Genomic DNA, 121,896 nt, shown 5'->3' on the forward strand with positions numbered 1-121,896 from the left:
GGGAACCGGTGCCACAGCCACACAAGCTACTCACATCGGGTCCTCCATGACTCTCTGGGGGTGCTCCCCCTCCACGTGACCCTGTCTCCTCCGTTTTGCTGTCCCTCCTTTTCTCTCCCTTCACGCTCCACACTTTCTCTCTGAAACTTCCTCTACTGATCCAGCCTCAACCCCTAGACTGGGCTTGGAGGGCACCTTGGCCTCTCGGAACCCATTCCTCTGTATCCTCTTGGCCCACCCTCCAAATCCCTCCCTGTGTCACCCACAGCATTTCCAGACCTTTCATCGCATAACATGCTCTGGCCCTGGCAGAGGCCTGGTACCCAGTAGATGCTTAATGAAGGCTTTCGGGATGTTGAAGTTCATTTTCGGCCGTTGGTTTTTTCCTATCACAGTGGGCTGCTCCTGGGGCCTGATTCTTAGGTGTTCAGGATGCTGCTTGGCGCTGAGAGCAGTCCCTTCCCATGCCCCAGGGGGAATGTGTTCTAAAGGGGGACAGGGCGGCCTATGTGAGGGTATCATGGGCCAGGTTCTGCTCTGGTAGGTGGGGGCCACTTTGCCAGTGTGGGATCCTGGAAACTTTAACTCTTAGAGTTTTTGAATCTCGGAATCCAGAATCCTAGTTAAGAGCACGGATTCCGGAGCCAGACACCCTGAATTCAAATAGCAGCTTTGCCATTTATTAGCTGTGTGATCTTGAGCAAGTTACTAACTTCTCTGTGCCAACGGCTCCTCCTCTGTAAAACGGTAGTGACGATTTACAAGATTGTGGAAAGGATTAAATGCGTTAATATTTGTCAAGGGCTTAAATGAGGGCCTGGCGCAGATAAACGCTTTGTGTTTGAGAAATAAATCAGTGTGGATTTCGAGGGTATTGGAATCTTTATCTCTGTGTGTTTAGGATCTTTAGTTCTGGAAGGGACTCCATCTCATGTCCGGGAGCAGGAATTCCGCCCCAGTTTCCTTCAGCCCCAGCTTACTTATCCCCATTAATAGATTCTCCTTACCCTTCTAGCCACTTCAATTGCTAGAAAGTTCTCTAGGGGACAGGAGTGAGCCTGGGATGCTCTGGGAGTAGGGAGTGGGGGGCCTGGTTGGGCTTTGGTCCCTGGGGGAGTGGAGAGGGAGCCTGGGCCGGCTGTCAGCTCAGGCAGGTGTACCGAGGGGACTCCGGGCCAGGGTCCATCTCACTTACCTCCTGGTAGGCCCCCGTTCCCAGGGCATGGCAGGGCCTAATGACTGTGTGCGGCTGCTGCAGCCTTCTGCAAATACCAGGCACAATATAAATAGCAATAATGAATAAATGAAGCTCCCGCAGCCAGTGAGGGCCTCTGGGAGGGACTGCCGCAGCCTTGCCTCTTGCTGAGACCTGGAGTTGCAACCCCATCCCCCAGTAGGTTCAAGGGTCGCCCCGTATCCCCACTTCTTCTATGACCCTCTGTGGCCTCCCTGTGCACAGAGCCCACCCCTGTGCTAAGGGCAGAAGAAAGGAAGAAAGGGTAATGAAAGCATAAAGTATTGAGGGTGGACATAAACAGTACCTCTGGCCAGTGTGGATGCTTGAGGGTGGCTGGGGAGGGGGTAATTAGTCCTGCTGGGATGGGGGATGCACTAGAACCGTGGAGGGAGGCAAATTTCTGCTTACGTATGAAAAAGAACTTTGAATGATCAGAGATGCTCAGAGAGCAAAACAGCAGCCCAGAGGAGTGGTGAGGTCAGCGTCACCCCAGGGATGCAAGCAGGGGCCGGGCGGCCGCTTTGGAGCTGAAAAGACCCAGTCCTGAGAATTCGCTATCTGGTGGCTTCTCAAGGTCCTGTCCAGTCTTTTGAACTTCATGAAAATGTTGCCAGAGGACACCGGAGAGAAAGTGAGCTGTGTCTGGTGGCTTCTCCCTGACTTCCTGTCTGATTGCTGTCACTCTCCTGGGCCTGGGGCTTTCCAGCTGAGCCCGCAGCCGGTCAGGGCATGGAGGGCCTGCCCCAGCCACCTTATTTCTGCCTCCATGCCTTGGCTTATGTCCTGTCCTCCTCCTCGAGGCCATTTCTCCACCCATCACCTCTCCTCTTATCTCAATCCCACAGGAGCATTTAAAGCGAGGTGCGGGCCTCTTGCCTTTGGTGAGGCCGTTCGTTGAAAACTCCTGATCTGAAGCCCACTCCCTTCTGAAATAAACCCACTCCACAAATGGACACCTGGTGGCCGGCTTACTTCATATCTCGAGATACCTCCTAGCCTAGGTGTGCTTACATGACCTTTCATTGTGGTCTGGTGACAAAGGTTTGTCTTGTCTCCCTGGACAGATTTTTTTTGGTATTTAATGTTTGTTTATTTTTGAGAGAGAGAGAGACAGAACATGAGCAGGGGAGGGGCAGAGAGAGAGAGAGAGAGAGAGAGACACAGAATCTGAAGCAGCTCCACGCTCTGAGTTGTCAGCACAGAGCCAGACGCGGGACTTGAACTCTTGAACCACGGGATCGTGACCTGAGCCGAAGGCGGATGCTTAAGCGACTGAGCCACCCAGGTGCCCCTCCCTGGACAGATTTAAGGGTAGGAAGGGTTGAATATTTGTTGAGCACCTACTATTTGCCAGGCACGCTGGTGCTAAGCCCTTTCTAGACTGTTCTCATTCTGCAAGGTGTGAACTTTTATTTCCATTTCACAGATGAGGAATCTGAGGCTCAGAGACTTTAAAGGACTTGCCCAAGGTCCTCAGGCTGGAAGCCACAGAAGCAGGATCAAACATGAGTGCTCCTTCCTCCACAGCTCTGCCCATCTGCAGAGCAGATGGCCCCAGGACAGGCCTCGGTATCCGCAACCATCCCCAGCCTCAGCCCAGTGCAGGAACCATCTCCCCTCCCTGAGCCCCCATTTTCCAAGGAGAGGAGGTAGGGGTGGAGAGGGCTGAGTTGAGAGCCTCTCGTCACTCAGGCTCCTGTGGCCCAGGCTGCCCAGGGGAAGTGGAGAGGCTAGGGGCATTTGTAGCTGGAGAATGAAGCGTCTGTTCTACTTCGGAGCCCTCTCAGAAGCCTTCCTGGAGGCGGTGGCCTTTCAGTCAAGCCCTGAAGGTTGGCAGGAAGCGCGGATGTGGATGAGAAGCGGGAAGCTGGCCGGGCAGAGGAGCCACCTTTGGAGTTGAATCGTCGCCTGCTCCACCATTTAAGAACCGGTGGCTTCAGATGGGCAGCGCCTCTCTTGGGCGGTGGGGGCGCCCCTCTCCCCCAATCTCCCAGTATCTCGGTGAGAATCCCAAGTGTTACGTGGCCAAGCAGGCACCTGGGACACGAGGGTGGTCAGTAATGGGGTCCTTCCCTTTTTACGCATGACGCAGCCCCCATGATAGGACCATCCCCCCAGGCACGACCCCGAATTTTAAGGGGGTGGCCGCCAGGCTCGGGGCGTCCTGCCCCTCCGGGGAGGGGTGGGAGCTCACCGAGCCGCCGCCGGGAGTCTGTCTGTCGCCTCCACGCCTCCCCCCTCCAGCGTCCCGCGCCTGCAGCTTTCCCCGAAGACATTTGGTGTCAGTATAAGGACGGCTTTGCCTCGCACGCGGCGCGGCTCGGTCTCGCCGCCGCCGCACGTCCCCGCACCGCCGGGCGCTCGGGCTCCTCCGCAGCCCCCGCCGCGCGCAGACCCCGCGCCTCCAGCCCGGGGCCGGAGGCGCGAGCCGAGCCGAGGCGGGCGAGGGACGAGCCCGGACCCCGCGCCGCCGCCGCCGCCGCCGCCGCCGCCGCGATCCTCCCCGGGCACTTGCCCGCCGCTCGGTCCCCGCGGCGCCCCCGCCCCCGGCCCCGGCCCCGGAGCGCCGCGCTCTCGCCCGCCCCGCCGCCCGCCGCGCGCTCCAACTCCGGCGCGGTCCGCCGCTCGTCCGCGCTGCCGGCTCCTCGCCGCCCCTCCCGCCGCGCGCCGTCTCCTCCCGCCATGGCCCGGGCCCCGGGGCCCGCCGCCCACCGCCCGCCGCCCCTCGCGCCCCAGGGGCTCAGCTGATCCTGAATTGGCGGGGTGGGGGGGGAGCGGCTGGCGGGGCCGGGGGTCCCCCTCGAATTCCGGCTTCGGGGGGGCACGCGGCGTCCCCGCGCCTCTAACCTGGACGACCCCCCGCTGCCCTGCCAAGTCCATGCCAAGGTAGGTGGGGGTGGGGGGAAGGGAGGGAGGGCTCCGCTCCGAGGCCAGTTTCTTGGCGCGTCGGGTGCTTTCTTTACTGAGGCGTTTGTTTGTTTCTGGGGACCGGTCCCCCCCCCTCCCCCCCGGACACACGCGTGCCCATCAGGTCGGCCCCCATCCCGTGCTTTCGGGCAGGTGCCTTGGGAGGAAGGACGGGAAACTTTGACCGGTTCCTTCTCCAAGGCCACGAAAGTTCTCTCGGTGCCAATGCTGAAGCCGGCTGAGCCAGCGCTGCAGAAATTTATTCAACAAGTCAGGCTGCCGGCCGCGGGGTTGGGGGTGGGGGGGTGGCGGCGGTCTGTGTCTGTCTGTCCCGCTGCCCCTCGGTCGCTGCGGCTCTGCAACCAGCTGGACCAGAGCTGGTGTCAGTGTCCAGAGGGCTGAGCTGGGAGTATTGGCAGAGGGAGAGTAGCAGGAGGGGGATTGAATGGGGGAATCCCAGACAGGCGTTAACTTTCCTGGAGGCCAAGGTGGTAGTGGGCCCCCTCCCAGGGCAGGACCCCCCCAGGGGGGTACTCAAGGCTTCATTGCATGAAGCCAGGCCAGGGGTTGGAGCGGGGACTCTTGGGGGTAAAAGGAATCCTCAGCAGGTTGGGGCTGGTTATATAATGAGTGTTTATGATGATTGGGTTTTAATTGTCTGCTGGCTGGTGTGTGTGGAGGATGTGGGGGCCAAGAGGCCTTGGCAGGGGGTGGGAAGGCCTCCTGGGGGGGGCACGATGCCTGGGGGAGGGGGCTTTCGGATGGGCCCAGGCTGAGGCATCAGTCAGCTGCTCTGCTTGTGTCTTTCTCTTCCTTCAGGGTCCTGGGGGTTCTGAGCTGTGGGTTAGGTTGGCATGTGGGGAGACCCCTGGGCTAGATTCTGGCCCTGGGAGTCTGGGTTCTGGGTCTAGGTGTGTGTGTATGTGTGTGTGTGTGTGTGTGTGTGTGTGTGAGAGAGAGAGAGAGAGAGAGAGAGAGAGAGAGAGAGAGAGATTGAGAGAGAGCGAGAAAGCTTGCTTGCGTCTCTTGCCTCTATGGTGTGATGGGGTCTGACACGCCATGTGAGGAATGTCCTAAGGCTGGAGTGCTCAGGGTGGCCTGAGCAGGGACCCAGTCTATCCTTCCGTCTCCCACCGCCCTGAGGATTTGCCCGGCAGATACGGCCACCACCTGGGAGCTAGGATGCCGTGCAGACAGGGATGTGGTGTCCATGGGCTTGGCCCGTGGGAAAGGGTCTGGCTGAGGAGATCAGGCCTGCTTCCCAAGACTGCAGTCCTCGTGCCCTGCTCACGCTGTCAGGTCACCTCTTGGATCAGTATTTCCCCTCAGCACCAAGGACTGGCTTTGGAAACTCTTGTCCACCCTTCAGGATAAACTTTTGGTTCAGACTCCAGGACCTGGGCTGGGCTGGGGACAGGGTGGGGAGTCTAGCTACCTCCCTTGCTGCCTCTACCGTCAAGGCTGAGCCAGAGAGAGGGGATGCCAGTGGGTGACAGGGTAGGGCGACACTGAGTGGGGACCAATTCTGAGGCTGCAGTGGTGGGGTGGGGAGGAAAGGGAGGAGGGAGGAGCACGTCCTGGGGGGGTGGGGCTGAGCTGGACTGACACCAAATTCATGAAGCCCCGTGTGCCCTGGAGGTGCTGCCCTCCCTCCCCAGCTGCTCAGAGCAACCCAGCCCTGCCCCTGGGCACCAGGAGGGTCAGCTCTGGGGAGGGGCTGCAGGCCTCGCAGAAGTACCACCCCCCCAATCCCTTTCCTGTCCACCTCATTCGGGGTGCTTCTGAGAGGGTGTCTTCCAGGCCCACCAGGGGGCATCACGCAGCAGTTCCTGAGTCCCTGTGCCCTGACTCCCCTTGACCTTGGGTGCGGAGGTTGGGGCAGAGGTTGCTGTGAGAACGGCTCTTCTCTCACTGTCACCGGGCGCCAGATGGCCTCCCCCGGACAGCCCACAGCCAAGCCGTCTTAGGGACCGCTGTGATCGTAGCTCCTCCGTGTCCTGGACCCAGCGCCACACCCTCAGCGCTGGGCGTCGCTACCTGTGACTCTCCCAGTCCCCTTCGTCATGCCCCCTGCGCTGCCGTTTCTGCCACCCTCACCTCGCACCCCAAGTGGGACTCCGCTGGGCCTCAGCCCTCCCAGGAAAGTCTGTTTCTGGATACCACTCGGCTCTCCCCCACCCTGGAAGGGCTCCCGCCCCCAGGCAGCTTCTGAGTGCTTTCCAAGGTAACAAACAGGCTCTTGTGAGGCTCCCCTCCGCTGCCTTGTTCTCTGAGTGCCCAGCCCCCAGCTCAGGGTGCTCAAACGCCACGTCTGGAAAGATGGGATGCCAGGCTGGGTGTGGGGGTCCAGGGAGACCCCACCGGGCTGCACGGTCCTCCTTCCCTCTTCTCCATCTCTTGTCCTCCTTCCTGTTTCCTTTCTTGTCCTCCCTCCCCCACTGCTCCTTTCAGACCCCTTCCCTCCCTCCACTTCTTCTCTGCAGAATGTTTTCTTCCACACACATGTTCCCAAGATCTGCTCTTGCCTTGTGCCCTCAACCCTTGCGCCCACAGTCCAGGGAGGTGTGGGTGTGTGGTCGGTGTTCATGCTCCGTGATCCGCGGTCTATGGATCTCGGTAACTGCGCGTGTGTGTGGGTCTGTGGGGCTGTAGGTCCGTGGGTCCGAGGATCTGTAAACCTGTGGGTGTGTGTGTCTCTGAATCTGTGGATATGTGGATTTTTGGACTCGTGGGTCTGTAGGTCCGTGGGCCTGTGGATCCTGATATCCAGGAAGAAGTGGGCTGAGTCTCTCTTCCTCACGGCTGCCAGTGTAAGGCAGGAAGAAAACAAATCGGATTTCCTTTTCTCTCTTGTATTTATTAAGCACCTACTATGTGCCAAACCCTGTTCTGGTTACTGGGGGACCTAGCAGTGAACCAAAGGGAGCAGACAAAACCTGCCCTCTTGGAGCTTCTGTGCCCCCGAGAGGGGGCCTGGGGCCTCCCCTGTGCCAGGTGCTGTGTGGGCATATGGCTACAGGGCCTGGTTTTCTCTTGTGCCCTTGGAGGGGAGAACGAGGCTGTGTTTGGTATGTAGGCGGTGCAGATTGTGGAGGGCTTGAAAGCACAAGGTGTTTGGATGTCCTTGAACATGTGTGGGGGGCTTCAGAGGCTCGTTGGGCAGGAGAGGATAAGAGGGAAGTAGTTTCTCCAGGATGGAGGCCATGGTCTTTTGGGGCTGGAATTTGGCACAGACCTGAACCTGCCTCACGGACCTTCTCCCTTCATCGCAGATGCCCTGCCTCTGCCAGCTCCCCCTTTTCCTGCACTCTGGCCATGATGGTCTCACTGATGATGCATTTGTTAAAGTTTATTTATTTTGAGAGAGAGAGAGAGAGAGAGAGAGAACGCAGTGGAGGGGCAGAGAGAGAGGGAGAAAGAGAATCCCAAGCAGGCTCCACGCTGTCAGCGCAGAGCCCGACGTGGGGCTCGAACTCACGAACCGTGAGATCACGACAAGATCAAGAGTTGGACGCTTAATCGACCGAGCCACCCAGGCGTCTCCACTGATGGTGATGCATTTTAAGAAGAATGTCAGGCTTTTCTCTCTCCTTGCCACTGACTGCTGACCCTGATGAGCAGTGAGGGCCATAGGCAGCTCTCTGTCAGTCCAGGGACTTAGGCCTCCTCCCTGGATCACTCGGCTCTTGTCCTCGGGTGGGGGGGGGGGCGCGAAGGGGGAGAGACACGAGCAAGTTCACAGTCATGGGGTTGGCCCAGAGGGGCAAGGCACTTAGCATCACGGGGGAATCAGCTTCTTGTACAAGTGGGACAGTACCTATCACCTTAAAGGGTTTTTGTGAGGCTTAGGAGTGTCTCTGCTGTGCCTCGCGTGGGGCACACGCTGTCCTCCTTCCCCATTTGCTGTCCCTTTAGTGAGGTAGAGAAGGAATCACGTTTTGCATTTTATACAAGAGGAAATGAGGCTTGGGGAGACTGTGTGTTGTAACAAGAGTAGAGCTGGGACCCGAGCCTGGGTCCTGAGACTCCTGATCCAGTGCTCTTCCTACTAGAACAGCCTCCCTGTCTCCAGGGACCACATTCACCCTCGTTTTTTGAGCTGAAGTAAGACCCAAGGCCCTAATTACTGCAGAAGGAGTAAAAAATGATCAGCAGAGTCGCCTGCTGGGAAATGTTCAAACACACGGATGGAGATTCAAATACAGCTTCACTTGCTGGCACTTGCCATAAGGCTGATAGCTGACAAACAAGTGACAGTGTCTAGTGACAGACGTGTGGACAGGTAGTGGGGGGGGGGGCGCGTTGGCGGGCTGCCATGTCCTGTCCACTGCCTGGCCTGCCTGGACGACCTTTTACTGGTAACATGGATTTGGGCCTTCCAGATCCAAATCCTAGCTCTTTCACTCAGTAGCTCTTGACCCTGGGGGCATCCCTTAAACTCTGTGCCTCAGTTTCCTTACCTAGCTAGTGGAGAGAACAAAAACACTTACCTCGCTGGATCGTAACCGGGTGCCTGGCATACAGTAAGTGCTCAACAAACAACGTTGGCTATGACTCTTGTTAGCTGGCCACGGGAGGGCGGTCTGATTCAGTTCATTGAACGCCGCAGAGCTAAGAGGCCCAGCTGTTGATTTTGGTGACAGGACCAACATGATTGCGGCGTGTACAGGCTCAGCTGGCCAGACCAGAGCAAGTTCCGTGTCAGGTCGTGCACTTGGGGGCCATCCTGGAGCCATTCGTCTTTAGGCTAGAGGAGACTTGCCTTGGCCGCGGTTCCCCTGAAGAAGATCTGAGGAGACCAGTGGACCACATGCACCAGAGATGCCCCCGTCTGACTGGGTTGCCAGTCAGGCTCTGGGGCTCCCAGGCTGCATCGAGAGAGGGCCCCACTGCAGGATCAGGCAGGTGCCCTCTCTGCTCTACTCTGGGTTTTCTGGTCCGGCCCTTGCAGGGGAAAGTGGGCAAACATAAGTCTGACGGGGGATGGGTCCCAAGGAGCAGATGATCTGGAAATTGTCGCCCAGGGAGTGGTTGAGGGAGCTGGTGACAAGAGGCCTGGGGCAGATGAGGCTCCGGGGTGGGCGGGCTGTCGTCTCTCATCTGCAGGGCTGTGGTGCGGAAGAAGGAGCAGACAGAGGTTCCAGGGGCTCTGGGATGTTGGCTGGAAGATTCTGGGAGGCAGCCTCGCAGGGACTTTTCTACAGGCCTCCAGATGGAGGCTCTGCATTGGCGCGCGTGTGTGCTCGTGTGTGAGTGTGTGTCTGTGTGAATCGGTGAGTGTGTGAAGTCCACGTTTGAGTTGGCGTGAGTAAACGCTAAGCGTGTGTGAGTAAATGCTGCGCGTGAGTGTGAGAGTACATGCCCGGTTGTGCACGGCTGTGTGTGTGTGTGAGTGTTGCGCGTGTGGTCTTTGGGCTGCTGAGCATGTGGTGACCGACTAGGCCCCTTTGGGGTTCCCGCTCTTTTCAGGGACTCCCCGTGTGGGGGTCTGGGGCCCATACGAGTCTAAATCCAGGCACTGTGTTCCTGGGGCTCGTAAGTTCCGCGGTTCTGGAATTGCACAGCCGACGGCTCGAACAAGCACGGGAGACTTGCAGGGCCCCTGTGGGCCGGCCCAGTGTCCGGTGGTGTGGCCGGGGGCTCCTGTGTGCCGCCCCAGTGCATCCTCCGTCCTTCTCGCAGTCCTGCCATGGGACTGTTGTCACCCTCATTTTACAGCCGGGTCACCGAGGGCCACTGCCGGGCTGAGCGGTGCCACGGTGGATTGGTGTCCGAGCGGGGACTCCAGCCCGGGTCCTGGCTTCCAGCCCGTGCTCTGAAACATCTTGCTGGAGAATCTGAGGTTATTGTAGTTAATACCTTGGGCCTCGAAGGTTCTGGGTGATTCTAAGATACTCTGAGGCTGAGATTCCTAGATTCTAGTATTCCCAGAATGAATTTGCTGCTTATTCTTTTAGCTGCGACATCAGCTGATGTGTGTGGTTGTCGATAAAGGGGTAAACAAGTGGTCTGCCTGTGTGTGCCTGTGAATACACAAACACACGCATGCATATGTATACACACACACACACACGCGCACACACACACACACACAGCCTGGGGTGACCAGGCTAGGCCTCAAGGCTTTTTCCACCACGGCTCTGAGCTTTGTAGATACAAGGCCTCTCCCCAGCACGTTCCAAGGGCTCTGGAGGGCCAGTTGGAAGATGCTGGGAGGCAGGCTTCCCCACGGACTTGGGAAGACTTGGAGGGTCTGTCTACACTGGGGGTCTTGGTTGCAGCAGCAGGTATATCGGCACTGTCTGGTGACTCAGTTGGGAGCGAGGACCTGGTCCCAGGCTGCTTTTCCCTGTCCCAGGGTGGTGTCTGTTACGGTTCGGTGCTTGGGCTGTGGAGCGGCAGACCTGAGCTGGGACCTCGACTCTGCCTTGTACCAGCCGAGTGACCAGGGGCGCTGCTTGACTTCTCTGGGCCCCGGTTTCTTTCTCCATAAAGAAGAAATAAGGATGGTCTCTGCCGTACATCAAGGGGCGTCGTAGAAATCGACATAAACGATGCACAGAAAGCCCCTTGCTCGTTGCCTGGCGCAGAAGCAGTCTCAGAGCCTCCGTGATGCTGTGGCGGTGATGGTGGGATGGTGGCAATGGCATAGAGAGGACTGGGGCGGCAGCCCCTGGGGATGGCACAGCTGGCCTCATGCATGCTTGGACACCCACCTTCACGGGGCTTAGAGAGCCTTCCCGTCCACATCACGTGAGGCCTGCTGAGGCAGGCGGGAGGAGGGCTGATCTTTACAGAAAGGCCGAGGCCCCGAGAGGCTGGTGGAGTCGGGAGTGGGGGTGGGTGTGTGCGTTCCAGACACAGTGGGCTTCTTCTCTTGCCACTGTACTTGCCCACAGAGGCCAGTCCAGTTACCATACCGCTGCCTGGCGGGCCTACCCTGGGAGTACTTTGAGGGAGGAGTCTCAGGATATGGAGGCAGCCCGAGCTCTGGGGCCAGAGGGACTCGAGTTTGAATCCACCTGGGTTGTCACCGGAAGCCAGTTCTGTCATGTCTGTGAGGCTCAGTCCGCGGACAGGTTGGAGCTCGGAGGCGGGGTGGGGGCGGAGGGGGACAGCTGCCAAACCCTCAAGAGCTTCTAGCAATAGGCGAATAGGCAGCCGGGGACAGGAGCAGACCTTCAGGCACAGGGCAGAAGGAACTGGGACTATACGGAGCAGGTCACAGGGTGGCACCCTGAATGGGCACTGGAGAGCAGGTCAGAGGGTGGAGGCTGGGTGGGCCCTGGAGAGCAGGTCAGAGGGTGGAGGCTGGGTGGGCATTGGGAGTGAGTTGGGGGTGACAGGTCGGAGGGCAGAGGCTGGGTGGGCCCTGGAGAGCAGGTCAGAGGGTGGAGGCTGGGTGGGCATTGGGAGTGGGTTGGGGGTGACAGGTCAGAGTGTAGAGGCTGGGTGGGCCCTGGAGAGCAGGTCAGAGGGTAGAGGCTGGGTGGGCATTGGGAGTGGGTTGGGGGTGACAGGTCAGAGGGTAGAGGCTGGGTGGGCACTGGAGAGCAGGTCAGAGGGTAGAGGCTGGGTGGGCATTAGGAGTGGGTTGGGGGTGACAGGTCAGAGGGCAGAGGCTGGGTGGGCCCTGGAGAGCAGGTCAGAGGGTAGAGGCTGGGTGGGCATTGGGAGTGGGTTGGGGGTGATGGCCATGAGAGTAGCGGTCTCTGGGAGTCCCACGGTGAGGTGGGAGAGGTGTGAGGAAAAAGGACTGTGACAGTGTGACAGTCTTAAGCAGGACCAAGTGAGGCAAAAAGCAAGTCAGGACAAAGTGGACAGAGCTGAGAGCGAGGAGGTGGGAGGGGGGAGTCACGTGTGGTTCCTGAGGCCACGGCGGCTCTTTGCACCTATGTGGTTGTGGGAGGGGTTTGGGCGGTGCTGGGTAGGGTGGCATCGGGGCCGGAGCACGGCCAGGCTTTTCTGCCTCTAAAATATGTCTCAAATCCACCCCTCTCTTCCCACCTCCACCAGCATCCCAGGCCAGGCCAGTCCATCCTTCCTGCCTCTTCTTGGCCCTCCCTGCCCCACCCCTGCTCTTCCACTCTCCCTTTGGCCCTCAGAGGGATGGCTTAAAAACACAGACCTGAGCACACTACTCCCTGTGTACAACCCTCCGTGGCTTCCTGTTGCACTTAGAATAGAACGCGAGCTCCTTGCCTGGGCTCACAGTGGGTCCCTGCCAAACACTCAATTTCATCCCCCCCCCCCCCCCTCGGCTGGGCCACACTGGCCTCATTTCTCTTCCCTAAACACACTGAGCTCATTCCAGCCTCCCAGCCTCTGCACATGCTGTTCCTTCTACCTGGACTGCTCGTCCCACAGATCACGCCCGCGCGGCCGGTACCTTCCAGTTCCTGTTTTTAATCTTCGATGTCTCTTCCCTTAGGCAAAGCGCTTTCCCCACTCCCACCTTCCCCCCCCCCCCCCCCGTGTGTTTACTTCCCCCGCACATTCTATTCATTTATTCAACGAGTATTTACTGAGCACCTAGTATGTTCCAGGCACTGTTCTAGGCACTGGGAGGGGGGGAGGATACAGCAGTGAACGAGACAGACCATGGTGCCGGGTCCTCTTACAGCCTTCTTTCAGGTTGGGCAGACAGGCACTAAATCATAAAGATATAAATTCATAAATGATACGGTATGTTTGGTGGCGATAAGGGCTCTGGAGCCCAGAGGGAGAGAAATTAATTGACTCGTGTGTCTCCTTTGCTGGAGTGTCTGCGGAATGGAGGCTGGTGCCAGATCTGGCTTACTCACTGGCAGGGCTGCAGAGCCTGTGCGGTGCCTGCACGTAGTAGGCGCTCGGGAAACATTTATTGGACAGATCCATGCATCCTCAGGGCCTGGGGGACAGGGGTTGGGAGTTGGAGGAGAGGGTGTTCCAGGGACAGGGAACCGTGTGAGCAGAGGTCTGGAGGAGGCAGCTGGTGCTCTAGGACCTGAGGAGGGAGGTCCGATGTGGCAGAAGCAAGGGGCCAGCAGGGGGTGGTGGGCGCAGAGGCTGGCACTGTGGTGGGCAGACCTGGAGCCACCCCTTGGGGGGATGTTTTTCAGCCCAGTGGTTGACACGTGGCAGGCCAGGTTGCCTGAAAGCTTATGTAAGGCCCATGGCTGTTTTTCTGGAACTAAGAGCAGAGCCTGGAGCTTGGGAGAAGACTCTGCCTCCCTGACCAGCCGGGCAAAGGGGCAGGAGGTGCCAACTCCCGCCCGTTGCCCCTGGGAGCCAGAGAAATGTCCAAACGCATCAGCCGTGAGCAGCTCAGCGGCCGCGGTCAGTAGTCCGGCGAGCACCACGAGCTCAGTTAGGCTCCAGCTCCCACTGCCCAGCCCGGCACCGTCAGGGTCCTGGGGCCCGGGAGACCCCAGTGCACGAGGATTCAGGGACTGGTGGCCTCTCAGAGCAGGTGGTGAGGGGGCAAGCCTGTTCTTCCTCCTTCGCCATTGGCCAAGCAAGGCCACGGTCAGTCATCGCTAAATCTGGAGCACGGGTGCTGGGACTCTGGCGTCTAAGCGTGCCCTGCTTCTACACTTGGGTCAGCGTGTAGCCTTGTGTGCCCTTCCTTCTCTGGGTCGCAGTTCCTCCGTCTGCACGGTAGTGCCCCTGGGTTGTTGTCGACGTCAGACGAGACCACGACGTGGGAGTGCCCTTGAGCCGAAGTCGGGAGCAGCTATGTAATTTGCGGAACTCATTGCAGAACGAAAAGGCGGGGGCTCCTGGCCAACCATTATTAAGAATTTCAACTTGGTGACAGCAGAGCATTAAACCAAGAGCCCTTCTGAGCGTGGAGCCTTGGGTGGCCACACTGGTCACACTCCCGGGAAGCCAGCCCTGCTTCCCTCTGCTGTTACCAGGCTGTGTGCCTGTCCTGTCCCTTCTCTGGGCCTCAGTTTCTCCAGCTGTAAAGCCAAGAGGTTGGTGTGGCAGGTCTCTGAGTTCTCACCTTTGGGAGGTGGTGGGTGGGGTCCCTGGGCTCTGTTGTACGTCTCAGCCTCAGCGGAGGTGTCGTTGCCTCAGGGAAGCCTGCCCTGATTCCCTCCCCGCTTGCCCAACTCCCTTGGAGTCTGGCCCTGTAACACTCCAACCTGTCCTTAGTCAACACGTGTCATCCTGGCACTAATGTCTGACTCTACACCAACGTCCCTTTTTTCCTTGCAAATTTTGTTTTTGACGATGCCATAAATCTATAACTCTAGTCGCATAAAAAGCCCCACAAAAACCCCAACAGTATCACAATTACATTCTAGGAAGGTTTTATTCTTCTTACTTTCCATCGCCCCAAACTGGGGCTGAGCAAAGTTGACCAGACTTGTCTCAGGACCACTCACTGGGAGTGGATTCTGACTTGGGTGCATCCGGGCCCTCAGCTTTTTCCTAATCCTCGTGGCAGAGTGAGGACAAGGGGCCTACGGACCTGAGGCTGCTCTGTCTGGGCTGCGTCCCCCGTGAGGGAAGGCGGGGTGGGGAGTGGGTGCCAGGCACCCCCTGCCACGTGCCACGTCTCTTCCTCCCCCAGGGCTCCTGGTTCGGCGCCAACATGGCCGAGAGCTCCTCGCCGCCCTCCTCGTCTGCCGCTGCCGCAGCCCCAGCAGCTGAGCTGGGAGTCACGGAGCAGCCGGGGCCCCAGAGCCCCCCTCCCTCCCCTCCAGGCCTGGAGGAGCCCCTGGATGGAGCTGATCCTGAAGTCCCTCACCCGGACCTGGCACCTGTCGCCTTCTTCTGCCTACGACAGACCACCAGCCCCCGGAACTGGTGCATCAAGATGGTGTGTAACCCATATCCTTTGTGTGACGGGGCCGAGCTGTTCCCTGATGGAGCCCTGCCTGCCACACCTTCCTCTGGATAGGAGGCCGTGGTGGTGGTGAGCGAGCTCAGATGGCGGGTCTGGGGGCATGTCGGGGCACGGAGGGCGGACCGATGAGGACCTGGCGTCCTGCTGATGTGAACGTTCTGGAAGTCGTTGATGACCTGGGGGTTGGTTCAGTGCCCGGCTGGCTCAGAGAGTCGTCCGGTGTGAGCCCCGGGTCTACGCTGGGACTGGGGAGGCCGTGTTAAGCGAGACCCTGGCCCATGGCTCAGCTCCCGGTGACTGAGCCATTTGGTTGACGGAGGCCACATGATGCGAGTCCGAAGGGGACCCTGTGGGCGTGGACCCCGAGGTGGCAGAAGGCAGCCTCACAAATCTTCTTGCCTCCACTTGCTGCCCCTGGTCTGCCCGTGTGGCCCCTGTTATGACCCTTCGCTATTTCCCACTGCCCTGGAGGAGTAGAGCAAAGTCCTCCCCCAGCCCACCAGGTGCCACCTTACTGCTCCCCCTGGGTTCTTCTAGGCCTCAGGGCCTTCCCACGTGCTCTTCCTTGTGAAACGCTTTTCCCTTCCCTCTCCACCTGGCACAATCCTTCACTGCATCCTTCCGACCGTGGCTTAAGTGTCACCTGCTCAGGGCAGTGTGCCCTGATTCCCCCTTGGCCTCTCCGTTTGTTGTCACTCTCTGGTTGTGGCATTCCGGACCTACCATCTGCCTCCTCCAGGGAACCGTCAGGTGAGCGGCACACGGACCGAGCGTGTCTTGTTTGCCGCTGGACCCCAGCACCCAGCACCCGGCACGGTGCCTGGCGCGCCACGGGCTCTCTCTCCTTCAGTGTTCGCCGGGCGCGTTTTGGCGGTGTCTGAGCTGGGTCTCCAGTAATGAGCGGTGTTGGGTGGACAGGGTGGTGGGGAGGAGGCTACCTCAGGAACAAAGGCCAGGAGAAGAGAGGGACGAGGGAGTGAGGGACAGTGGGGAGAGAGGAGGCGGAGGGGGGAGAGGGAGGCTTGCAGGGGGCTGAGTGAGGAGCTGGCCTGTGTTCTCAGGGCAGCGGGACCAGGGCGAGTTTACAGCAGGGTGTGATAGGGAGAGATCAGTGTGTTAGAAGGATGGCTCGGTGCCGTGTGGAAATGGGTCGTGGGGTGAGCCCAGGAGGAGGAGGAGGAGGCTTTGGGACCCACACATGGTGGCCTCTGGTTTTTGGGGCCCACCAAGCAGCACAGAGTCTCTGGCAGGGCTTGAGGCCACCCAGGGTAGGGCCTGAGCCCAGCTCTGGACACCTGGCATACCCGGGATGCAGGCTGGGGTGACGAGGGGGCCCCCAGAAAGGCTGGGGGAGGCAGCCATGCTGAACCCAGGACTGCTGGCCTCCCTGCTGTGTCAGGGGCTGGGTGATGACCTTGGAAACCCGAGGCTCTCTGCTGGCGTGGGTGGAGTGTGGATCCGGGTGCCCCTAGCTGGGCGGAGGGCCAAAAGCCTTCACGGTCCTTCTGTGGGACAGCTCAGGAGGTCTCAGCCACAGTTAGAGGGTCTATTCAATAACTCTGTTCACCCAGTGCTCTCTGACATCAGCCCTGGGATCGTGGAGGACAGAGAAACATAGCTAGCTGGTCTGCCCTGAGGAGCTCCCGGGGGCAGGGGACACAGGCACCATCCATGGGAACAGTTTTAGTACAGTATGTTGGGGAAACCTTAGGAGCCTGCAGCATGTAAGCTGGGGGGTGGCCAGGCCAGGAAAAGGGGGACCACAGGAGCTTTGGGCCTTTGAGGGAGAGAAAGGCTCACTGGAAGACTGGGGAGACAGTGGAATCGTGTCACAGGGACCTTGCCTGGGTGGGACAGAGGTTGATTCTGGCTCTGCCATTGACTGCTGTGTGACCTCGGGAAAGTTGCTGTACCTTTCTGAGCCTCATAGGGTCCAGACCGTTAAGACTGGGCTGGGCTGGGCTGGAGGCATGGCTCAGATTAACTTGGCCTGGGAGTGTGACCTAAAAACAAGGGTCTGGATGACATGGCCTTCTCTAGCTCTGGGAGCCGCCATGGTTGCCCACACCCTTGACCTCAGGCACTCTGGGCCCTGATCACTGAGCAGCCCACAGAGACCCTTCCAGGTTGCCACATTTCTGGCCTGTCGGGCAGACAGAGCCCCTGGGGTCCTCTGGCCTTTGTCCTCACCAACGCCCTGGGCTCCACACCGTGAGCCTGTGGGAGGCTGGGGTTGGGAGCGCCAGTGAGGCCAGCCTCGGGAGGGGAGGGGAGGGAAGGAGACCTGCCCCTGGGCAGAGCTGGGCTTGGTCCTCTGTCTCAGGGAGAGCCCTGGGTCCCAGTGTGTGGAAGCCGCGTGGGGGAGGAGGGCTGTCAGATTCAGCCCCCTCCTTGGGGAGGGACTCCGCGACACTGGGAGCTGCTCAGAGCACATTGGGCTCCCCGGGCCCCGTGACAGAGCTCCTGAGGCTGGGTCGAAAGATGAAGGGTCTCTGCCTGAACCGGCTGCCTCGCTTCCGAGTTCCCTCCTAGACCAAAGATCTGATGACTCTGCACTGGAGCAGCTTCAGAAGTGTCAGGTTCTGGGACTCTCCAACTGGAAGCTTCTGTGATTAAGTCTAAGCGTTCAGAGTTTAGATTTAAGGCTCAGGGCCATTAACATTCTAAGCCTCTGCCATTCAAAGCCTGTAAAGTTCCGTGTTTCAAAGAGGGCATGAGTCTGAGATTTGGTGCCTGTGGCTGCCCGTCATATGTGGTTGGAAGTCTGAGGACCCGAGATTCTAGGCTTTGTGAACACGATGGTTCGGTGCTAAGATTTCATAGCCTGAGTCGGATCGGTGGGAGAGAGGCTGAGGCGGGTTTTTGCAAGTGCAGGCCCACATGACCTTGGTGTCCGCAGGGGCGCTGGAGCAGAGACTTGACGGGGGCGGGGGTGCTCAGGCTGGGCTTTAGGGTCCTGGTGTGTGTGTGGGGGTGTCTTTGATCAGGTGATGCAGGCTCTTGGATTCTTCCCTGGCCAGAAACCTCCCTTCCTCCCCTCCTCCTTGGGAGAGACCTCAGGGAGGGGGCAGTGCTTAACCAGGGGGCTCCTCAGTGGGGGCACTGTTGGCATCTTGGGTGTGACAGCATTTTGTGGTCCAGGCTATCTGGCAAATTACAGGACATTTGGTGTTTTTGTCCTTAAATATTAGTAGGTAGTGGCCCCCAATCATTGTGACATCCATAAATGATCGTCCACACTTCCAGACTCTGCACGGCTCTGCTTCCCATCAAGAATCCAAAGGAATGATGGACGTGTAGGCCTCAGGGTCAGGCCGGCGGGAGCGGCTATCAGGCCCGGCGGGCCAGGGTCGGGGCAGGGCAGGCTGGCGGGGTCTGCCCAGAAAGACTGTCCCCAGCGCTGACGTCCATGGTGCACGAGGGGCCCTGGCTCAGAGCCAGCTGCCCTGTGGAACCCGGTGCTCCCTGACTCAGCCCCTCACCTAGCCCAGAGCTCGGCCCTGAGTCACCACCTGACTCACTGGAGAGTCAGAAGGCTGCCGGGACCCTCCCTGAGCTGGCGAGCCGGGGTGGGAAAGGGCCGCTCACCCAAATGTCAGCACCACCGTCTGCCTGGCCTGGGCCTCGAGCGTGCACCGTCAGCCAGGGTTTCAGCCGGGAGGTCTCTGGGTCTGAAATGTCAGGGGATTGATTGCGCGGCTTGACTCATGGGTAGCTGGCATGTGGCATGTGGAAAATGCTGGGGCCCTGAGTCAGACAGACCCAGGGGCTCCTGCCACCTCTGATTTGCTGTGTGACCATGGGCCAGTTTTTCCCACCTCTCTGAGCCCCGTTTTCCCACCGTCAAATGGGGGTAGTACCCTCCCCCCCTTCACAGCAGTGCACGATGACCTATGTGCAAATGGAGTTCTGCAGACTAGAAAAACTACCACACGTGTAGGGGCGCCCGGGTGGCTCAGTCGGTTAAGCGTCCGACTTCGGCTCAGGTCATGATCTCACGGTTTGTGAGTTCGAGCCCCGCGTCGGGCTCTGTGCTGACAGCTCAGAGCCTGGAGCCTGCTTCGGATTCTGCGTCTCCCTCTCTCTCTGCTCCTCCTGCACTCATGCTCTGTCTGTCTCTCTCTCCCTCTCTCTCCTTCAAAAATAAATAAAACCATTAAAAAAGAGAAAAAGATAAACTGCCGCACATGTGGTGATCACTCTTTCTATCCGAGCTCAGAGGCGAACAAGGCCCTCACGTATAACCGGGCAAGCGCTCCGCTTGCCTCCGCAAGATGTTAGGCATCGAGCCCTTAGGTGGAACATACGCCTCCAGAGGACATTGTTTCCAGGGAAAATCAGACTCGATCTCTGTCATTTAGGTAAGTTTGTGCCAGTCACGCTGCCGGTAGTCACGGCCTCGTCCATGCGAGCGCTGCTGGTCAGCATAGCCCCCTCTTGCCGGGCGCCTCTGGGAGCGGGACCCATCAGCTGGAAACCCACCGATTTTCTACCCTGGATGAGACTGTGAGAGCCCTTCTTCAGCCAGGATGTAGTAGAGCTGGGACGAAAACCTCCATTTCTCTGAATCCCCAGCCTCAGCATTTATTCAGGACGCAGCGGCCACCTGCAGAGTCTGGAGAAGTGCCCGGTCCTCCTCCCAGGGCAGGCAGGTTTGCTTCACAGTGGGGAGGGTCTCCCTGGGTTTCAGCATCTACATTCGGAGGCCCCCTCTGGGGCCTGCCTGGGGCCATCCCCCGGAGGGCTGTGCAGCCCCCTTCCCTTTGGACACACTCCGGGGCCGCTGCCTCCCCCGCCCCAGCGCTAAGCCAGCGCCTCTGCTGCGGTGCAAAGCAGCCATGCATGGTGGGAAGCCAGTCGGCTGTGAAGGCCGCCTCTCTGCTGGGCAGGGGGTAGGGCGCCAGCCCGGGCTGGGAGGACAGAGATGCCAGCTGCCGGTGACCTTGGATATGTCACCCCCCACCCCCACCCCGTGCTGGCCCTCGGTCTCCCTGTCTGCAGGATGGGAGGGTTGGACGATGAGGTTGGGAAGGGACTGGTGGGGAACCCCCTTCCGGCCCTGCTCAGGGAGCATCTCAGTGGTGTCTGTATGGACCACGAGGAGCCGTGTTCCTTGTGAGCGGGTTCCCTCGCTCTGTGCTTGTGGCTGGGGTCCTGGCTCTCATCTGTGCCCCCGGCCCCCTTCTGTCTGCTTCTGGTCTCCCGCCTGGCTCCGGCCTTCTGCTTGCTCTTGCTTGGAGGTCCACCTGGTCGAGACCCCAGCTGTGCAGACCCTCTGACTTTGCCAGTCACTGGGCAGGAAGGGGGCAGGGCCCACGATCTCATCACAGCTCAAGCCTCGTGCTGTTCACTGTGGGTGTTCGGCACGTTTCTTGGAGGTGCACGGGCTCTCGTTCATCTCTCACCCGTTCGTGAGACCATTCGACAAGCCTCTACCGAGAGCGTGCCATGCACCAGGCGTGCACAGAGGACAGCTATGACCGTTTTGGGCAGGGGAAGGTGCCTCTGGCTCCCTGGGAGAGACGTCAGTCGGGAGCCCGTCCAGAGCGGGCACCTGTGGGGTGGCGATGAGGAATGACGGTGGCCCAGGGTGCTGGCGGGGAGAGACCGGCCTTGGGGTTGGTGTTGGGAGAGGGCTCAGGTGACCCCAGGGACCGTGGCTATTGTGAGTGTGAGGGAAGAGCAGCTCTTGGCTTCCTGGCCAAGAGGCCTTTGCCTTTTCTGAGCCTTTGTTCGCTCATCTGTGACCTGAGGCTGCGGCAGCCCCCGGCTGGGAATGTCAGGGGGTCCGGTGGGAATTCAGGGCAAGCACTGGCTGGGCTCCTACAGCATTAAGTGCTGAGCAGCAGCTGTGAGCACACTGGGGCCAGTGGGGTAGCTGTGAGGAGCCATCTGGGGTGGCTCAGGACAAGGGTTCAGGCGGTGGCACCTGGGCCCCAAGTCTTTGACGACCTGAGAATCCTATGGGCTGGGCTGCCAGGGAGAGAGGCTGTCAGTGATGGGACGTGCTGGCTCCTGCGGGTGGGAGGGCCTGAAGGCTGGACAGTGGGAGGAAGAGAAAGCCTGGGGAGCCCCAAATGTGGTGGAGGAGAAGAGGGGGTGTCACCTGCAGGAAGACTTCCCCCCCATCGCCCTGCTATGCCTGGTCATTTGGGCCATACCCTGTCTCTGAGCATGCTACCTCTCCGTCCTGCTGCACCAGATAGGGCCTCTGGCCACTGGATAAAGGCCTGGAGGAAACCTCTGAAGGTTTTAAACTGTCAGGAAGTCCTCCCGTAATCTAACCTCCATCTCTTCTGTCCTGACCCCTTTCCCTATGGCTGGGCTGTTGGGAACATCTGGGGTTGAGTTTTTCCATCTCCTTCTGTCTAAACAGATGGCTGCTGGGATCTCACCCCTCCTGCCCCACTGACAAGGTGGCAGGCCCTCCCTCCCCTCCCCTGCACGGCGAAGAGAGCACCGGCCGGGAGTTGTGCAACCATGGGCGATCAGCTCTGCCCTGGACCTCGTCTCTCCCCACTACCTCAGCTTCTCTTCAGGGGCTCCTGGGGCTCCCTTGTGTGGAAGGGGTTTGTCATCCATAGAGAGCTGCGTGCCCAGGGAGGGCTGTTGTCTCCCTCCCTCCCTGCCTCCTTTTATTTGTTTACTCATTCCTTCCTCACTCAAGAACCTTCCATGGCTCCCGATCACCCCCAGAACAGTCTCACTTAGCCTGGATTTGAGTCCTTGCACGGTCCACCTGGGCTGTCCTCCAGCTACCTTTCTGCTGCTTCCCTTCGTGCTTTCTGTTCTGGAGCCCCACACAAGTGCTGATGTTCCCTGACACTCCCTGCCTCCCTGCCTTTGCTTATGCTGGGTCTGCCCCCTGAGATGCCCTCTCCATGCCTCTGTGGCCACAAATCCCACCAGTCCCCCAGGCCCAGCTTCCTGGGCACCACCTGCGGGAAGTGTTCCTGGATCCCCAGCTTCTTTCTCTCTTGACCCTCCAGCTCTTTTTTTTTCTTTTAATGTTTATTTTTGAGAGAGAGACCCAGCATGAGTGGGGGAGGGGCAGAGAGAGAGGGAGACCCAGAATCCGAAGCAGGCTCCAGACTCTGAGCTGTCTGCACAGAGCCCGATGCGGGGCTCGAACTCAGGAACTATGAGATCATGACCTGAGCCGAAGCTGGATGCTTAACCGACTGAGCCGCCCAGGTGCCCTGACCCTCCAGCTCTTTATCAGTCCTTCTTTGTGCTACAACTTTCCTCTCCGCCTCAGGGGGATGGTTTGTGGCTTGCTTTGTCTCCTCCATCTTGCCCAGCGTGGGCCTGGCACTGATGGGCTTGTGCCTCACCTTCTAGTTCATACGGTACTGTCCTGCCCCACCACCATGGCCGCTCAGGTCCTCTCAGCACCTCCTGTGAGGCGGCAGGGCCAGGAGTTTGCTAGCCCCATTCTACAGCTGGGGAGACTGAGGCCCAAGAAAAAAGGGAGGCTGACTTGCCCAAGGGCACACGTTGAGTAATCAGAAAGCCAGGGCAGACTGGAGCCCAGCACTCTAGACTCTGAGGCCAATGCTGCACCTGCCTGGCCGGCTTATGGCTGGGGAAGGGGTTCTTTATGGGAGGGTATCCCCTCCTCCTGCAGCCCCGGGCTAATGGGAATGCCCGGGCGGGTGGCCCCTGTTGCTGGAAGGAGCAACACATATCTGGGAAATGGCCCGTTGCTCTCCATCTGGTATAGAGAGGGTTGACTTTTCTCAGATGCAAAAGTCAGCATCCAGCTGTGCCCTAGGGATGCTTCTGGTGGCCAGACTGGATGCGGTGCTCTCGGTTGGTCAGCAGGGTGGGCTGGACTCTGGTACCATCACGTGGCGATTTCTGTGCAACCAGAGCTGCAGGTGAGGAAGCTGCCCCCGATCCGTCCTGGGGGGACTTGGTGAAGCCTGCCTGGAGGAGGGGGCATTTGGCCTGGGTCTTGCTGCGTGAGTAGGAGTTTTCCCGAAGAACAGTTGAGGGATAGTGTTCCAGGCAGAGAGAAGGGTATAAAGAACAGTGACCGGAATCATACCCCTGTGATGCAAAGTGGGATAAAGGCTGGGCAGAGGGACCCTCAGGGGGGCCGTGGCCACCGGGAGGAGGATGGAGTGGCCAGTCGGGCCTGCCTGGGATGCCGCAGGAGCTGTTTGATGAAGGAGGAGACCCCCAAGCCAGGGTGAGAGAGTCTTTGATGGGTGAGAGGTGGAGGGCGTGGGGGTGGCATCCCAGCTGAGGAAAGCGCCTAGTCAGATGCCCGAGCTGAGCTGGGGTCACCCCGGATGTTTTGTTAACAGCATGGCGTGTGCACTGGGTGAGGGCAGGAGTGAGAGCTGAGCATCGAAGGACATTTGGGGTCCGGATCTGGAGGGCACAGGGAGACACTGCCCCGGGAGGGCACTGGCGTTCACTAAGGACCACCCGTGTGCGGGGAGCATTTCCTCTTCCCCGGCAGCTCAGGCGGCTCTAGAGAGGCCCATTTGTCAGGGGGGCCCAGAGAGGTGGAGTGCTTGTCCAGGGCGGCAGTGGCCCCGTGGGGCTTGGGCCGGAGCCCAGGGCGTGTGCAGCCCTGTGAGACCTGACTGCAAGGCTAGTCGTAATTGGTAGCGAGCAGGAGAATTAGAAAGAGGGCTGGTTGGCTAATGAAGTGTCAGCCCCCTCCTGGGGCATTTAAAACATGATTGGATTTGTATTCGTCCATCTTGCCTGGGTGTCTGTGTCAGGAGCCAGCTTTGACCTGCCACCTCCCTCAGACTGTCCTGTTGGGAGACAAATGGCCCCGTTTGTTTCTCTCCGAGAGAAATCGATCCGTCTTTTTAATCAGCCGGAATGTCTTTCCGCCGGTCTCTCTCTGGCTCTCCTGTGGGGCTGCCTTCCACCTTTCTGGCCCCGTCTGCCCTGTGGAGCTGTGCTCTGGTCTCCCTCTTCTCTCCCCAAGTGCAGATCCTGACGCTGGTGCTTACTGCTGAGTACCAGTACCACCTGACGCTGGTGCTTACTGCTGGTGATGCTGAGCAAACAGCTCGACCTCTCTGGATGGCAGTTTCTTTCTATATGAGAAAGCAGGAGGAGGAGGCGTGGCTGACTGTGAGGTGCTATATGGGAATGGGAGGGCTTGGAGCGCTATGGGAGGGGCCGGGGGTGGGCTGGGGGCGGCGGGTAGAGGTGCGGACAGCAGGGTGTTCAAGGTCTGCACCTGGCTTCTCCCAGAGAGCTGGGGCGGGGGGGGGGGGGGGGAGGCTCTCACCTGCACCTCTGTGTCAAGTGAGGAGATGACTGAGGATTGACTGTCCCCCGAGGTCCAGTCTGGGGTCTGCCGAGTGCGAGCTTCGTGACCTCAGGCAGGTCACTCCTTCTGTCTGGGTCTCAGTTTCCTCATCCACCAAATAGTGGTGTGGGGGAGGTTAGGCTGTATCGGTGATTTTCAGGGAGGGTTTTGCCCCCAGAGGACATTTGGCAATGTCTGGAGGCCTTTGGGGCTGTCACAACTTGGGGAGGGTGTGCTACTGGTTTCTAGTGGGTAAAAACGACACACAGGACAGTTGCCCACGACAAAGAACGATCAGGTCCTAAATGTCAATAGTGCCCAGGCTGAGAAACCCTGGCCCAGGTGGTCCCTGGGGTCTTGGGGAGCTCTGAAAGTATGGGCACAGCAGGGAAGGGGGTGTAGAGTGAGAGAGGGAATCTCTGAAGGAGGAAGAGAGGACAGTGCTGAGTCCCAACCTGAAGGGTTTCCTGTGGTCATGTAAACTTGGGGTCGAATCCTGGAGCTGCCATTTACTAGAGTGTCCCATTTCCAACCGCCTCCCCTACACCCACCTGTCCTTGTCCCCACTCATCGTTCTTTACTCCATCCATCCATCCATCTACCCATCCATCCATCCATCCATCCATCCATCCATCCATCTTTCCATCTCTTCATCCATTCATCTGCCCATTGACCCATCCACCTTCCTTAACCTCTACATTCATGCACTCACCCCCCCACCCCTGTCACCTTCACAACCATCTACCCATTCAATCATCCATTGACCCAACGGCCCCACCCCATGCTCCTGTCTGTCCATCTATCAGCCCATTTACTCACTGATCCATTCCCTTCTTTGGAGGATACTTATTGATCAACACACTTCCCCCAGTCTCTCATCCACCTGTTACCTGCTCAACGCCCAGTCAAGCCCTCTTCTTGTACCGTGTGTAAGGCCTTTTGTATCTGACTTATTCTCCTCACCTTCTCCTAGACTGTGAGTAACTTGAGGACAGGCTCCATGATCCATTAGTGCCTGCCTCTTCTTTAGGCCTTGGCCCTCAGCCCTGCACATAGTAGATGTGCAGCAAAGCTTTCAATGAAGCGCATCCTAGCAAGCAAGGTTGGAGGTGGAGGTTGTGTGGACAGAGAGGAGGCCAGCCAAGAGCACTTAGACAATGGGCCTTGGATGCCAAGCCAAGGAGTTTGGAAACTCTCTGGAAGGCCGTGGGGAGCCGTGGAGGGCTTTTGGTTTTGGAGGAACCCACTGGCTGCGTGTAGAGGCTTTGCAGAAAAGGCAAGGCTGAAGGAAGAGACTGTTCAGAGTGAGGAGTGGGGAGTGCAGCCTGCCTGGGGCAGTGGGGGTGCAGATTTGTGGGTGGAGGGGAGAGATTTAGGTGGGGAAATGGACAGGTCTCTGAGAGGGACAATGGGATGAGCGGGAGGGAGCCTCTGGAGGGTCCTCCTCTGGACAGCTTCCAGCACTGGTGGTGGCTGAGGGACATCATTCATTAGGGGAGGGAAGTGCAGAGAACTTGGCAGTCTGGGAGAATATGACCTACCCCATTATGATGGACTTGAGGTTCCTAGAGACAACCTAGGGCATGTCTGGGAGGTCTGTTGGTCAGGATGGAGTGAGCCTGGGGCTGGGACAGATTGCAGACCTGGTCAGCTTGCTGACCACCAGAGTTGAGGCCTTGCGAGTGGGTGTGGGATCAAGGAGAGGAGAGGGGAGACCAGAGGCTGGGGAGCCTGAGAAAGGCCAACATTTGAGGGTCGGAGCCCATGAAGTAGGAGAAGGCCCAGGTGTCTCCAGGGCCCGAGGGGGAGAGAGTTTCTAGAACAAGATCTTAGCCTGGGGGTTCTTTTCTTCTCTTTTTTTATTTTAGGAAAGAGGTGGGGGTGGAGAGAGAGAACGAGGTGGAGAGAGGGGCACAAGGAGAGAGAGAGAGAGAGAGAGAGAGAGAGAGAGAGAGAGAGAGAATCTTAAGCAGGCTCTGCGCTTAGCTCGGAGCCTGACTGAGGGCTTGATCCCATGACCTTGGGATCATGACCTGAGCCGAAAGAAAAGAGTTGACGCTTCCCCGATGGAGACATCCAGGCGCCCCTGGGGTTCTTGAACCTGGATGGGGTCAAGTTGCACGTTTGTTTTCACTGATGTCAGACCGAAATGGAGCCTTTCTTTCTATTATGAACGGAGGTAACAAAGCACGGTGTGATTACTGGCAGTTTCTGTGGCTCACTAGTAGCAATCGCTGATGTCTCCCTGTCACATTGGGGTGCTTGTGGACTTCATCACTGCTTTACCGTCACAGTATCAGACCCGCCACTGGCCCTGGCTCTTCATTGTGTTGATAATGAATCTCGAGTGGTTCTCCTTCCTCCTGAGTTTGTTTGTTTGTTTTTTTAATGTGTTGACAACTCTTTTAACATAACTGGCTTCCTTCCTTTCTAATTCTGGGCATTAAAAAAACGTAAGCATTAAAAACATTATCCTGAGAAGGGCCTCATGAACTTCCCCAGGGGGTACGGAGAAGCCGAGAGCTGTGTTTGCAGGAGAGCGCATCCGGGGTGCCCAGGGCTGCGGGCCAGATGGGCGAGGAGGAGGGTGTGCACGCGTGTCAGCGTGTGCAGGTGCTGGAAGGGCTGCGGGGCTCCGTGAGAGTGCATACGTGAGTGTGTGTGTGTGTGTGTGTGTGTGTGTGTGTGTGGTCGCTGGCAGGCAGGGGAGACGTGTGGCGGAGGACTGGTCCCCAGGAGGCCGAGGGAGAGTGTCATCACCCTCTGTCCAGCCCTCACCCTCTGTCTGTGTCCCCGCCAAGTGTCTGTGGTTTCTGGAGGGCAGGGATGACATCTTCTTCATTTGGGGTTCCCAGACCACTGTGGGCCAACAGAGGGGGTCTCAGCGAGGGGGTGCCGAATAATGGCATAGTGAGTGATGGATGTTAGAAAGGAGAAGGGGGAGTTCAGGGTGGGAAGGGAGGCTACAAATCCCTGCAGCACAGAAATGCCTCCTTAGACTCCTCGATGCCTCCAAGTGATGGGGACCTCACTCTTCTCTGAGGCTGCAGATGCCCCGAGCAGCTGCTCCAGGTAGGGCTCTGGGCACAGAGAGGGATCGATACCCTCTGCCCTTTGGAGAGCACAGCCTGGTTGGTGGTGAGAAGCCAGAACAGACCACACTCAGTTCCATAGCTGATATAAGTGGGGGACATTCAGGACATCGTGAGGGCTTGGGGGAGGCATCTGTTCCCCCTGCCTAGGACTCCAGGAGGCTTCCCCGAAGGCACACCTCCTTTGTGGGTGGGATCTTGAGGCTGGGTCAGCCCACAGACAGTGGGGCTCTGGTCCCCAGGGCCTTGCCCTGCCCTCCCCTTTTCTTCGGCAGTGGCTGAAGCCTCCTTGGCTGGAGTTTCTGTCCCATGGACTATCCGCCCCGGGGTTTTCTTCCAAGCTAGCAGCCCCTGTTTCCTCACCTCCCCCACTCCGGCTGTCTCCACCGGGCACCGAGGCTTGCTGGGCATCTGGGAATCAGAAATGTTGGCCAAATTCAATAGGTTCTCCAATCATGGGGCCTCTAAGACGCGGACCTCATCTCACCCCGCAGGAGTTCTCAGCCCACTGAGACCTGGAAGCGTATAAGCAGAATCAATCAGCCCAGGCAGGGCAGTGTGTCACATGGGGAGCTCCCCACTGCTGGGGGCATGTAAGCAGAGAGGCCTAGGCCTAGGGCCAGGTCTGTCCACTTTAAGGAGCAGTTTTCTGTTCCACCTCAACCACCATATCACCTCGGGCAAGTATCTGGACCTTCATTTTTGCGTCTGGAAAATGGGTGTAATAATGTCTGCCGTGCCCGTATCCCGAGGCTGCAGTAGGCAGGAGAGGAACGAATCCTTAAACAAACAGAAGACAGGATGGTGTGAAATTCAAATCCCTCACTAGCTGCGGCCTGGGTCTCGGCAAACCTGTCACACCCTCCCTTGCAGGGCTGTGGTGACGTTTCCCGTGGTGGGGGGGAGCTGGGGTCTGGGACAGTGGCCACCCCAGCAGGTGCTTGTGTGGTTTTAATTGTTGCATTTGATTTTTCCTTGTCCCAGTTGCCCTTCATAATTTTTTTGTTGGCCCTTTTATTGAGGTAAGATATACATACAGTAGAGCTCACAAACTGTCTTGTCCAGCTCAAGGCATTTTTCCATATAAATACACTACTGTGACCGCACTCGGGCCAACAAGAACATCTCCTAAAGATGGAGAGAGCCCTGGGAGCTCCCTTGTCCCCCACCCCCAACAGGTGCTCGCCTGAAGTCACCGCTGCTCTGACCTCCCTCACTGCAGGGTTAGCTCTGCCTGATTTTTCACTTTGTAAAATCGGATTCACGTACTCTTTGCTCTCGGATGTCCAGCTGTTACCCGGCATTATGCCCGTGAGCTCCGTCTCTGCTGTCGTGTGTTATCAGTAAGCTTGCCCTTTTTCGTTGCTGGGGAGTATTCCATCGAATGGATGTGCCGCGGGCGTTTCTCAGCCTTGGCACTGTTCACAGGTGGGGCTGGATAATTCTTTGTGGCGGGGCCGTCCCGTGCATTCTAGGACGTTCAGCAGCATCCCTGGTCTCTACCCGTTAGATGCCAGTGTCCTGTCTCCCCATATCGTGACAATCAAAAATGTCTCTACACATGGCCGCATGTCCCCTGGGGGCTGCCTGACTCATTCTCCTGGTGAGGGACACCTGGGTCGTTCCCAGGTTGGGGCCATCGTGAATAACACAGCTATGAGCATTCTGGTTTTTGTGGACTTCTGTCAGAATTACTCCAGGGTATCCACCCAGGAGCGGCACTCCTGGACCCTAACGTGGGCCTCCGTTTTGCTTTACTAGAGGCCAAGCAGCTTTCCAGAGGATTTTGCTCATAAAGACACGCCCAATGAATAAATTAACGAAGTAGGGAATGGATGTCCTCTTCAAAGCCCAAGGGTCTACTGCATGCTTGACATTCAGAATGGTGGCCACACATCGCAGCTGGCTTCCAGAACAGGGATGTGCTCTAGGTACATCCAGGATGGGAGTAAGCCTCGTTCATCTCAGGGCGCTGATGCACAGGCCACGTATACAACAGGTGCTGCATGGGTGCTTGTGGACCCAGCCTTGTAGAAGCTGGGATCCAGGATCTGGAACCTCAGGCCCCAGCCTTTGGAGACCAGAGTCCTGAGCCTCTGTCCATGGACTCATTGAGGACCCGTAGGGGAAGGGCCCCCTGCATAGGGGCCTGGCCCGTCTTCCCGGCCTCTCTGGCCCAGGGGGGATGCAGCTTCCAGCTTCTTCCTCCACTTGATTTATTTAGACAACTGAGGTGCACCCTGGGAAATGGATCAGATTATAGATTTGACAAAAATAAAAACAAATTTGGCTGGCTCAGCCAAACCCGGCACTCCTGCCCCTACCCACCCTCCCAGAACCCTCCGAATTACAGAAACCGTGACTGTCATCCGGGCCTCCAGGATGGAGGGTGGTGGTCACCATGGTAACCGTGCTGGCCTCTGGCTCTGGCTCCCGGAGAAGAGGCTGCCCAGAGGGGCCTGCTGGGGCATCAAGCGCTGCCCCTCCATCCGGTCCCTCTTCTCTCTGGGAAGTGGCAGGTTCGAGGAGGCCCCCGGCCCGGTGGCTTCCCCAGCGACCCTGTCCCTCCAGTTTTCAAGACAGCCGTTGGGTGGAGTTACGACTCTGGTCCCGCTTGATTTCTTACCGACAAGGGGGGGCCTTGAGACCATCAGCCTCCCCTTGCCAGCATCCCCCACCCCATTAGCTCCTCCTGGTGGGATAGTCATCCTTCCCAGCCACGCAAGGGTGGAATGTCATCCTTCCTGACTCCATGACCCAGACCCAGACCGGAGGAGACAATGAAGGCAAGAAGGAAAAAGCAAATATTCCACTGGGCCCATGCCAGTTGAGGGTCTCTCATGTTCCAGGCTCTGTGCCCGGGGGCAGCAGAACACGGGGCTGAGAACATGGGGGGCGGGGTTAGTAGTCAGCAGGGGGCAGATTCAAATCCTGCCATAACAGCTGTGTGGCCCTCAGTGCTTCGGTTTCCTTATCTGTAAAATGTGGATAGCAGCGATACCTGCCGGTTTTAGGGAACTTTGCTGTGGGTCTGGGACAACCCTGCATTGCTAGGTCTAAGCCCGTTGATTCTTTTTTTTTTTTTTTAATTCTTTTTTATTTTTTTAATGTTTAGTGTTGGGAGGGGGCGGGGAGGGGCAGAGACAGAGGGAGAGGCAGAATCCGAAGCAGTTCCAGGCTCTGAGCTGTCAGCACAGAGCCCGACGCGGGGCTCGAACCCACGAAGCGTGTGAGATCACGACCTGAGCTGAAGTCGGACCCCCAACCGAATGAGCCACCCAGGCTTTGATTCTTCTTGAAAGGTTGTTAGTGAAGATTCAGCACTTGGGAGGCCAACACGGGTCCGAAGGGCTCTGATAGTTCTCTTGTTCTCTACCCGAGGGGATGGATACTAAATAGCACAGAACATCAGCCGGGGATTTCAGTCCTCTGCTGGTGAGGTGGCTTTTCTCCCCGCAAAGCCAAAGAATGGCAGCCCCTGGGACCTGTTACCGGAGAGGCGGGCAAAGCGGGCTTTCCCTGCTGCACAGCGCATGACAAGCTCTGGTCCCAGGTCCACAGCTACACAGGCTCTGCATTCCGCGGCATCTGGGCTCCCTGCCTCGTGTGCTTGCTGTAGGGTTTAAATGAGATAGTATGTGCTGTTTGATTGGAAAGCTCCTTGGCAAACAAACACTCCAGAGCACTTGGGAAACGTTTGCCGTTTTTACCATCATCACTGCTGCTAACCCGGGGCCTGGCACACAGCGGATGCTCGGTATATGCTCATCACTTCACTGCTGGGCTGTTAGGCCCGGGGCTCCGAGGACCCTGGGAGGCACGGTCAGCAGAGCAGGGGGAACAGGATGGGAGCCAGGCCACAAAGTGGGGGCTGGCTGGAGGTGGGGCTGAGTCTCGCGCTGGGGCTGGGGTGGTGGTGGGGTGGTTCTACAGCCCCCAAGGACCCTGTGTTTTCTTCTCCCCCAGCTGGGTGGGTGTCTGGGAAGGTTTCGTCTGCCAGGGAAACTCAGTTGGGTCGCCGCTGGTCTGTTCCCCCGTCCCTGGTCCTCAAAGGTGCCCTTGGCTGCCCATCCGGGATCTGTGCTGAGCAGGTGCCACACGGGCAGAGCCTGGACATTTGGGGAAACACGGGGTTTTGACGTTTGTTTGAAATCCAGCCATGGCTCAGGGACCCCCATGGGTGGGGAGTCTGTTGTCTGAGGGTCCCTTCTGCTCCTGCTCGCTGGGTTGCTAGGATGGCTCTTTGTCTCTCTGTTTCCTGTCTGTACGATGGGGGATTGGATTAGTTGCTTTTTGAGGGCCTCGATGGAGTTGTTCTGTGACAGAGGTTACCCTGACAGGAGTGAGGGTCTGGGCAATGAAGCAGACAAGGTGACAGGGTCCCCACTGCACGATCTCAGGTGCCAGGCAGGCGGCTTTGAGTTTGCTGTGCGAGGCAGTGGGAGCCATCGAAGACTCCCTGCCCTTGTGGAGCCAGCACTCAAGTCCTGGCCTGCCTTAGTACCTAGAAATCCTCACCACCCTCTTGGGGCCTCTGTCCTCCCTCGAACTGTCCCAGAACCCCAGAGTCATGCGCTCTCAGAGCTCCCCACTGCTTGTGGCCAATGGTGGAAACATCAGGCATTGGGCCAGGTAGCCTGGAGACCTTGACTCCCTCTGACAATCTCCTTCCCCACGCTGCACGGTCTGGTTCCGCTTCAAGGAGGGCTGGTGCCTTTGATCCCTGAGCCAGTGGGGAGCATGTCACAACCGTGGGCACCAGTGCCAGCTCTGGCCTGACTTCTAAGCCTCCCAGGCTCCTGGAAAGAACCCAGACTCTGCCATCTGGGATTTCCCCGAGTGCCTCGGGGGCAGGGCTGAGACTGTCCACCTCTGAATGTCTGAAGCTGAGCCATCTAGAGGTGAAAGCCACTCCATCTGCCTCACCGAGGGACTCAGCACAGTGGGTAACAGCAGAAGCACCCCCACACAGGGGCTCTGGGCACCACTGAGTCAGGTCACTCGGGCTGCTTACTGGCCTGTTTCCCCATCTGCCCCCCACCCTGGTGAGCTGTGTTGAGAGTCAGGGCCATGTCCCTAGGGACTTGGCACACGGTAGTCATGGTTACTGCCAAGTTCGTTACCGTGGTACAAGCTAGACCAGGGGGACAGGGAGCACTTCCGGAGAGGAGACTGAGCCACCACCTTGTGAATGGGGAAGGGTGCTTCAAGGGAAGTTTCGAGAAGAAGGGACAAATGGACAGGGCTGTGAAGGATGAGTAGGAGTTTGACCTGGTAGAGACAGTAGGAGGTGGATGCAAAGGGTATGCCTGGGGACAGCAAGAAGTTCAGCGCATGCCGAGGCCAATCGGAGAGAAAGGGAGAATTCACTGAGTTCACAGTGTAGGCAGCCTTGGATGTCAGGCTGAGGACGATGACGGAGCCACGGAGGGTTTTGAATAGGGAAAGGCGTAATCAGAGCTGTGTTTCAGGCAGATTAACCCGGCAGTGGCAAAATGGCTTGGAGGCAAAGCAAAGCACTCTCGGGTTTTGTCTCTCAGCTCTCCTTCCAGCTGGTGACCTTGGGCAAATCTCGTTCCCCTCCGCGGCTGTGCTTCCTTGTCTTGTCGGCGGGCCTGGCGATAGCGCTCAGAGAATTAAACGAGGTGACGCTCAAAGCGCTCTGATGGCGCTGGGCACACCGCGCTGGCCTGGTGATTTGCGTGGGGCAGATTGGAGGGGCAGAGGCCACAGCTGGAGGCTACCGGGGAGGCTGAGTCAGGGCCCAGGCGAGAGACAGTGGGCGTGGTCTGAGGCCTCAGGGGAGGGAGGAGAAGTCCCAGGCCGGGACAGGCCCGGAGTCCCAGAGGAGATCAGTGGCTTTGGAGTCCAGCAGGCCTGGTGTGAGTCTCAGCTCTGGTACTTCCCAGAGGCAAGGCCCCTAGTTTCTCCGAGCCTCATTTTCCTCCTCTGGAAAATGGGCCTGCTGACCTCCGTCGCTCAGGGCCCTGATGAGGAAGAGGGGGGGGGTGGGCTCCAGGCTTCCGGGAGATACCTGCTAAGTGCACTTTGAACTGGAAGCTGGCAGGGAGGGCAGAGGGAGCAGAGGAGGCAGCTGGAAGGAGAGAAAGCATGGCAGGAAAGGGGAAGAAAAAAACCAGGGGGATGAGGGATGTTCACTGGTAATTAGAACGCTTGAACTTCAAAAAAGTTAATTAATGATGAAGCTGCTGCTAGAGCAGGGCTCAGGCTAGAAGGGGGCCCTAGCAGTGACTGCAATTAATTACAGGCTGTGGCGGGAGAGTGGCAGCGGGGTGGGGGGTGGGGGAGGAAGGAGCAGGGCTGGGCGAGGAGGGTCTGAAGGGGAGGTGGGAAGGCAGGCGGCATCCCAGGGTGAGCGAGACCCGGGGATGAGAGGGAGGCCGTTGCCAGGGAAACCAGGTCGTCTCTCATCAGGCAAGAGGTGTTCGCCCCCGCTGGGTGGGGTCTGGCCAGTGTGGCTACATCCAGCTTAGAGCAAGGGGCCAGGGTTTTCGTTCGGAGACGCTCCAGAATCGCTGGATGTCAGAGCTGGCAGGGCCCACAGAGATTTAACTTATTCGTGCAACGGAGCTCCACCTAGATGCCCGTCACTGTTAGAGGTATGAATGCAAGACCCCTGTCCCCTTGGAATGGAGGTTCCAGCTGTGAATGAAGACAGCAAGCATGCCCACAAAACGACTTTGGGGGCCCTGCCCAAAGCTGGTGGCTGCAGAGTTTCTGCCCCCGGCCTGCCCGTGAAGGCTGAGCTCCACCCTCCTCGGTGCAGAGGCTGGGGAGGACCAACGCTCGATATTCCAGAAACTGGTGATGAGTTCTAACCCCGCCCCTGGAAGAGGAGAGGACAGGGGTGTCCGGCCCATCTCAGCCACACTGGACAGGCCCTTTGGCCCCTCCAGTTCCAGGGCTAGTGGTAGACGTGGAGGAACCATAGGTCAGGGGAGGGGAGAGGTGGTCACAGGAGGGAGGCAATGACAGTCAGAGAGAGGTGGTTAGAGGTGGAGAGGCAGGGATAATCCAGAGATGGCCTGCCAGCTGGGCCCTTGTGGACTTCTCCTTTCCTGGTCCTGAGGGGGACGCTCAGGCTGGGGCAAGGAAGTCGGGGAGGGGTCTCTCAAGCAGTAGGGTTGGTAGGGGTTGAGTTCTTTGATGGGTCTGGCACCAGCAGCCGTGTCTGTTGTGAGGTATGCAGACTGGTCTTTGGTCTCCGAGGTGTTTAAAAAAGTGGGCATTGACCCACTCAGAGGAGGCATCTGGAGGGGGAATGGGGTGTATGCCAGCGTTTGTGGTGGGTGGGGGTATTAAGTTCCAGGGTGCATTCAGCCTTCCCGTGGCTACAGTCTTGCCGACCGTTTTTTCCTTGACTCGGTGTACATGGTTTGAATGTGTCAGCATGCTGGTGATCCTGCTGAACTGCGTGACACTTGGCATGTACCAGCCCTGCGACGACATGGACTGCCTGTCGGACCGCTGCAAGATCCTGCAGGTGAGGCCGGCCAGCCCTGCCTGGCTTGCTCTGCCCCGCCCCCCCCCACGCGGCCCCGCCCCCGCCAGCCATGCCCCGCCCACGCACCCCGCCCCTTCCCTGCCATGCCCCGCCCACCCGCCATACCCCACCCTGTCTGTCATGCTCAGTGGCCTGCCCTCGCTTAACTGGCTGTTTTCTTCATCACTCCCAACTGGTCTTACCCATGCCCCTTGATCCTCTTTCCCCTCCGTCCCCTCTGTCCCCTACTCTACATTTTGGAGCCTCTGCCCTAGTCTAGGCTCCCATCTTCCCCCATCTAGGTGCCTCCCCAAGCCTTCTCCTGCTCTTCCCCACCCCAGACTGACCATACTGTCCCATGCCAGTAGAGCACAAGTGACCCTGACACATTGCTCCCCAGTGCTCTTGGGATAAAGGCCAAGTTCCATAACTCTCTGTCAGTGGCCATCAGGAGCCGGCCTCCAGTGGCTCCCCTGTTTTCATCTCCGAGGTCCCAGGTGGGGGCCTTATCTTTGGTACCTGCCATGACTCTATTCGGAACTTGTCTACCTGTAGTGCAGGGTGTTAGGGTTATACCCATTTTACAGATGGGTCTGACCATCTGTCATCATTTGTAATCATCATCCCATGGCCTCTCCCTGGGAAAGCCAGATTCCTCCTGGGAGGAATTCCTCCTGTGTTTCCACAGGACTCAGCAGTTCCAGAGAAGTCCAGGGTCTCAGCATGCCTTGGGGCACTTGTTAAGAATCCAGACCTGGCCCATCCCAAATCTGCAGCATCAGAATCTCTGAGGTGGATCTTGGGTCTGAGTGGGTGACAAGCTCCTCGTGCAGCCTCAGGCCCCTGGGTGGGGTTACAAGGGGTTACAAGGGATGAGCCTCAGGCTAACTTCCCAACCAGGTGGTGAGTTCACTAAGGACCCCTTAGTGACTCCCAGCCTATGTCCCAGCGCACAGTGAGTGGGCTCATTTGTTGAAGTGAATTGACTACAGCCCTCGTTGATCCTGGAAAGAGGAATTCTACCCAGACCGTGTCCTCAGGAAATATATACTCACCTGAGCCCACGCTGAGGGATACATTTGGGGGCTCCTTTCTGAACAGAGGAAGGAGCGCTGAAACCTTCCTGGAGGAAGGTGTCAAGTCTGTTTTGAGAAACCTCCTTCCCCGTGGGCTTTGGAGTCAGATAGATCTGAATGTCAGTTCTGGTTCCGCCACTTACCTTCCGCGTGACCTGGGGCAAGTCGCTGAACCTCCCTGAGTCGGTTTCCTCATCTGTAAAATGGGGCTCTCTGTGGGGTTGCTGTGAGAATTAGAAGCGAGAATGAAAGTCAGCTGTCTGGCCCGGTGGTTGGCAGTTATTATTAGGGGGAGCCCTTTGCCCTGCCCTCCTCTGGGTCCCTTGTCAGTGTGCCTGACTTTAGGGAAAAAAGAGTGGGCTGTGTGACCTTGGGCAAGTTTATTCCCCTCTCTGGGCCTTTGCGGCCTCATGTGTGAAATGACCCCATTGGGCCAGGACCTCTGAGGTTCTCTTCCTGCCCAAGAGGAGACGGGTGCAGGTCGCTTCCAAGCCTCTCGTGTCCGTGCCTGGGTCCCCGCCTCATACTGTGGCTCCAACCCTGTGGTCCTGCTCCACAGCCTCATCCTGTCCCTTGCTTCTTGCCTTCCTCCTGCCCCTGCAGGTCTTTGATGACTTCATCTTCGTGTTCTTTGCCATGGAGATGGTGCTGAAAATGGTGGCCCTGGGCATTTTTGGCAAGAAGTGCTACCTTGGGGACACATGGAACCGACTGGATTTCTTCATTGTCATGGCAGGGTAGGTAGCGTACCTCCGACAGCTCTTCGCCTCCGGTGCACACCAGACATAACTGAAATATTCTGTGGGGCTTCTTGGTGACAGTAATGATGCCGCATCGCGTAGGGCCTTCCCGGACCCCTGGGGTGGGAGGAATGATGGCCCTTTGCCGAATGGCCTGGACAGACAGACACTCCTTCCTCCCCTCTCTGGTAAGTTGTATGTCCTCGGCATCGTCAGCTGGTACTGGGTCTGTTTTAACGCTAACTGTATGACCTTGGGAAGGCTACTTAACCTCTCTAAGCCTCAGTTTCCTCATCTGTGAAGGAGAGACAATAATTACAGCGACCGCAAAATGAGCGCCCGATCGGTGTTAGCTATTATTTTTCTTACCCGAGATCGCTCGGCAACTCAGAGACAGAGCACAGACTCGGGAAATATGTGACTCCAAACCATGGTTGCTTCTGTCAGGACACAGGCCGTGGTCAGAGAGAAGCCAGGTTACAACTTAGCCCACTTGGAGCATCTTGGACTCCGCTTTGGGCCTTGCTCCTGCTTTCTTGGGTCACACCGGGCTGGTGGCTATTCGTGCATTCACCCAGCGGCCAGGGGTTGGATGAGCTCCTACTAAGTGCCAGCACCATCCTAGGTATGGGGTATGAAGGACAGCAAACACAGAATAGGCCTTGTCCTTCCCAATGACTGTCTGGGGAGAGGCATCCAACAGCCGTGCACTTGTCACACGCACCGGGATAAGGCCCCTGGGAAGAGCGTTGGGGTTTTCCGAGAGCACCTCTGAGCCGTGTTGGGGGCTTGGGGGCTTCAGGACTTTCCTGAGGAGCCGACACACAAGAGCTGAAGGACAAACAGGTGTTAACCGTGCCCAGTAATGGGTCATAGAGCACAACTGAGAAGCGGGAGAGACAGGAGGAGGAGAGAAGGCTGGAGGCCTGTGCGTGCGTGTCAGTGTAGGTGACGGTGCGTGTATTCGTGTATGTGTGTGTGTCAGCATGCATGCCTGCGTGCGGCTGTGTGAGATGCCATTGAGAAGGGGCAGGGAGGGAGGGCAGGCCCGTGGCCGAGATGGGAAGTCAGTGCCACCAAGAATATGCTAGGTGCCACAGGGATGCTCTGAGATAAAATGATTTGCCCACTAGTGTTTTAAAAAATGTTACGCATCGTCTAAACACCCTTCCCTGAGAACAGAATTCAAATGTCACAGCCACCCTGTCACTTATTTAGGCCTTGCTGGAAGCTCTGTGGGGTTCATATGGATTCTCGTGGACCATGCCACCCCTCTGTCAAGAACTTCATTCTCCTCATTTTGGTCTGGCTGGAGGGCCAAAATGCTTAAGGAGGTTTTTTTCTGAAAGACAAGGTGTTTGGACAGCGTCATTTTTCAGTCTTGCCTGTCCAAACAGGTTCCTTTGATCTTCCTGTGTGAAGGACAGTTTTTGTCTGTTCTGGAGTCCTAATTTCTCTCCCCAGAGCCCTGCATGTGGTCCACTCAAATCCACAAGCTAGTATTGCAGGTGAGTCTAGTTCAAGTCTGTTTCTTTTTCCCGGCTTTCCCCTGCCGGAAGCTTATAGGCTATTCTCCTTACCTTCAGAATTCGGACGGTCCACTAGGGCAAGTCTAGGTATAGGATTGTTCCCTGCAGGGCCTTCTAGAACTGGTATTTTCCTTCCAGTTAGAAAAAAATTTCTTTTAGGGGTGCCTGAGTGGTCAGTGGGTTGAGGGTCTGACTTCGGCTCAGGTCATGATCTCACGGTTCATGAGTTCCAGCCCCGCATCGGGCTCTGTGCTGACAGCTCGGAGCCTGGAGCCTGCTTGGGATTCTGTGTCTCTTTCTCTCTCTGCCCCTCCCCTGCACTCTGTCTCTTTCTCTCTCTCTGTCTCAAAAATAAATACACATTAAAAAAATTAAAAAAAAAAAAAAAAAAAAAAAAGAAAAGGGGCTCCTGGGTGGCTCAGTCGGTTGAGCGTCCGATTTCGGCTCCAGTCATGATCTCGCAGTCTGTGAGTTCGAGCCCCGTGTCGGGCTCTGTGCTGATGGCTCAGAGCCTGGAGCCTGCTTTGATTCTGTGTCTCCCTCTCTCTCTGACCCTCCCCCGTTAATGTTCTGTCTCTCTCTGTCTCAAAAATAAATAAACAGTAAAAAAAAATTTAAAAAAAAAAAGAAAAAAATTTCTTTTATTGTTTCTTCGGTTATTGCCCATTCTTCTCTGCAGCCTCCTGGATTTCCCATTAACTGGATATTTCCCCACTCTATCTTCTCTGCATTCTCTCCCCTTTGTCTCGAAGATTTCCTCTGTACTAGAAGAGAATTCCTTGACTTGTCTTCTGAATCACTAACGGTGTCCTTTCCTCCAGTTACTGCCCCGTCTGGAATTGTTCCTTTCCTCTGCATCTTGTTAATTCCCAAGATCGTTTCTCATTTTGGATTTCTCATTTTTCAGAGCAGCTTAGACCTGTTCTTGTTTTATGGATGCCATAGTTACTCGACTCTCCTTATGGATATTAATTAGGCTTCTTAACAGTCCTTTCCTGATCGTGAAGTCAAAGTGTAATTTCCAAAGAGTTAAACAAAAAATGACTCGCACACAAATCTTAAAAGGCACGCGATTTACTCACCTCATTAATGAGGAACCAGTAGGATGGTAATCGGCAGAATTAGGAAAATAGGCATTGGAGAGAGAATGTGGGGATAAGAGAATTAGGTCGGAAGCAAAGCTGGTTAACAGGCTACAGGGTCATAAAGCCATAACTTTGGGGGTTATCCTTTCTAATGCACAGAAATCACTTACGAAAATCTGCAGGTTAACATGTAATTTCACAACAGCAAGACCTTTAGTTAACAGTAAATAGTGACTCAAACAAAGGTATCTTCCCCTGGATCATGAAATAATCCTTAGATGGGTCTGTTAAGTAACGCTCCAAAATGACATTGTGAGAAATATTGCCCTCCCGCTGCCTTATTTCCAAGTTTTAGGACAATTTTTCTTTCCTTTAAAAAATTTTGTTTTTCAATGTTTATTTATTTTTGAGAGACAGAGCGTGAGCGGGAGAGGGGCAGAGAGAGGGGGAGACACAGAATCCGAAGCAGGCTCCAGGCTCCGAGCGGTCAGCACAGAGCCCGATGCGGGGCTCGAACTCACGAACCGTGAGATCATGACCTGAGCCGAAGTCGGACGCTTAACCGATGGAGCCACCCAGGCGCCCCGAGGACAGTTTTTCTTGACTCGTGTTTCGGGGAAGTCCTTTGTTTTGCTGGTTCCGTTCACTGCCTCCTATGAGCACCCCCACCCTGCCCTTTTGACTCGAAGAGTCTCTGTTGCCTACCGCTTCCCCCGTCTGCTCATATTTATAAATTAAGACAACGAAGGTCGAGCACAGTGAGGAGCTGCCAAGGTCTGTTTGGTATCTTCTCGTGGTCCTTGGGTGAGGTTCACAGGCCAGCCCCCTCCTGGGGGCAAGGGAGAGTGGTGCGCATGTGCAGTCCCATAGGGCCCCGTGCCTGGTTTCATGCTCTGTTCTCACCGTTTTGAAATTCTCAACAAGTTCCGAATGAGGCCCTGCATTTACATTTAGCACTGGGACCCACAAATTATGTAGCGGGTCCTGGCTCGGGGGCAGGTTCAATGGGAGACTTCTTTGCTAGGGTCATGAACACATTCAGGTGACTCAGACCTGTCTTATTCTCGAGGTCCTCCTTGTCCTTTGTGCCTAGGGATGGTGTGGGTGCAGAGGGCAGGATGGGAAGCCACGACCTGAGGCTCCAGAGCCCAGCCCCCCAGCCCCAGCCCCAGCCCAGCCTGGGGCTATAAATGTTCTGTTTCCCAAGTAACAAGCCTGACATCCCAAAGACGTTTTCTTCCTTCCTGCTCCTCCCCTTCCCCAAATTACTGCCTCCTTTTTCAAGCTGTGGAGGAGACAGAATCTCCACGCTGGAAGGTTCCTTAGAGGTCAGAGCCTTCATCTCCATATCCAATCAGCCTCTGCTTGCATGCTGCCGCCGTGGGGAACTTACATGGCAGCCGATCCCAAATAGCGATCTAGCACGCCTGATGTGCTAGAAAATTCTTTCTTTCACTGAACTCAGTTTGTCTTCCTGTAGCTCCCATCTGATGAGAACATTCATTCACTTATTCCTTTACAGAAATTAGCATTTATTGAGCAACTACTATATGCCAGGCCTTGTGCTGGGCAGTGGGGGCCACGAGATGAACGAGATATGCCATTGTGATCTCATGGTTTAGAAAACAGATATAAACCCAAGAATGCAATATAAATCCTAAATTGGGATCGATGCTGCTGCAAAGAAGTGTAGAGAACCATGGGGTCATGGACCAGGGACCTGATTTACGTAGGGGTTAGCGTATGCCTTCCTGAAGAAGAGAGGCCTGGGCAGTGAGTAAGAGCTGAACAGGCAGAGGACGGGGGAAGGGTATCTTGGGTAGAGGGAACAGCATGCAGAGGGCCTCGGGCTGTTGGAGAAGGGGCGTGAGGGGGGATGTTGGAGCCTAGGGCTCCTGGGGGGGAGGTGGGTGCTGGAAGATGAGGGCAGAGAGGGGGGCAGGGGCCCGATCGCACAGGGGTCCCAGAGCCTGCGGGCAGGGGCATCTCTGTCATGACAGACATGACAGTCCTGCAGAATTTGGAAGGCAGCTCCTTTCCCCCTCGAGTCTCACTTTCCTTCATGTGAAATGTGCCCAACACCTGCCACCATTTGTCAAAGAACAGATGAGGCAGCTTCACCTGCTGGCATGACATCAGGCTGTTGTGGTGCCTGGGGGTGGGGGTGGGGGAGCAGGTCCCCAACCTCCCAGTGATGACTCATGGGGTGGAGAGAATGGGCTGCCCTTGTCTCAGTGCCACGTGGTGACCCGTTGAGCGGCTGTGCTCCCTGCCACCCCCTGGTTGTGTTCACTTTCCGAGCCAGGTCTCTCTCACCCGGGAACTAAAAACAGGTTTTTGTTTTTGTTTTTTAAGTTTGTTTATTTATTTATTTTGAGAGAGAGAGCACGCGTGCGCGTGCACAAGAGCAGGGGAGGGGCACAGAGAAAGAGAGAGAACCCCAAGCAGGCTCTGCACCATTGGTGCAGAGCCGGATGCAGGGCTCGTTACCCCCACTGCGAGATCATGACCTGAGCCGAAGTCAAGAGTCGGACGCTCAACCAACTGAACCACCCGGGCACCCCACAGTTGACCTTTTTTTAACCCAAGTACCAAACTTTGCATTTATTGCTATTACTTTTATCTTGCAATGATCTCTTGGAGTCCTGATTCGGTTGCTCCTTATATTTACTTCCTGTGCTAGGTCAGCCCTGGGCAGCGGGTCCTGTGGCACCTCGCTGGAGACTCTTTCAGTGTGAGAAACCTCCAGTAATCATTGGATAAAGTTTAACCCTCCTCACTGTCTTATTTAAACTACGCTCTTCTGCTTCTGTCCATTAGGAGGTCATGAAATATTCAATGGCGTTTTGTTGAACTTGAGAGATTGTCTATCTCCCTTGGTGTCTTATGCTGGTAATTTTACCTCCTCCCCTGACATGAATGGCCACTGCCAGCTGCGGGGAAGGGCCTGAGCACTTCTGTTAAAGGCTTCCCTGAGAATTCTGATGATGATTCTCTTAGGTGAAGCAGGGCCAGAGGACTGGGCCACAGCGACCTCTCTGAGGCTGAGCCAGACCCTTGCCAAGGGCATGGCTGGGTGGCTGATGTGGGCCCCGCCTTGCATGAGTGCAGGGAACAGGAGCCGCCTGGAGCCTGAAAGCCCTTGAAAGCTTCTAACTATGACGGCCTCTCTCCCAGAGAGAGCCTCGGTGTGGAAAACGGAGCCGCTAAGGGATGAGGAGGAACGCACCAGGAAGGGGCGACCTCCCCACTCCTCAGACATGTGCACAGCCTCGCGCCCCTTCTCGGTGTTCCTCAAAATTCAAGGGGCAACAGGATCTCTGGGAGTACATGGTAAAATGCAGATTCCTGCGGGATGCCTGGGTGGCTCAGTCGCTTAAGCCTCCAGCTTCAGCTCCGGTCATGATCTCGCGGTCCATGAGTTTGAGCCCCGTGTCGGGTTCTGTGCTGACAGCTCAGAGCCTGGAGCCCGCTTCGGATTCTGTGCCTCCCTCTCTCTCTGCCCCTCCCCCGCTCATGCTCTGTCTTTCTCTCTCTAAAATATATAAACATTTAAAAAATTCAGATTCCTGGGCCTCACCCTGGGGATCCAGACCCAGGAATATGGGGGGCCTAGGAATTTGCATTTTAGCTAAATGCCCAGGTGGCCCTGAGGCAGGTGCTCTCGTTATGTGACCCTCAAGATGCCCTTGATTGGACGCCCTCCAGGTGGAGAGGATGGTTCCCAGTTCTGGGAGCCATAGGAAGGGGAAGAAGCACGAGAGGGCCAGGATCTGAAATAATTCTCATGACAAGTAGACATACTTCATGAACAGGACCATGAGGACTCCCCCTCAGAATTTCTGTCATCAGTAAAAATACCAACACAAATAGCAATAATGTCAGTCATTCAGCACCTCAGCCAGGGAGTGAGGAGAGGCTGGCTCGGAGTCTATCATAGCCTGGGAGCCTCTTCTCTTGAGTGAGTGAGCGCAGCACGGGGAACAGCTTCCCCACCCTGACTTTTACGGGCTCTTGGGAAACAAAACGTCAATAAGAATTGTTCCTCAACCCCGGACTAGAGCTTTCTAAAAAGAGCAGGCAGGCGCGTCCCCTCTGCAGTTGCTCGCTGAGAGTTCCTTTTGTCCAAAGTGCCTGTCGGTGGTTCTGTAGAAAGCAAAGGGAATGGAATCCTTCTAGACTTCATCCAGGGGTGTGAGAAAAAATAAAAGCATCTGCTGTTTGCTGAGTACTCACTGGGGGCCCAAGCTGTGCATGATCTGGCTTACTCTTTACACTAGCTCTCTGAGCGGCAGACTGTGGTCAGTTCCATTTTGCAGATGAGGCACGGTAACAGGGAGTGACCTCCTCAAGGTCGCAAGCTGGTAAGGGGAAGAGCCAGGAGGTGAACCCAGGGAGCTTGGCTCCACGGGTTGAGATTGAGTCCTGGTTCCGCGTGGCTTGCCGGGATGCATTTGACTGCACGTAGCAGAAAAGTCGACCAGCCGTGGCTTGAGCAAGTCCTGGGGTGTTTTTTCCAACGTGACACGAAGTTCTGAGGTCGGTGGGTGCTGATGGCGGCTCTGTGACGTGGGGGCTGACGTCCGTGATTTTCCGGGCCTTTCTTTCATGGGCGCAAGGCAGCTGCTGAGGCTGTGAACCTCGTGTCTGCGCTGAAGGAGGGAAGGATGAAGGGAGACAAGGCTATGTCGGCCACGCCTGTCCACTTGGATCAGGAAGATAACATTTTCTTCCCTAGATCTTTCCCCCGTGCCGGAATACTTGATCAGAACTGGGTCTCGTGGCCATCCTTCGCTGCGGGGGAAGCTAGGAAAATAGAAAACATCGACGAATTTGGCTCAGGCAACCAAGAATTGTTCCCTGGGGCCGGGCAGGATTGGAAGAAGAGAGAAAGCACATTATGTGGGCAACTTTCAGAGCATACCACATTCCTCCACTAGGGCCCGAGTTTCTTTGTTTGCTCTTGGCTCTAAAGTCAAATACCAACCCATGCAAGCTGTGCAGAGGCCTGTCCCCACTAGCAGATCGGGCTGTGGTTATGGGTGTCAGAATGTCATCATCGTGGCTGTTTCCAGAAGCCTTTGGAGCTGGCCTCCCTCCTCCATGACTCTGTGCGCATCATCTGTGAGTCAGGGAAGCACTCCATGTGTCGGCAGGGCCAGGGCACATCTTTACATCCTGATTTATCCTGGGCTCTACAGGTCTGTCTGCTCCCAGCACTGGGTGCTCTGAGGGCAAGGCTGAGGCTGACTCATCATCGCGGAGTCCCCAGAGCTTGGCTCTGGGCCAGCGTGGAGGGGGAGTCTCCATGACATGTTTGTTTGGAATCTGTCATGCCCAGGCACCGTGGAGCTGGGGGCGAGGGTATCCGGGGCCACTTTTGTGAAGCTGAACTGGCGTCGGGTGGGCGTGGATCTGAGAAGATTCCAGTGGGAACCTCGGGGTGGATGGTTTTCTTATTTGCTTGTGGAGTAGAGTGGATGAGAGCCATGATAACCACGCAGGTTCGTTTCCATGGAAACAGGATGCTACATGCTATGAGGGGTGAGGGGTAGAGAGATTCTCTGGCTACAGGCTGACAAGCCAGACGCCAGTCAGTCATGAATCAGGAAGGGTTCTGTCAGTTATATGGGGCAGGAACCTGCCGATCCTGGTTTAAGGGAGTTTATCATTTCCTTTACTCAAAGCCCAGGGGTCTCTGGCTTCAGGGCCCATTTGATCCAGAATCCTGGAAGATGTCACTAGACAGTGTGTCCTCCCATCCTACAGCTCTGCTCGTTATTCTGTGCCGACATATATCCCGGCAGTCTTCCTCCCGGGTTGCGGGTGGCAGAGGTCAGCCCACGGCTCACAGCCTACTCTCTTGGGAGTCACTGGAAAGACCCCTGCCCTTTCACAGCCACTCCCCAACGAGTGCGGAACGTAGCTTCCTTGGCTTGGATTGGCTGGCGTGGGTCATGTGCTCATCCCTGAACCAATCACTGTGGCCCGATTGGCCAGTGCTCTGATTGGCCAGACCTAGGTCTGGGCGTACCCCTGGCGTGAATGCGAGTGCCGGGTCTTCCGTGGCGTGGCGTGTGGCCTGAGGTTGGAGAGGTTAGATGTGCAAAATGCGGGGCCTGTTACCGTAAGAGCAGAGGAGAGCAGAGAAGGGAGAAGGGTAGGAGCAGAAATCGGCACTGGTCACTAATTTTCCAGAACGAATATTGACTGACGGTGCTGTGCTCTCTTACATCCTCACAGTCCCGAGGAATTGATGATGGTGGTTAGGGGCGTGGTGGTGGTGGTGAGCCCCCTGTTGCAGATATGGGCGTGGAGGTTCAGAGAGATCAGCAGCCTGTCCCACGTCACACAGCTTACATGGGCCAGATGCTACATGCTATGTAGCTCACCTATGTGCTCACCTACGGCCGGCCCCAGAACCCATGCTGACTCACCGCATGAGGGGCTTTACCTTTTCAGAGGCCAGAATATTCCAGTTGGTCCGCCCCTGGGGGCCTGGACGACGTCACCAGCCCTCAGAGGGCCACCGGGTGAGTCCTCTGAGAGGGACATGTACCCCCCAAACTCTGGTAGAGCCCAGTGTCTCTTCCCAGCAGCCGTGTCCACCTGTCACGGTGCCCAGACCGGTGTAGCTGTGCTAAATTTCACGAAGCAGACGTCATGAGGCGTATTTGGGACCTATACTTAAACGTGATGTGTTATTGTTTATCTGAAGTTCAAATCAACTGAGAATCCTGTGTTTATCTGACACCTCCACCCAGAGATAAAGTCACTGGAGTGTTGTCACCTGAGTGGAGCCTTGTCAACCGAAGACCTGGGGTCTCCTGCTGCTGCAGTCCCCAGACTTGCCCTGAATCCCACCCTCCTGGGGTGTCTCTGCAGCCTTTCCTCTGACTTTGTGGCCCCAGATCTTGCCTTTGTTCTGAACTCGGCCCGAGTTGGTGTCAGAGCATCGGTTTCTTTAACAGTCAAATGGGCTTAATAACCCCTGCCCTTCTGGTTCCATAGGATGTGTGTGAGGATTTATGGGTGACGGTGACCCATAAATCAGAAAGTGCTGGTCAAGGTCAGGGGCTAATGTTATCGCTCCTCAATTCCCTCTTTCCGGTATCTCCTCCCTCCCTGCCTCCGCCGAACACCTACTGTGTGCTAGGTGGTGGGGTTGTGGCGTAGGCTGGCCGTCGAGTTACCCACTAGTACAAGCCTGAATCATCACAGAGCTGCCTCCTGACAGATGAGCTGCCATTTCCAGCATCTCAGTTTCCTTCCCATTAGCTACATCCTAAATTACATTTTAAGAAAGCCCCCGTGGGTCCCTTGCGAAGATTGAGGAAACACCCTATTTTTATCAGCGGCACACAGAAACCATCTTCTGGGAGGGGTTATTTCCTGGAAAGACGTTACGTCTCAGTCATTTTATGTTGCTTCTTGTCAGCTCCAAGCCTTTTTTTTTTTTTTTTTTTCTGATCTTGTCCCTCAAGTTATTCGTTTGACAAGCTGGTATAGAGAGCCTGCCTCTAAGCCGGGCCCCGGGCTGGACACTGGGAACGCAGCTGGAACTCCGATCCAGCCCCTGCCCCCAGGAACAGGGACACGTCAGAGCACACCTCAGAGCCAGAGGTGCCCTGACCGAGGCACGGTGGGACACAAGGCGGGCGAGCCCAGTTCTGCCCAGGGGTGGGATCTGGAAGGCACGGGAAGGTGCACCGGGTAGGAAGACTGGCAAACGCCTGGCAAGAGCAATGTTGCACTCCGGGAACACGCGATGTTCGGGTGTTCCTGGAATGCGGGCCACATGGCGGACGGCGCTGGGGTCCTGCCGGAGCTTCCGGAGGCCCGTGCTGCCCGGGCTTTCTCAGGCAGGCGGTGGGATTCAGGGGGTGCGGTTTGAGTAGGCACATGCGATTCGTGGGCAAGCGCGAGCTGAGGCAGCACAGGAGGCTGTGATATGATGGCGACTGACTCTTCTTTGACTCCTACGTGGGCCAGGCCCTGTTCTCAGCACCGAATCCACGTAGGAACCCATTTCCTGCTCCTCACGGCCCTGGGAGGTCGGTTCAGTGACTTGCCCAGGGTCGCACGGTATGCTAGCGGCAGAGCTGGGGACGGGATCCAGGCTCCGCGCTTTAACCACTGGGTAAGCCTGCCCACAGGGATGCTGGCCCTATTCCATGTCCTGCCATGTGTGTTGTGCTCACCGGCCGCCTGACCAGCTGAGGAGGGTGTCGTGAGCCAGAAGGCGGCTGGCCTGATGCCTGGTGAGCCGGAGGGTAGGCTGGGCAGGCTGGGCAGGGCTTCCGGATCCCCTGCCCTCTGGCTGTGTGAGCTGGGTTCTTTGGGAGCCTCAGCTGATGGGCCATAATGGGCCGTAATCCCCCCACGAGAAGGTATGTAAAGTGCTCGACACATGTGAATGCTGAGGAAAACCTTGTCAATCAGCCAGGACGCTGAGTTACCAGTGACAGAAACCCAGGGCAAACGGGGCCCAAGCCCCAAAGGGAGTGTATTGGCTGACAGAACCGGAAAAAGCAGAGGGCAGATCTGGGATTCAGATAGAGAGAGTGCTCGAACCATATGGTCAGGATCCTGCCTCTCTCCAGCTCTGGACTCAGCCGCCTTTTGTGTTTTGTAGAATTCTGAGGCCACCACGGAGGCAAGACGGCCGTTAGCGCCTTAGGGTTTCCAGGCGGTGGCTTAGCCAAGGAGAGCCCTCTTCCCTATAGTCCCAGCTCAAGGGCTGGCCCGCCGCCCATCGCCCACCTGGGGTCACATGCCCATCCCGAACTGATCACAGTGGCTGGGGGCGGGGCGGGGGGGAGGGGGAGATCCTGTGCAGTGGTTGACCAGGCCCGGGGCTCTGGGCCTCTCTTGGGAGGCAGGGGATCTGGGAGTGGGAGAGGGAGGGGGCCTCAGCAGGAATAAGTAGGGATGTGCCCTGCAGAGCGGATGTCGGCTCTCCCAGCCCGCTCTGGCATGGCCACCCCTGAGCCCCTCTCCTCAAGGACAGCCCCGGAACTGGGTTCAGCTACTCCCCTCCTGGGGTGATGTCAGGACAAAAGTGTTCGCTTTAAAGCTAAATTACTTACCTAATTAGGCGCTTGGGAGCTGGCAGGAGGTAGTGGGGGTTTTTGTTGATTTTTTTTTTTTTTTTAGACTTTTAGCACCGAAGCTGCGTGATAAAGTAACTGTGTAATTAGAAATTAATTTCTCACTCTCGTAAGTGATGTCTTACTTGGGGGCCCGGAGGAAGTCAGCCCAATGGTTATTCACCCATAGAGCGACCCCTCTTCACCTTCTTTTTTGGAGGGGGGTGTCTCCCACAGCTGTCATCCAGGGTGGGAGGCGGTAGCTTCTTCTGTCACAGGTGGTGCTCATGCTAAGTAGATCCCTGAGTGCCTACTGGGTGCTGTGTGGGGCTGGTGCGGGGGTGCGTCTGAGGGGGGGTGCGTGGCCGGCATTCAACCTGTCTGTGGGAATGCTGCAGTGCCCTTCCCCCGCCTCCCTGCTGTCTCTGGTCCCGTTCTGAGGCCTGCTCCACAGTCTCTCAGGGGGTCCCGATTGTGCCCCCATTCTCCACAGCAGTAGCCGGCTCACCAACAGCCCCTCATTGGCTTTTCTCAGTTTCCACTCCCTCGACACACTCCCCGGGATCACCTCCTGCGTTCTTGGCTCAGGATCTGCTTCCGGGGAACCCATGTTAGACAGGAGATGTGAACAGACTGTGGAGTAAGCCAGAGCAGACGGGGTGAATTCAGCCTTTGGTGCAGGGAAGGGCTCAGCAGAGGCTCCATGGAGGAGACGGTCTTGAAGGGAGGCTGAGAGCAAGGGGAAGGGGCACCGAGCAAAGGAAAGGGGGGCAAGAATGGCGTGTTTTTGGGGAGCTTGATAGGCCGCAGATGTGCAGAGGAGGAGCAGGGGTTGGGGGAGGGGAAGGCCAGACCGGAGGGCCTTGTAGGCCATGGTCAGGGGCTTAGACTTTGTTCTGATGGCAGTGGGGAGCCATGGAGGGTTTAAGTTGGGGAGGGACACGGCTAGATTTGAGTTTTAGGAAGTTTTGGCTGACTGAAGAAGGAGTGTGGGAGGAAGAAGCAGGAGACAGAACAGTCAGGAGGCTGCTCAAGCTGTCAGGAGAAAGGGATGGTGATGGGACTAGGGCAGGGGTCAGGGAGCTGTGAGCAGACTGTCCCGAGTTGGGGCACAGTGTTACTGTCAGGACAGCACAGTTCCCAGGGCATAGAATTAAACCCACAGTTCTACCCTTGCAACTCTGCGCGTCTCTCCCCATCCTTGTCCGGTGTCCCCCTTTCTATCCTCTTTCTCTCAAAGAAGAATGAGAACTATTAGATTCTTCACTGTGCACCTACTATGTGTTCTTTATCACTGAATGCATTTATACCCTGTCTTGTTTCCCAGACGGGGGATGCAGGTGCAATATTACACCCCCCAAGTAGATACATAGAAGAGAGAGTTAGAATCTCAGAGAAATGTTTAGGCAACTGGATTTCCCGGAAGGATTCACCGTACCAAGATCTCTCCTGCTGCCAAGGACTCAGTAACTCGTCACCTTTCCCCTTTCGACTTGACTGCCAGGAAGCTCAGAGCTACGATCCTAACACTAAATTCTCTAAGAAATTTCTCATGGGAGCTTTTCAGTGGAGACCCTGAGGGCTGCAAGTTGAGGTCTCCGGGGAGTTTTTGCAGTAGGCTGCAGAAGGTGTGGTGTGTTCCCACGCTGAAGGCCTGGAGGGTCAGGTCGGGTCAGGGGCGAAGGGAAGGGGCTGAGCCTGCCAGGCAGTGGCTGCTTCAGTCCACCTCAGAGATGGGCGTGAGTCTCATCAGCTTCCCATGAGTGGGTTGGCATCGGAGAGGTGCTCAGACCCTAAAGCTTCTGACTCTGGGTAATCGTGGGCCTTGGAAACACTCAGTTACATCCTGTGCCTCGCTCGCAACCCAGGGGCCAGTCCCCTCCTTGTTTTAGAGAAACGTAAAGGGGAGGCGAATCTGATTTCTCACCATGGGGTTTATTCATCTGTATCTGTAGATATTTCCCATCCTCGCCCTGGCCTGTCGCCTGTCCCCTGTCCCCTGTCGGGGGTGGGGGGTGGGGGGCAGGCCACGGTGGGCCTGCCTCACTTAATTAAGAGCCAGTAGTTCCAGTCTGTGGAGCATAGGTTCTGCCTGGGGGGACACGGAACCAGGGCAGCGGGGCAAGGTGTGGAATCCTGGTCCAGGGGAGGGTGAGGCAGGGTGCGGTGGGATCCAAGTAACGGGGGGCTCGCACGGGTTAACGCAGGTGAGGAACGAGAACTGCCTGGCAAGCGATAGGCCCTCAAAAACCATGTGTTTTCTTTGTCTAGCCACCCCTCTATGAGGCATGTATTTATTTTTATTGCGAGACTTCATGGGGATGGGGACAAATCCTGGGCTGTCACCTGCCAGAGCTCAGCAGGTGTGCCCTGGGGCTCCCAAAACAAAGGATCCCGAGGGGGCTCAATCTGGCAGAGGCTGGGATCCCCCACCCCAGCACACCCCAGCAAAGCATCAACTGAGCTCTGGGGGGTCTCGCTCTCCCCAGGGCCTGGTGCTGCCCCCCTTGGCAGGATGGAGGGAGCCAGGGCGGAAGGAAGAGGGCTGGTGGTGGTGGGGCACGGGGCGGGGGCGGGGGCTGGCTGGAGCTGGGCGGCGGGGGTGGGAGGCTCTCCTAGGCCTGGGGTGTGAGGGTGCGTGTGCGCCCGTGCCAGTGTGAGCGCGTGTTTGTGTGCTGTGTGTGCCGCCCCCACGGTGCCTCCGTCACACGCGTCTCCCTGGCTGCCTGGAGAGCTCTTTCTACAAAATATGAAAATGACAGTTGGCTCACCCACGCACGGAATCCTCTTGCAGCTCCGCTCCCTCGGCCTCCTTCTCACATCACCCTCTCTCCTCATCCGCTGCCCCTGGGCCACCCTCAACCTGCGGCTCCCTCTCTGCCAGGCTGTCGCTCCTGGCACCCCTCTCTCCTCCCCCTCCTCCTCCTCCCCCCTCCTCCCCCTCCTCCTCCCACTTCTGCCTCTTCGCCTCCCCCTCCTCCCCTCCTCCCCCTCCTCCTCCCTTCCTTGGGGACCCCAGGTCATCTCCAGTTCTAGTTCTCTGTCACTTTTTTGTCACGCCCCTCTCTCCAAAACTGGGCTCTGGCGGGAGTGTGTGTGGATCAGGGTGTCCGAGGAGTGAGTGAGTGTGTGTGTGTGTGTGTGTGCCGACGGTTGTGTGCGGGTGTGTGTGGCTCTGCGTGAGAGAGAGCCAGCACGGGAGCCAGAGCCTGTGCCCCAGAAAGCTGGGGGATGGATGGAGGCATTTCAGGCAAAGAAGCTTTCACTCAATTATTCTTCAAGCAGCGGGAGGGGGCGGCGGCTCCACAACAATTGGACAGGTTTGCACGGTGTGTAGGAAAAGCCTTCATTTCCTGCTGACGGCAGTGACAGGTGGAGCCGGCCGCAGTGCTGGAGCCCCGGGGTGGATGATGGGGGGGGAGGGGGGACGGGGAGGAAGGGTCTGGTGAGCCGGACACCCGGGGTCAGGCCGAGGCCGTAGGCCCCAGGAGCCTGTCTTTCAGTGGAGAAAAGTGGGGGCAGGTAGCAACTGAGCGGGTAGGACCCGGTGGAAGCCAGGAGACCACAGAGGGGACCTCGGAGATCTGCCTTCTGTGGAGATCTGGGAAGACTTCCTGGAGGAGGCCGACTGTCTCTAAGGAGCTTCAGGGCTGGTCGAGTGTAGAGAGGGAGGGCGGGGCCGTCTGATGAGGTCCTGAAGGAGAGAACTCAGGCAGTGGCCAGGGCCCTGGTGTCATCCTTGCTGCCTTTGAGTCTCTCCCTGGCGCGAGTGGGTACTCCTGAGGGTTGGGGCCAGGTCTTGTGAGTCACTTGTATCTGTAGTGCCTAGACTGGCTTGGTTCATCGTGGACTCGGGTGTGGAAAAACTTCCAGGACTCCAGGGGCATCTGCCCGGAACCCTGAAGCGTGAGTAAGGTTTCGGTGGCCAGAGAGGTGAGAGGTAGCGTTCCAGGCAGAAGGGACGATGGGTGCCAAGGTCTGGAGTGGGGCACGCAGTGAGCCTTGAAGCTGGAGCCTGGGTGCCTTGCGGGGAGCATGCCCAGGAGAGCGTGAACTTTCCCTGCAAGCGAAGTACAGCGTGCCTGTCACATCCCAGGAGATGTGGCCTGTGACACCTGGCCTGGCGTGAGCCCGCAGTTGGGCTCAGAGGCCAGGAGAACAGAGAGGGAGGGGGGCAGGTGTGGCCTGAGCCTGGCTTGAGCCTCTGCCCGGATGCTGGGTGACGTGGGACCTGTGACGTCACCTCTCTCCAGCTCCTCTCCTCATCTGTAAATCTGGGCATCTGACCCAGGCTTGCCGGGGGCCTGGGGGCCAGGGGAGATATAAAGCAAGATATAAGCTCTAGGCCTCTGCCCACAGTGAGGGTTTCCGGTCACCACCTGGGGTCAGCCGGGGGTCTCCCAGCTCCTTGGTTCTCCTCTGCTGACCTTCCTTGTTTCAGATTGGAGGCTGCTGGGAAAGCAGGGGCAAGAGGCACCTGGCACAGGGCTGGGCCCTCAGTGGGGACCCAAGTTCTCTGCTCTTCCATTCACTCTGCCCTCCACTGCATCCACGGCACCCCCAGGACAGTCGGAGGCAGAGACAGCCGGTTCCACTTAGGAGGAGACAGTCCAGGCCACACAGCTGACTGGGGCGTAGCCAGGATTCTGAGCCCTTTCCTTATGTCTCCCTGCCAGGCAGCTGTGGGCACGGGTGGGTGTGCGTGGGTGGCTAGATGGCCGTGGAATAGTCCATGGCCCTGAGTGTCCCTCCTGCTCCATCCCTCACTCTCCCCCCTTTCTCTGCAGGATGGTTGAGTACTCTCTGGACCTCCAGAACATCAACCTGTCGGCCATCCGCACCGTGCGTGTCCTGAGGCCCCTCAAAGCCATCAACCGTGTGCCCAGTGAGTTGGTCCCCCCTCCCCGCTCCCCGCCAGCCACTCCTGCACTAAGAAAAGACTCACCCGCACCTTCCGGTGCTGTGCTGGGTACAGGGGTCCTTCAGCGACTGGACAGATGTGGGTCCTCCTCCCACCAGGCTCATGGGCCAGTATTTGGGCCTGAAGATGCTGGAGAGTGGTCCTGACACCTCTGAGGCCCAAAAGAACTCAGATTGCAGCATTCTGGGGAGTCTGGCTTTTTAGGGACAAGGTTCCTCGTGGGGGGGGGGGTGGCTATCAAGGTGGACACATGTGTGAAAAGAAGCTGCTTAGTTTGAGAGTATCGGGCAGCATTTCAGTGGGGAGGGGATTCCAGCTCGTGCTGATTTAGAACTCAAGCTCCATCACCCCCCACCGCGTGTCTGCCGACCCACGCGAGGACCCAGCCCTCCGTCCATCTGTCCGCCTTGCCTAGTGCCGGAAGGTTATGTTATAACAACAAGCCCCGACATCTGCCCAGATTCATAGTTTTCAGAGCTTTTCTTCTCCATGATTTCTCTTGAGCCTTATAATCTCTCTGTGAGGGAGGCGGGCCATTCACAGGAAAACAGAGATAAAGAGACCAAGACTTGGAGACACGAGGTAACTTGCTCAAGAGGCCTCCTGACTCCCTGAACTGTGTTCTTTCCGCTACCCTGAGTTAGGAATAGGATGGGGGATGGGGAAGGAGAGGGGGAGGGGCGTACTTGGCCTGCATGGGGTTTCAGCCGTCAGGGAAGGACAGGGACTTTTATGAGACCTGCCTACCTCCTGTGTGGTATTTGACATACGGATGCCTAACTCAGAGCCTCTCAACTCGCCGTGTAAGGCTCAGAGCGGCTTGCATGGTGTCACCGCAATTCAGTGGCAGGACAGGGTTCTGCATGGAGTTCTGTCTGTCCTGAGCCCAACTCTTTCCTTGGTTCTATCCGAACGCTTGCTTCTCTTCCTTGTCTGAGCCTCAGTTTCGCCATCTGCAGAAGAGGGGAGGGCCCCTGGCACCTCTTCCTCCTCCACGGTCAGAGTGGTCCTTACTCCCCCAATTCTCAACCCTGGGGCCTTGGGGCTTTGTCACCTGCCCTATCCAGCCAACCTCTCCCCAGACAGGCTGGGGCTGGCCTGATTGTCGGCAGGCCTGGTAGCGCAGGGGAGGCCATGCTCCAGGGTATTTGTGGAGCAAGGTGGCCAAGAGGGTGGCCAGACTATGGCTTCGTTCTGAGATGGGCAGGCCGGCTCCGGTTGGGCAAAGTCCGAAGGGGGCCTGGGGGCTCTTGGCGTCTCAAGGTCGCACATACAGGGTCATCTCCCCACACATATGTTGACCTGCTGGGAAATCCCAGGGGGCCCTGAGGGCTACCACAAAGGTCCTGAGGGAGGGGTTGGGAGGCAGGGGTGGGGGTAGGGGTGAGTGATGAGAACCAAAGCTATCGGCGATGGGGGGGGGGGGGGGTGGGAGGAGCGGTTCAGTGGTACCATGTCGGTCGCTTCCCACTGCCCTGGGAGACTCTTGGGGGCAGGGGAGGGACATCCAGCGAGGTCATCCTAGGCGCCAGCTTCTCTCAACCCCTTCCACCCCCACCAATCCTGCGAGGCTCCTAGTTCAAAACCATTTTTAGCCCATTTAGCAGATGAGGAAAATGAGGTCCAGAGAGGGCCGTGACCAGTCCAAGGTCACACGGCAGGGAACTTGGAGCCCGAGTTTCTAACGGGCACACCTTCTGCAGTGTGTGTTCCTCTCCCTCATGTCCCACCCCCTTCTCCGAGGAAGCTGGCCGCAAGGCGGACTTCATTCACAGGGCGCCCGCAGCGACACCTGGTATGTTCGAGTCGCTCGGTAGATATGTATGAAGTGGACACACTGGGCGAGGGTGAGATCTGACGGCCCCGGAACAGCGATGTGACGGGACATTTGAGAAGAGAAGGTTTACGAGAGGAGGGGACAGGATGCGGGTCTCCAAGGGGGAGTTTCTGTACATCCGGGTGTGCGTGCACGTGGGTATGAGGGTCTCTGTGACCACAGGCGACCACGTGTGTGCACGTGTGTGTGCGCACGTGAGGTGGGTGGCGCCTGTGTCTCTCCCTGGGCCCCCTTCCTCCCTCTCTCACTGCCCCGGGTGAGGAGCTCATTAGGCGGCTCCTGGCTGTGGAGGTCACTTCCGGGTCCCCAGCACCAGCCTGCCTGGTTCTCTGGAGAAGGACGGCGATGGGCCCCTTGCTCCCGGAGACTCCAGTTTTGGAGGCTGCGTGGCCTGGAGCACCCAGAGAGGAGTTCGGCCTCTTCCCGTGGGGCCTCCTGCCTGCCAACAGGCGAGACTGGGAGGCCCGGGCCCCGTCGATGGGGAATGTGTTTCCTGCTCAGAGCTGACTGCGCCTCGCAGCTGGCAAAGAATGGCTCAGACCCCGGCGTGGGGGAGCGTTGGGGGCACAGACCCTCCGGGATCCAAACCATACCCGCTGCGTCCGTCCCCTCCCCCCACTTAGAAACCACCCTGCGCTCCCCTGGGAAAGAGACCTTAGGATGAATTCACACTGATGAGGAATTTAATTAACAGGAGCCTCAGGCTGTTAGAGCGCGGTTGGGCTTCCTTTACAGGAGGGACAGCTTTGCCCTCTGCCCCGAGTCGCCAGCGAACGGGTGGCATGGGGAGGGTGGCACAGGTTCTTACAAGTGCCTTTTAGAGAGATTCGGTTGCTTGCCTCCTTTTTCTCTAGATGTTGCCCTGAAACATTCCAAGTCCTCCTGTTTGTCTTTAGAGTTTCTTCGGCCCCCGGGGGCGCCCTCTTTTCAACCATGGCCTGTGGCTTTCAGCTTGGCCACTAGGTGGCAGCCTAGGGAGTTGGCGCTAGTGAAATTATGGGCTATTAATTGCAAAACCGTGGAGAGCCGGGTGGCTACTTGCAATTTAAAAAGGACAGCAACGGCTGCAAAAGCCTCCGCATGATCCGCCAGGAGGACTTAGTTGGGTTGTCAGGGAATGCAAGTGCTGGTTGTTGGCCCTGCCGGGAGCCTGCTGTGTGACCTGGGAAGTCCCCCCCGTGTCTCTGGACCTCAGTTTCTCTACTCTTGCACAAAGCAAGAGGAGGGACTGGATTAATGTGTAGTTCTTGACTTTGCCCAGGACGGTTGGGGCACCTGGGAGTCATGGTGCTCTTTACAAACCTTGTGAAATCGGTCCCTCCACCTGGCCCCACAGGTCTGCCTTTGATGGCTAAAGGGAAGCAGGGCATGGAGGAGAAGGTTGGGGAGGGAGGGAGGGAGAGAGGAAAGCACCAGATTGCGAGTCAGGAGGCTGGGTTCTGGTTCCTTGCTGTGGCCTTCATAAATCACTATCCTTTTCTGGGCCTTGGCAAGATGGGGCTGGATCATCTCTAAAAGTGCGCCATCCGGGCAATCAGGCAACTCTAGGCCTCACTCCGGGCCTCACTCCTCACTCGGCCTGCACACCCCTTAGGCCTGCACACCCCTTAAGCATGTTGTGGTGCCTCCCAAAGCCCATTGGCCACGCCATGCCATTTAAATATGAATAGTGCCTTTTTTCTCCAGTAAGAAACCAGCCGAGTCACTGCTAGGCCCCGAGCCCACTGAGTCTGAGTTGCTGGCCCACATCTAGAGTCGACCAGCCTGCGCCTCAGCCCCGGCTGTGGAGAGGGGTGCGAGGGAGGCCAGGAGGCTTGTGGGAAGCTGCTGGGGACACTGAGCCTGGCCTGGGCCACTGCCCACCCTCAGAGCTCACCCAGCTCACGGTCCCGGGTTCAGCAGTAACCCACCCCTGTGCAGGGGCCTCTGGGCTGGGCCTGGGGTGGCGGTGATGCAGAGAGGCAGGAAATGTGCTCCCAGGGCAGGGCCCACAGACAGGGAGGCAAGGCCGGCAGAGCTATGGGGGGAGGCCACCGGCAGGTCCCAGCTGGGGGACCAGGAGCTGAAGCTCTGCTCCACACGCACAGGCCCAGGTTCTAGTCCCAGGCCTTCCACTTGCCCATTGTGGGGCCTTGGGCCCCCATGCTCCTCTCCAGGCCTCCATTTTCCAACAGTAAGATGGGGTTAATAATACCAATTTCTATACGGTTTTGTAAGAATGAAATGCCATCATGTGTGTAAAGAGCTTAGCATAGAACTTTGGGTGCAGTAAGTGGTCAGTAGGTGTTACTCTTGTGAGAAGGTACTAGAACACTGAGGACAGGGCGGGGGCATCAGGGCATCTTTGCGGAGGCTGATTTGGGGAGACAATCACCAAGCACACAGAGGGTTGGAGAGGGCATTTTTGGCAGACCGACCTGCACGTGCAGAAGGTGGAAATGTTGGGTGGGCAGGGGGCCGCATGTCAGGGGAAGGCAGGAGGGGAGCTTTCCACGTCTTCTAGGGATTTACTAATAATGATAAATGGCTGAAATGGGCAAGTTCGCCACGGTGCTTTGCCTGGCTGGATCATCTTGTTTCGTAACAGCTCTAGGATGTTGGTGCCATTACGATGCCCACTTACAGATGTGGAAACCGAGACAGAGAGTGATTGAGTAGAGTGCCCAAGGCCACATAGCGGTGGGGGCAGGGGGGGTCTGAGGTCGGACTTGAACCTGTGTTCTCACGACCCCAGAGCTTTTTGCTCCTTTTTACAGCCTTCTCCTCCCTGTGACTTGTAGCGTCCCAGACAGCCACACCATCTACAGGCCATCAGGAAAGTCCCTGCCCACATCCAGGGTCAAAGCAGAAGTGATGCCCTCGGGGCCCTTTCTGAACACCTTCCGCTGTCAAGAGCACAGAGCTCCTGTGGCACTGGGCTCCATGCGACCTGACGGGGACAAGTCTAGGCAGGAGGCAGGGGTGCAGGGCGGTTCATACAGAACATTCCTGCCAGTCTTCAAAGCTTGGTCCTGCATTAATTAGCTTCGGGACCTGGGGAAAGGTTCCTGTCTTGCTCCGGTCCCCTGTCTGCACAATGAGGATGCACGTAGCACCTCCACGTGAGTTAGTCTGCACCCCAGGAGTACAGCAGGTGCCCAGTGAACCGGCCCATCCCAGCTTCTCGCACAGAGGGAGGAGGGTCCCAGTGCTGGGGCTACAGATCACAGCATCCAGAGCAGTTAGACTCGGGTTTGCATCTGGGATCTTGGAGCAGTGGCTCCGCCTCTCAGGCCTCAGTTTCCCCACCCATAAAATGGGGTCCCAGCCCTCCCTTGCTAGACCAGGGCAGCAAAATGTCCGCACAACACTGGCTCCTGGTAAGGTACCCGTGCCGTATACCGATTGCGTGGGATCCTGGTGGGCTTAATCTTGCCGAGAGTCATAGAGAATCTTAAACTCGTCAAGCCTCAGAATCCTAGACTCTTGGTTTCAGAGATCCTCAGAGCCCTGGTTTCAGAGTGAGAGGCGTTCGAATGATCTGGTCTTACAGGCACGTTTTCAATTGCCCGTCAGGCCGAGGGGCCCTGAATTCATGGCTGGCACCGTGCCCCTCACCCCAGGCCTGCTCTGGCCCTTTCCACCCAGGTTCATGCCCGGCTGGGCTGTGGTTAGGCCAGCCATTCTGAGCATGGGTGAAGGAGGCCCCAGGATTTCTTCTTGGATTCTGCCTTGCGGGGCATCTGTCGGAAAGGAAGCTGGGAGACTCACTTTGAAACAGAGTTTGCGTGAAAATCTGGGCAGTTTCGCTTGAAGTGTGTGTTTTCTTGGGTCTTGGGGGCAGCTGGAGGAGGCTTCCACCCCAGGCCACACCTTGGACTTCAGGGCTGTCTGTCCTTTGTGCCCACAGGGGCTCCCAAGCCACCCTGCAGAGAAAGGCCTGGCAGCCCCCAGGGGGAAGGTAGGGAGAGGAGGAGTGGGGGAGAGAGGAGGGGAGATGGGTGCAGGGCCTGATTTCCCCAGGGCTGCTGCCTTCTTGGAAGAGAAGGAGGTAGGTGGGAAAACATGAGGCCAGAACACCTAGCGAGACCCTGACTTGGGAACAGGAAGAGACGCCAGGTGTGTGAATGGGGAAATGCTAGGGGGGTGGGGGCAGGGTGAGAGCTGTTCTGCCCCTCCCCTGCAATCAAGTTCAAGTTCTACTCTACAAATCAGGAGGGAGCAATTCCTGCACAGGATACCAGGTCAAGGGAGTGGGCTACTATTCATTCATTCATTCATTCATTCATTCATCCAAAGTAGCATTCACTAAGGGGCCATGGAGAGTAGACATAGCCCATTCTCTGCAGGCAGATACCCTAGCCAGGACCTATGGGCCAGTGGGACACATGTTCTAATGGAGGCAGCGGGGACTGAGGGGAAGCATCACTAATAGTTACTTTGAGGAGGTTTTATGGAGGAGGGGGGAACAGGACATTTGAAGAATGAGTGGGAGTTCTTTGGGCCACAGTGGGTTCCGGGACCTTCTGTGGGACAGGGGCTAGGACCACCCTGGGGCGTGAGCACGGGGATGGAGGGTTAGGGGCGCACACTCCTTGGCTGGCATCTGTTCCCAACTCAGGAGGGGGCACCGAGGCCCCTCATCAGCCCCCAGGCCCCTCCTCCATTGGACTGGGGCCAGCAGCTGTGTCCTCAGCAGCACGGCCGTATGCTGCCCAGCTGGGCCTCCCTGGCACCCACTGTGCCCCTGATTAGTTGGCCTTGGCAATGGCAAGAACAGCAGACGGCCTCTCCCGTTCGCTCAGCACCCTCCCCTGACCTAGCCAGGCCTCCGAGAGGGGGGCGCCCCTGGGCCAGCCGCAGCCTCGGCCCCCTTTGCCCTCAGCCTGGCACCCTTTCTCCTGGCTGCGGGCTGCACCCCTGGTGGAGGCTGGCGCAGATCTGGTTCTTTCTACTTGAGCTGGTCTGGCAGAGTGGCTGCGCTAATCTGGGCTGACAGCTCTTGTCTGCAGACAGCACCCCGGACCTCCAGGGGAGATGCGTCTCAGGAAGCCCGCCCCCCACCTCCTTCCAGGTCCCCCGCTGCCGCCCCCTCTTGGCTGGCTGCTGCCCAGCTTCTCCTGAGCAGAGGGTCTGGTCTAGGGGTGTCCGGTGAAAAAGGGTGAAAAGGTTGAGCAGCTCCCATCAGTTTGCCCACTGTCCGTCTCCCTTTAGCTCCCAACTTTATTTATTTATTTATTTATTTATTTATTTATTTATTTAACGTTTATTTATTTTTGAGACAGAGCATGAACGGGGAGGGTCAGACAGAGAGGGAGACACAGAATCTGAAACAGGCTCCAGGCTCTGAGCTGTCAGCACAGAGCCCGACGCGGGGCTCGAACTCATGGACCGCGAGATCGTGACCCGAGCCAAAGTCGGACGCTTAACCGACTGAGCCACCCAGGCGCCCCGTCCAGCTCCCAACTTTAAATGCCATCCAGAGACTCTCTCCACCCTGATGCACCCACACGATACTTCTAGGCTACATTCCTCTCCCCTGAACCCCAGGCCCCACGAGCCTATGAAATGGCTTCACATGGACGTGTACCGGGCGCTCCAAACTCCGCGTGTCCAAAAGGAGTCCTGTCCCCCGCGACGGCTGCTCTGTGGCTCTGTCCTCAGGCTGCAGACCTTGGAGATGCCCTGCCTCCTCTCTTCCTCCAACCCCTGCCAACATCCCATCAATCGCTCGACCTTCAAAATAGCTCCAGAGTTTAGCCACGTCCCCTACCTCCGCTGTCATCGTCATCTGGACCCAGCCAGATGTGGATTATCAGAGGGGCAGGTGAGCGATGGCCTGGCGAGGCCGGGCGGGATGGGAACAGATGGACGGGAGGCTCAGCGCCCCCGAGAGTCACGCAGGAAGCCTGGCAGGGAGGGCGCGAGCAGGGCCACAGCTCTCTTGCCCCTCCCCCTGCCCCCACCCAGCGCTCCCCATTTCTGTTCCAGGGGAGGGCAGGGCTGTCCTCAGGAGGCAGCGGCCATATGGCCACCGAGCCCACGGGCCTGGCCCCCCTTCCTGAGCTGTGTGTGCACAGGCCGGGGGTCACATGTGGGCGACTGTACAGCATCCCGCAGGCTGTCTGCCTATGGGTCGCCTTCTCCCACCCCGGCCCGCCATAGTCCACCTGCCCCCGCAGCTGGGGTGATCTTTCAAACCCTCCTCAGCTACGTCTGTCTTCTGCGCGTGACGCTCAGTGGAACAGGGGCCGGAGTTCTCACACCTGCGGGGCAGTCCCATTTCCGCCACCTCTCATTCGCTTCCCTCCCGCCATGCTGGCCTCCTGGGTGTTCCTTGATTCATCCCCACCTCTGGGTCTTTGCCCTGGCTGTTCCACCTGCCTAGACAGCTCTTCCCAGGGGGGCACGCAGCTGACTCCCTTACCTCCTGTGAGTCTGTGCCCTGTATCGTCTTGCGAACGAGGCCTTTTGGGCCCCCAGGTTATACCTGTCCTACCCCTGGCCCAGCCTGGCGCCCCCCGCCCCCGTCCCTTTCTGCTCCTCCACTTGCTGTTTTCGTAACACCATCCAACAAATGAGGAGATGTACTTATTTATTTAGTATGTGTGTGGTTTTGTCTCTCCCTACCCGTATCTAGAATGTCCACCTCCTGGGGGCAGGGGACTTGGTCCGTTTATTCATTTGTTTGTTTTAACCGATGCACCCCTAGAACCTAGAACAGCGCCTGGCACGTAGTAGGTCCTCACTAAATATTGGTCGAATGGATCCATCCACCCATCCGTCACTCCTTCGTGGCCATCCTCGGGGGCCACTCTGCCAGGCCCCGGGCTAGATCGGAGGATGCAGAACACCCCTTCTGGGCCTCCTGCTTAGGATGCGGTCAGTTTGGGCAGAGCCATGAACTGACGAAGGCCGACAGCGTAATAAGTGCTGGGATGGAGGGAGGGCAGGGCAGTGGGCAGCTCACTGCAGGGCTACCAGCCCAGCCCAGGGGCCAGAAAAGAGGACCACTCAGCTGAGGTCTAAGAAAGGAGGGGAGATGGCCTTGTGAGTGTGTTTGAAGGCTTTCCGGGGGGCTGGAAGGGGGTCAGCCTGGCTAGGTCACACCGGCATGGGGTGTTGCTGTCCTGGGGAGTGGACCTAGCATTGCACCCCCCCCCCCCCAGGGTAATAGTGATAGGAATCCTGGAGGTGGTGATGGGGGAGGGTGCTGTCGGTGGGGGCAGTGTGTGTGTGACGGCGAAGAGTAGGGATGCTGGGGGCATCTGCCAGGCCGGCTGGAGCCACAGGGTTAGATGTGGGGTGGTGGGCAGAGGGAGGTGCGGCTGGGGAGACAGGCTGGGGCCTGTGCATAGGGGCTTGGGGATGGGCTAAGAATTTGTACCTTCCCCACGGGGGTGGAAGGACTGCTGGCAGCTTCTGGCTCTGGGGGCTCCTCTTCTGAGGTCCTGTCCCAGCCTCGAGAGGCTGACCGGATGGGAACCACTGTCTTCCGTAGATGAGGCCACTGGGGCCCCGCGGGGGCAAGGCCGGCCTCAGGGCTTCCCCACCAGGAGTGGCACCCAGGCGTCCCGTCCTGGGCTGGTGCTCTGGGCACTCACCAAAGCACTGGATGTCCTGGGGCCTCTGGGGTCCTCTTTCCCCTCTCGCCTGGGGAAGCAGGGCCTTCAGCCACACTCGTGGGGTTGCCAGGGAGTCTGGTCCTGGCCTCTACCCCAGGCCGAAGGCCTGAGACATCACACTAAGAAAGCAAAACCAGATAAGTTCATCCTGAGCGATGGTGAGTGAACACCTGGGGGAACTGGAGGCAGGAAGGCTTCACTGGTGTGGGGTGGAAATCAGAGACTGCCTGGAGGAGGAGGGCTGGGCTGGGGATAGGTGTGCTTCGACTTGAGTAGGAAGGATGGTCTGAGGCAGACATCTCTGTCTTTGCCTTTCTTGGTCTTTCTCTCCATCTCTGTCCTCTGTCTCCATTTCTTTCTCTGCCTCTCCTCTCTGCCTCCACCTTCTGAGCCCAGTGCCGGGGGAACTGAGGGCAGAGAGGAACCATCCTACGACGTGCCTTAGCTAATTACTTGGCTGCAGGCATAAAAGGAGGATTAGCTGGGGTCTCGCGGGGTCCTCCCTGACTCCCTAATCCTGTGGCCCCTTTTCCCTGGCACGGAAAGATGGATTCGTTCTGAGTCCCTAATTAGCTAATTATGCCTTGGCTCAGTGGCCCTGGGACTCCCTGGGCCCAAGGGAGGGCTGTGGAGTGAGCTGGGGCCTGGCTTGGCAGAGGGAGGAGGGGAAGGGGGACGGACGGGCTGCCATTCAGGGAAGCCAGCCAGGCAGGTTTTGAGGAGCCTTTCAGAATTTCAATATCCTGGAGAACAAGGGAAATGTAATTAATCGAGCAACAAAGGCTGGGGGATGGGGGGGCAGCCATGGAGCAGTCAGGCTGGGGTGGCTCAGAGCCACCTGCTCCCTCAAGGCCTTTCTGACCCAGCCCCTTCTCACATGGCTGCTTGCGTCCTGCCGCTGTCCCATCCTCTAGGACTGCCCTGTCCAAGGGCTCAGCCTGCTTAGAATCTGCTCATGGCCTTCCCTGACCAGTCCCCTAGCACAGGGCCCCTCGCTCCTTAGATCCCGCTTTGCGGCCACTCCCAAGCATGGCCTCGATGCGCTCTCTGAACGGTCATACCTTTGTGCGTTTGCCACAAGCTCCTGTCATCCTGCAGGGCCCAGCTCAAGTCAGTCCCTCCAGGAAGGTGCCCGGATTTGGATGGATCGCAAGGGTGCTTGGTCTATTTCCTTGTTTCCCTTCCCAACACTCCCTGGGCTATCCCTATTGAGGGTGAGGGTGGGGGTGAGGTATTTAGCCCTCAGCCACCCTGGCCTGCTCTCAACTGGAGGCAGCAGCCTGCCAGGGAGACCCATTGCCTTCTCCGGGAGGAGGCTGACCTAGTTTTGTGGGGAGGGAGGACGGGGCAGGCATTAATTATTGATTGGAAATCACTCCACACAGAGCTCGTGATGCAAATCCGAAGTAACTACCCTCGTTAACAACCACCTTAGCATCACCCCTGGAATAAATAAAAATCTGAATAGGGCCACTGTTCTCCTTGTCACCATCTTTACATCCTCCCTTCTCCAATCTTCCATTCTTTCCTCATGACTCATCACGTATTCAACAAATGTTGGCTGAGGCTTTGTTCTGGGCTAGGAACTGCTGGGTTCTGAGAATGCTGACTGGACACAGGTCCTGCTCCCAGGAGCTTACAGCCCAATGGAAGAGGAAGGGGTAAACAAATAATAATACACTAGCGCTAGAAGGCTACGTAGTGAATGGGGCCTCCAAGATTGTGCGGTATGCAACTTGCACAACTGTGCAAGTCACCCTAGGTCAGAGGTGCTGAGATTGCCCAGAGCAGAAGAGAGAGGGATGGACTCTACCTGGGATGGAATAGGGGAAGTCTTTACAGAGGGAAAATAGAGCTTCAGCTGGGCTGTGGTGGTTGAATAGGGATTCGCCAGGCATAAGAGAGATGGAAGAGTGTTCCAGAAAGCATGAGGAAAAGCATGGAGGTGTGAAATCCCATAATATGTTTAGGGAACTTCAAATAATTTGGTACTGCTAACCATAGGATGCAAATTGGTGAGAGGGTGTGTGTGTGTGTCTGTGTGTGTGAGAGAGAGAGAGAGAGAGAGAGAGAGAGATCTGAAGCTAGAGAGGTAGGTAGAGTCAGATCTCACAGGAGCTTGGAAGGTATGTCCTCAAGAGTGATCCATCACTCCTGACCTTCTTTGGGACCACAGACACTCGTGTGGATCTTCTCCCAAGAAAAATTCATGGTATCGTACCTGCACATTTTACAGCAATTTCATAAGGTTCACCTCCTGCGGTCCTTCCAGGCTGTTGTCGAGAATTGTCCCTGTTGTGTCCTGGGCTCTGTTTTTCCTGGGCTGGCTTCAATTGTAGGCGGGTGCTGCCCTGCTGAGGCAAGATGGGCCCAGCAGCTCCGGCCTTAAGTCTGCCCAGCTTGCAACCTCTGCACAAAGAGAGCATTTCCCCCTGTAGTTTCAGCTGAAGTCTCAGGGTTGACCCTCATTGGTCCTGGCTGGGGTCACATGCCTATTCTGGACCAGTCACTGGGGCTAGAGGAACAGGATGTGCTGATTGGTCAGGCCCATGTCATGTGATCTCCACGGCAGCCCAGGCAAACCATGGGGACTAGAGTGGGGGAGTGGGGATGTTTTCTTAGGGCTGGGAAAGGTGGCTGGGCCAAACCAGGGAGGTGACCCATCTGCCTGGGGTTTGTGCTCCTGTGGATTCTGCATTGACTGGGGTGTCCAGAGCTCCATTCGTGGAGTCAAGGGGGCAGACGGAGGGGTGGGGGGTGCCAGGGGTTGGGACTGAGCCTGTGAAAGGGAGAGGGCATGTGGATGGGTCAGCCCAGGGCAGGAGGGGCCGAAGGGAAGGATAGGGAAGTAGATGTGAAGGGTGGTAAGAGTGGGATGGGGCTGGAAGTGGAGTGCGTTCCCCCATCTGCTCTGTGGGGTGGGAGCGTCAGGAGAGTTGGGTGCGGCTCTGGAGCTGGGGAACCTTTGCAGGGTGGCTGCTGTCTTCTTGGGCCCCTTTGCTGAGGACCTTCTCTTCTAAGAGGGGAAGGGACTGGCTCAAGGTCTCTGAAGGACATCAGATTTGTGCATTACCCAGAAGAGAGTTTGGCACATAAACAGTGCCCCGTAAACACCTGCTTTTTCATCCGGAATCTGGTGGAAGAGTGGTGGGGCCCAGAGCCATTTCTGTGGCCTCTGGGCAGAGGGGCAGGCATCAAGGAGAAGGTCTGCTTAATGGCCCCTGAGCAGGCTGGGAGCCCCAAGGAGCCCCTGCCCGCGTGTCCCCACCTCTCCTCTCCGTGCCCTTGTCTCTGTTTCTCTAAGCCTGCTCTCTCTCTGTCCTCCTGGGACTTCTGCTCGCAAGGCTGACAGTCTCTCTGCCCTCCCCCACTCACAGGTATGCGGATCCTGGTGAACCTGCTCCTGGACACGCTGCCCATGCTGGGGAACGTCCTCCTGCTCTGCTTCTTCGTCTTCTTCATCTTCGGCATCATCGGCGTGCAGCTCTGGGCGGGTCTGCTGCGTAACCGCTGCTTCCTGGAGGAGAACTTCACCATGTGAGTGCCGCCCCCACCACCCAGGTGGCTGCCAGCCAGCCAGCTTTGCCTGGGGCGGCAGGGGTGCTGGATGTTTTGGGACGGGGAGGGTCTCCCCGTGGAGCACCCGGTCCCAACCCTTACTCCCAGGAGTGGAGAGAAGCCAAGGAATGTGCTCAGGTGCGCTGGTGGTGGGTCTCCCGTGAGTGGCTGGACGCTAAAAGGAGCACAAAAGGCCACTGAGCTCTCAAAATGGGTGTCACAGAGTCCCGGGCTCAAATAGGCCCTCAGGTGCGAATTTAGCTCCTAGTGACTCTTACTTCATACGCAGTTTTAACTTACTCGGTAATTGGGAATGGGGCCAGCAGAGTGGAAGCGGCCAACTGGGGGCTCGAACAGGAGGGGAAAGGACAGCTGAGACCCAGGCAGACGTGATGCCAACAGGGAATAAGAAGGCAGAAACCCTCAAAGGCAGACACCGAACCTGGCCCAATTCCAGCACAGACATCCCTCTTGCTGACTCCCAGTCATCCAGGAAAGGTCACAGTCGGCCCGTTTGCCTCGATAAGCGGGTGGGTGGGCTCCCCACCCCAGAGAGGTGATCGTCAAAAGCCGTCTCAACAGAAGTCCAGCTCTGGCTCTTGGAGGAGTCGGGTTGAGTTGCCTGGGAGAGTTGACATCTGTGGAATTTCCGCGGTGAGGGAGGAGCGGCGTGTTTGGGCGTGCGTCTGGACCCGCATGGATGCGTCTGGACGGGAGGATGCTGACACGTTGCTGCGCCTCGGCGGGCTCCTGCCCTGTGCCAGGCCCCGGGGGGACCGAACCAGCCTCTCGCTCGAGAGCAGCACTCAAGTGTCAGCTCTTGCCAAGCCCGTGCTTAGGGCTCAGGACACAACAGAAGGCAGAGTTTCTGCCCTTGGGGAACTGGTCACAGGTGCCTCCACCGAGGGGCTCTCGTGGACGGAGGACGACTGCGGGAGGCTTGGGACGCCCTCCGGGGTGGGCTCCGCTTTCTCTCACATGTCCTGTCAATTGTGGAGAGGAAGCTAACCCAGAGAGCCGGGGTGAGGACGGGGGAGGGGACCGGTTCACCCTCCCATTGCCCCCATTGCCACGGGGACCAGAGAAGGGGCACCCTTGTGGGAAGGATCCCGTGGGCTCGTAGGGGCCTGCTCTTGTGTCAGTCACTTGCAAGAGGTGGGCCCCACAGCAGCAGGAAGCGGGGGGCACCCACTTCTCCCGGGCTGGTCCTCAAAGATGGAGGTGTGTGGGTATGAGCTCTCAGCTTTGGGGGTTCAGGACAGTTCCAGACCCCTCTGTCCCACACGGGTCTTTCCCTAGGTCATTCCGTGGCCTCCTCCTCATTGTCCCGCCTCAGCCCCAAGGTCACCACCTGCTGGAGGCCTTCCCTCACCACCCCCTTACTCCCAGACACTCTGTGGCATTAGCCTGCTTGATTTCCTCCCGAAATTACACCGGTGAGTTCACTTACTTGGTTGTTGGGTGTCTCTAGACTGGTGTATTTACCTGGTTGACACTGATGACGTGCTCCAGTGCAACAGGTGTGACTGAGGTAATGCTTAAATCTGACCCCTTGTGGAGACTGGGAGGCAGAGGCCAAGAGAGGGGTATCTTGCTCCAGGGCAAGGTTGGCAACATCAGAGCCGGTGTGAGAACCCAGGTTCCCCTGCCTGCAGCGCCTGCCTCCGGTGAGGGTGCTCAGAGCATCCCTTCAGTCTCATGAGCCCTTGGGGAGACCCCACACGGTCTGTTTGAGGGTTCTGGGGCACAGAGTCAGGACAGTACTGCCCAGCTAGGAAGTGGCGGGGTCCGGAATCTGAACCCAGGACTGATGTCCTCTGCGAGGCGTCTGGTCCCTTCTCCCGGGTTCCGTCTGAAGTGTTACCTGCACACACGGCCGTTTGCGTCGCAGACAGACTTTAAATATGCGAATTGCTTTGACAATGTGTCTTGAGGGCGTTTTACACCAGGGTTTCTTATTCCACGGATAAAAGGCAGTTCATCTCGCCAGCCCCTGTTGATGGACATTGCGTGGTTTCCAAGTTTTTGTTCTTCCGTACGGGGCTGCAGGACGCATCCTGTACACGTGTGATCCTTATGTACACGTGGGATCAATGGCTAGACTCATCATCGCTGGTCAAAGTGTATGTGTATACACACACACACACACACACATATATTTTAAAGTTTATTTATTTATTTTGAGAGAGAGGTTGTGTGTATGCAAGTGCCCGCATGAGTGGGGGAAGGACAGAGAGAGAGAGAGAGAGGGAGGGTGAGAGAATCCCAAGCAGGCTCCGTGTTGCCAGCCCAGAGCCCAGCTTGAGGCTTGATCCCATGAACCATGAGATCACGACCCAAGCCTAAACCAAGAGTCGGACGCTTAACTGAGAGCCTCCCAGGCACCCCAAAGTGTGTGTATATTTTTATGCTTCTTTCTTAAAGATACAAATTGCATTTAGCACTGGACACAACTAAAGTGTAGAGCTGAATGATGTCTTACGTGGGTCCACACCAATGTAAAGCTACCCAGAGAAACTTAGGGGGCCTAGGGAGGCTCCCTCCCGCCCCTTGCCGGTTCCTGTCCCCCTCACCCCAAAGCGGCCACTATTCTGACCTCTATCGCCGTAGATTTGTTTTGCCTGTTCTTGAGGTTTCTTTAAATGCAGTCATACAGGATGCTACCTTTTGTGTCTGCTTCTTTGGCTCAGTGTAATGTGTCTTTGAGATTCACCCACGTTCTTGTGGGTTTTATTTCTTTTTCGTTGCTGTGGGTATATATTGAGCAAATATACGACTACTTATTTTTTTTTTTTTTTCATTCTACTGTTGACTTGGGTTGTTCCTGTTTTTTTTTTTTTTTTTTTTTTCTTTTTTGGCTCTTATGACTCATGCGTATTCTCGTACATATCTTTGGTGGATATAGCCATCCTTTCTTTTGGGTAAATACCCAGGAGTGGAATTGTTAAGGGTGCATGTACGTTTAGCTTTAGTAGATTTCGTCAAATGGCTTTCCAAGATGGTTGCGTTCAATGTCTGCTAGCAAAGTCTGAGAGCTCCGGTGGCCCGGCATCCTCAGCGACATTTGGTACGTCAGTCCTTTTCACTGTCACTCTTCCAGGGAGAGTGCAGTGGTACCTTTTTGTGGTTTTAATTTGTTTTGCCCTGATGACTAGTGACGGTTGGCACTTTTCACGTGTATCCTCTTATGAAGTGTCTGTTACAGTCTTTTGCTGTTTTTAGATTGGGTGGTCTTTCTTTTTATTATAAATTTGCAGTGGTTCTTTGTATTCTCGATTTGAGTCCTTTGGTGGATAGATATGTTGCAGAGATCTAATCCCAGCCTGTTCCATTTTCACTCTCTTAATGGTGCTATTGGACGATGAAGCCCTTAGTTGTAATGAAGTCCAGATTACCAGTCGTTTTTTCAGTATTGCTTTTTGTGTCCAGTTTAATCTTTTCTTAACCCAAGGTGATGAAAATATCCTCCAGTGTTTTCTTTTAGAAGCTCTCCTGTTTTATCTTTCACATTTAGGTCTGTATTCCGTCTCTTACTGTGGTATGTACAGATTCCCTTTTTGTACAGATATTCAGTTGTCCCAGCAGCATTGGTTGGGAAGTCCACCCTTTTTCCACTGAATTGCAGGGGTGTCTTTATTACTGCCAGGTGGCCATTTGTATTTGGCTTGGATGTGTACGTGTTCATTGTTGGCGGATGCTGCTAAATTGCCCTCTGAAAAGTTTATATCAATTTACACTCCCACCAACAGTGTATGCGCATGTGTGTTTGTACTCACTCTTTTCGCACTCAGTACCATCGGCCTGAAATATTTGCCATTTGGATGGGTGTAAAATGATCTCGGTGTGAGTTTTGTTTGCATTTTCCTGTTATTAGTCAAGTGAGCGTCTCTTCCTGTATATTGGTACGTTGGCTTCCCCCCACTCCCTGCCAAGCATCTTGGCCATTTTTATTTCTTCTGTGAAATTTTTCTCTTTTCTTCTCTTTTCTGTTCTCTTTTCTTTTCTTTTCTTTTCTTTTTTCTTTTGTCCTTTTACCCCCTAGTGGGGGCACAGGTGGTTTTGAGTGACAGGTGGTTTTAACATAGTCTAGATGTCTTCTATTTGTTTTATATATTGCCAATACTTATCCCAGGGCAGTGGCAATCTCTAGCCTGTTTTTGTAAATAAAGTTTTATTGGAACACGGCCATACCCACTTGTTTACCTATTTCCTATGACTGTTTCACATTTCAAGAGTGCAGCTGAGTAATTGGCACAGAGACCATATGGCCCTATCTGGCCCTTTACAGAGAAAGTTTGCCTACCTCTACTTTTTATTTATTTATTTATTTATTTATTTATTTATTTATTTAGCTTGTCTTTTTACTTAGTATGCTCTCTTTTGTCTCATAGAAGTTTTACATTTGTATATAGTCAATCTTGAACTTTGCCTTTGTAGAATTTGGATTTGTATATTTTATCCAGGAAAGCCTTACATGTATATCTTTTTTTTCTCAATTATTTCTTTTAAGTTTATTTATTTTGTTTGAGAGAGAGAGGAAGAGAAAGAGAGGAGGCAGAGAGAGAGGGAAAGAGAATGAATCCCATGCAGACTCTGTACGGGCAATGCAGAGCCCGATGCGGGACTCAAACTCATGAAATGTGACATCGTGACCTGAGCCCGAAACCAAGAGTCAGACACTTAACTGACTGAGGCACCCAGGTATCCCAGGCCTTATATATCTTGAGTTAACAGAAATATTTTCCATTCTCTTGTAATATTTTTGTGATTATGTTTGTTGCATTTATAATTTTTAATCCACCAGAAGTTTATTATTTTAAATTTTGTAATATATTTTGCTTAACCTAATATATCCAAAAGATTACTATTTTCAATGTGCAATCAATATAAATAATTAATAATGAGATTATTTACATTCTTTTTTTTTCTTTTGATACCAAGTCTTCAAGAAGTTTATTTTTGTATATGGTGTGAGGTAGGGATCTATTCTTTTTCCAGATAACAGTTGTCTCAGAAGCATTTATTGTTTAATTCTTCTTCTTCCCATGGATCTGAAAAGGTGTTTCTGTAATAGACTAAGTTGTTTTATGTATGGGTTTGTCCCTGTGCTCTGTGGTGTTCCATGAATCTTTCTGTTCCTCTTGCAGTACTATACACTCTAGTAATAATTGTAGTTGTATTTCGCTCTCTTGTAAGACTGGACTCCACTCCTCTTTCTCCTTTTAAAAAAACTGTCTTGCCTATTCTTCCATCCAGATAAATCCTAGAACCATCTGTCCAGGTTCCACAGACACAAACAAGTTGGGATTTTGATTGGGTTGCAATGACTCATTGTTTAACCTCACAGGATGGGTAGGGCAAAGATTGTCATCTCTGTCCTACAGATGAGGAAATTGAGGTCTGGAGAGAGGAAGTTAACAGCCCAAGGTTACATAGATGGGAAGGGGTAGGGCAGGCAGAGGATCAGATCCTCATCTGTTGGATCAGTAGAATTCAACGTTTGTTGATTAAACGTGTACTCTGTGCTGACCAAACAGTGTATGGGGACTGGGGAGCCTGAGACCCCGTCCTTGTCCTAAAAGAGCTTCAGGCTCCAAGAGAAGTTGTGTACACATGCCCTAGGAGCAATGTGGGTGTGTGCAGGGCACAGTCTGGCCACAGCGGGTCAGGGACTAGCCCTGCTCCATCCTGAGGAGGCCCCCTTAGGGAAGGGACCCTAGAACTGACTGCAGTGGGTCAGTGGGAGATTTTTTGACCATGGGGAAGGGCGTCCCAGGTGGGGGAACAACATAGGCAAAGGTCTAGAGGCAGTGACAGGACCTGTTGGGACAGTTCTGTCACACTACGTGGCCTTCCCCTTCCTGCTCCTCCTGGTGGTGACCCCTCCCCTTCTCTTCTTCCCCCCCCCCCCCCCCGCCATCACCTGTGCACAGACAAGGGGATGTGGCCCTGCCCCCCTACTACCAGCCAGAGGAGGACGACGAGATGCCCTTCATCTGCTCCCTTTCGGGGGACAATGGCATCATGGGCTGCCACGAGATCCCCCCACTCAAGGAGCAGGGCCGTGAGTGCTGCCTGTCCAAGGATGATGTCTACGACTTCGGGGCGGGGCGCCAGGACCTCAATGCCAGCGGGCTCTGTGTCAATTGGAACCGCTACTATAACGTGTGCCGCACGGGCAGCGCCAACCCCCACAAGGGTGCCATCAATTTTGACAACATCGGCTACGCCTGGATCGTCATCTTCCAGGTGAGGCCGCTCAGGCCTGGCACCAGCGCACGGGCTGGGGCCCGGGAGACTGGAGTGGGGGGTGGGGTGAAGGGCAGGGGGCACAGCTTCTTCTGGCAGGGAGGGCTCTGTGCTAGGTGTTGGCCGCCTGTTTCACTGAAATCTGCCCGACTTGCTGGCACGATGGGCGTTATTGCGCCCCTATTATAGACAGAGCAACTGAGGTTCAAGAGAAAGGAAGCAAGCTATTTGATGGATCACGTGCTGGTTAGTGGAGAGTCAGGCTTTTAACCCAGGGCCGGGTGCCCCCAAAGCCTGTGCTCTTTGTGGAACCCCAGGTTGCCTGGGGACCGATGGATCCCGGCAGTGAGGTACAGACCTAGAGGGGGGAGACCAGACTCACGCCTGTTAGAGGGGCTGACCAGGCAAGGCCTGCACACAGGACCATGGGGGAAAAGACATTCCTGGTGGAGGTGACCACCTGAGCCAAGGCCTGAGTGCAGGGAAGGTTCAAGGTGAGCACCAAGGAGCTGTTTGTCTGTCTGGGTAGAATCTCTCGGACCTTTTTCGTTGATCAGTCAGTAAGAAATACATTTTACTCAGTGCACACATATACACACACTCACAGCGTTAACTTTACTGTGTGCCTTGCACGGCCCCACTGCGCTGCAGAGGACCAGGGTGGGGCATGTCGAGGAAACGGGGGCTCTAAGACTGGGTACCGCTTCCTGCCTCTGTGCCTCAGTTTTTCACCTTTAACGTGGGGGTAATAACAGCCCCCTCTCGCCCTGAGTGGCTGAGAAGAAGAAGCTAGATGATGGGAGCCGAACAGTCAGCCAAGTGTGGAGCGAGTGCTTGGTAAAGGTCACCTTCCCGCTGCCCTCAGAAGGAAGAACAGGGCTGGAGCAGGGGGTGGTGGCTGAGAAGCCCCGAGAAGAGGGGAGGGCCTTATCAAAGCGGCTGCTCTGTGTGCTTTGCTCTGGGGAGCATCGAGATCACAGAATTCAGAGCTGCAAGGCGTGATGGGATGTGATCACAGCCCAGCAGCTGTGTTTTGAGACCCTCAGCCCCCAGGGGTGTGAATGGGTTGCCTGGGAGAGGGCAGTTGCTAGGGAGCGCCCAGCGTTTGCTTTGCCCAAGGCTGCTCTGCCTCCCTCTCCGGGAAGGAAGGAGAACGGGGGCAACAGTCACACCAGCCCCATCATAGCCACACTCCTGGGCTCAGCTGAGCTGGGCCCTAGGCCCAGCTGGTGAGCTGGAGTTGGAGTCCAGGGCCCCCTGCTTCCAGCCCTCCTGCCTTGGTGAGGGAGACTGGAGAGGGCCAGGCTCTGGAGCAAGAGGGACCAGGCTCAGGTCTGGCTCCCCGCCTTCCTGGCTGTGTGACAGAGGGCAAATACTGTAACCCCTCTGAACCTCAGTTTTCTCACCCGTGTGTGGGCGATGAGGATGGCCGTCCCATGGAGCCTTGTGGAGAGTTCGAGAGAGAGTGTGTGTCCGGCAGTCTGGCACACAGTGGGGCCTCTGTCTGGGGCGCTGCGTTGGTCGCCCGTCTTTCCTGAGGGTGCCGCCTTTCCTGTCTCAGGCTCACCGGTCCTCTGCTCTGTTCTGGCTGCAGGTGATTACCCTGGAAGGCTGGGTGGAGATCATGTACTATGTGATGGATGCTCACTCCTTCTACAACTTCATCTATTTTATCCTGCTTATCATAGTACGTGTCAGGGTAGCTGGGGCTCTCTGGGGAAGCTCAAGGACCCAGGGACCAGGGATGGGGCTGGGGGGTTCCCAGGGAGCCCCTCAGAGCCAAGAGAGCTGAGTGGGAGGGAGCAGGAGGGGCAGGTTTTTTTTTTTTTTTTTTTAAGTCATCCACACACCCAACACGGGGCTCGAACTCACAGTCCCGAGACCAAGAGTCGGGTGCTTCACTGACTGAACCAGCCAAGCCATTTTTAAATGCCTCCGAGCAGCGGGTGACTGAAGGGACTCATCAGCGCGGCTGCGGGAAGCATCCATCACTCTCGATTGCCTTCATTTCTCATTTCTGGGCGTTTAAGACCATCTTGTCGCTCCTGCTCGGGTTTCTCTGCCTCGTAGTCTCTGGGAATACATTCTTCTCACGACCGTAGCTAGGTGCAGCCCCAGGATGGGAGCTTGTCTAGGGCTCTAGCTTGTTCCTCTTTTCCCGTGGTGGGAAGGGGAGATGCTCTGAAACAGAAGCCCGGGGCTGCTTCCCACAGGGCTCCCTGAAATTCTCGGATGCAGGGGGTGGGGGTGGCTTAGGGGGTGGAAGCGGGGCTCTGTCTGCCTCACAGAGCAGGGTCCTTCTGGGAAGCCCCTCCTGCCTCCCTCCACAGTCCGCCTAGAGAGAGCTTATCCACCTCGTCATGCCATGCCTGACTGAGGCTTCAGCCACAGCACAATCCCCAAAATGTCAAGGTGATTCTCTCCTGGGCGAGTCAGTGCTGGCTCACTCCCTACTGCTGTGAGGCTGGATTCTCTGGTGTCCCAATGGTGGGAGAGGGCATGCTTGGCTCTCTGGGGCAGCACCTTTTCCTGAGCTGCTGGGACCTTGACCTGAGGGTTCAGGACAAGCTGGCAAGTGACCCGAGACGTACCTGCTGTTGGTTTTGCTCTGATGCCTTCCTGGGGGACGCAGGGGCCTTGGACCTGTAAAGAGACCCCCAGATAAAAAGAAGGGGGTCGAGGCTTTGTTCAGCATTGCCCTTCATCCATTGGTTTGTTCATTCCCCAGCACCATCAGGGAGACCTGCCCTGCTCCAGGCCCTGAGCCGAACACTGGGCACTGAGCAGTGAGGTGGGCCCGGCCTTGTCCTCGAGGAGCTCACAGTCTTGGGTGGGGAGCGGGAAGATGGGCTACGCTTGACATTGACCAGACAGCATATTAGGAGCCATGGCAGAAGGAATCCTGAGAGGTTGAGGGAGCCCAAAGGAGTTTTCTAATCTAGCTTGGAGGAGGAAGAGGGGAGTGGGAGGCTTCCTGGAGGAGGTGATTACCAGAACTGAGCCTTAAAGGCTGAGGGCAGGCAGCCAGGGGGAGAGCCTCTTGGGCAGGGGGCAACTTGCAGAGACCTTGACATGGACAGAGTCCTGATTGGAGGCACTTTGAACCACTGGGGTTGCTGGAGGAGCCTCGAATTCCAGAGAAGCACTGGAGAATGTGGTCTGCCCCTCCTGATAGAGTTAGGGGTGGGGATGTCAAGTTGGTAACTCCCAGCGTGACACGAGCCACATCTGTTAGCTCCCCCGAGTCCCATGGGGGATGGTGATGGCACCTAGGCTTATGGGTTCTCAGGAGGATTAGATGAGACAGAGTCTGAGGCCTGCATGACCCCTGGCACACAGTAAGCGCTCAATAAATGTGCCCTGCCACTTTTACTGCTGGTATTATTGGGCCCCAGGTGGCCCTATCACAAGAGAAAGGGTACTGGCAGGGGGCTGAGGATGTTGAACTTTTCTGGGTGCTGGGAAGGGTCCGGAGAGCAAAGCCTGAACCCCGGGCTTCCATTTTGCCTTCACAATCCTGGCCATGCAGGGCCACCTACCCATTCTGTTCCTCAGGTGAGGATCCTGAGCCCCAGAGAGGTGAGAGGTCCTCAGCCCTCAGACTCTGGTGCCCAGCGCTCCCTCTGGTTGGAAACGTGTTAAGCTTGCCTTGCCTGAGCCTTGGGTTTTACAGATGGGGAAACGGAGGTCCAGAAGGAAGGGGGGAGCTGCCTGGGTCACAGGGGCAGTGGCTGTAGAGGCAGGCTGGCTAGAAGCCTGATAGGTGTGAGCTCCCAGAGGGAAGGGTCTGCACCCTCTCCTTCTTGGTGACCCGTCACAGGGGCCCGATGCACAGCCGATCTCCAGGAGACGCTGGTGGAAGATAGAACCGAGAGGGCCAATGAGGGGCATCTTTGTACCTGGGGATTTTCTCAGGGTCCTCCAGCCAGGAAGCCCTCCCCTCAGCCCTCGATAACCCCAGAAGCCCAGCTCCCTCTTTGTGACGTGGGGACAGGAGGGGAGGGTGAATCAGCGGCTGGGACTGTGGCCTGCGTGAACTGCCTGGCAGGTAGCCCGGAGGAGGATGAAAAGCTGGTAGGCGGACCCTCCTTGCTGGTAGGGCCACTGATCTCTTTCAAGGGCTTAGCAAATGCCAGAGGAGGGGTCTGCCCTCTGGCAACTAGGACCTACCTGTGCCCTCTGCGGCCTGTGGTGGCCACTGGAACTGGACCCTGCATCATGAGGTGGTGGGATTCTTAGTACTGACTGGGTAGTCTCCCCCACCACCTCCATCCAAGCACAGATAAAGCCACACAAGTAAACCCTTTCTGAAGGAAGCTTCTCTTTTGTCTGGATGCCCAACTGAGGCCAAAGTGAAGGCCAGAGAGAGGGTAGGGCTGGGGTGGGACTCAGGGCCTGGATAGCCTGAGAGCGTGTGGGCCTCCCTCCCTGGCCTCAGCACTGACGTCCCTGGCCGGGGTCCGAGGGCCTGGGGGATCGGGCTTCAAAGCGGGTCCCGGTGGGGCCTGGGGAGCTGCCTGGGCCACCGCCGTCCTGGGGCCCTGGCCTCCTGTCGGAGCAAGGCCTCAGCAGTCTTTTCCTGTCCCTATCTGTGCCCGTGCCTCTCCGTCTCTCTGGGCCCTCCACCCTCTGCCCCTCTCTCTCCCCGCCTCCTCGCACCCATCACCCTGTGTCTCCCACGCCCTCCGCTTCTGCACTCTCTGAGCCTCCGTCCCTCCCTCTCGGTGTTTCTCCTCATCGTCTCTCTGTCCTTCCTGCCGGCTCTGGCTGTCTGTCTCCTGGCTCTGTCCTGTCCCTGCTCCGTGCCTCGGATTTGTCCCTGCCCCTCTTCCTCCTGTCCTCCTTTCTGCCTCGGTACCCCTCTGCTTCTCACCCCACCTCTGTCACCGTGTCACCACCTCTGCCTCCCCATTTTCTCTTTCTCTCTATCCCTTCATTCCCCTCTCCCCCACGTCTGCCTCCCCCCGCCAATCTGTCCCCTCTGTCCCTGTCCCTGTCCCTGTCCTCTCCTCCCGTTGGTCACAGGTGGGCTCCTTCTTCATGATCAACCTGTGCCTCGTTGTCATAGCGACCCAGTTCTCGGAGACCAAGCAGCGGGAGCACCGGCTGATGCTGGAGCAGCGGCAGCGCTACCTGTCCTCCAGCACGGTGGCCAGCTACGCGGAGCCCGGCGACTGTTACGAGGAGATCTTCCAGTACGTCTGTCACATCTTGCGCAAGGCCAGGAGGCGTGCCCTGGGCCTCTACCAGGCCCTGCAGAGCCGGCGCCGGGCCCCGGGCCCGGGGGCGTCCCCCTCCGCCAAGCCCGGGCCCCGCGCCAAGGAGCCCAGGCATTACAGTAAGTGGTCCCGCCTGCCGCCGCCTCCGGGGTGCCCCGCTCAGGCCTCGTGTGCCTCCCGCGGGGGATGCTGGGGACCCCGCGACGGCACCGCTGGCGAACGCGCCCCCCTGTCTCCTCGGCACAGGCAGAGCCGTCCGGCAGGTTGAGAACCCGGGTCTTCCCTCGGGAGCTCCGGCGCGTGCCCCTTGCTCCCTCCCTGCTTTCCTGACCCCCTGCCGGTGCCCGGTCTGGGCTGGCCTCGGGCTGGGGGCACCCGGCAGCCCGAGCCCTGGAGGATCCCCTTCCGACCCCAGTGGGGTCACACGTGGACCCAGGCTCCGCCCGGGATTCACACTCGAAAGAAACGGACGGTTGTCTATCCTGTCTGGTAAAACGCTAACGCTCCACTCCTCTCAGCCTGCCTCACGCCCCACGTGGCTTCCTGCTGCCACCACGTGCTAGCACGCCAGAGCAGTGACGACCAGCCACCTGGGATAAGGGGGCTGTGGCCACCGTGCCGGGGCGTGGTGTGTCGGGGACCAGAGATCTTCTGTCTCCGGGCCGTTAGGCTCAGAAGGGGCTCTCCATTCACTCTCTCGTCTGTTCTAGAAAACAGTCCTGAGAAGAGGGCAGAGTGAGTTATATTATCCCGTTTTCAGATGGGAAAACCAAGGTCCAGATAGGTGAAGGGAGTCACCTGGGGTCACGCAGCGTGTCCGTGACAAAATCGGCGTCAGGGACATCAGAGCTGGGTTTGCTGGGCCCGCGTCCAGAGGGAAATGAACGCTCCCGCTCAGCTCCCCGGAGAAGGCAAATGCGCCCCAGGAGAGGAGTCCCGCCCCCCAGCTGGTGCCAAGACGGAAGTCAGCAGGGTCCCAGCCCCGGAGCAGGTGCACAGCGTGTGACCTGGACAGCCCGGGCCCCTCTGTGGGCCTCAGTCTCCTGCTCCGTCAGGTCGAGGATGAGGCTCACGCGCAGGGGGAGTCAGCCACCCCCGGGCCCTGCCCCTGCAGCTCTCAAGCCCTGAGATTCTTGGGAGGCAAGCCGGAGAGAGAACTGATGCTCGAAGCTGCCGCCCACCCCTCCTCGGGTGCCAGCCGTCCAGGCGTGGTCTTGCGGGAGGCTCCAGGTGGCCCGTGGGCTGGCCCAGCACGTGGACGGGGCAGCTGGGGTCTGCCTGCAGGGTCCCTGGATGACGCGGGCTTCTTGCTGCTGCCCCCACCCTCTCCGGGGAAGCTGTGTGGAAAGAAGTCCAGGGGGCTCTCTGGAGGGGGGCCTTGCCCCCTGCCCCTGGGCCTCAGTACCCTCCCGCTTCCCTGGGAAACAAGTTTCAGGGGGCCCAGCCCCAGGCACGAGTGGGGCTGAGGTGGGCCTTACTGAAGTGGGATTGACCCTGGGCTTCTGCCTGCCCACGCTGGCTCCCAGGGGATGAATGAATCAGAAGGCCTCTTCCGGGGCTTCAGGAGATACTGGGAGGCAAATCTGCAAAGGGAGGGTAGGCATTACATGTTTTTCATTCCCTTTAATTATTATTATTCTTAAATGTTTATTTAGTTATTTTGAGAGAGAGAAAGAGAACACACATGTGGGAGGGACAGGGTAGGGTGGGTAGAGAGAGAGAGAACCCCAAGCAGGCTCCGCACTGTGCCCCCATGGGACTTGATCCCATGAACCCTGAGACCATAACCTGGGCAGAAACCAGGACTCAGATGCCAGACGCCTGAGCCACCCAGGCACCCCTCCCTTTAATATTACTAATACCTTTTCTTTGCTCGCACCAGGAAAACATGTATTTTAGGACAGTACAGGTAAACACAAAGAAGAGACCATACTACCCAGGAAGAACCTCTCTGACACCTCCTTGAAATGGTTAAAGATGGCAGAACTGTGGTCTAAGACTGGTTCAGGCTTTTTAAACTCTCCCTGGGGCAGCACAGGGGGCGAACACTTCTGCCCCCCACTCCCTGCTGTGCCTCCCGTCAGCCCTTCCTGCCTGCTTCCCCTGGAGCCACCCCGACTATCAGGGGGCTTCTAGAGCAAGGGTTTGCCTCCTGCCCAGGGCTCCTGCCTCCCTCCCTCCCCGGGACACAAGCCCCACATACAGGTGGGAGGAGAATTGAAGATGGAGAGGTCACCTTGGCGCTCTCTAAGGGGCGTCCGTCCGCCGCATCAAGCTGACTCTTTTAGAAGCTCTTTTAGAAACTCTTTCTCAGCCATTTCCCCAAGTCCAATGTGAGCAAGCAGGGCCGTGGGAGGGCTGGGCATCGGGCCAGGAGATGATGTAGCCAGGACAGGCGACAAACACACGTGCCCCAGGCACTGTTCTAGGCACGCCAACACATCCACAGTAGAGCCCTCCCCACGGCCCTCGCTTGTCACAGGGGCCAGCCAAGCCCAGAGAGGTAAAGCCAGTCCCCCAGGACTACAAGCCACTCGACCTCCTCACCCAGACAGAACCTGAGCCACAGGAACTTGAGGCACACATGGGTCTGTGTCCCAGGGTTAGCTTGACCCCTGGGGTGGGCAGATCCTGCCCTCTCGGAGCCCCTCAGGCCTGTGTAACCTGAGGCGCCGACCCTGCCTTGTGTTTGCTTCGCAGAGCTGTGCCCTCGACACAGTCCCCTGGACCCGATGCCCCACACGCCGGTGCAGCCCATCTCTGCCGTGCTGGCCTCCGATCCTGCCAGCTGTCCCCGCTGCCAGCACGAGGGGAGCCGGCCGCCCTCGGGCCCGGGCAGCACCGACTCGGGCCAGGAGGGCTCGGGCTCTGGTGGCTCAGGTGGTGACTCGGAGGAGGTGGATGGGGACGGGGCCCGGAGCAGCGAGGATGGGACCTCCTCAGGCCTGGAGAAGGAGGACGAGGAGGAACAGGCGGACGGGGCGGCCCGGCTGTGCGGGGATGTGTGGCGCGAGACCCGAGCCAAGCTTCGAGGCATCGTGGACAGCAAGTACTTCAACCGGGGCATCATGATGGCCATCTTGGTTAACACCGTCAGCATGGGCATCGAACACCATGAGCAGGCCAGTGGGGGCGGGCGCTGGGCGCAGGGGCGGGCGTGGGCGCGGGGGGAGGGCTGGACGCCTAGGCCCAAGCCGGCCCCACGCAGCCCGGGCTGTTGAACATCCCCTGGGTGTCTGTCTGCCCCCTGACCGGGGCCGGGTCCGATTCTGCCCTGCGGCCTCGGTGCCCAGCCCCGGGCCCGGCCCAGAGGAGAGGGAAGCTCCAGGTGTGTGCCTAGTGGGTGAGTGAGCGAGGGAGGCGGAGCTGGTACTGGGGCCCGCTGGGTTGAGATCCAGCTCCCGTCTCCTGAGTGGCGCGGCCTGGACACCAGGCACCCACAGCCCTTCCCCTGTCCGTCCTGCCAAACCTGATTTCCGGTCATCGCCTTTCCCACGAGCCCTCCTGTCCATTCTCCCCCAAACAGCTGGCGTGGTCTTTCCCGAGGCCGGGCTTTCCCCTCTCCCCAACCTGCCGCAGCTCCCCATTGCCCTCGGCACAAAACACAGACCTTTCCTCTGACGGCCAAGGTCCCTCTGTGGCAGTGCCTTCAGCAGGTTGGGCGTCCTCCTGTCCCTGATGTCCCCACATAGTCCACCCTCCACGCAGCCCGGCGGCACTGAGGGTGGCCCCAGGGTTGCCCTGCAAAGACTGTCCCCCGTCTCCCTCCTCGGCCAACCCTGTGGTTTCTTCTGTCCTCAGCACTGGGTGCGTGGAGTGCAGAGTGGGTGTTGGCTGAGTTCATGGTGTGTCCCAGGCCCCCTGGGCCATCGGGGTTCAGAGATATGGCCCCAAGGGAGATGGCAAGAGCACAGGGAGGATGTGTAAGAGATAAGAGGCTACTTGTAGGGACACAGGAAGGAGGGCTGTGGGGGGTTAGCACACATGTGCCCAGCAAATAGGTCATACCGTGGGTGACGGCCTGTGTGACAAGTCCATTCCTGGCTCCATTCGAAAAACACCATTTTCTGACTCACCTAGCCCCTGGGTAGGTTTCCTCCGTTGACCTGGCCCCTACCCTGTGAGGGCACCCCGCTTGGCAGCTAGTGACCCTGAGGCCTAGGGAGGGGATGTCACTGATCCAAGGTCCCACAGACAATCAGGGGTCAGATTTGAACCCACATCTTTCTTTTTTTTTTTTTTTTAACATTTATTTATTTTTGAGAGACAGAGAGAGGCAGAGCATGAGCAGGGGAGGGGGAGAGAGAGAGAGAGATACAGAATCTGAAGCAGGCTCCAGGCTCTGAGCTGTTTGTTAGCACAGAGCCTGGCGCGGGGCTCAAACTCACGAACCGCGAGACCATGATCTGAGCTGAAGTGGGACGCTCAACCGACTGAGCTACCCAGGTGCCCCACCCACATCTTTCTTTAACATTTATTTATTTTTGAGTGGGTGACAGAGAGTGCGCAAGTTTGAGCAGGGGAGGGACAGAGAGAGAGGGAGACACAGAATCCGAGGCAGGCTTCAGGCTCCAAGCTGTCAGCACAGAGCCCGAAGCGGGGCTTGAACCCACAGAGCCATGAGATCACAACCTGAAGCGAAGTCAGACACTCAACCGATTGAGCCACCCAGGCGCCCCTGAACCCACATCTTTCTGTGGCGAGACTGACACCCCCACGGGGTTCAGAATGTGGCACCCCCTTTGCTTTCCTGCCGCCCGCTTTCTGCGGAGGCCCTCCACCCGCCCACTGCGCCCCGCGGTGGGCCACACTCTCATTTCCCTCTTCATTAGCTCTCCAAGCGCTGGCTCCATTCAATTTCCTTAAATGCGGCCCCTGGGGCTGCAGCGACACTCTGTTTGGAGCTGCTGGTTTGCCAGCCATTCCGGCTTAATTAAAAAGGTCTCTGGGGAAGACTGGGGGGAAGGCTGTCTGCAGGGTAAAGCTGGTGAGAGAGGCAGCCCAGACCTCCTGGCCTAGGGCTCAGGCTCCTGGCCTTTCCTGGCCTAGGCTTGCCGGTGGGGTGGGGGCAGAAGCCTGGCTGGGCCAGCGGTCCCGGAGGGGGGTCTCGTGGGGAAACAGTGATGTTGGGGTCCTGGCTCTAATTTCTGAGCGGCTTGTCACAGTGCTGCCTGGGCACGGTTCCCGCCAGGGGCTTGTGGGAACCGGCTTGCGAGAGCCAATTTTCTGTCGCTCGGGAACTTCGAAAGCCTGATTTTAAACAGTTGGTAGCTTGGAATTGGCCGTGGTGGGAGTCTTTACACCACAGAAATTGGCATATGCTACAGATCAGGGCTACTTTTCAGAGGCCTGTTTGCCAGGGTTCTGTGGGCCGCGGCCCCTCCGCCTCCCCACCAGCCCGATCTCAGGGCCTCCCTGCCTGGCCTGTACCCTGCTCGCCCCCTGTTGCCCCTGCCTGGGCTCCTTCCCTGGTTCTGCCGCTGACCAGCAGGCGGCCTCGGGCAAGTCACTTGGCCTCCCTCAGCCAGCAGCTCCGTCTGTAACCGGCACATGGACCCTCTGCACAGAGGGGCTGGGAGGGTTAAATGCATTAAGAAGCCCAGCACATAGTAGGTGCTCACTAATTTGCAATTATTTATGAGTCTTCTGTTTGAACCTCACATCACCACCCTTGGGGTGAATTTACCTCCTGCTGTCTGGAGCCTCAAAAAATTAATGAATTTAAAAAAAAAGCGAGGGGGAGGGAGAATTTTTTAAAATGTTCTTTTTAAAGCAGCCTGGAGTGGCAGCCATTGTTCTGCTGAGCGCAGCGCGGGGCCTGCTGGGGGCCTGCTGGTATTTTTGCCCCACTCCTCTCTGCTCCCGGACGTGGCTTGGCGGGAAACGATCCGCCCCCGTGTTTATTTTGAGCAGCCCCGTCTGAGGTGGTGCCTGCAGAGAGAGGTGGCCCAGGGCCACTGGGAGGCCGGGAGAGTGGGGAGGAGGGGAAGGAGAAGATGGGTGAACGCGCACAGCCCTTTTCCTGCAGGGGTGGAGACCGTGGAGGGGGAGGCATCGCAGGGGCCTGGCAGGGAGACTGGCGCTGCCATGGGGACAGTAGGTAGTGACAGTGGGGCACAGCCTGGGCATTGCTCTCTTACTCCATCTGCCACCCCTGCCTCTGTGGTCTCAGGTGCTCAAATGAGAGGTGAGACTGCAGGTGTCTCCGGCCAAAGTGGCCATTGCTACCCAGATCACAAGGGGTTCCAACGTCTCTAGGTTCCTCATGGTCAAAGATGCTGTTCCTTGCAGGGACTGGCCTGGGAGGCGGTGACAGGTAAAAGGTGGGGGGGTCATCCAGGCAGGGGCCTGCTTGTGACCCATGAGGTGGCCAGATGGGGCTGAGGTCTGCTCTTTGGCTGAGGCTACATGACAAGCAGGCGGATGGGGTCAGATTCATCCATCATTACTCACTGTCATGTGTTGCCACATTTCTTCCCCTTGTGATCCTCATGGCAGCCCAATGGGGCAGGCAAGGCGAGTGTCTCATATCCATTGAGCAGATGGGGAAACTGAGGCATGCCCAGGTGATATGGTGAGCAACTGAGAGAGCAGGGCTCCAGGATGCCAAGGTGGAGGTGGAGGTTCCACAAAGCAGACAGGAGGCAGTGGGGGAGGTCTGGGTGGGGAAGCTTTGCTCCCGGGAGCAGTCCCTATGGTCCCCTTCTCCCTCCCCCAGCACTCACCTCTCCAGGCGCGTGACTCCTCCCAAGGCGGGCAAGGCTGCCCTCAGTCCCATCCCATCCTGGAACTGAAGGAGGTCACCGAGTTGGACAACAAGAAACAGAGGGCTTGGCTGGATGGGCAGCAGGGATGGGGTGCAGGAAGCCCTCCGGGGCCGGCTGGGGCATGTCCACTGGCCCCTACTCACAGGAGAGTGCATTCAAGGCCTCCAGACCAGTGGATGGGTCAAAGCAGTCTTTATTTTCCCTTCTGCAGCCCCCACATCATTGCGGACCCAGGTCTGGGAGGACTCTGGGAAGAGGAGGACAGGCTGGCTTAGTGCCCAACATTCCAGCTCTGTGGGCGCTTAGGGGAGAGAGCCAACATGGGCTGCAGTCAGGGAAGCCTTCCCAAAGGCAGTGGCACGGGCAGTGGCTCCTGAAGGTTGACTACGAGTTTATCAGTGAGACAGAGGAGGGACAGGTACAGGGACCAGGAGCTCAGGCATTCCCCCAAAGGACCCTGAGCCCTGAAGGAGGATGTGCAGGAGACAGCCCGGGAGGCTGGTGAGGGGGCTATCCATCCACAAAGTGCCTCAAGGCAGTGGAGAGCCACGGAAGGCTTCTAAACAGGGCAGCGACATGTCTGTACTGAACTGGATCGTCAAGTCAGAAAAGTGGGGCAGGTGATGCCGTCACAGCCATGGGGATGGGGACAGGCCAGAGGGAGAATACCTGTGTTTCAGGTTGAGATGTGATTCCGCCACTGCCTGGCCCTGGCCCTGGGCAGTCACTTCCCTCTGAGCCTGTTTCCCCCTCTACAAAATGGGGATACTATAGGGTAACGTTTGAGATTTAGATGAGATAATTCATGGAAGGTGCTTAGCACCGACTGGCACGTGGGAGACGTTTAACACCGGCTGCCATTATCATCATGGGATGGTACCGGGCTCCAGGGGTTCCTGCGGACAGCCTAGGGACTCCTGCCCACCGGGGCCCTTACGCACCCCTGCAGAAATGGCCAGCCTTGTGCCTCCAAGCCTGGCATGGGGCCAGAAGGAGTGGGCCCCTGCCCCTCTCCCTCCACTTTGGGCCTCCAGGATGTAGTCCCTCCTTACCTGCCCTCGCTCCTCCTGCCTCCAGCTCAGCGTGGTGTTCTGCCCTTTTTCACCCCGTTCCACTGGGGTCTTGGCCACCTCCAGATGCCTCTCTGCAGCCTCTGCCTGGCGGTCTGTCTGCCTGCTGTCTCCCACTTTCCTGGCTCCTGCAGTGACGCCCGCAATGTCATGATCCCGGTCCCTTATTCTGTTTTTATCTGTGTTTTTCTTTCTGCCTCATGTCTCCACACCCCACCTTTGCCTCTCAGTCGCCGTATCTATATTTGTCTGTCCGTCTGTCTGTCCATCTCCGTCGTGGCTTCCCCCCCCCCCACCCCTGTCCCTCTTCACATACCCTCCCACCTCGGTCTCACGATACAGAATAGCCTGCGTTCATCTGTCTGTCTCCCGCTCGCTGTCGCTCTCCCAGAAAAATGCCTGCGGGAGTGACGGATGGTCCATTAGAGAAAGATTAACAGGTGTGCACTTGACTAGAGAAACAGCTGCTGCAAGTGGCGGGGGAGGGGCGGGCGCGCGGGTGACCTTTCCGGAGAGCGGTGGCCTCCCCAGCACTCGTGGGCGGGAGTGTGTGTGTGCAGCGCGTGTGGCCCCGAGCCGAGTGGCCGCCATTACGGACTGTCAGCGGCCACACTTCTCATCCCCGCTGATCTCGCGGTGGCAGGGTGGGAAATTGGTGGCTTGGCTCGGCCGGGGATGCCGGGCCCCAGCCCCTCCCCCCGTCTCAGGGTCCCACTTCCCTTTCGGGACCATTTTGTGAGTCAAATGTAATTACAGATGGAAATGGGGCCTTCTTTTATCTGGGCTTGAGAGGACCTGGCAGTTTTATTAGGTTTTCCCGGGCACGAGGCAGAAGGGCGGTTCTTTTTTTCTCTTCTCCTTTTAACCCAAATGGAATCACAGTCAGGCCCCCGAAGGTGCCCTGTCACCTGGTGGAGGGGCTGGGCTGGGGCTGGGGGTGCTGATGGTTGGCAGCTCCCCCCCCCCCCCAATCTTGCGCTGGCCGGTCCCTCTGCCCAGATACCTTCTCTTCTCCTCCCTCTCACTGGGTTCCCCCTCTCAGCTTTGAGGGCTCTGCTGAGATGTCACTTCTTCCAGGAAGGTGCCCCTGCAGGCACCTGACTGCAGGATTACCGTTCCCTCAAAGCTCCCTCACCTTTCTCTGTTTTTGGCAGCTACGGCTGTTTGTCAGCTCGGGGGGTTGGGCTTTGCCACCGGAACCTGCGCTTCTTGGGGGCGGGGAGGATGCCCTGATGCATTCACCACTGGCCATCCTGGGTAGCACGCCCAGCCCACCGTGCTCAGCTCACCTGTAGAATGCATGCAACAATGAACGAGCAGAGGAGAGAGAGCAGATGAGTTCAGGTGGAGTTTCTGTGTGTGTGATAGAGAGCAGTTTGGAGTCTGATTTTGTGGCTCTGCTGCCTCCTGGCCGGGTGGCTCAGGGCGAGTCAGTTCACCTCCCCGAGCCTCAGTGTCCTTATCTGTAAAACGGAGGCACCAGCAGATTGTTGGAGGCGTCCGTAATTGTGCCGGATGTCAAGCTCAGTGCGCGTGCTCAGGCCTAAAGAATGGCCCTTCCCCTCTCTGTGATTCAGGCTTGTTGGTGAACAGAAACCCGGCACTTTCACAGTCCTAGAGAGAGAAGGGAGGCGCTGGAGCCCCGTATGGCTCTTAGCGGGGAGCCCTGGAATGAATATCATCTTACTCCACCCCCTCGTTTTATGGATGAGAAAACTGAGGTTGGGGGGGGAATGTCCCTAGAACCCTGTCTCCTAGTCATGGCCTGTAGTGTGGTCTGTTTTGGATTCCAGGGTTGCTCAGATGGTTCTGCTTATACGGGTGTCTCTTGCTGCTAAAAACCAGGAGGGAAAGAGCTCCAGGGTCAGAAGGTGCTAGTCTCTTTCTGATCAGCCGGTGACTTTAACCCTTGTCCTCTCTGGGCTCTAGTGTCTTCCCCTGAGAAGTGTGTGAAGCCAACCCCCTGGACCAGGGTGCTCGCAGACATTAAAGAGTTGGGTGGCACACAGTAGGCGCATGGTCTCTGTCTGCCTTTCTCGGGGCACAGTGGTCTCCAGCCACCCACGATCCTGAGGTGGCCATTGCTGGGGAAGGGGAGAGTGGGGAGGGCTCCGTCGGGAGGTCTGCACAGGCAGAGGTTAATGGTGGGAGCCTTGGAGGCAGGCTGCCTGAGTTCAGATACCGGCTCTGCCCCTTACCAGCCCCACAGCCGAAGGCAGGGGCTGGCCTTCTCCGAACCTGCTTCTTCATCTGCAAAACGGGCTCTTATGGGATTAAGTGACACGACGCCTGTAAAGTTCAAAAAAACAGGTCCTATGTGTGGTAAGTGCTTCCTAAGTGGGATAGGGTCATGGGCAAACAGGGGTCATGGGCAAACAGGGAGTTTCTGGCATCGACTGGCCTGTCTTCTTGTCTTGCTCTGCATCAGCTTCCAAGACTCCTCCCTCCCTCCCTGCCTCCCTCCTTCCTTCCTTCCATGTTTATTTACTTGAGAGAGAGAGAGAGAGAGAGAGAGAGCAGGGGAGGGACAGAGAGAGAGGGAGACACAGAATCTGAAGCAGGCTCCAGGCTCTGAGCTGTCAGCACAGAGCCCGATGCGGGGCTTGAACTCATGAACCACGAGATCATGACCTGAGCTGAAGTCAGACGCTCAACCCACTGAGCCACCCAGGCGCCCCTTCCAAGCCTGCTTTCTGATAGGTCCCCTCAGTGTGCAGTACCAGCATCGTTTCCAAATGTGTGGAAGGCCAGCCCCAGGGGGTCCTCCCATGTCAGTGGACTCTTAATGACAGCAGAGGTACAGCAGAGTTGTGAGGCTCTCAAGGCCGTTGTGGTCCAGCGAAGACATTGACCTGCCAGCTCACTCAGCCTCCCCGCCTCCCTGGGGGTCCTGCAGCCGATGAGCGTCCACAGAGGATCCATGGCTGTGCTCTGGCCTGACCGGGGTCCCCGGTCCCTTTCCCTGCGCCCCCACAGCCCGAGGAGCTGACCAACATCCTAGAGATCTGTAACGTCGTCTTCACCAGCATGTTCGCCCTGGAGATGCTCCTGAAGCTGGCCGCCTTCGGGCTCTTCGACTACCTGCGCAACCCCTACAACATCTTCGACAGCATCATCGTCATCATCAGGTGCTGCCCCTGCTGCCAGCGGGCTGGGGGCCCGGAAGCAGAGTGGGGAGGGGGGCGGGGGAATCTAGTGCCCCGTCCCCCGCCGGTAAACAAAGCATGTCCGGGCACAAAGGAAATCAATTGCGCAGAAACCCAGTTCTCGAATATATACAAATTTGTCCCCCAGTAACATACGTGCTTCTAGATTAATGCATTAAGTAGCAAGATCCAGCAGCAGGTCTTGGGACTACCGTCATCCCAAAGAAAGGATGGGTATAAATAGTGTTTGGGAATATGTCCATCAGCTGTTGTAAGATATAAAAACAGCGGTTTTGATCGGTCAAAAAGCCATAAAGATTGCTCATTCTCTGTGGCTTGTTTTCATTCATGATCTAAAGAATGGTAAATCTCACGGAGAGGTCAGTGGCCTTCGTAGACCTCCTGAATCCTAGCCAGAGACTGCTCAGGGGGGTTGTCCGTGGACTCCAGGTCAAGAGCCCCTGGTTTGAGCATGCCCTGGAGCAGCGACGGCCCGTGAAACATGTTATTTGTGGGATGAATGAATGAATGGATGTTCTCCATCTCTCTGCCCCCCCCCCACCCACTGGCCTCCCCTTGCCCTCCTCTCCCTCTGCTCTGCCCTCCGCTGAACGCTCCTGCCTCTGTCCCCTGCTGCCTCCTCCCAGCATCTGGGAGATTGTGGGGCAGGCGGACGGCGGCCTGTCGGTGCTGCGGACCTTCCGGCTGCTGCGGGTGCTCAAGCTGGTGCGTTTCATGCCCGCGTTGCGGCGCCAGCTGGTGGTGCTCATGAAGACCATGGACAACGTGGCCACCTTCTGCATGCTGCTCATGCTCTTCATCTTCATCTTCAGGTGAGCCCTGCCCACCCTGGGGAGGGCCGGAGCCTGGGGCGGGATTGGGGGGGGGGGGGACATGGCTGCTTGAGCTTCTCCAGGCGCCACCCTGGACCTGGCTGCGAGTCCTGACGCCATCACTGAATCCCCTATGGCTCTGGGCGAGGACTTGCCCTCTGAGCCTCAGCGTTGGCTTCTGTAGAACGGAACCAGCGCTGCCCCTGCCATCTTACCCGACCGTTCTGAGAACGACACAAGGTGGGTGGGTCCCTTGAGCCACCCCCATTCCCCCCCCAGCATCCTCGGGATGCACATCTTTGGCTGCAAATTCAGCCTGCGCACGGACACAGGAGACACGGTCCCCGACAGGAAGAACTTTGACTCCCTGCTGTGGGCCATCGTCACAGTGTTCCAGGTGAGCAGCAGCACGTGTTCACGTATGTCAGGGGAAGGGGTTTCTCCCAGGACCGCCGCTTGGCTTGCTTTTCAGAGGCGCCCCTCGGAGAATCCAGAGACGGGGGGTGGCTCGCCAGGGAGGCCCCTCAACTCCGGGCTCCGGCAGGCAGGTGTGGGTGCGGGGTCAGGCTGGCACTGTATTGGCTCTGGCAGCTGACTGGCCACCTGGTGCCCGTCTCTGCCCCTCCACCCCCGCCCCAAGACCTGGGTGCATTGGGATTCTTCCCTGAGGCTATTTTCTCGCCATGGTTAAATGAGTGTGCACGGGGCCGGGGGGGCAGAAGGAAGAAGGGTGGGCTCGTGGAGCGGCCGGGGGGGTGCGAGCAGATAGCAGATAGAGCAGAGAGGATAGGGCTGTGGGAGCAGCCAGGAAGGAGCACCCATCAGCGGGGAGTGAGAATCAGGGCAGGAGGTGGGTTGTGGGCCAGCGGGGTGGGGGGCGGGGAGGCAGTGGGCAGCTCAGTGTGCGAGTGAGGGGCACGGGCTGTGCCAGGTGGGCACACTGCCAGCTGGGGCCGTGTCACGTGAGGTCCCTGGGTGTGCTGGGGCACGCGTGAGAGGGTGCTGTAGGTGCGCACGGGCTGCAGGGTGCCTTCAGGCTCCTCCACCCGGTGGATGCCTTCTCCCTTGGGCTGGGCCGGGACCTGGGGGTACCTCAGGGCTGACCTGTGCTCCCCCTCCCCCCACAGATCCTCACCCAGGAGGACTGGAACGTTGTCCTCTACAACGGCATGGCCTCCACCTCCCCCTGGGCCTCCCTCTACTTTGTCGCCCTCATGACCTTTGGCAACTATGTGCTCTTCAACCTCCTGGTGGCCATCTTGGTGGAGGGTTTCCAGGCGGAGGTGAGTGCGGCCCTGGCGGGGGAAGCACCCGCATGGGGCCTGGACCAGGCTGGGTGGGGGAGGGGTCTGGATGGGGGAGGGCTGCAAGTCAGACATCTAGCAGGGAACACTTTCCGAAGGAGGGGGTTGTCAATTAGGTGGTGAGCTTCCGGTCACAGGAAGCATGCAAGTGGAGGCTGCAACGGGATCCTTGTCTCTCCCTCGGAGGTGTAGGACAAGGTCTCTCCATCTCTGAAATTCTAAAGCCCCCGAGATCTGGATCCTGCCTCCTCCTTTCTCTGAGGTTTAGGGGTTACTTGCAGTCAGGCGGGTGTGGGCCTATGGGCTCGGTCCTCGTTAGCTTCTCACTTTCCCTTTCTGAGGCTCTGTTTCCCTGTCTGTAAAATGGGCATGAAAGACCCATTGAAAAATTCAGGAGGGAGGGAAGGGCTGAGCCAACGTGCATTCCAACAAGCGGGATGGTCTCCCAGGGTGACGCCAATCGCTCCTACTCGGACGAGGATCAGAGCTCATCCAACATGGAGGAGTTCGACAAGCTTCAGGAAGGCCTGGATAGCGGAGGAGGTAAACAGGTCTCCACTGTCACCTGGGGGACCAGGACCCTTCCCCAGAGAGATCCAGGGGGGCTCAGGGCTCAGCATCAGCTTTCCCCTTAAGCCCAGGCTCCAGGACCGCTAATTCTCCGTGGTTTGTTTACATTCATAATGGAAAGAAACAGGCAAATCCCCCAAAAGAAGTCAGTGACGTTCATAACCCTCCTGAGTTCTAGCCACAGAGGTAGGTGCACTTCACCCTCACCCCTCCATGGTGTGGCCTGTTGGGAAGAGACAGCCTCAGGCCCCAGGACTCCTGGCTTCTGGTCCTGTTTGGCCCCATGGGGCAGCTTGGAACAAGCCTCCGCAACCCATGGCCGGTGTCGTCCTTGAAAACCGGGCTGTACCATTTTTGCCTTGCTTCCTAAAGTGGGCCCAGGAGTGAGGTTTCTATGATGGGTGAACACAGCCTGGCCCTGAATACAGGAGGCAGGGGATCCACTCAGCCAAAAAGAAAGCTGACATGATGAACGCTGAGTCATGTGTAGACATGTTGAATCACTGGGGCACCTGGGTGGCTCAGTCGGTTAAGCATTTGACTTCAGCTCAGGTCATGATCTCACAGTTCGTGAGTTCGAGCGCCGCATCGGTTTCTGTGCTGACCGCTCAGAGCCTGGATGGAGCCTACTTCGGATTCTGTGTTTCCCTTTCTCTCTGCCCCTCCCCCGCTTGTGCTCTGTCTCTAACAAAATGAATAAACGTTAAAAAAAATGAAAAAAAAAAAGAAATGTTGAATCACTACCTTGTACATCTGGAACTAATATAACACTGTATGTCAACTGTGCTGAATTAAAATTAAAAACTTAATAAAAAAAAGAAAGCTGAGAGCTGTGCAGGAAGGGTCCAACGGGGAAGGTGGGGGAAGTCTCCCCAGAAAAACTCTCTATTTCTGTTTCCATCCATGTCTGTCTCATGAATTCTTTTGTTCTTATTCTATTTGCCCCTCTTTCCGTCTCCATCTCACCCTCCAGATCCCAAGATCTGCCCAATCCCCATGACCCCCAATGGGCACCTGGACCCCAGTCTCCCACTGGGTGGACATCTGGGCCCCCCCGGGGCTGCAGCACCCGCCCCCCGCCTCTCGCTGCAGCCGGACCCTGTCCTGGTGGCCCTGGGCTCCCGCAAGAGCAGCGTCATGTCACTGGGGAGGATGAGCTGTGACCAACGCTCCCTGGTGAGTCCCTGAGGGGTGCTCTGGGTGGGTGCTTCCTGCTGGGGTGTATGGGGAGGGACCCTGGGGAGAAGTGCCTGTCAGTCTAGCCTCAGGCTGGTGCCCGGGTGTAGGGGACCAGACTCTCCAGCTAGAACCAGGCAGGGACCATGTGTGTTGCATTCCTGAGTGCCTAGTGCCAGAGTAGGGCCTGGCAATGAATGAATGAATGAATGAATGAATGAATGAATGAATGAATAGTGCCAGTGCGTCCAGTGTGGAGAATTGGGTTTTTACCATGGCCACAACTGCAGACGGCAAAGAGCTGGGCTTTGGGGTCAGACATAGGAGAGTTCAAATCTAGCCTCTGCCACTTTCAAGCTGTGCGGCCATGAGCAAGCCCTCTCTGAACCTGCTTCCTTACCTGTAAAGTGGGAAGACTACCCTAACGTGCTCTGGCTTCCTCAAGGGAAGTGAGGCGGCAGGAGGAGATGTAACCACACCCTAGAGGCGCCCACAATCCATGGATGCCGATGGAGTGACAGCCGGTTAGGGAGAGGACCCCTGGGGTCTAGCCTGTTCTGTCACCCACCAGCCAGGCCTCAGCGGGTGTGCAGGCTGCCTCCAGTCACAACAGTGGGTCGCGTGTGTGTGGCGGGTGCGCTGACCCGAGCCCGGCTTCCTTCCAGTCCAGCTCCCGGAGCTCCTACTACGGGCCGTGGGGCCGCAGCGGGGCCTGGGCCAGCCGCCGCTCCAGCTGGAACAGCCTCAAGCACAAGCCGCAGTCGGCCGAGCACGAGTCCCTGCTCTCGGCGGAGCGCGGTGGCGGTCCCCGGGCCTGCGAGGGCCCCAGGGACGAGGGCCCGCCGCGGGCTGCGCCGCTGCACGCTCCGCACGCCCACCACGTGCACCACGGTCCCCACCCGGCGCACCGGCACCGCCACCACCGCCGGACGCTGTCCCTCGACACCAGAGACTCGATGGACCTGGCCGAGCTGGTGCCCGCCGTGGGCGCCCACCCCCGGGCGACCTGGAGGGCGGTGGGGCCGGCCCCCGGGCACGAGGACTGCAATGGCAGGATGCCCAGCATCGCCAAGGATGTCTTCACCAAAATGGACGACCGCCGGGATCGCGGGGAGGACGAGGAGGAGATGGACTACGTGAGCGGCGCGGGGTCTAGGGGTGGGGCCCGGGGCCAGAGCCCAGGGGTACAGGGGCGGGGCTAGAGTGGGAGGGGACTCAAGGAGGGCGGGCAGGGGGCGGGGCCGGAACTGCCCACCCCAGCGACCCGCCCCGCTGGTAGAGGAGACCTCTTAGCCTTCCCTGGGCGGGGGGGGAGGGTTCTGTTCTCCTGGGAGAGGCCGCAGGTCGGCCCGCGGCCCCAGTTTGGTGTTTGACCACCGGGGTGGGAGGAGGTGGGCAGCTCTGCGCAGCGCCGACCCGGCTGCACTCCCATCTTGGCCTTGCCAGACCCTGTGCTTCCGCGTCCGCAAGATGATCGACGTCTATAAGCCTGACTGGTGCGAGGTCCGCGAGGACTGGTCTGTCTACCTCTTCTCCCCTGAGAACAGGTAGGCGAGGCCAGGCTCGGTGTGAGGTTAGAGTAGGGGGTTGGCGTGTCCGGGAGGGAGAGATACTTGCCAAGCCAGGCAAGGCTCCTGGTAGCGGGTCTTCCATACTCCAGAGGACCTTCCTGGCCCAGTGGTGGAGGTTCTGCAGGGCTGGGGGAGGGTCTAGGTGTTCATGCAGGGGCGGGGGGTGGGGGCTCCCTGGGCATCCCTAGTCCAGGCCATTCCTGTGCTGACACCAGGTTGGACAAATCCTCATGTAGCCTGGGGTGCTCACATCTGGAGGGGGCATCAGTAGGCCTCCTGGAGGAGGAGGCCTTTGTGCTGGGTTTTGGAGGCTATGGAGATAGCATTCCAGTAGGTGAAGCAGGGGTTGTGAGGAGGTGGAGGCTGGTCCAGGCGGTGGGAGCAGCCTGAGGGAAGGCCTAGGGGGCAGAAGCTGGGGGCATCAGGCAATGTGTGTCCAAATGGCTGGAGGTCCAGGCTCAGAGCTTTGAACCGGTGTTTGGAAGGCCTTGAGTGCCAGGGCAAGATGGATGGCCTTTATCCTGTGATGCCATGTGCTCAGGGGAGGCAGCTCTGAGTGGGCACCTGAACAGACCTAAAGTCACCACCTGTTGTGTGGCCCGAGAAGAGAGATGTCTGCTCCTCATGGCCATCCTAGTCCCCATGTGTGTCTGGGCCCTCTGGGGCAAGGGGCACACTGACACTCATGTGGCACCCTGCCCACCCTGCCCAGGTTCCGAGTCCTGTGTCAGACCATCATTGCCCACAAGCTCTTCGACTATGTGGTCCTGGCCTTCATCTTTCTCAACTGCATCACCATCGCCCTGGAGAGGCCCCAGATCGAGGCCGGCAGCACCGTGAGTGGCCGAAGCCTTCGGGCAGGGCGAGGGACAAAGTGGAGGGGCAGGCCGCCAGGGCCTGCTATGGGACACTGTGCGGGGCCGAGGGGGCTAGGAGAGCTCAGCCAGGCCCCACACCAGGCGCCGTGGAGGGAGGTGTGGCGGGAGCTTGCCGCTGGAGATGGGACGCCTCCTGAGACCCGAGTAGCAGCAGGGTGCCCCTTGGCTGAAGGCAAGAGGCCGACCAGGGGGCTGAGCAGTTTGGGGAAGCCTCCGGGCCCACAATATCTCCCTTCTTTCAGGAACGTATCTTCCTCACTGTGTCGAACTACATCTTCACAGCCATCTTCGTGGGCGAGATGACGCTGAAGGTAGCCCCCAGCTTCACCGGGGACCCTCTCCCACCCCCAGCGTGGGGGCCCTTGGCTCTGGGCAAACCCCTTAGAAAGCTTGTCACTCACTTGTCCCTCAGCCACATTCCACAGAGGGTGTGGGAGGCCCACCCCCGCTAGGTGCCAGCCCCTAGGTTGGGCTCTAGGGATCCGGAGGGGGTCACTCTCCAGGAGCTCATATCCTGAGGGAAAGGCGAATGCAGGGGAACATTTACAGTGTCACCGAGATACTTGCTGGGGGTGTGGGGTGCAGGGGAAGGATCCCTTTCCGGATGCTGCCCAGAGCACTTGGCTTTGAATCGAATTGGGTTTGCCAGATATGCGGCGAGTAGGCAATGGGGCGGCTCGCCGGGCCTGTGTTTCAGGGGGGCAGCGGGGTACCTGACCCCTGCCAGACCATCCGCCCAGCCCTCTGCCTGTCTGCGTCCCGCCCCCTCACTGAGGCTGGCTACACCGCCCCGCCCCCCAGTCGCGAAGTCGGGCTGACTCCGCCCATCGCCCCGCCCCCAGGTTGTCTCGCTGGGCCTGTACTTTGGCGAGCAGGCGTACTTGCGTAGTAGCTGGAACGTGCTGGATGGCTTTCTGGTCTTCGTGTCGATCATTGACATAGTGGTGTCTGTGGCCTCAGCTGGGGGAGCCAAGATCCTAGGGGTCCTTCGAGTCCTGCGGCTCCTGCGCACCCTACGGCCCCTGCGGTGAGGATGTGCCCGTGGATGGGGGAATCCCTGCGTGTTCTGGTGAAGCGCCCGGGGTCTAAGTGGACCTCTCACCCTAGCCCTCCTTACCCACTCATTCCTCTGATAGCACGTGCCAGATTAGCAGGGACAGGGACCAGGCTGTTGAAGCTGTTCCTGGGGATGGAGTCTGGAAACCCTAGCGGGAGAGGGGTGCTGAAGAGGCAGGGCTGAAGGTGGCCCCCAGGACTGCTACCCACTTTCTGTGTGTCCCTGGGTGGCTCGCTGCCATTTCTGGCCCTCAGTCTCCAGATGATGGTGTGGTGTGGACCCCAGGGGGACAGGGGTAGGGCATAGTGCCTTCCTGTGCATATAGATCTGGGGTCTGAGGTTCTCTACCCTGGTGACTCTGGGCACAGTGGGTGCTGTCTCCAGACATGGCTGTGGGCTTAGGGTGCCTCTGCCCCTTTCTGCCTCCAGTGTCATCAGCCGAGCGCCTGGTCTGAAGCTGGTGGTGGAGACGCTCATCTCTTCCCTCAAGCCCATTGGCAACATCGTCCTCATCTGCTGTGCCTTCTTCATCATCTTTGGCATCCTGGGGGTGCAGGTGAGGGGTGCTCAGGCTGGGCAGGCGCTGGGGTGAAGTTCGTGGTCGGGGAAGGGGCTCCATATTCCTGCTCAACTCTCCCGACCTTGTGTTGACCAGCCTGGGGGCTCAGGTGGCCCTGGTAGAGCATCCCCGTCCCTGCCAGTGGTGATCTCCCAGTCCAGGGAGGGAGGCAGACACAGACCTAAACATCTGAGTGTAAAGAAACCTGGGTAAATGGGATCACAGGGGTCGAAGCTACACAGAAACACAGGGCTGCTGGGAGCAAGAGGAAAAGCATCCAGAAGGCAGTGGCCTTGGCATTGGGCCTTGAAGGAAAAGTGATCCCGCAGATCATGGTGGGCGGAAGGTATTTCGGGGGAGGTGGGCACATGCGTGGAGGTGAGCTCAGGAGCTCTGGCTGGCATAGAGACATGAGCCAGATGGTAGGCTGGGCCAAGGTGGGAAAGACCTGGAACAGCAGCTGAGGAGCTAGGGCCAGTTTCTCTGGGGCAGAGACTTTGGAGAGTCTCGGACACAGGCAGGGCCTTGAGCCAACTCGGATTTTGGCTTGGAGCTCAGGAGGAGGACGGGACCTTAGGGCTGGACAGGGAGGAGGAGTGAGGCAGACTGTAAAAGTTTGTGACAGGGGAACGGCCAGAATGACCTGGGCCCTCTGGGGTCTGAGCTGCTGCTGAGACCTCCCTCTTCCTTGCGCCGAGGCCCCCCGGCTCCTCACCTGGTCCTGCGTTTGGGGCTGTGGCTGCAGAGGATTTCCGGGCACAGGTGTGCTTTGGGGTTGCTAAGAGATCTGTAACAGCCACCTGGGCAGGAGGGGTGTGGTGTGGACTCCATGTGGACAGTGACACTGCCCCTTCCAGGCAGAGCGCCTGGGTCCCTAGAGAGGGTCCCTTTACTTCTGTCTCTCACCCTTGGGGATACGCAGACAACTTTCTCCTGTTGAGTGTCTGCCCGCATCCCCGGGACTGAAGTGAGGTCTGAGAAAGAGCCCAGAAGTCAGACAGACCAGGGTGGGAACCTTGGCTCTGCTACTTTCTAAACCTCCTAGGACTTTGGGGAAATTACCTAACACTGCTGGGCCTCAGTCTGCGCATCCGTGAGATGGGCTGAGAGTAGCCCTCCCTCGTGTTGGGGGACTCGGTGAGGTGGTGTGGTCGGGTGCCTGGCCCACGTCGTGCACAGAGGGAGTGACCCTGCGGGACAGGTTCCTCTTCTGATTTGCAGCCCCCTGACCCCCACTCCGGAAGCTTCAGCAGACCCGTCATTAACCCTGTGGTCCTCCCCCCGCCCCCACCCCAGCTCTTCAAGGGCAAGTTCTACCACTGTCTGGGTGTGGACACCCGCAACATCACCAACCGCTCTGACTGCATGGCTGCCAACTACCGCTGGGTCCACCACAAGTACAACTTTGACAACCTGGGCCAGGTGAGCGCCACCTGCGTACCCCCTGCCCTGACCCCCCCCCCCAGTGGGTGGGGGTGCCGGCTCTTCAGTGCCAGCGGCCCTGGGATCACAGATCGGGCTCTGGTCCTGCTCTGCCAGGACCGACCCTGTGCCTTCTCCTTTCCAGGCCTCAGTTTTCTCTTCTGCAAAATGGGTGGGGGGTGGAACTCACCTCACAGGTAGCATGAAGCTTAGAGATCCCGAGTGCAGAGTGTCCCGCAAGTCCCTGGCGCTTAGTAGGTGCTTCAGTGGACATTGGTTTCTGGCCCCCACCCCCTACCCAGGGGACCCGGACAAGAGTTTTAGAGACAGCCAGACCTGGGTGTAAGTCTCAGCTCTGTGCCTCTTATTGTGGGTGTAGGCTCTCTGAGCCTCAGTTTCCTCATCTGTAAAATGGGAACGTGATGGCCTACCAGGCAGGCAGTTGTGACAAAGTGTAGCAAAGCCCCTGGCCCAGGGTCGGGGCAGCGGGGGGGTTCTTCTTCCGGCACCCATCTACTTTGCTCTCCACCTCAGTGGGCTGGCAGGCCCCCTGCCCAATTTCTGCCTTGCCCTTCGTCTCCTCTCCTGGGGGCCTGCCAGGCTTGACCCACTGAGTAGTGCCCAGCTGAGAACCTCCACCTGGCTGCCTCCAAAGAGCCTCATGCTTCCCCCCACAATTACTGTTTCTTGAGGGCCCACCCAGGTGGCTAGGGATGATCAGATGGGGCGTGCCTTCCCCGGGTCACACAAGGAGGAAGCAGGATCGAGGTCTTTGTGACCCAGGGGACCCTCTGGCTGGCCGGATGCCTTTGAAACTCTCCCCTCACGTGACGAGGGATCCCTCTCCACCTGCCCCCTGGGAGGGGCCGTGGGGCCACTGAGAAGTAGTGAGTGGGCAGGGAAAGGGGGTCAGGAACCGGGACACAGGAGCTCCCCCCATCCCCTCCAGATTTCCCAGAAGCAGTCAGTGCCTTTCAAGTTGTTAACAACTCAGTGGTTGATAAAACAGAGGTTTTAAAATCCAGGAAGCCAAGGGAAGGCCCGTGAGGGCATTTTATGAGGTCGTCCGTGCCTCCCTGACCTCAGCGCCAGGCCCCGGCCCGCTCCCATGGAGCATCCCTAGTCCTTTCCCACTCTGGGCGTGCCCGATGCCAGGCTGAAGCCCCTGGACCTGGAAGTAAGGTGTTCCCAGCGTGCAGAGCCATTGGGGGGAGTCACAGCACGGCCCAGAGCCTTTGGCTCCTTGCTGGCCGGGCACCGGCTGTGTGCCCTCGGGCAGGTTCCAGCGTCTGAGGGTCCGTGTCCTCATCTGGGGGAAGTTACAACCGGTCTGTGATTCTCAGTTCCAGACTCTGCACTTCAGGCCTCTGTGATCCAAGAGCTCATGGGAACACTCGCCCCCTGGCCTGTGAGGGCTTCACGCGTCTCCCGGGCAAGGAGGGCTCCCTGTGTGTCCCTTGCTCTGACCTCTTCCCGGGCCTGAGCCCTTTCCAGGCAGCTCTCTGCCCCATTCCCACCTGGCGGGAAGAGGATGAGTCTGTGCCCTGGGTGGATGGGAAGGGGCCAGTGCAAGGCGGGAGACCCATTCCCCAGCCCTGGGGCCTGGACTGCAACAAATGAACGAGTGTTCTGGAAGCACGGGGGATCTTCAGCGGCAGGGTGTGCGACCTCTGGTCAAGCCCTCTGGTCAAGCCCTGGTGGTCTGGTATCGGCGCACTTGGGCTTTGCACGCATGGCACTGGTACCGTCCAGCTCAGAAAACCTTTACTGAGCACCTACTGTGTGTGAGGCGCTGTGCTGTTGCTCTGGGACCGGCCCGCAGTCCTGTGGAGGGGACACGAGCCTGCTTTGGCCTGCTGTCCGTGCAGGAGCCTTGGCTGGTGTCTCCTGGGCGTTGCTTCCATTTAAAGTCTCACGTTAGTGGGGGTAATTGCCACCATTTATAGACAAGGAAGCCGGGGCCCAGAGAAGTTGAAGAACTTGCCCCAAGTCACCCAGCCAGTGAGTGGCAGAGCTTGGGCTGTGCCCCGGCCTCCCGTTTCCAGGTGCTGGAGGCAAGCTTGGGGTGATGGCGGCAGGGGGCCCTCGTGTTTGTGACGAACCTTGCGATGTAAAGTTCCGGCTGCCCCTCCCAGCAGACCTGGCAGGCAGGCACTTCAGTATTAGTGGCGTTCTGTGGGTGGGGAAAAGGGCACACGAGTTTTCTTGAATTAATTTCGGAACTGAACCCAGGACTCCTGGTCTAGCCCTCATTCACCCGCACCAGTCCCTGCTGGGTAGATGGCAGGCACATAGTAGATCCTCGGGAAGGGTTTGTTGGCATCCTCGGGGAAGGCCTCTTTGTCTCTGTGCCTCCTGGAGGATGGGGCAGGAGCCGCCTGAGCTGTCTGCACCTACCCCCCCATGCCCTCCCCTTCCCGTGTCTTCCAGGCCCTGATGTCCCTCTTTGTCCTGGCCTCCAAGGATGGCTGGGTGAACATCATGTACAACGGACTGGATGCTGTCGCTGTGGACCAACAGGTGCGTGTGGGCTAGGGCCGGGGGCGGCGGGGGGAGAGGGATGCGGTGTCTTTGGGGCCCAGTTGTCTGAAACTGGAATCGGCAGAACCCACAGCCCCGCCGCGGCCCAGCCCACACCATCCTCGCCCGGGTCATCCACCGTCAGGCTGCTCTTGGGCAGGGGAAGTCATTGTTCCGTTTGGTTCAGCAAATCCCCCTGCCGCGCAAGGATAGCGCTCCCAGCCGGCTTGTGCGCGGAGGGTCAGGGCCTTGTGCGGGTAGAACCAAGGGCAGGAGGAGGAAGAGGGGGGCTGCAGCAGCAGGCAGGGGCAGGCCCGAGGCGAGAGAGCGCCGTGTTCGGGGAGCTGAGCGTCGAGGGCAGGAGGTGATGGAGGGTGTAAGTAGGGCAGCGAGGTCGGGAGGCCCCCCTGCGCGAGCCAGGGCAGGGGCCGGAGTTTCACCCGAGGCCAGTGGGAGTCCGTGAGGGTGTCGGAGCCAGGGTCTGCTTGCGGGGGGCTTCCCGAGCCTCTGCAAAGCGCCGCGCCCCGCGCCGCCCCATCGCCTGCCTTAGCCCCGTCTGCTCCCCGCAGCCGGTGCCCAACCACAACCCCTGGATGCTGCTCTACTTCATCTCCTTCCTGCTCATCGTCAGCTTCTTCGTGCTCAACATGTTCGTGGGCGTCGTGGTGGAGAACTTCCACAAGTGCCGGCAGCACCAGGAGGCCGAGGAGGCACGGCGGCGCGAGGAGAAGCGGCTGCGGCGCCTGGAGAAGAAGCGCCGGAGTGAGTGGGTGGCCGCACAGGGCAGGCCGGCCCGGGCCCAGGCCTCCTCCGCCTGCGCCCCTGGTCCCTCCGGTGCGGCGGCCGAGGCCTGGGTCTCACCCTGGGAGCAGGAAGGGAACAGAGGGTAGACTCTGTGCCCCTGGCCCTGCCCCTTCTTTCCGCATCCGCCTGTTTGGGTGACCCCGTCCCCTGTCAGTGTCCACCCGGAGTCCACCGGCGACTCCCCAGTGGCTCAGCCCAGCAGAGGGCAAAGGCCCGGACGCCTAGCCCTGAGCTGTGGGACCCCTGCAGCAGCAGACCCGGAGCCCTTGTGTGCCCTGTGGGCATGCTTGGGGTAGATAGGGATGGTCACCGTCCCGCCCTCCTCACTGCCTTCCCCTACCTCCTACCCCTTTGCCTTGTGGCCCCCTGGCTGGGCGGAGGAGACCTGAGTCTGACTCTCAAGTCCCGGGGTGTTCTCACGTCTCTCCCCTTGCTTCCTCCCTCCTCTTTGCTGTTCCCTCTTGTGCTCTGTTTCCCTACCTGGCCCCAACCCTCTGTGGTCTGTGCCACCCCCCCCGCCCCGCATCCCCCTGCAGAGGCCCAGCGTCTGCCCTACTATGCCACCTATTGTCCCACCCGGCTGCTCATCCACTCCATGTGTACCAGCCACTACCTGGACATCTTCATCACCTTCATCATCTGCCTCAATGTGGTCACCATGTCCCTGGAGCACTACAACCAGCCCACGGTGAGCCCCAGCCCCAGCCCCAGCCTGAGGTCACATGGGAGGGTTGGGTCCTCAGTAGGACCCAGGGCCACGGTGAGGCAGAAGGGTCTGAGCAGCACCCCCATTCGGGGTCCTGTGCCCAGGGCGCTCATGGCCTGGTGGGACAAATGAGAGAAAAGGAAATGTCACTTGTTCCTGGGGAGTGGAGAGGTGACATTTGGGCCCTGCCTTGAACATGGGTCCGGTGACAGTGGTGTATTCAGTGTGTCTGCAAAACACACTACAAACATGAACTTTAATGCTCACAGCGGCCCAAGATGGGGGAGGGGCCTTTTTCTCTTTCATCTCATTTTGTAGCTGAAGAAACTGAGGCTCAGAAAAAAATGCTACCCAAATAACTCAGCCTGTAAGTAGTAGAGCCAGGATTAGAACTTAGGTTTGCATTCAGGGCCTACTACGTGGCCTCCACTACTACATGGGCATATGGAGCCTGGGGGAGGGGCTTCCAGGTGGCAGGACCATCGGAGGCAAACACTAGCACGGGAGAGGATGCCCAGTTCCCAACTAGTTACCAGCAGTGTTTGTGAGGGCCACATGAGGAGCACGTAAGGGCAAGTGCATTTTAAAAGCCTCACCTTGGGGCGCCTGGGTGGCGTAGTCGGTTAGGCGTCCGACTTCAGCCAGGTCACGATCTCGCGGTCCGTGAGTTCGAGCCCCGCATCAGGCTCTGGGCTGATGGCTCGGAGCCTGGAGCCTGTTTCCGATTCTGTGTCTCCCTCTCTCTCTGCCCCTCCCCTGTTCATGCTCTGTCTCTCTCTGTCCCAAAAATAAATTAAAAAAAAAAAAAAAAAAAAAAAAAAAGCCTCACCTTACTGGAGCTGGAGGGATGAAGGGTGAAGCGGAACTTCCATGTGAGAAATTCATCTCTTACTTTAAACGACAGGAAAGGTATATGATAAGTGCAGGGGAAAGGAAGGCAGCCATTGGCAGAATGAAGAGCAATTGTAGAACTTCCAAATTAACATGAAGAAGTAGAATAATAATACCAAGTATTTCTTATGGGCCCAGCACTGGACTATTACCTCATTTAATTTGCACGGTAACTTTTTGAGGTAGGTATTTGAGGTATTATCATCCCTCGTTTACAGATTTGGAAACTAAATCCCAGAAAGATCAAGTGACTTGTCCAAGGTCACATAGTAAATAGGTAATATGTGCCAGGCCAGGATTCATATCTAAGCAGTCTGGTTCTTAACCATGACCCTTAACCATTATCTCATACTGTCTCCAAAGAGGGATAATTGGACCAGACCAGCAGAAATCAGAAAGAAGAAACAGCAATGTAAAATAAATAGTCCACATTAATTAAAGTGGAGGGAATAAAAGGAGATATATAAACCATTTCACTAAATGTGAGTGGACTAAATTCTCTCCTTAAAAGGCAGAGACTTTATTCTTAAGTTAATTGATTTATTTTGAGAAAGAAGCACGAGTGGGCGAGGGGCAGAGAGAGAGCGAGCCAGAATCCCAAGCTGGTTCCGTCCGAGCTGTCAGCACATGGAGCCCGACTTGGGGCTCGATCTCACAAACTGCGAGGTTATGACCTGAGCCGAAATCAAGAGTCCGATGTTTAACCAGCTGAGCCACCCAGGTGTCCCAAGGCAGAGAGGCTTTCTGAGGGGAAGAAGGTAGCGGCAGATCATGGGGTTTGGATCATGCTTCTCTTTGCCCCCTCCCCCTGCCCCCCATAGTCCCTGGAGACAGCCCTCAAGTATTGCAACTACATGTTCACCACTGTGTTTGTGCTGGAGGCTGTGCTGAAGCTGGTGGCGTTTGGGCTGAGGCGCTTCTTCAAGGACCGGTGAGTGGCTTGGCTGGGCTGGGGTGGCAGCACTGAGTAGGCTGCAGGATGGGGGAGCAGTCCTGACCCCTGGGGAGGCCTGGAGCAGCCAGAGGAGGGGAACCAATCAGTGTCTGGGCACTGATGGCCGGCGGCCCCCGGGTGCTGCCTACGGCCCTGAACAGGAAGCGATTATGGTTCTTCCTGATGGTTGCAGGATATTCTCCCAAGCCTCTTCAGCTCATCTCTCATGGGTTCTCCGCAACCTACAGGCAGAGCAGGGCACACCTCACACTAGTCCTTCTTTTCAGAGGGAACAAATGAGGTTCATAGAAGTTGATGGATTAGCCCAAGGCCGCACGGAGGAAGCATCTGGCTCAAGATTCAGATCTAGAAGTCATAGCTCATTCCTCCTCCCCGGCAGGAGGCCAGAGCTGTTTATTTAGCCTGGTCAGCCTCTGGCTTGAGGGATTGGAGGTTGTGGGGGGCAGAGAGGGAGCCAGACCCAGTGGGGTCTGGTGGGGCTAGTAGGGAGGGTGGCCACACATCCCCGTGGGCCACAGCAGGAGGGTGGAGAGCTGGGAAGTTCCTCCTCCCAACCCAGGCATTTCTAAACCAGAGTGCCCCTCACCCTGCCTCCCACTCCTGCCTTCCTCTGCCCGGCTGAGCAGGTGGAACCAGCTGGACCTGGCCATTGTGCTGCTGTCGGTCATGGGCATCACGCTGGAGGAGATTGAGATCAACGCGGCACTGCCCATCAACCCCACCATCATCCGCATCATGCGGGTTCTGCGCATCGCTCGGGGTGAGGGGCGAGGGGGATGGGGTGGGGATGGGTGGGGGCGGGCTGGGACTCCCAGGAGTTGGTTGGGGACAGGCAGGGGGTGGGGCGTGGGTGGGTAATGGGCTGCGGAGCAGGGAGAAGAACGGCAGCCAGGGGGAGCACACACCAGACACACACTTGCCCCCGTGTGTACACATGCATCCTTGTCCACAGACCGCTCACTGCACCCGCACCTCCTCATAACACCGTGACCCGTGCAGACCAGTCTCAGGCTGGGATGAAAGGAACCCGGGGCAGCTGGGAAGATTCCGGGATGCAGTTCTAGTTCCTCGTGGGCATGTGTCCAGCACTGGCTGGGACCCCCAGGCCTCTATGCTTCTTAAAACCCTGGCCTCCCCCGGCGGCCCCCGCACCTCACCCCAAGGCTGTCCCTCCACTTCTTTCAAGAACCTCCTGCCTCAGCCCTGGCCCAGGTGCCTCTTGCTTTTCCACCTGCCACAGCTTGTGGCCTCCAGGGTCCGAGGTGGGGAGGGGCGCAGAGAAATTCAGCACCTCACACCGGAGCCCTCTTTAGCCAGAGGGAAGGGAGAAATGTGGGCGCCCATTGGTCGCTTTTATCTCATCTCGGTGAATTTCGTGCTCGCTGACACACTTTGTTCCCACTGCGCGTGCCCTTCTTCTCCTGGGACGTTTTCACACCGATGTCCACGCCTTGTGCCCACGTGTCTTTGTGCACCCCTCGTTCAGCGGCACCCACGTTCTTCCAGCGTGGCGTCACAGAGCCGTCCCCTTTGCTCACGTGCGCCTCCACTTTTCACTTTGCTGCCTCATTTACACACGTACACACGTGCACACGCACATCGCCACTGGCCGGGGCTGAGTGGGCTGGGCTGGGTCTCGCCCGCAGTGCTGAAGCTGTTGAAGATGGCCACGGGGATGCGGGCCCTGCTGGACACCGTGGTGCAAGCTCTGCCCCAGGTAAGAGCCACTCCTCCTGGCAGCCCGCCTGGCTCTCACTGGTGTCACTCCGGCCTCCACTTCCTTCTCCTCCAACCCGCCCGGAGCCCTGGCAGAATCCTGTCTCCCGAGAGGCAGTGTGAGGCAGGGGCTGTGGGAGATGGAAAGGTCCCTTCTGCCCCTGTCTTCCTGACTTCAGGTGCTCCCCAAGGCCTGCTCTGTTCTTGGCGCTGAGCCGGGCTCTCAGGAGCCATATTTTGCCTTCGGGAGTGGGAAGGACAGACCACCGGGAAGGACAGATGCCGCAGGGCAACGTAGGGAGGCCTACCAAGTGGTGGGAGAGAGGGATGGGGGTCCTGATGCTCCATGGGGGAAGTCAGGGAAGGCGTCAGGGGACTTTGAGCTTGACCTTATAGAGTGGCTTGGCAGAAGGAGGTGGTGATGTGAATGGGGGGGGGGTTCAGATAGGACATGTTTGGGGGGGACATCGTGAGACCTTGACCTGGGTGGAAACCCTAGGATGGAGGCAAGTCCCCCCACCCGCAGCCCATTGCTCAGTGGAAGGGAGAGAGGATCAGGGCCACAGAGGGTGCAGTTTTCATTCTCCTGGGAATTCTGCAGTCCCAGTCGTCCCCTCCCCTCCCCCCCATCCCTCCCCTCAGGGTGACCTGCTCTGAGGTGAGCCTCAGGCACATTCATTTATTCACTGTGACTCATCTAGTCTTCAGGAATTTTAGGCGTTTTAAAGGGCACGAATACTGCGCGATAAAAATGAGGGTGAAAGATTAGCCACCCTGGGAAGGTGGGGGAAGAGCTGACTCTCTCAGGGACCCGGGCTGTGGGTGCTAGCGAGTTCCATTCTCGTTTGGTGTGAGCATCCCAGCAGCCTGCTTGCAAAGGGACAGCCGCACGGGTCGTCGCGTCGGGTCTGGCTGGAAAGCAAGCGGGGTGTGCACTCAAAGAGACGTGGTTTTTCTTGACGGGAAATGTCTTCAGAGGGGGTTGGCACATGGGAGGTGGGGGTGAGCTGGGCTTGGTGGGGGGTGTGCAGACAGGAGGTGGGTTGGAGCCCAGACTCAAGCCACCTTGCGTCTTGTCAAGGCCTAGTCCTCTGTGAGGCCAGGGGCACACGACTTAACTTCTCACGTCTCGGTTTCTTTGCCTGTGAAGTGGCAATAATAACAGTGCTTATCTCGAGGGGTGTCGTGTGAAACAGTCAATCAAAGCTCATCAAGCGGGGCGCGGGACTTGGGTTATAGGAGGCGCCCTGTGAGATTCCCTAGGGATGGGGGTGGGGAGCGTGAGGCCCCAGCCTCCCTGGCTTCCTTACGCCTTCCTCCTCCGCCTTTCTGATGCCCTGACCCCTAGGCAATCCTGAGCTTGCACAGGGCACGCGGAGATGCCCAGGAGGACCCAGCTTCAAGTAGGAAACATAATAGTAATTAGAATCACATCAGCACCTTAATCCCCCATAATCTGTTAGCTGTCATACGGACGTCGCACCTTTCCTCCTCCATTCTATATAAAGTGGTATGAAAATGACACTTCCCGCCCAGCCCCGCCCGATGCAGATGGAGGAGGCAACAAGGAAGGCTTCCCAGAGGAGGTGACTTGTGACCTGGGCTTTGAGGGGTGGGGCAGAGGCATTTACCAGGCAAAGGCAGAGGGAGGGTTCTCCCTGCAGAGGGAACAGACTGTGCAAATGGCATCTGATTTCTGTGTGGCTGGAGTCTGGGGTTGGAAGGTTAGGCCGGGAAGGGGCCCACAGGGCTAGGTCACAAAGGGCTTCGATGCCAGGACAGCAAACTTGGACTTCACCCTGTGGGCAGTGGGCATCACGAGAGGTTCTGGACAAGGGAGGCCTCAGGCAGAGCTGCCTTTTAGAAGGCTGCTCTACTGACCGTGAGGTGAGTGGGTTGCAGGAGAGGCTGGGGGCAGGGAGGCCAGTGAGAAGGCTGCCGCAGCCGTGCAAGCACAGGGAGGTGCTGGAGGTGGAGGGAGGGCTTGATGGGGAAGGTGAGGTCCGTCCTGGTTCAGAAGCGTGGCTCACCTGGGCCTGCGTAGGGAGGGAGGCTGACCCGAGGGCCAGGGCCGTGCCCAGTGCCTTGCTTTGTAGCTGCTTAAGAGGTGCTCGTACCGCTAATGAATAGGGCATCTTTTAATTAGTTGGACACAATTGGCAGGATTGTAGGGCAGCCCAGAGGGAAATCCTCCTCTGGAGCAGAGGAACGATACGAGTTTGTGGCTAACGTGTTTACCCTGTAGCAATCGACGCAAACCCCCTTCTGATTCTGTTTGTGCAGGCCTTCTGAGGGCTCTAGGAGGTATTCCATTTCCAGGGCAAGAGTATGTTCAAGCCTTGTCTTAACCATTGCCCGAATTAAAGGCAGTCTCCGGTGTATGGATAGATTTGAAATAGGTTTGTCATCTGGGACGTTTTGTTCCCACAGGAGCTGTGGGATGGGGGTGGCTGGGTTTGCAGGAAGCTTCTGGGGCTCACAATCCTGCCCGACTCCTGTGTGCACTTCTCTCCACGGCCAGGCCCCGTGCTGGCCTGAGGCGGCAGATGTGACTTAATCCAGCCACGTCCCTGCTCTCAAGGACTTCTCAGACCAGCAGAGGACAGGGACAGGGGTTCCCCGGTTACACTCACAGTGTCAGACTGGAGGGATCCAGGAGGGCTTCGGGGAGGAGGCAGCCCTGTTGCTGAGACTTCCCTGCCTCCCTCTCTGCATTCAGGCAGGGGACACAGGTGTGTGGAGGGGCAGCTGTGAGCCTGCGGTCAGCCTGCTGGGTTTGGATCCCAGTCCTGCCACTTACTAGCTGTGTGACCTTGGGCAAGTCACTTCACCACGCAGCACGACTCTGTCTTAAGAATGGAGCAAAACGTAGTTCACGGATGGTCGTGTGGAGTGAACGAGCCGATGAATGCGAGGCGCTTGAACCAGCCGCCCACGGGAAAGGCTGCACAAGCGTTTTGTTACTATTCTGTGCCCCGTGTGGGACCCGGCCTCCCCCGGGGAGGTCACTGCGGGGTGGCAGACATGGGCACTGGAGCCTGACCCTCAGGCTGGCCCCGCCCCCCCTGCTCTCCCCACAGGTGGGCAACCTGGGCCTTCTCTTCATGCTGCTTTTCTTTATCTACGCTGCCCTCGGCGTGGAGCTCTTCGGGAAGCTGGGTGAGTGACTCCGGAAGCAGACCGGGGCTGGTGGGGGGGGGGGGGTGGCGTGGGGTAGAACAGGCCTGGAGGAGGGCCTTGGCAGGGTGGGGAGGCCTGAGACACCCGCAGAGCGTCACATCAGGGTCTCGGTGGTGGGGAGATGCCCCACCCTGAGGTGACCCTCAGCCATCTACACCCTCCCCCGGGGACGGGTAGTAGCTTTTGAGATGCTAGCCTGGATCCACCTGCATCCTCCAGGCCTCTGCAGCAGACCCCTGACTTGGAGAGCAGAGCGGGCAGGGCACAGGCCGAGGGCAACATAGTCCATGGCGACCCAGCCCTGCACAGGGCTGGTTTCAGAAAGCGATGCTCCCTTGGGGGCTGGCCCTCACCCCTGCATCCTCTCTCTGAGGGCCTGATATATGAGTGGGGGGAGGGGGCGGGGAGCCAGGCTCACCGGAGTCTGAGTGCCAGCTTGTGTGAGCCCTCCCTGAGCCTCAGTTTCTCCATCTGCGGGCTGGGCACGGTCCACACGCGCTTCCGAGGATCGGGGATTCCGAGACGGGGCCGGGAGGCCCGGGTGCAGGGTGGGCCAGGCAGGGGCCTCTGCAGTGAGACAGGGCTGACCTCCTCTCTTCTCTCAGTCTGCAATGATGAGAACCCGTGCGAGGGCATGAGCCGGCACGCCACCTTCGAGAACTTCGGCATGGCCTTCCTCACACTCTTCCAGGTCTCGACCGGCGATAACTGGAATGGGATCATGAAGGTACCCGTGGGGAGAGAGAAACCAGTCTGGGTTCTGGGAGCAAGGCTCCTGACAGCGCTCGCTCCTGGGGCCCCTGCCTGCCCAGCGCCCCACTGCACGCGGGAGGGGAGTGCCGGGCACAGGGAGGCAGAGGGACCCGCCTGGGGCTCTAAAGCTCAGCGAGGTGGCGATGAGCCCGGGACGCGTTCTGTCAGCTCCTAACTGCCGCTCCGGGATCGGTGCTCCGCGTCCAGGGGACACGACTCTGCCCGAGGCCAGGACTTGGGGCCCATAGCCCGGGTCTGGGGCTGCAGGCCTCGCTCCTCCTGGGTCCAGGCCCTGGAGCTGCTCCTCACCTGGCAGAGACTCTCTGGCTGTGGCCCCAGTCTGGCCTGGGCTGGGCAGGGAGGGGCTCGTGGAGGGCGGGGATGGGGCCCCAGGTCCTCACCGGCCCTCACTGGCCCTCACCCGCCGCAGGACACGCTGCGGGACTGCACCCACGATGAGCGCAGCTGCCTGAGCAGCCTGCAGTTTGTGTCACCGCTGTACTTCGTCAGCTTCGTGCTCACGGCCCAGTTCGTGCTCATCAACGTGGTGGTGGCCGTGCTCATGAAGCACCTGGACGACAGCAACAAGGAGGCCCAGGAGGACGCCGAGATGGACGCCGAGCTGGAGCTCGAGATGGCCCACGGCCTGGGTCCCAGCCCGCGGCCGCCCACCAGCTCCCCGGGGGCGCCCGGCCGAGGCCTGAGCGGGCCGGGCGGCGGGGGTGACGCCGAGGGCCGCCTGTGCCGGCGCTGCTACTCTCCGGCCCAGGTGGGCAGGGGTGGAGAGGGCGCGAGGGTCGCCGAGGGCGGCACTGCGGGGCTGGAGGGGCAGCTGGGCCTCCGAGGCCTCAGGCAGAGACCTCGGTCGTTTGGGCCCCGGCCTGCTCTGCCCCGCCGAAGGGGCGACCCTGTGACGAGGGGGTCGGGCCCAGGCCACGGGCGCAGAGAACCGGGAGGGCGGCCGAGCCTCGCCCACCCCACAGTCCCCGGACCCGGCCGATAATCCCGCCTGTCCCCACCCCGTCCCCGTCCGCCTAGGAGAACCTGTGGCTGGACAGCGTCTCTTTAATCATCAAGGACTCCTTGGAGGGGGAGCTGACCATCATTGACAACCTGTCCGGTTCCATCTTCCATCACTACTCCTCGCCGGCCGGCTGCGAGAAGTGTCACCACGACAAGCAAGAGGTGAGGGCAGCCTCGGAGGGAGCTGGCGCCTGGCGGTGGGGGCCAACCCGAGGGAACAGCCTGGGCCCACTTGGCCAACGCCGGCCAGCTTCGAGGGGCACTGGGCCTGGGGGCAAGTGGGCCAGCTGCAGCATTCGCAGCCCACGGCAACAAGCCCGCCCTTGGGCCCAGCCCAGGCCTGGCACGCTGCCGGTTGTGATGCCATCGTGTTGACCCCCACCCCCTGCCCGGACCGGGCTCCCTGAGTGTGGTGGCATAGCGCCCACGCTCAGCGGGTCTCTGGACCCCTAACCACCTGCCCGTGTCTTTCCGGAGGACCGCACCTGCCCCATCCCTGCCCCAGGGACGCACTGAGGCCGCCGCCCCTCCCCACAGGTGCAGCTGGCCGAGACGGAGGCCTTCTCCCTGAACTCAGACAAGTCCTCCTCCATCCTGCTGGGTGATGACCTGAGTCTGGAGGGCCCCACGGCCTGCCCACTCGGCCCCAAAGACAGCAGGGTGAGTGGCCCCGCGGGGCCTCTGCCTGGCCGGCCAGGACACTGCTGCTTCCCAGTGCACCATTTACGCTGCACCTGCTGTGTGGTGGGCCCCCATCTCTGGTGGGTCAGATGAGGGCAGTGGGACTCAGAGAGGTGGAGTGATTTATCTGAAGTCACACAGCAACAGGCCCAGCTAGGGCCCCAGTCATGGCAGTCAGTGGCCTCAGCCACTGCTCGTTTCTTTGGATATTTTTTATTTTTATTTATTTATTTTTTACATTTATTTATTTTTGAGAGACAGAGAGAGAGAGAGAGAGCACAAGTGAGGGAGGGGCAGAGAGAGGAGGAGACACAGAATCCGAAGCAGGCTCCGGGCTCCGAGCTGTCAGCACAGAGCCCGACGCAGGGCTCGAACCCACAAACCGCGAGATCATGACCTGAGCCGAAGTCGGAGGCTCAACTGACTGAGCCACCCAGGCGCCCCTATTTGGATATTTGTTATTCATTTAATGGGAGTTGTTCCAAGCAGGACAAACCCATGGGGCGTAGGGGCTCAAGGTTGCAGAGAACGGAGGGGAGCGGGACCAGAGGAAAGCGCCTACTGTGTGTCAGACGCTTACACTCAGGTTTTGTCTCCCGATTCTTGGTATTGTCGATTGGCCCCGTTTCGCACTTGAGTAAATGGGGGCTCCGAGGGGTGAGGCGGCTTGCGCACCCCACACAGCCGCAACGGCAGAACAGGGAGGCCAGCCCTGGGGCCGGTACCCAGCTTCTGCCCCTGAGATCGGCGGTCCGAGGAGGCCTGGAGAGCCGGAAGGGCCACTGGGTTCCTCTTGCAGACTCAGGCAGGAGGGGTCTGCCGCTGGGCTTGTGACCTCGAGGCTGGGATGTAAGAGAACTGTGGAGGGGGAGGGGCACTGCCTGGCCTGAGGTAGGGGTGCAGTGGCCCTGCCCGCGAGAGCTCTTTCCCTAGGCCCCCAGGGCAGACTGGGCTTGGCACCACTGTCCCCAGGGCCATCGTCCATCAGCTCCACCTTCTAGTTCCCTCCCTCCCTGCACCCTCCCTCCCCTCCCTAACCGCTGACAACTCCTGCAGCCCCCACAGCCACCCAGCCCCTTCCTGCATCTCCCCGCACCCCTGTGCTTCTCCCCTACGCAGGATGTCAGGGTCACCATTTCTGGGGCCTGGTTGGCCTTTGGTGGGTGTAGTCTGGTTTTGTCCTGGACTCCTAGAGGAAGTCATGGGGGGTCCATCTGCCTTGGAAGGGGGCACTGAGGCAGCTCTGGAGGAGCTTGCTGGGCGGGGGTCACCTTGCCTGCAGGGCTGAGGAAAGGCCTAGGGAGTGCCGGAAGGACTGCCGGGCAGCTTCCGGGCGCCACAGCCAGGAAGGAGGGTTTACTCTGTCATTTATGGATGTGGAAGCGAAGGGACCTGTCCGAGAGATCGTGCTCACGGGGAGGCCCCGCAGTGCTCCACCTGTCTTCTGATCCCTTCGCCAACCTGCACTTGACTTCTACACGGGGCCCAGGTCTGTACCAGGCACTCGGCTACAGAGACAAGGAAGACCCTTGGGGTCTCGGGGTCAAGAAAGGAGTGAGGGAGCAGGAAACCTCATCCTGCTTGGAACACCAGAGAGGGCTTCCTGAAAGTGGGGCCCTTTCACCGGGTTTTAGAAGATGACGATTGTGGGCAGGTGGAAGAGGCGAGGAGAAGGCCATCTCGGGCAGTGAGAGCGGCCCGAGCATCGGGCCATGGAGCAGGGGCGTAAAGCCAGCTGGGGCAGGCTCGGCCTCTGTCCCCTTCCCCACCACCCTGACCCATCTCCCTCCCTTTCCTGTAGGGTGAGCCGGATGCCCCTGAGCCCATGCACGGAGGAGAGGGGGGCGAGTGCTTCTTCCCCTTGTCCAACACGGCCGTCTCGTCGGATCCTGAGAACTTCCTGTGGGAGAGGGAGACTGTCCCATCCAACCCCGTCCGGTCCTGGCTGAAACATGAGAGCGGCCGAGGTGAGGGTGGGGCCCCCCACCAGCTCCCCGCGGCCCCAGTCTCCGGCGACTGCTTCAGAGGGGCTGGCTGACTGCTTTCCTTAGTGTCTTTGCCCAGACTATTATATTGAGTCCAGGAAGAGCCGGATGGGTACTTGACAATAAAAGATGGGACTCTCAGGTCTGAGGTAACCATGACAAAAGATCAATAATACAGAGAGGTGAGTTAGCAATTACACCAGAAGCCCAGGAGATTCATGGTGAGCTCCTAGGAGCTGTGGTGAAAAGGGAAACAGGTCACACGAAGCTCTCATTAAACAGAAGGAAAATTATCCAAAATTATGCCAAATTATCATAGTGATTTTCTGGAGCTGAAATTGAGAGGTGTTTGTCCCACAGATCTCACAGAAGGAGATGTTGAACAACAGAAAGCCTCATGGCCTCAGTAGCCCTTTTGTAAAATGTCCTGAAATGTACCCTTCGGCCCTACCTTCAGCATCCTGTGTTTGTGCTTTGAGCTTCTGGCTGGGCTGTGGGCACGAGGAGAGGACCAAGTTCATCTGTTCATCGTTCGGGTTCACCTTCACCTCTAGTCCCCTTGGAGGGTGATGGGAATCTGGTTCCCCAGCACTGGCTGGGGAAGAGGGCAGAGAAGGGAGCTCAGCAGAAGAGAGACTTCCAAGACCCTGGGCCCACCCCAAGTACTTTTCTGGAAGGCCTGGCATGGAGTGCCTTCTGGGAGCTGGGGGTGGAGTGACTTTTCCAAGGACTCTCCCTAAAGCCAACCTTGGTGGTTGAGGTACCAAGACCCCAGACCCCAGGCTTCCTGGACCAGAAGTCAGGGCACAGGACCCAAGAGCCATTCTGATTGAATGAAATCCCATCCCCTTTAGTTAATCATTCATTTGTGTGTTCCTTAAATAATAAGATGATATAGAATAGGAACCCCTCCTCCCCTGGCTGGGGGCATTCAAGCTGTCTAGCCATCTTGGCTCTGCCCCAGGTCTGCCCCAGCCCTCCTCTCACCCTCTCCTTGCCCCTCTCCATCCCCAGCAGAGCAGACCAGACAGGTCCAGCAGCATTCTGTCTGCTCTGCCCATCCAGTGCAGTGCCCACCTTGCCCGCCCTCCCAGAGGGGTCCCCAGGTTTGGCTGGACCCCATGGGGTGTCCAGACCCTCAGAGGGTGGCTGATCATGGCAGGCATCTGCTGTGCACCTGGTCCCGGGCTGGGAGCCCCACAGCTGGCTCTTGTTCTTACAGCCTTCTCTCCACCCCTTCAAGTAGGCCTGTGGTCCCTGTTTCGCAGAGGAAGGAAACCAGGGGTCCTGGGGCCTGGGTCCGCTGGCTCCAAAGGCTTGCTTTTGCGCGTGCCAGGAGTCACAGGGGTTTCGCAGTGGAGACACCAACTCTCAGAGAGGGAGACTTACCCACGGTCTCACAGTCATTTTGTTAGGAAGCCCTCTCTGCCTGCGGGCCTAGAGCCCAGTGTCCAGGGACCCACCAGCCTGAGCCCTCTCCCCTTCCTCCTCTTCTTCCCCAGCTGCACCCCCGACTCCCTTCTCCCCGGATGCCTCCAGCCCGCTCCTGCCCATGCCTGCGGAGTTCTTCCACCCTGCTGTGTCTGCCAGCCAGAAAGGGCAGGAGAAGGTGGCTGGCGCTGGGACGCTCCCCAAGATTGCCCTGCAGGGCTCCTGGGCATCCCTGCGGTCACCGAATGTCAACTGCACCCTCCTCCGGCAGGTATGGGCGCCTCCCTGTCTCCGGGAGCTCTCCTGCTGGGGAACATCTGAGTGTGACCTTGATGTCCAGGTGGAGGTGGAGGGGCAGATCTGGGGGATGGGAGGTCTGGCCTGCAGGACCTCCTGTACAGCATTGGCCAGGGCCACCTCCTGGGCAGGCAGAGGGCACAGAGCGGACAGGCTCTGTGGGTGCCAGGGCTCAGGGAGGAGCAGGAGCTGCCCCTGCTCACACAGTATGACAGCAGCAGAGCTGGGCACGGCGCTGGTCCCACCGCTGACCCCAGCTTTGTGCCAGGCTGTGTGCTAGGCTGGGAGGCTGCACAGTGGACTGCTTAGTTTCTGTGTTGCAGGGGTGTGTGAGGGGAGATGGGAAGCCAAAATAAATGCATAAAAAGCACAGTCGATTTGAGAGTGATGCATGCTGGAGAGGATGTTGCATCGGGAAGGGGCTCTGCCGGGAGCATTTCAAGGCTCTGGGAAGGCAGTGTGGGGTGAGCTATGTGGGTGTCTGGGGAAGAGATTTCCAGGCAGCAGGGGCTGGGGCTGGGGGGTGGGGTTAGGGACTGGAGGCAGGCAAGGGGGAGATTGGTGGGAAGGAAGGTCCCAGAGGGGTGGGGTGGATCCCTGAGGCTACGGTGTGACCGATGTGATTGCATTTGAGTAAAATGACCCTGGTTCCCAGCTGAGGACCGGAGGAGCCCGGTGGGGCAGGGAACCCAGTCGGAGGCCACCGCCAGTGACCTCCTTGAGGACCACCCAGAGCGTGGATGGGTGGTGGAGGGGAGAGGCTGTGGGGTCCTGGGCGTTTTCGGGAGGGAGTTCCTGAGGCTCGGGAGGGGCTGAACGTGCCTGTGTCCCTGGGATGGGCAGGCCGCCGGAGGAGGGGCAGGGCTGGGGGACACTGCGCGGCCCCCAGCCCTTGTTGCCTCCCTGCAGGCCACGGGGAGCGACACGTCGTTGGAGGCCAGCCGCAGCAGCTCGGCCGGCAGCCTGCAGACCACGCTGGAGGACAGCCTGACCCTGAGCGACAGTCCCCGGCGCGCCCTGGGGCCCCCTGCCCCCGCACTGGGCCCGCGGGCCGGCCTGTCGCCCGCCGCCCGCCGCCGCCTCAGCCTGCGGGGCCGGGGCCTGTTCACCCTGCGTGGGCTGCGGGCACACCAGCGCAGCCACAGCAGCGGCGGCTCCACCAGCCCGGGCTGCACCCACCACGACTCCATGGACCCCTCGGACGAGGAGGGCGCGGGCGGCCGGGGCGGCGCGGGCGGCGGGGGCGCGGGCAGCGAGCACTCGGAGACCCTCAGCAGCCTGTCGCTCACGTCCCTCTTCGGGCCGCCGCCCCCGCCGCCGGGGCTCACGCCCGCCCGCAGGTTCAGCAGCACCAGCAGCCTGGCCGCCGGCCCCGGCCGCCCGCGCGCCCCCTCGCGGCCCCGCGGCCTGGCCCGGAGCCCCTCCTGGGCCGCCGACCGCAGCAAGGACGCGCCGGGCCCGGCCCCCTCGCGGCCCGAGCTGCCGCCCGCCCCGGGAGAGCTGCAGCCGGGGGAGGCCGCCAGCAAGAGGAAGAGATGAAGGCTGCAGGGGCCCGGCCGGACGCCCCGTCTCACCTTCTTTTACCTCAGGAGCCAGGGGGGCAGGCAGCAATACTTCGGCCACAAGCTGGGGGTCGCGCAGGGGCCGGCCAGCGCCAGGCCACCTAGAGGGTGGGCTTGAGCAGGGTCTGGGTTAGCCGAGGCTCGGTGGTGGCCCCAGCCGTGGCCCAGCTGTGGTCCTTCCCGTGCATATACATAATATATATATGCATATATAGAGAGAGAGACAGACATATATATTTATTTATTTTTTTTACTGAGAGCTTATGATTTCCAGAAAGTGCTAAAGTTGGGGGGCGCAGGCCGGCGCCGGGACAGGGCCTTTGCCTGATGCTTAGGACCCAGGCCAAACCTACCCCAGGGCAGATGGGGCTGCTGGCGTGATAACGGCTGAGCTTTCTGGTGTCTCCCCTGGGTTGGGAGTAGTTTGGGAGAGGCTCTCAGGCCTCTGAAGTTCCCATGGCCGGGGAGACAGGCCCAGAAGAAGAGGTGAAATTCAGGGTGCGTTTTTTTTTTCCTTTAAAGAAGAAACGCCGCTAAGATCCTCCCCCCACGTATTGGGGTGTCTGTCTTGTTCCTGACTGTCTAGTTGTTGTGAACAGTCTTTTGTAGATGCCCCAGAGCACACTCTTAGTCAACCAGTTAGACGTCTTTCTTTAGGAAAATCAGGGGTGAATAGTTGTAATTTCTTAGCGCAGGGGTGGGGGTGGAGGGCAGCTCCAAGGCTGGGCAGGGGGCTCAGCCAGTGGGCACTTCCAGGGGTGGGGGTCTGCCATGGCTTTGCCGCCAGGAAGGCCAAGGGCAGGCACGGAGGCTGCAGGAGAGAGGAAGGGGAAAGGGTATTAAGCAGGCCATGAGATGCTTGGAGGTCAAGAGTACCTGCCTGGTCTGTGCTGGCCAGGGTGCCCTGCGGGCCCCCTGGGCTCAGACAGTCAGTGACAGTTACTTAACTACCTTTTACCCTCCAGGCGGACCTTGGGTCATGGTCATTCTGAGAGGTCCTGCTCCCTGCTGACCCCCTGAGCAGCTCTGCCCCCCTCCTGTGGAGTTCAGGGAGAAGCAGACCTGATAAGATTCTAAGCAGGGGCGGGAGCACCTGCCTAGCCTTAGGACCAGCCCCACTCCCCTGTCCCGACCACTTTCCCAGGCTACAGATCAAGTTTCAAATAGCAGTGCTTCCCAAACGGGTTCACAGATGGGTGTTTTTTTTCTTTTATTTGAAGAGTTACGCATTTATTTCAGTATTTATTAGGAAATAAACAGCACATTGGACCCACGATTTCACAGACCTTGCTTAGGTCAAGGCAAAGTTTTCAAAAGCGAGTGGATTTAAGGCGACTTTGAAGAAGGACATTGGGAGTGTGGTGGAGGAGGTCGTCTGCAGACAGGCAGAGTCCTGGGGAGGGGGAAGGCTGCAAGTTTGGGGGACACGGCACTTCAGCAATAACCAGGCCCTTCGCCTTCGCGAGATCTCCTCAATGGCTTCTGCTGGGCCCTGCCGAGGGGGCCCCGTTCCCAAACCCTGACCTTAAAGAACTTGCCTTCAGGCCAGGCTGGCGAGTGATACTGGGCGGTTGGCTGCCTGGATGGGCTCCGGTCCCTCCTGGGCACTTGGGGCCTGGACGCTGCAGCCCAGGGAGGAGGTAACGGGTGGCTCGAGCTTTGCGGTCTGTAAAGCGTTTCCCTTCGGAGATGGCGTGGGGGGTGGCGCAGGGTGAGCCCTGGAGCCTCTGCAGCTTTGCCGTCCTCACCCAGAAGCGTGGACGGTGGGCCGCCGTGAGGACGCCAAGGTGATGCCCAAGCAAGGAACCCCCCTCCCAGGATGGCGGCCTCCGGGCTGAGGGGTCGGCCGGGCCCTCCCGCTCAGGGAGCGTGTAGACCCCGGGGGTCTTGTCCGCACCTGCTCCTGCCGGCTCCTCGGCTGGTGGGGGAGGCCGGGCCCGCGCCCCAAGCTGCCCGCTCCAGGAGCCTCGTGCCGCCTCCCTTGCCGTGCTGATTGTTTTGTTACGGGGTGCCCCTCCAGGGCAGAAGAGGTCACAGGTAGCTCTGCCTCACCCTCCCTCCCAGCACTGCTCTGGCCCTGAGCGATCGGGCCAGAGGGGAGACAGCGTGCCTGTCCACATGTTCCCGGACGGGCGTGTGCTGGAACCTGGAAGAGGGATGTGGGGCCCGGAAAGGCCGAGTGGAGGACAGACTGGGGTTCGAGGGTTGGCATCCGGTGCTGGTCAGCAGCGTCCAGTTTCTGGGCCCAGGCGTCATCTTCTTTAATCCGCATGGTGGCCCTGAGCCGCGTGTGCTGCTGTTCCACACACAGACCGGGGAAGTGGCTTCCCTAGTGTCACCAGGTTAACCTGGTTAACCAGGGTGGCCGGGGGGGGGTGGGGGGGGTTCACGGGAGACGGCGTTTCTTCCCGGAGGGCTCCAGATGCTATTCCCAGGCGCTTGGCTTTGTTCCTGTGAGCTCCTGTGTACAGGAGTTAGGGGATTAGCCGCGATTGCCTGGCTGGGACAAGCCAAAATGGTTAAGGGTTGGCTGGATGGTCCCTCTGCCCTCCTGATCCCGCGACCTGTTCATCACAAAAGCACAAACTTACCCTAAGTCGCACAGATCTGGCCCCGGGGAGAGCGGAGAACTTGGTGCCGGCACCCCAAGCCATCTGCTCGCGGGGCTCTGTGGAGTGGTGGCTGGCGGGAGCCTCGGCACCCCCACAGATGGACCCAAGACCCGAAGGGGCCGTGGCCTGCCATGGTCAAACCCTCTTCCTGTCCCCTCCCTGGCCGCCTTTGCGCCTGACAGTCCCCTAAAGGATGAAGCGTGCACGGTTTCAGCCCATTGGCCCGTCCTCCCGCCAGATCCTTCCCCTAGAGCCTTCTGTGTCCAGGGCCACCTCCGGCCCTCTTTGCTGCGCTGTGTAAGGGCTTGGGGTCTTAGAAGCCGCTCTTTAGCCCAGATACACGTACTTTTTTTTTTTTTTTTTTTTTTGTCTTTGTGCAATAATCAGTGTTCCTGGTGGAGCCTCAGCTTAGCTGCGGCCTGGAGAGGAGGCGGAGGGCGCCTCCTCCAGGAAGCCCTCAGCCTGGCCCTGCCGCTGTGACTATCGCACTCCCAGTCGCTGTACAGTTTCTATGGTGTGAATGAACTTCCCTCCTGGTTGCTGACGGCGCTGGTCCCTGCTGGCCCAGATGGCCCGGGCATAGAGAAACCAAGTGGCAGCTCCCACCGTGTTGTTTTGAATAAAAACCCAGAAGCCTATTTCAGAAATTTTCTACGTGCCTGTGCTGTTCTTTCTGTAGCAGGGTGGGTGTCGAGCTGGGGGGGTCCCACGGGTGGGGTCGTGATAGGTTTTCTCCATCATGTTCAAGCTGTGGGGCTTAGGGTGTCCGGGACCTAGAAAAAATGCCCCCATGGAAAGGTCCTCCCATGGCTGAGGTCTACTGGGCTGGGGAGGAGGCAGAGCCTGGCTCTCATGCTCTGATTCCGTAGCTAAGATGCCGGGCCTGTGCAGGAGTAATCTACTCACCTTTGGCACTGTTAACTGAATTCATATTATGGGTCTTATTAGGACTCTCTCGGCTGCAAGGACAAAAACCCAATTCGAACGAGTGTTAAGCATAAAAGGAAGAGCCAGAGAGAGAGAAAAGGAAAAAGGAGAGGAAACAAAAAAGTAAGAAGAAACGACTTAGTGGTTCAAGTAGCTAAAAAGCCCAGAGATGGTGTCAGCTTCAGGTATAGTTGGATCAAGGGCTCCAACTATGTTAATAGGACACAGCCTCTCTTCACCTCTTGGATCAGCTTCCTTCTATGTTTGCTCCCCTCCTCCCCTAGTGGCCAGCAGCAGCCCAGGCTTAGGGCCTGTCTACCCCTCCCCAGATGAATGACAGCTTCTCTCCCTGACAGTCTGGCAAAGTCCATGGAATCTCATCAGCTGACTTGGGTATGTGCTATGGAGATGCCATGCTCTGGTTGGCCAAGCCTGAACTCTGGGATCCAGGGGTGGGGGTGACCCACCTGCCTAGGAGCAGGAAAGGACAGACTGCTGTGTACTTGCCGGGAGGAGGGAACACGCCAGGCCTGGGGTGTGGTCCCTGGGATGGGCAACTGTCACAGCTGCCCTCCAAGATGAGGCAAGAGGCCCAGAGAAGTCCGGAGACTGGACATCCACAGGCTGAGAGCAGAACAGCCAAGCTGGTGGCAAGAGGGGCTGCCCATCCCCACCAGCCTTGTCTGGGCCTCTTGTCCCCCGCATGTATCCTTTCTCTCCCTGGGGGCATGGCCGGGGCAGGGACATGGGGGCATTGGGTGTGACCTTCAGGGCAGCACCTCCGTCTCTGAGGCCCCGCCCACTCTGAAGAATGGGGGTGAGCTAAGGCTGCCTTTTGTCCTCTCACCCCGTGTCCCCCGTTTTTGCCTTGTGATCCCTTTCCGGTGGCCGCTGCCGCTCTCGGAGATAATAGCGAAATCTGCCACCGTCCAGGTTCCTCCGAGGGAGCCGGACGTGGTGCTCCAGGCTGACTGCCAACCTGCTCAGAGCACTAGGCTTTCCCCGCTCTGGGTGTCTCGAGGCGGGGGCACCCCCGAAAGGCCTTTCTACCTGGGCATCTGCCTCCCTGCAGACGAAGCAGGGGGTGCAGGGAGAGGGGGCGAACCTGAGGCGTATGCGCAGGTGCAGCGAGTGTACCTGAGTGCAGGTCCCAACACCTGCTGCGGTGCCCGGATCTGTGAGAGCAGGCCTGGCCCCGGCCCCCGGCTGCCTGCCGTCATCCAGAGAGGGATCTTACCCCCACTTTCCACCCGCCTGAACCCTGGGGCCCTGGACCAGCGGGCTGCCCCTCCTGAGCCTCACCCCTCACCTGTGAGGCCTGGCTTAGCCGCCCAGCTGTGGATCCCGGGCCGAGAGGTCCCCAGGGAACCTTGGCTCCTGCGGACCCCTGGCTTCAGCCCCTCCTCTCCCAGCCCCTTGAGACAGAGCTGCTGGATTCCCCCACCTGGCGCCTCAGACCCCACGTATCCCAAACCCCGAGATGGCCTTCCCCAATCACCCAGCCCCTCCTGAAAACCAGGATGCTGGCCGCAACTCCTCCCTCTGCCTCTGCCACCATCGACCCATCACTGAGCCTGCCCTTCTGCCTGCCGCGAGCCTCTCCGGATCGCCCACTCTGCTGCCTGCTAAGGCGTCTCATCACCTGGGGTGCCCCTGCGTGGTCACAGACCTCCCAGAGCCAGCACGAGCTCCTCCGATCCACAGTTCCCAGCAGCCAGCACGGGTTCCCACCA

At 58.2% G+C, this 121,896-nt stretch overlaps 1 protein-coding gene across 4 annotated transcripts; it reads left to right on the top strand.

Annotated features, from left to right (window-relative positions):
* Positions 1-3,532: 3,532 nt before the first annotated feature.
* Positions 3,533-119,886, top strand: CACNA1I (calcium voltage-gated channel subunit alpha1 I). Of its 4 annotated transcripts, XM_060656288.3 has the most exons (37): positions 3,533-4,123; positions 14,706-14,965; positions 34,749-34,860; positions 36,540-36,673; positions 53,167-53,264; positions 66,119-66,278; positions 72,233-72,548; positions 74,143-74,235; positions 77,574-77,886; positions 80,468-80,889; positions 88,581-88,732; positions 89,398-89,583; positions 89,863-89,980; positions 90,711-90,866; positions 91,337-91,430; positions 92,431-92,633; positions 93,299-93,769; positions 94,080-94,180; positions 94,917-95,040; positions 95,325-95,393; positions 95,925-96,109; positions 96,569-96,695; positions 97,995-98,120; positions 100,551-100,640; positions 101,210-101,402; positions 101,981-102,132; positions 103,863-103,972; positions 104,623-104,756; positions 105,643-105,713; positions 108,793-108,871; positions 109,498-109,619; positions 110,076-110,414; positions 110,684-110,830; positions 111,206-111,328; positions 113,151-113,316; positions 114,837-115,036; positions 115,972-119,886. In XM_060656288.3, the coding sequence occupies exons 2-37, from the start codon at positions 14,727-14,729 to the stop codon at positions 116,599-116,601; spliced, it is 6,555 nt and encodes a 2,184-aa protein (XP_060512271.3). In that variant the 5' UTR covers positions 3,533-4,123; positions 14,706-14,726; the 3' UTR covers positions 116,602-119,886. The 4 variants fall into 4 exon arrangements, with proteins under 4 accessions (XP_060512271.3, XP_060512266.3, XP_060512267.3 ...); XM_060656283.3 differs by lacking the exons at positions 3,533-4,123; positions 14,706-14,965 and having other exon boundaries at positions 34,754-34,860; positions 110,723-110,830; XM_060656284.3 differs by lacking the exons at positions 3,533-4,123; positions 14,706-14,965; positions 34,749-34,860; positions 36,540-36,673; positions 53,167-53,264 and adding an exon at positions 65,327-65,414.
* Positions 119,887-121,896: the final 2,010 nt, after the last annotated feature.

The sequence above is a fragment of the Panthera onca genome, chromosome B4 (assembly GCF_046562875.1).
Source record: "Panthera onca isolate mPanOnc1 chromosome B4, mPanOnc1 haplotype 2, whole genome shotgun sequence".
Lineage (NCBI taxonomy): Eukaryota > Metazoa > Chordata > Mammalia > Carnivora > Felidae > Panthera > Panthera onca.

What these genes read in the sequence shown, in the direction of transcription:
- CACNA1I (XM_060656288.3), top strand. Translation starts at nt 14,727, where the DNA reads ATGGCCGAGAGCTCCTCGCCGCCCTCCTCGTCTGCCGCTGCCGCAGCC. An exon ending in GCATCGAACACCATGAGCAG is followed by an intron (nt 80,890 to 88,580) that starts GCCAGTGGGGGC and finishes GCGCCCCCACAG; the next exon opens with CCCGAGGAGCTGACCAACAT. An exon ending in GGAGCTCTTCGGGAAGCTGG is followed by an intron (nt 108,872 to 109,497) that starts GTGAGTGACTCC and finishes CTCTTCTCTCAG; the next exon opens with TCTGCAATGATGAGAACCCG.